This window comes from Bolinopsis microptera, chromosome 7 (assembly GCF_026151205.1).
Source record: "Bolinopsis microptera isolate Bmic1 chromosome 7, MBARI_Bmic_1.0, whole genome shotgun sequence".
NCBI lineage: Eukaryota > Metazoa > Ctenophora > Tentaculata > Lobata > Bolinopsidae > Bolinopsis > Bolinopsis microptera.
In genome coordinates this window covers 3,434,564-3,537,232 of record NC_087078.1, presented here as the reverse complement: position 1 = coordinate 3,537,232, position 102,669 = coordinate 3,434,564, and the positions used below count along the sequence as shown (strand labels likewise).

Sequence of the window (102,669 nt, the reverse complement as noted above, 5' to 3'; positions counted from 1 at the left end):
TTGTAGTCGTCTTAGATTTCATAGTAGGTTGCATGAAATCCAGGAATGATACTTTCACAGCATCTCGTACAGCCTAAATTATCCTTAAAACATTTGACATGGACATTACTTTGGCACCATGAGCATGTGCGAATTATATTTCTAATAGAGTAACACCAGCCGCTGCAGCTTGAATATTTGATCTTGACTTTGTTTTCAGATGTAACAGTGGATTCCATTTAGAGCTAAATATTATGATTATGATACTTAATAGTATATAATAATAAATAATAATAATTTAAACTTTAATATTATAGTGGCACAACAACTTAAAATGCACAGGTGTGCCACGAAAACAGTTCAGGATACAATAAAACCCGAAAAAGCAACCCACATTTATATTCTAAACCAGATAAGGGTGATTAGACTTGATTCACTAAATAAACGATAATGTGTATGCATTTTCCAGTAGAACCAAATAGGGAAAACTAGGATTGAAAAATATTAAGATACAATATTATGAGCACGTTTGAAAAGAAATGTTTTCAGATACACTTTAAAAGAGTCCAATGTTGTACAATTCTTAATCTCAAATGGTAGTTCATTCCATAATTTAGGGCCAACTTTCTGAAAAGATCTTTCTCCATATTGTGTGTGCACTCTAGGTTCAGTCAAATAGATAAGATGATTATAGTTTGCAAATTTAAACATTGTTCTTTTAAAATAATCTGGTCCCATGCCATTTAGACATTTATAAACAAGAAGTAATAATTTGTACTGAATTCTGTAACTGATAGGCAGCCAATGAAGGTCTTTCAGAGTATCTCCTAAATGATCATGTTTATATAGTCCTACTATTGCTTTAGCAGCAGCATTTTGAATGAGTTGAAGCTGATGGATGAGGTAGTCACTGATTCCAAAGTAAAGGGCATTGCAGTAATCCAATTTGCAGACGATAATGCTATTAACAATGAGCTTAAGCTGAGCTTTACTAAAAAGATACTTTCTTCTGATAACATTCCTGAGGAGTCTAAAACAATGTTTTTTAGGGACATGATTTGAGGCTCAAAGGTAAGGTGATGGTCGATTTGCACACCAAGATTTTTTGTTGTGCTGACAAATCTGATACACGTGTCATTTGACAGCTGTACTCCTCCTAAAGATATCTGATTCAACACATGAGGTGAGGCAATCACAAGTATTTGGGTTTTTCCTGGGTTGAGTTGTAGGCAGTATTCAACCATCCAGCGCTGTATGGTCCTGGCACAATTTCCAAGTTGAATACCCAAAACATTAACCTGATCACAAGAGGTTTTGTATACCTGGTGGTCATCTGCATATCCTTGCACGTTGAATCCAGATTCCTCTATGGTCCTATACAGAGATCGGATGTATACCAAATTCAAGAATGATTGTATCACTTGTCGTGGAGCCTACAGCTACCCTAGTTCTTTGAGTACGTCCTACGAAGAAGCTTTTAAACCATTTAAGAGCAGTTCCTCTGATATGTAACTCTTCAGAAAGAATCTTGAGCAACTTTCTGTGTTCTACTGTGTCAAAGGCTGCAGATAGATAAAGCATCATAAGAACAGTGGAGGATTTGTTATCACATGCCAGAAGTAGGTCATTTGTTACTTTCAACAAGATGGTCTCAGTAGAGTGAAACTTTTTATAGGCAGATTGTTGAGGAACATGGAGATCGTTTTTAACCAAGTGGTCATTTAACCTTTTTAGCACAACTCTTTCGATCAGTTTACCGAGAAAAGAGAGGTTGGAAATAGGTCGATAGCTCTTGAAGTCATTAGGATCAAGTCTGTGGTCTTTAATGGTTGGTATTATATCAGCCGTTTTCAGGCCCTCAAATGTACCCTTGGTTAGGGACTGGTTGACCAGTTTGCATAAGACAGGAATAAAGTTTGTGATGTTATCTTTGAGAATCGATGTTGGAAGGAAATCAGATGGTGCACACTTGATCCCAGTTTCCTTAATGATGTCAGACAGCTCTTCCTCTGTGCATGGATCAAATTCACATAAGTGATCTTGAGAATTGATCTCTTTACTCGAGACTGTCATGTGCTTGTCGACATCAAAATCTTCTATATCAGGGAAATCTTTTCTGATCTTCTTGATCTTCTCGTTGAAAAAGTGATTGAAATCACTGCACAGTTTTGGTACATCTTCTGACTCCGGGAGAGGAGTATTCTGGTGTCTGTCAAGCTCACGATTGACAATGTTATAAATGGCTTTAACATCATGCTGATTTCTATCAAGTAAACCTTTATAATATTGCTGTTTTTTAAGATTAGCCATGTTTGTTGTTTCATCTCGGATCTCTTCAAAGAGTATCCTGTTCTCCTCACTTTTGTGCTTTTTTCTTTCAGCTTTCCTTCTAAGTTTCCTTTGATCTTTGTATTCAGAATCAAACCATGGAGCATGTGGAACAAAGCTTATAGTCTTTTGAACTAAAGGTGCATGTTCGTCTAGGACACTACCAATACATTGGAAAAATTGTTCACAAGATTCAACAAAGCAGTCTGCCAATTCATAGTCAGATATGCACATCAGTAAATCAATTGCCAATTGATCACAATCCACAGTTTTAAGCTTTCTGGTGTTGATTGTTTTAGGAGCTTTAAGGTTAGTTTGAAACTTTTTAGTGGCAAATATGATGGGGAAATGATCACTCAGGTTACAGTTTTTCAGGATTTCAATCGTGGAAATATCAATCAAGTTACTTTGGTCAAACAGCAGTTCATACAACAGTATGTGGGCATAAGATCATTTTTCTCTTCTGGATTCTTGTCCTTATTATCACATTGTTGAGTTTCATGTCCAGGGTCGGCGCAGAAACCACAATACATTTGGTTTTTACAAGTCTTAGAATAGTGACCAAAGCCTTGACACTTATTACATCTCTTTATGTAGAGTTGGTCATACACTTGGCAAGACACTAAACCGAAGAACAACCTGTTATTATTATCTCGTATAGCAATTCTAATATCATCACTCAACCTTATGATGGCTTGTTTGATATTTTGGTTAGCACGGAGAGGTTTCACAGACAGAACATCAAACAGTGAAGAGTCTGCTTCGAGGCAATGAGAAATGTAAATATAAAACTATAGTTCAAATCAGATTCTTTCACGAGAACCGGAGGTCCTGTATGCTACAGAATCGTGATATGATTTCTATCTAGATCTAAAAGTAAATTATATTATAAGATAAAATCGGATAATTAAATGAAATAAAGTGTCCTTATCTAGCTTAGGGCCTTTATATCAGTATGATTATAACTGATTTGGCTAACAAATAGAAATCGAATAAAGTGGTTGCTTTTGTGTTGTTTAGTTTTGTGAGGTGTTATTTGTATTTAATTTGTTTGTAGCGTTTACGTAATAAGGGACTATCGCACTGAACTTAAGTAATTTGTCTCGCTTGTCATAGTCAAACTTGTACATACAAACTTATAGATAGGGTAGGGCCTGTCGTGATATCATGGATCGCTTAGGTTCCACCAGGATCTGTTAGTCCTCATAATTCTGCGGCCTCTATGTATCGTCATCTCGCACAACTCTTTAAGAATCTTGTGAATTTGGCATGTGAAAATGTGCAGTATTCCAGACATTGATTGGGTAAACGAGGTGTCGTACGTCACCTCAAGATCGGGTGACAGGGGGCTGACCAGGCCAGAACCCAATTGATTGGGTCTGAGGTCACGTGATTATGAGCCTAAGGTCACGTGACTATGATGTCACCAGACCTTGTTCTCCGTTTCCTGCTCATTGGACCAGGTGAGCTTGCATGCTTGTGAATGTGGGTGTAAGTACAGCTGTACTGTAGTTTATACCTAACTAGAAAACCCGTGGTCACAGGGAGGAAGCTAATAGTATTTTTTGTTGGTAAGTTTAGATCGCGTCAAAAAATATCCTACACAACCGAAGAAACAGCCAATTAAAATGTTGCTCGTACTAAACACAGCGTAACATCAACAAAACCGATCACAATGACGTTAAAACAATCATTGCACGTGCACGTGCGTGTAATAACCCTCGCTACCATGGTTACTACGCAACTTCCTATTTCTCGTCTGATTTGCACGTGGGCGGTCGTACAGTGTACGTACAAAAACAATTCTCTGAATTATAGTAGAGATTACCCCTAGAAATTTACCAAAATATCGACATTGTTATAAACTTATTTTGATGACCATCCCTGACCTAAAATTGCACGAGAAATCGATTAAACTTGGTTTCAGAACTCAACAATGCTTCCTTCTGCCTTAAAATCCATGTTTTATCGATAAAATCAACAATATGATCATCAGCAATCAAGAGACAGGAGCGGCGGTTGCTTTAAATCAATGGTTTACGTTATTTTTGTGAATTCGACCCCTGTTGAAACGGTTATCACACTTTGTAACTGCATATGTATTGAGGATAGCTTTAAAAATAAGAGGATCAGTAAATAAAATTGCCACAAGTGTTTCTCTCACTCACTTTCGATAAGACACATTGGAAATTCTTACTTCCATATAAGATATCGATAATTCAGAATTTTTTTTTAACGCCGAAGAATATCGGAATTTTATAAAAGTTAATCACACTTATCAACCTTTGAACAGTTACTCGAACACAATAATTTTCAAGCTTGTCAACGACAGCGACCATATCGTGTCTTCCTAACTAAAATTGTAATCGTTTTGTAGACGGAAAAATTCGGGAATTGAAAATGTTAACATGTTATAACAGCAGAAAAGAACCTTGACATTGAAGATTTTTACTTTTTTCTCTTCCAAGCAGTTTATTATACCAAGTTTGCTATTCCCCGTCCTGGAAGTTTAAAAATTACGAATTAGCCATGTTATATCAATCAATTGAATCCGGCTGCAAAGAGCAAAGTTGCCATAATTTCTATTTTGTTTGTTACTCGCTTTTACGCTTGATATCAACTATAAATAAATCTCTAAATCGGCGATCACGTAATGATAAACCACGTAATTCAATTGATAATGTTTCCCACACTAGATTTTATTAGTTTATTAAAGTGAGTACTCATCATGGATCCAGCGACCATATCGTAGTATGTTTATATACCTTATCGGATCTTATTTGGACGGACATTAATTGAATGCTGGAGGCCCTAACGTTCATCTTAATGTCCGTTCAAATAAAGTCCGTTCATTCAAGGTCCGTCCAAGTTAAAGTCCGTTGAATTCTTTTCCACTTCGAACTCCTTGTCCAGAATTAATATAGGGGCCTATTTTGAAATTATGTGGTGAGCAACCAAAGCAAGGTCACCATAACAAATGCAAACCGATCAACTTACACGTGCAATCGGCACAAGAGATTACTAAACTCAGAAATCCTGGTCATGAGGCCCTACAACAGGGCCTGAAGCAAAATTATGAAAATCGCTGCATATCCTTTAATCGTTTCTATACTAAGGAATATGTGCTCAAAATTTGAGATAAAACAGATAAACGCTCTTGGAGAAGATAGCTACAGAAAATTGTACCTTTAAATTAGACCATAAAAATGTTAAGAACGACTTACCTAATTATGAACAGTTTATACCATCATCCCACATCCAGAAACACGCCATCTTGCCAGGCAGCCTGGGAGGAAATTTTTGGAAAAAGAGGAAATTTGAGGAAAAAGAGGAAATTTTTGAGAAGTTACTCCTAAATTTCGAAATATTTTTTTGGAATAAAGACAAATTAATTGAGGAAATTTTTGAAGATAATGTTTCGATTGTATAAAAATCAAAGAGGAACATCCTGTCAGTTTTGGAACACAGTGAAATATTCTGATTGGAGAATGCAGATTGCTGTTGTGAAGTTACCGAATTTACGTGAGTACTTGATTCTTTTCAATCCCAGTTTTTGCTGTCCGACAAATTTCTTTAATGCCAAATGTCGTCTAAAACACCCTATTTCGCAAAAATTTTCTGGGGGGCTGTGCCCCCCTACCCCCCGCCAAGGGGCTCCGCCCCTGGACCCCGCTGGGGGCTGCGCCCCAAGACCCCTGCCACAGCTTGCTCGCTTCGCTCGCTGCGCAGCTGGATTGGACACGTCGGCTCGCTTCGCTCGCCGACAGCCCCCCCAAAGAAAAATCCTGGCTACGTCCCTGCTCGTGAATTGGTCCAGTGTTAAAAATTTGCGAGCGAAAAGAGCGGGCCACAGAAAAAAGGCAAACTTGCGAGCGAAGCGAGCGGGCCACAGAATTAAGAAAAAAACGCATCTGGGAGGAAATATAAAACTTTCTGGATGTGGGACCATCATATTATTCCTTGATATTATCATTGCCGGATCTATGACTTAAGCCTGAAATTTCCTTTCAATTACACAAGTCTTGGTGTATAGCTGTACAGGATCAGGATGGTGTATGATTAATTACTTCTGAGCCACTCTGGTTTCTCTTAATTCCATTCAATTCTTCACTGTTTACAAATGTTACAAATATTTCAGGGTCATGTCAGTGTATCATGATATACCTGCAGAAGATCAAGTCAAGAATTTACCAAATACCATTTCAAGCGTCCAATCTTCATCTGACAGAATCAACCAAATCAATGTAAAACACGTTTCAAGACACGAAGTAGTACTGTCCTATTATGTCAATGATATAAAGATTGTCAATTTCAATATCATGGAAAAGTTGAAAGAACTATGTTCTGCCACTGAAGAACAAATTGCATCAGCTAACCTGACTATTGATAACCAATTTGAGACTTTTAATATTCAAGATAGCTTTTCATCTGCAGAGCAGTTCAAGACTATTTGGTCCTTGATTCAGAGTGAGGTAGATAGAATCTTGACACTTATCTCAGACATGGAAAGTGAAATTATCAAATCATGTGAGCATGCACGTATTGACTGTATCAAGCAAGTAATGACTCATTACTTTGATTTGTTAAAATCTGCTGGTGTTTGGGATAATAGAAAGCTAGTAAGTTTTTTCGACAACGACCAGTTATATTTTAATATAGACTTGTTGGAAAACTACAGAAGATATGCAACAATTGCTTCAAACATGAAAAACAGTACCCTTTTTAAGTTGCTTGATAATCGGAGGAATTGGGAAAAACATTTGCTGGGTTGGCGTGATTTTCTTGTCCAAAAGAATTTATCTGTAGTACAGGAAATGCTGCAAAGTGACGAGTTTACCAAATCCAAGGAAATAAAAACGTGTCGATCAAAAGCCTTTGATGAAATGAAAAATATTGATGACCTAATAATTGACTCTTATAAAGAAATTTTGTTGGGTCTTCCCTACATCAGTAAAAGGCAAAATTCATTTGAACGGAAGATAACGGAAATGTTGCAGAATAAAGAAAAAATTGCAAGAATCTACCTAGATAATGCCACCATTCACTTTCAGACACTCATTAAAAAAATTGAGCAGAAATTGTCTGATATAAAGGAAGTTCTGTTCAGAGAAGCTTCTTTTTCTGAAGAACAGTTCCAGAAGTCATTTTCAAAATTTATAAATGATGGAAACGAGAGCTATGAAAAGATTGCAAATGAAGCTTTAAAAATGGATGAAGCTGACATCAAAGACAATCTTGACACAATGGGTGGAGTTCACAGTTATATGATGCAACTTCTACTCAGTGTCAGTGAAGCTTGGGGAGAAAATGCAGAGCAAATAAAGAATCATAGAAAGGAGCTATTAAATGACATGAAGAATTGTAGAGATCACCATAATGGTTCATCAAAGATAACCGAAAGAGAAATTGACAAGACTTTGGACAAAATTTCCGAAGTGTCGTCTTCTATGAAGCTTGATAAACTACTTGAAAGAGTAGCACAGAAACTCAATGAGCTGAAACAGAAATTGGATGACCTTTTTTCTCAAATGGAGTCACTTATTTTGGCTTATCCACAGAGATGTTCAAATCAGAGTAGTCTTTATGAATCGTCTTTGCTGAGACTCATAAGTTTGAAAAGGATAAGTCGAGACAGTACAGATGCATCACCGCTGTCAGATCAAAGCAATAAGATTTATGAAATCAATGAAGACTGTTATATTTTGATAGGTGGTCAGACATTTCTGCAACTTCATGCTCATGAATGCAATCCTACAATAACCTCTAAAATGCTTCAGTTTCACGATACCATTCAGTCATCATTACGATCACAAATGATCATTAAAGAGTTGATGGAAATTGCCAGTCAAGTTATTGTGGACCACATTTCATTAAACGCCAAGAATTACAAAGAGACATATGAATTTTGATTCTTAAACTTCAAAATGAAATAGCGAAAGAAGAAAAAGTCAGAACAGATGTTCACAATCCACGGGAAAAACTCATTTATGCTGAGTTTGAGTCAAGAAAAAAAGAGCTTGACAAGTTCCAGTATTCATTCAAGCAACTTTATCTGTGTTTTGACCAGTTCGATACCAAATTGACCAATATCGAGAAAGATTTTACCAACAATGCCGGCACTATTATCACTTCTATTGAGGAAGCAATAGAAAAAGCCTGCAAAAAGCAGTTATTGATGCGGAAATCTAAAGAGCTAAGCTGTCATAACACTAAATTCATGGCAGTCCTTTTCAACTGGGAAAGAAAAATTTCCGATAAAGCCAAAATCGCCCTTTCAAGAATAGACAAAGATGCAAAGGTGATGCGGGAAACCGAAGAAAAGTTCATGGAATATGCCAAGTCAGGTAATTTTGAATGTGGAGAAAAGTCCAAATATTTTTTACAATTCTGTGAAAGAAGAGATCATGCAAGAAACATGACCATGATGACCAAGCGCAACCTGAAGTATGTCGAGACTCAAAAAAATAAAAAGAATGCTACTGCAATCCAAAACTACAAAACTCATTACAAGCATTGTCTCTTGGATTTATTTTTCTTAGAAATGAAGTCGTCGTATCTGTCTAAGGTAAGGATGCAAATAAAAATTGATTTTACTGATCGTGATATTACCCTCCCTACAATCAAGGGCCAGCTGAAGGATATGGAGAAATCGATAGCTGAATTGGATACCACACAACCAGATAACATTTTGAAAAATGTCCAGGGCATTGCATCATCTTTTACAGATTTATTTGGGGAGATAAAATCGTTAATTAATTTTTACAATTTTCGATGCAGCCCTATTTCAGTTCCAGCTGAAATTCTTTGGATCAAATTAACGAACTGTATAAAGGTTTCAGTGCCATTGATCCATCCATTGAAGATACTATCGAATTCACCAAAAATATATTACAGCTGACGTCATCATCATGTAAAAATGAAAATATTTATAATGTGGAAGGATTGATAGAAAATTCTGATGACAACTGGGTTGCTGACAGTGCTAACATAGAAAAGAAATATTTGTCTGGTAAAATCACTTGTGTGTATGGGGTTGGAGCAAATATTTTGGATGTATCAGACCAACCTTGGGTAAGTACCTCAACTGCTAAGGCATCAGTAAATTCGTTTTGGCTGAGCAAGAATCCAGAGGGGCTGGAAGCACTAAAAGGACTAAAGACAGAAAAGAAAATTAGGAACAGCTTGGTTGGATTAACTGCAACAGGTGAACCTACTCAAGGAGAAAACTCTGGGTCTAAGTTGAAAGAAGTATCAAATAAGATTAGAAATCTTGTTGCCAGGACTAAACAACCCCAACAGAACATAAATCATTCAAATGAGGCTAAACCATCACAACAGAACATTACTTATTCCACTTCGTCTTCACAAAAATTACCCACTATAACTGATAGTGTAATCGAGAATAGCAGCCCTATCTCCTACCCTGCAGCGATTCTACCGAAGTTAGATAAAACTGGAGAATGCAATGGTGAAAAAGCTATATCTGAAAAAATCGATGGCAAAAAATCTTCTATATTCAAATTGCCTGTTATACCACCAGCATTTACCATAAACCAAACGATACTAATCTTAGAAACGGTTCTTTTAACCAAATGAATATGGCTAAAGTTTTGAATCTGAATAAAACAGTCGACCTTCTAAGTAGAACATCAGTTGCTAGCAGGCAAAAGCGCTCAACATGCTTCAATCAACGACAACAAAATACTCCAATCTACGATTTTCTAATTATGACTGATGATGAACTGAGAACGTTTGTCTTCGATCCACTCGGCTTTTTCAATCTTGAAAAGAGAAAGTACAATGTGAGCAATCTCTGTGAAAATATTGTCAGCATCACAGAGAAGGTGAAATTTTATTTACTGCATTTCCAAGAAGATTTTATCATCTCATGTCTTTTATTTTATCGTCAGAGACATTTAAATATAAAGTACCGCCAAAGAATGAAGCTAAATCATGTCTCGGCAATCCGTGATTTTACCAAAGACATGAAGAAGTATTTAGAAAATATTCACAAGCAATGTGATGATAGAGTTCAAAAGATAAAAATCATGTTATCCTCAATGTATGATATATTTTTAGATGCTTCTTTGATTACTCTTGACAAGATTCTTTTCAAATTCAAGAATGACTTTACTGAACTGTTTGATAATGGGCTATATACCTATCAAAATATCTCTCAGAAAACTAATGATGCACAAGAAAAATTGTCAAATGCGTTACGTCCACATCTCACCCACCCCGAAAATGAAGCTGATTTGTCTCTCATTTGCTTGAATGAAGAAAAACTTTCAGCATCCAAAGAATTAGAAACATGCTATGAGGAAAACATAAAAATATTCTCTGCTAAACTTAAAAAGTTTGAGTCCATTGTTAAATCATGCTGTGAGGCTTTTATTAACGCTGCTGAAAGTGCAATTCAGGTTGAAGACATTCGAAGGATGAACACAAAAGAAGGAGGTTCATTTGAGGTTCATAAGCGTTTGCGTCAGAAGCTTGCCGTAACTACATCTCAGTCTGCTGAAAGAGCTCGTTCTAATTCTGCTCAATTTCAAGTCAATATGGTTAACTATCTAACACTTCATGGTACAATTAGTAAACTTAGCATATCTGTGCTAAAGGAAAGAGACAGAGTCTTAACAATTTATAGAAAGCTTCACTCTTGTAAAACAAAGGAGTTTAGTAGCTTTCACCTTGAATCTTCAAAGGTTATGCAGAATTGGCATATGAATTGGACGAAATCAATTTGTGAGATCAAAGCTTTGAAAAACAGTAACTGTTGAACCTACTGATTTTATTTTATGAAACAAATTGCACTGATTGAAATGCAGCCCTTTGATTTAAAATCTTTTCAATCCTACTTTCATTACATGACAATTGAACTTTAATTATTGAAATATAATTATATGTTGGAATAGAATTTACATAGTCGTTATTAATTTCGAAATACTGAATAAAGACAAATCTTGTGATTCTGAAAATCTTGTTCTGTTCAATGAAACATTTAAAAATTACGGTGGTCACAGTGAATGCATTAAATTTCAGTCACCAGAGCTGATAAATATCCTGCTGTAAATGTTCATTAGTACAATATCAAAATTATTTACAGATGACACAATGCTTTGGCGAGGTACTGTTCGATGCTCCATCACCCCAAGTTATCAAAAATAAGGTAAGGTAAGACCCCTAAATCTCCAATCATGATTGCTTAATTTTGCTACAAATTTTATATTAAATAATATTTACCTACACATTTACCATTTTCAGAAAACAGAGAAAGTTCACAACAGTAATTCAGTGTATCAGCAGTGGCAATTCAACGACCTAACACAGCGTTCACAACCTGATGATCAGATCAATTTAAATTCGACAGCTAAGCCAAAACAAGTTAAAGTTGTCAGAAAGAATAGTAAAATCCAGGCAAGAGATGTGTTTTGTCAAGATGAACCCAAAAACAATAGTAACACGTCAATTGCAGCTCAGGAAGTCCAAAAAACCGAATCTTTTAACATCACTCCTACAAATTGGAAACAAAAAGGAAAAAGAAAGACTGCAAAAGAAGAATGTATACATCAAGATATTAAAGAAACTTCCAGTTCTCCCAAACTGATTCGGCAGAAAAACTATGGTAAAATTAGAATAGTGATTAAAAGACCTAAGAATTGCCAGAGATTTGTCCCTCAGATCATGCAAACAATGCCCTCTAAAATTGGCACATCTGAAAGGAGAAAAAGGAAAAAACTTTCTGTGGACATTTTTGAAAAGTGTCTTGACCCTTTTGCATTTGTAACTATTTCTGATCAAATAAAGCATTTAACGCCAAACGAGGCCTGCTTGAAAGTACCTCATGAATTTTCTGTGGCCAAGAAACAAATTTCCGTATTTGAAGCACTATGGGCGCACAGAACATCTGAATTTTAGTAACTGTCCAACAAGGTTACCTGAATTTTTATTTTAAAATAATTGTTCTACTTGTAAATGCTCATGGCAGGTTTTGTGATTATAAGTAAGTCTAGCTACATGTACAAGTGAAAGTTGAGAATGAAGTTCAGGTATTGTTCCAAATAGTCTATAATGAAAACTTAGACTAAGACAATAACTGCACATTGTCTTAATGAATCTCGGCACTTTTCTTAGATTAGGACAATTTTAGTGTGTTTTGTTATGAAATCGTACAGTTTCACAATGTAATACTAGGTGCAAAATAGTATTTTTGTTTTTTTATTTTTGTCTAAGTGATTCTGTCCATAAAAATCTCCAACTTAACTTTAAATTTCATGTAAAAAGGTTGTGCTATGTGTAACCTCACAGGCCACAGCAGTGAACAAATGAATAACAATATATATATATATATATTATGTGAGTAACCACCTTTATCACTTGTCAAACTAAACATATATTCTTAGGTCCAAATGACTAGTCAGAGACAGAGTCTCAGTCACCAAGGTAGATTTTACAGTGACTTTGTGAGAAAAAGTCTAGACCATCATCCAAGTCATCATACATCAAATGGACCTTCGATAATGAGTAAAATAAGACAATTTTTCTGTGGTTGTTTCACAAAAGCACCGTCAAATCAGCCAGAAGAAATGGCAGTAGTCCCTGAATTGGACGAAGGAGAATAGGGCTTAGTATATTAATGAAAAGATTTTCCAAAGATTTATAGAATTTTACCATCATCTTAATTAATGTGTCATGAGTTTTCATGTGGATGACACAAGTTCACTGAGTTCACTGAGTAGCAATTTATTTCAAACAAATGATTTTCAATTTCTTTAACAAATTTCATTAAAAATGTCACATGTTAATGAAGCGAAAAGCAGTATATTTCTTATCCTAATAGGCAAAACTAACATATGATAAATCAAGACCGTATTATTACGATTTTATGTACATAAAACTGAAAACACATTTTGTAAAAGGTTGTATCTAAAAATTAATTTTTAAATGATTTTTTCTTTGTCTGGTATCGATCAATTACCTTCTTCAAGTTAGGCTTATGATAGTTAAGAGTTTTATTGTACGATATTTGGGCGCGGAGCTGGAGAGTGGAGGTTTGTTCCAGTTTACATTTTTTATACAATATACTGGTACACTTTACCGTATTGCTCTTCAATGAACATGCTTATAAATAACAATACGTGTCAACCGTCAAAATAATCTGTTTGGTTCAATTAATTCATTCAATTCATTCATCCAATTCATTCATTCATATTTTATTCGAAAGAGATGTGTATCTATATAGGCTGAGATATAGTGTCTTCCTAGATCAACTTTCTAGATGAACGAAAAGCAACTTTGAAAACCAATTTGATCATTTGAACTTATCTTTCTGCTCTTGCATATATTTTTATATTTAACCAACAGAATGGGAATCAAAGTGATCATAGTTGACATGAACACAATGATGTCATCCGAGACTTGCAAGAAAGTGAGCGGAATTTGTCTCCAGGAAGTATCCTTGTTAGCTGACCATTCTGTCCAACCAGCCTTCATGTTAGCATGTCTTTCTGCACACACCGAGGTACGCTATGTCTCTATTCCTCATTAGGTTTTTTCAAGTTCTTGGCACAACAGTTATATTCAAAGGTAGTTAGCTAAAAGCCTTAAAAATAAATGGAATCTGTAACTTCAGATTCTGTACCCACTACAAATTTTGAACGAAGGGTCTATAAGTGTATTGCGGCGAAGTATTGACACTCTAGTTCAATACCATAGAGACACTCCTTTGGTGGATGATAGCTCTGAACAAACGATAACGCAGTGTGTTCAGTTCATATTGAACACGGCTGATAAACTTCTCTCTAACACTTACAACCAGGTATTGTACTGACCACTGTAATTTAACACTTTTACAAAGCACATAATTACAACGTTCCCTCATGCATTACCTTACTTGATATGATAATCTGTATTCAATGATATGCTTTTGCCTACAATAGTTTGAAGCTGTTTCTACTGAGGTCTAATTGACCACGTTTACTTCTGCAGGTAGCAGGTGTTATTGATGTGCTGTTCATCACTTGTCAAACCCGATTGAAGGGCAAATTAGATTCTGTTCTTTCCAAGCAGACAATAACTACACCTAAGGTTAATATCACGACTTCTTAAATTATGTGACGCTACAACTGAGGGGAACAATTACCACTTGGGTCATTTAGAATTTTATAATGTTTGATCATCCTTTTGACAAAGAATTACAGTTTGAATTAATTTCAGAAAGTCACTGTGTTAACTATCGCTGAAGAAGAAAAAGAAGGTTCAGAAGTACCGGAATGTCTCACCGAGATAGACGACATTTCTGTGTCTCCGTTTTATACTAACATTCAGGTTATTACTTAAACATGTAACAAGGCAATTTATTTTGTTGATTTAAGTTGATGAATGGAAATTATATGGTGAATCTGTCCTATGTAATTTGCCTACAACAATCGGAAGAGCTGAGGGGCTGGAAGTATTCATTAAATAATTATTACTCCATTACCCGCATCACTTTCAGAGACCCTTGAGAAAGTGGTTCTTCGGGCAAGAAAGTGAGCTAGCTACCTTATCCCTGCCTGACAACCTCATATTATCCTGTGACTTGCTACCCTTGAGTATAGACCCTTCTTCTCTGTCAGCAAAAACTCAGTCTTGTCTAACACTCACTAGACCGAAAATTCCCGGTTCTATGCTGGTTTGTCAATTATCATTTCCGATCAGTTTATATCGATTTTCTACAAATTTTCTTGTCAATAGTGTTAAAATAGGTCATAAATCTATATTTCCATGACCATGCATTTCCAGGATAGGCAACAAGGAAGAAAACTGAAGGGGGAGAAGCTGTTTAAATTGGGTAAGGATATTTATATTGTTCCAGTAACTGATCTGTTGAAAATAAAATTCGTCAGTATTTCAAAAATGTTGGGTACCGACTATTTTCAATTGAATGATGTAACAGTGATTGTAAAAAGCACATGTTTTTGCTGAATAATATAGAGAAAAGATGCAATGATAAGATTTCAATCACCAATGAAAGATTTAAAAATACAAGACTAATAATAAATTCGACTTATTGTTTAATCGTTTCAATACGGCTGTATTAAATGTAGTAAGTTATGCAACATAATTATGTTCAGTTTGTTTCTATAATCTATAAGTCCTTCTTATTTGTTATATAACTGAAGAGACGGCATCTAGATAGATGAGGTTGCTTTGTCAGTTCCTGCAAGTGTCTTTTGTGTACTTGGATGTACAGTGACCGACATTCTGCTTTCAGAGCCAATTTCGGAGCTGACTGTCTTTTTAGAGCTGACCCTTTTTCTTATACTTTTCCTTATTCTTTTGACGATGAACGTTTTTTTCAAAAAATCAACAAATCCTGCTGTATCGTACAAGATGGGATTGATTACTGAGTTGAGAGGTATGAACACAATTGAGAAGAGAGAGTACCAGGGTGTGGCGTTCATAACTTCAGTGTAGTGAAGTGTGCAGACAACAAGAAAAGGAATCCAACACAGGAAATCTGTTGTTATCATTAATGATATCTTCCTGTTTAGCGCTGCGTTTTTGTTGGTTCCTCTATCACCCTGCAAAGTTCCCTGTGATATTCTCCTTGAATTGTCTACTATCAGATGAATCATAATGTATGACAGAGTGATGACCAAGAAGCATACAGCGTTTTGAGCAATGATGAACCACGTGTAGGCTCGTTGGGGATCATCAGGTGTAACGAAGAATTTAAAAAGGCACACACCCGAGTTCCCATAGAAATGAATCTTTTTCCCAATAAGGGGGCCGTTGAACGTAGTGAACATTCCTTGGACAAGTCTCTGAATTGTTTGCCAGCTCAAGATTCCTTTTTTGTAGATATGTCCGTAGTGTGCTCGGAATATTTTCATGTGTTTTTCTTTATCGAGTGCTCCTATCAGCAATGGGTTTCCTGGGTAAGCTAAGCTATTGACGAAGAAATCCTCTGCGGTATCAATCAAAGGAATGGTCGAGATGAGTAGTGCTACGATAATGAGAAAAGAAGAAACGCTCACTAGAATTATTGTGATTTTCTTCGTGACTGTACCTCGGAGTGTATTTGACTTCACACAATAAACCCTCCATAAGCTGAGCATGGTCATGGCGTAAAGGGAAAGCTGAGATCCGAATGTGCTCAGAACTCCCATTGTAGCACACTCTTGTCCAGAGAGCCATTCGTCAAAACGATGCTTGCAGAACGTTTGTCCATTGTTATCAGCTTTGAACTTGCTATCGAACGTTGATATGGCTATCAGGTAGATGCCAACACACATGTCTCCCAGTGCAATCAACAGTACAAAAGTCAGATTGGATAGTTTGATGATTGATTTCTCTGAGTAGAGCTGTTTTGCTGTAGCAATGACAGCAATGGTGTTCAGGAATGCTGCCATAATTCCAATTATCCATGCACCGACAGTAAGATATGATTTCTCTATGACTTTGAAATTGTTTTTACATCTTTCATTACATTCATCAGATGCATCTGAGCAATCACGGATACCATCACAAACACTTGAAACTGGTATGAATTTTCGGGAGGAATTACACTTGTAATGATTGGAACAGTTGTTTTCATCAGCTCCATCCCCGCAATCATCAGCTAGATTGCACACTTTGTTAAATGGAATGCACTTCTTATTGGGACAACAAAATAGCTCAGGCGTATAGAATGATCCGGATTGTGTGCCGGAATCAAGGAAACTAAGATAGGCCTCATTCTTCTCCCCTGTCGCATATGTAAAGACACGATTCTTCTGCTGGTAGGTACTTAAACAAGAGTCAGATTCTAATTTTCCTAATGGACATGGAATCTTTTCATCTGAACATAAACCTAAGCAACTTGAGAAGACATATGGTGCACCAAAAAGGTAACTGCATTGCAATTCCTCTTCTGGAACCATGATAGGCAGGTGGGCTGTCACTCCAAATGGCTTGTGAGGATGGATGAATTGCTTTAGTGCACAGTTGCCAGCAAGATACTGCAAACTATCCAGTCCTGGAAGACAGAAGTGAGACGCTCTAATACCACTCTTAAGATCTTGCAAGTTTGTGGGAATTATTTGATCGTTGGTTGCTTTGCAGACTTTGTTTTCCCGACCACAACTGTTGACATTGTCACACAAAAAGGGAAACTGCACCATTTCTTCCGTTTCGTTAGCACACAAATAGAACTCCTCACAAGGTGTCTCAGCCTCGGTGAAAGCAGTGGCCCACGGAACTTTGCTATCACCACAAAATCTCCACTCTAGACGATTTTCATCCACTCCATCTTTGCAGTCAACAACCCCATCTCCAATCCAAGTTAATGGAATTGGCTTCCGCTCACTATTATCAGCTGGATACCGTCTCGAACAGAGTGCTGATTTCGTTACATGACAGAGTTCTTCTTTCTCGTCTGCTCCTCCTTCACAGTCGTGGATACCGTCACAGAACTGATGCTTGTGAATAAGACACTCTTCTGCTATTTGCATGCAGTCATTGTCCATCTTGTCATCACACATGTCGAGCCCTTTACATATCACATACCTAGATACTGTAGAAGGTTTACCATCAATTTTACATTGTAAGGCAACATCAATGGGATCAGTGCAATTTATTTGGTCTCTGGCATCGTCACAAATCCGGTAGAAGCTCCCAGAGATTGGGGCGGTGCAAATGTTTGTATCTTTGAGGGTAACTGTTAGAGTGTAAGTTTCGTTGATAGCACGGTGACAAGTCCTAGTTACACACACTTCATCAGAAGAGTCGTCACATCTTGGGACGCCATCGCAATTATCATTCATCTTTAACCTTCTGATTTGTGTTACAGGTTGCTTAACTTCCGAATGTCCTGCTGTGATTCCATTGTGATAAAGTGTTATGTTACACTTTGCTTCAATGCAGTCTTTTTCATCCCTCCAATCCATGCAGTCGTCGTTGGAGTCGCAAATCTTTTCTGGTTCAATATACTTCCCATCTGCACAAAATAAACCCTTTGTGTGCTGTCCACACGAGGCTTCATCTGCACAATTCGCACAATCGCATTTTCTATCACAATTTTTAGAGGCAGAGATGTGCTGTTCTCGAGAATTGTGTGTTTTGCAGCTAAATCCACAATTTTTCTCATCAAGGTTTGTGTTTACACAATCGTGCTTACCATCACAAATCTTGTTTACCATTATCTGGCTGTCACTTCTTACAGATATGTTTTCTTCTTTCAAATCGCACACAAAGGCACCACAGAGACCATCAATATCATCTTTAGTAGTTTCAGTAATGTGTGGAGCTGTGTGGCCACATGCTTGGTAGAATTCCTTATCTTCAGGACAAGACATGTTGTAATAGGTGTTTTCATCAGAATCTTTACTCCAGTAAGTATAATAGTTGTCAGAATTAGGGCATTTGTAAGTGATCTCCTCATTTCTTTCCAAACATTGAAGCTTGACAAATTGGTGCTCTTCTTTAACTTCGCAAAATCTTTCGGTAAGTTCTTGAGCATTATCGTCTTTCGGTGTGTTTTCTGAAATAAAGAACTTAGTAATACTCCAGTAGCAGGGAGGGGTTGAGTGTGCACTTCGATGTAGAGAGTTTTTTGCTACTGAATCGGGTTAAATAGGTCATTGGTAACTCAAATCACCGAGGGGGGAATTTTGTGTCGCTAGCCCCAACCCTGTGGAGCCACGCCCATATTTCATATCAGGTGCGTATATGGGAAATATGTATCTCAGCTTCTGAAGGTCTTAGAGACTCAAACTTGAATTTAAAATGACTGCAATGCACATGTTTATGTTGGTACAATGAAGGTCATGAAAGCCCAAAATGCTTCTTTTTGGAAAAAATTCAGAAAAACCGATTTTCACTTGGGCACGAGTAAAAAATCTACTCTAGAAACTGAGTGAAAATCGAGTAAGCAGTTCAGTGTCTACAAAATTTCTAAACACAAGGTCCTCTGTTAGGTCATTCTGAATCAGAATTGATAAAGTAAGCAAATTCTATTAGTAGTTTCAACCCTTGGAGCCACGCCCATTATATTTCATAATATGTGCGTATATATGGGAAATTTGTATCTCAGCTTCTGAAGGTCTAAGAGACTCAAACGTGAGTTTAAATTGACTGCAATGCACATGTTTATATTGGTACTATCATGAAGGTCATGAAGGCCCAAAATGCTAAGTATTTTTGGAACAAATTCAGAAAAACTGATTTTCGCAAGCAAAAAATCTACTCTAGAAGTTAAGTGAAATCGAGTGTGAAGTTCAGTGTCTAAACGTTTCTAAACACAGGATCCTTTGTAAGATCATTCTGAATCAGAATTGATAAGGTACACAAATTCTATTAGTAGTTTCAACCCTAGGGTGCAAAACTCCTAAATTACCCCCAGGCGCAAATATATGACTTTTCTATCTCGGCTTCTGAACGTTGCAGGGGCCTTATGTACTTAATAATGATATCTCGGGCTAAAAAAGTCTTCTAGAGAAATTTGCAGCACAGTAAAACGTTCAACATGAACACATTTGGATAACATTCATGGAGCAGCATGCTGCGAAAATAATGAGTTTCAGAAGCTCCTTCCAGCTATCTTAGGCTGCCTTCTCCCTCTCTGGGGCTCTCTCCAGTGCTGCTTGGCTATTATGGCTAATCAACTTAAATCCAACCTCATGTAGCAGAATCTACTTCTGCTAACTCCACGTCAACTCTATCCAGCTAACACCATACGTTATAATTTTAGATCTTGTAACCTCTGATATGAGTGATACCTCCGCTGCATCCATCAATTTCCAGCTCATTAAGGAAGAGGAAATTTTCTGTTTCTGATGGTTGCTAGACAGGGCAAGAAGTAGCCCACTAGCTTAAGTTAAGGTTGCTAGAAATAGCAGAAGTTGGAGGAACCTTGGTGGTAGTTAAATAGAGGTTGCCGAAATATGTGAAAACAGCTGGAATTGGTGGCGTAGTAGCTGGATACTAGAGAAAGACGTAGCATTCATATCAGAGGTTGCTAGAAAGATCCAAAATTATAACGTACTGGTATTATGAAATATGGGCGTGGCTCCAAGGGTTGAAACTACTAATAGAATTTGCTTACTTTATCAATTCTGATTCAGAATGACCTAACAGAGGATCAGGACCTTGTGTTTAGAAATTTTGTAGACACTGAACCACCCCTGCAGATTTCGTCGATTTCAGGTGCCGACAGGACCTTAAAAATTAAAAGCAAACTTAAACTTTTTCCCCTAAAATCGAGCGCTTTCTGCGCAAAAAATTGACCTCAACAGAAAAAATTAAACATGGCTTCAAATCCAAATTTGAACCAGAGATTTTTCACTTCCTCTCGATAAACTCAATTTCCAACCCAAAATAAAGTCTCAAAGGGGGAAATTACTCAGGTCAGGATTGTAAGCAATGATTATGCCAAACCATACATTTTTGTAAATATTCATTAAACTTTCAATTTAGCCTAAAACACCCTATTTCGCAAAAGTTTTCCGGGGGGCTGCGCCCCCCCCCCCCTAGCCCTCGCCAATGGGGTCCGCCCCTGGACCCCCCTGGGGGCTGCGCACCCAGACCCCTGCCACAGCTTGCAGGTTTGCTCGCCGACAGCCCCCCCCCCCCCAAAGAAAAATCCTGGCTACGTGCCTGAGCAAAATATAGGTTTAGGGCTTTTCAGATGATTTGGCTCCTCAACAGATACCGACGTACATAACGGTCAATATGTAGTTTAGGTTTACCTGGCCCGTAGGTTACGAATGTGCCCGAGGAGAAAAAAAAAGCAAACTTAAGAAGATTTCTCGGGAACTTAAAAGTTCACCTCAAAACGAAATCTGCACCTATGCACTGAACTGCTTACTCGATTTTCACTCAATTTCTAGAGAAAATAGGTTTTTCTGAATTTTTTCCAAAAATAAGCATTTAAGGCTTTCATATCCTTCATAGTACCAATATAAACATGTGCATTGCAGTCATTTTAAACACAAGTTTGAGTCTCTTAGACCTTCAGAAGCTGAGATACAAATTTCCCATTATATATACACACATATTATGAAATATAATGGGCGTGGCTCCAAGGGTTGAAACTACTAATAGAATTTGCTTACTTTATCAATTCTGATTCAGAATGACCTAACAGAGGACCTTGTGTTTAGAAATTTTGTAGACACTGAACTGCTTACTCGATTTTCACTCAATTACTAGAGTAGATTTTTTACTCGTGCCCAAGTGAAAATCGGTTTTTCTGAATTTTTTCCAAAAAGAAGCATATTGGGCTTTCATGACCTTCATTGTACCAACATAAACATGTGCATTGCAGTCATTTTAAATTCAAGTTTGAGTTTCTAAGACCTTCAGAAGCTGAGATACATATTTCCCATATACGCACCTGATATGAAATATGGGCGTGGCTCCACAGGGTTGGGGCTAGCGACACAAAATTCCCCCCTCGGTGATTTGAGTTACCAATGACCTATTTAACCCGATTCAGTAGCAAAAAACTCTCTACATCGAAGTGCACACTCAACCCCTCCCTGCTACTGGAGTATAATATTGGTTATCTTTTATCGTATATTTTACGAGCGATAGTTAAATAATCAATTAGCATGATAATATGTGTCTAAAGCACGACTTTTCGGGGATATAATTCCCGGAGATAATTATAACAAATTATAATACCTTGGCCTGGCTTAGTTTCTTGGCATCATCGCCCGTAGCACTCAACAGCCAAGGTATTATTGTATTATAATTTACGACGGTTCCTGTAGCTGTATGAACGAATGTGTAATGTGATACACGCTGCTCATGCTCAACAAGGCTACTCGCAGTCTGTATTGATAATATGTCCGCTCAACACTGGAAGTTGATTATCAGCGGTCAGTGTTCCCCATACAATGTGTTTCTGAGGTCACTTCTATACAATGGAGTCATTTAATTTTACTTTAAAATGTTTATCACATACCGGTACCTCCCCATGTAGGCCATTCCGGCCGTACAGGTTCCCCAAATATGACGAAGCCATCATCAGGAAAGTATTCTGGGTACAATGTTTCGTATAGCTCATCCACCATATCTTCTTCATTACTGACTAGTGAAAGGTGATGATGCATTAGAAACAAATTAATCATCAAGTTTAAATACTCCTACCAGTTAAGAGATGAGTCCAAAATGTAATATTTAAACCCAAAAGTGAATAATGCTTGTACAATATTTGTTTACAAACAATTAGAGACGCTAAAACTTTTAGCTTTGTACTCGGTACGAAGAAATCATGTACGAAGAAATCATGCTTTGTTTAGGATGAAACAAATGTTTGACCTTAACCTGTTATTACATTATGTATAATACTACAGAGTACAGTAGATATAATAATACTTAACTTGAAGCTGTAAAACTCTCACCTTGATTCAATATTTCAGTCTTTAGTGAAGCCTGATTCTGTTCAGTCTCGCTAGTCGTGTTTATACTCACATTATTTGCTTTGATTGCCCAAACACTTCTACACTCTGGATTCTTGAACGTGAAAAAGTTGCGTTTCACGACTATGACCCCGTTACATCTAATCGCGATCCAAGGATATCTCTTTACAATTCTCAGCTTGAGTAATTTGTCATCAGTGATGTTTGGAAAAGTAAAATCTCCCTCCATACAATTTTCTATGTTGTACTTTGGCTTCTCGGACAATTTTACCTCAAGAATTCCTCCTGATCGTTCAGCTAATTCATGAAGAGCCCTAAACTGAACTTTCACGACCATCTCATGTGTGTTAACCGGAAGATTTTGTATTGTTATGACCACTGCGTGAAGCTTTTGGTCAAAAAGTTGGTAGCTGGTAGGTTCAGCAACTGGTATAGGTTCAGCAACTGGCTGGTATATTTCTTGTTGAGTTTCAAGGGATGTGCTCAGGGGGTTTTCAGCAGTTTCCCATTGTACCCCATCAAATGAAAAAGGCTGATATATTTCTTGTTGAGATTCAAGGAACATGAGGGGGTTTTCAGCAGTTTCCCATTGAGGCCCATCAAATGATAAAGGCTGATATATTTCTTGTTGAAGTTCAAGGTACATGAGGGGTGTCTCAGTAGTTGTTCCTTCTGAAAGCTCATCAACTGAAAATACTGGGTATTTGGTGATTTTACCTCAATCTATCGGTCGACCCTTATTTAAGGATCTAAAATACAAAGCTTCAAGACCTTAATCAAATGTCGGTGAACTTGGTGCTTAAATTCTTATCCAGATACCTAGACTTGGATCTTAAATCAGTATTTTTACCTGTGACCAGTTCCGTTGCATCTTCTCTGTATCCGTTTACACAGCCATTTGAAAATATGCAAAGAACCGATGATAAGTAGATAATGAAGCAAATTGCCATTACCGAGTAGCTACTACATTTCTACTGTGGCAACGAGTTGTTGCAGAATCTTTGTTATCAACTTATTTCATCAACGCATGTATCATTTCAATACTGAAATTTGAAAATTGAAAACGTTTCAACAAAATAGATACTATATATTTTATAATATCTATTTTGTATTTTTTTAATAAGCAAGATTCCACCGAAAATTGGGTCCGGGGTACAGCGTACTCTAATTCGACACTCGACACGTACTCTAGTTCGATAAACCCTAAAGTTGCACTCTGCCGAACTAGAGTACGCAACCTGGACTCTTGTTCGACACGAATTTGAACAACAATCAATATAATTACAAATCATTAATGGTTGGTATAGCAATTATTATACCATAACACTATCCGATCTGTTTGTCAGCATTCTCAGCATATTTCGACTGTATGTGCCAATTGTAGTTGTATGATATAATATATGATGAAGATAATGGTCTTTTAAAAAAAAAGCACCGAACAAATGGGTGAACAAAAGCAATGCACTGATCATTGAACGTTGGATACATAATTGATAGCTTTTCTTGATATTGCTCTATAATTACATTTATATCTCTCCCGGCCATTGGTTCCGAGATTTGGTTGATCTTTGTTTTCTTGGGCGCCCTCCTTAAAGTCTTGTTGTTGTACATACATCTCCTGATTTATCCTGTATTTACCTGTTTATTTCATTTTCTGGCGTGAGCTGTCCGCCATGCTACGGTACGAGAAACAGCGGCAGTGCAAGATCCGGTTCTAAGAGATTTTTATGGTCGCGAAGAATCTCGCCAGGCTACACTGCGTCGGTGGGAGAACTATTTAGGTTCATGACATCTAACGCCCGCCCAATCATGGCAGCCCCATGACAATAGGTTGATGTCCGACCCGTTGTCCTTGGCCGATCTCGAGTCGTTGGGTCTAGGCGGAAACGCCGAAAGGGATGATGTTACCTTCTTGACTTAAACGTAATGGTAAATTTTTCTCAAAATCCTTGAATAAATGGGTAACCCCTAGTAATGTCTTTTCTAGCACTTTTAGATGTTGCAATGGTAGAGGTTGTCTCACTTGCAACAGTTTTAATCCTGTTAATACATTTAGGAGCAGTACTTTTAATAATGATTTTATCTTTGGACATACAAATTTTATATTTAATTGTAAAACTAATAATGTTATTTATGTTATTACCTGTTCTACCTGTAAAAAACAATATGTTGGAGAAACAACTCAACCACTTCACAAAAGAGTCAATGGCCACAGAAATTGTGTCAAAGCCAAATCATCCACATTTTTATATGAACATTTTAATATTCCTGGTCACGTCTTCTCAGATGCTTCCATACAGATTGTAGATTATGTTGATTCTGACATGTCCACCGATGTCAAGAATGATTTACTTCTCCTGGAGGATTACTGGATAGAGAAGCTTGGGACAGCATTCCCTCTTGGTCTTAATGACAAGAAGAAAGGAACGGGCAACATCTCCCAAGATCGGGTTATGAATTATTTTAGTGGACAGATTGCTCGATACAAACGTGGCAGAGGGAATGGAAAGAAGAAAGTTCAGCCTAAGAAGTCTCTGGATACCATAGAGTCTGATATTAACAGGCTGAAAGATAACATCTCTTCAGAACATTCCATATACAAAACATTAAAATGTTATAGCTTATCAGATTTAGGCACTCTCTACTCTTTGAGTCAAAATAATTCAGGATTGATTTACAACGTATGTTCCTCTTTCTGTTTAACATTTTCCCCCAAATACCATCAGAACAAATCTGAATCCAGTAATAGAGAATTTATAATTGTTCCATTTAATTGCAAATTCATTGATAATCTTAACCTAAAATCTATTTTCTCTGACACTTCAGTCATTGATTTGCTTCCCATTTTGATTCAGTCTTTTACACCATTACAGATTTATTATGAGTATAATGATCCTATAAGTCTTTCTATTTGTAACTATGCTTCATTCTTAAAGAAACTTTCTATTTCTGATATTAAATCTATTTTAGGTAGTCCATGCGATTGTCACTCCTCCCCTTTCAATTATCCTCCTCATGGACATGTAGTTACTGGTAATTTAGATATTGTTGATAATGTTGAACTCAGGGAAGTACTTTCCTACGGTTGTAAATACAGGATTCCCACATTTAAATCTCCAGATGAGATATATATGTCAGTTACCGAAGCTGTCGATAAATTTATAAAATCAAAAAGTAGAAAGTACTGTCAAAAAGAAGTAAAGTTCAGCGATTGGAAGGAAAAAGTGTTATCAATAGTTTCCAATCGTATTGAATATTACAAGAAAAACTTTCCTGAAACATTTGAAATAAAAGAAAACACACTGGAAAAAGATGATGTTAAAAGAAGTCTTAAATTGCTGAAAAGTAAATACATTATTTGTAGTATCGACAAAGCTTCTGGTAATTTTTCATTTATTTGTAAAAAGTTTTATGTAAAAACTCTTGTCAATGAAATGGGTTTTGATCCTAATACTCTAGAATGTATAGGTAATGATACATATAAACCCTGTAGCGAAGACGAGACTCATTATGTCAATAAAATATCTGAGAGTCTAAAGGAGAGATTTAATGTACAAGTTGAAGATAAAAACTTGCGACTAGCACGCATCTTCTGGAACCCTAAGCTTCATAAGAACCCTTACAAGGCGAGGTTCATTGCAGGTGCCCGTTTTTGCGTTACGAAACAACTTAACGTCCAAGTTAACTGTTGTCTGAAACTTTTGAGGAAATACTTCAAGAAATACTGCGAGGCAATCTACAACAACAGCGGTATAAACATGTTTTGGAGCATAGATTCCTCAAGTGAATTCCTTGAAGCTATCAAAAATAGCGATGTTTATAATATACAAGTATATGATTTTACTACTCTTTATACCAGACTAGACTTGATTGAAGTAGAGAATATGATTAATGAAGTTGTTGATTTAATATTTTCAGACCGTAATAGATATATTTGTATTTCTAAAAGAGACAGTAATACATGTTTCTTTTCCAATAAAACCTATGATTCTCATGCCTGCTTTAGTCAAGATGACCTAAAAGAGGCTGTTAAATTTATTATTTATAACACTTATGTCGTCTTCGGTGGGATTGTATTCATACAAACCAAGGGTATTCCTATGGGTGGAAATTCAAGTTCCCCTATAGCTGATCTCACTGTTGGCAAAAAGGAATTTAATTATATGAAACGTTTACTTCAGGAAAAGAAAATGGGATTAGCAAAGATATTATCCAATAATAAACGATATGTTGACGATTTACAGGGTGGCCCATAAGTGACTACCCACACGCAACCTCTTAATAACTCACGTAATTTGTCTCCAAATTGCACCAAAATTTCAGAGATTATAGATATGGGTCAAACTTAGATTTCCTGAAAGTTTCGTAAGCCACGCCCAATTACAGTGGGCGTGGCGTGACACTCCCTCTTTTTCACTATTGTCTTCATAAAATGAGAACACTTTAAGCTAAGAACTCAAACTTTTTTGCACACATTTGGCTTGATAATTGAAAACTTTTCCCAAAGTTTCAAGTTCATTGGTTAAAATATGGCTAAGTTATGACCATTTCAAAACTCATCGGATACGTGATCCGAGCACTCAGTCAGTGATCTCGTCACTTGGTTAATGGCCTGTTTGGCTCACATGCACCGCTTGATTGGTTGCAGCCTGCTTATGGGCCGGCCTATACACTTATACAGCTGACAGCACCTAAAACGCTATCACACGAATTTATGGTGGTGTCACCATTTCAGGGCTTGTTAGCCCTGCTAGTCAGAGGTTCCTTACAATCAATAAAAAGGAATGAACCATCCATTGAATCATCGAAAATGGTTCACTATCCTCCCTTGACTGCAGAACAACGATTGTTCGTCTACCTGAAGAAAGAAAATGGGGTGTTCTACCCTCAGATTAAACGACAATTTCAGATGAAATTCAACCGATCACCCCCTTGCCGGAAAAGCTGCTTTGACATTCATAACAAGATCAAGTTTACATTTTCTGCACACAATCGGCGAAGAGTCGGCAGAAGACGAACTTCGAGGACTGTAGAAAACATCACGATGGTTGTTGGTGACGTGATGGACACACCTAAGATTGGCACCCGGAAACGAGCTCCTGCCTTAGACATCAGCAGAACAACCCTTCAGCGAATCCTAAAGCAAGACCTTTCTAACCGGGCCTACCGAATCACAAAGAAACACAAACTTTTGGACCGTGATTTTTAATCGAGGATAGATTTCGCCAACACATTCCTGTCGAAGCAGAATGTGGATCCCTACTTTGAGGTTGATTTCATTTATTGATTTATCCTAAAAATTTGTGTTTTCCTTTCTAGCAAAGTCATCATCGGTATCCAATCAAAGCCTAATGAACCTCATTAATACACGCTAACGCCTTACTCTTGATCAGATTGGGTGACGAGATCACTAATTGAGTGCAAATATCACTGACTGAGTGCTCGGATCACATATCCGATGGATTTTAAAATGGTCATAACTCAGCCATATTTTAACCAATGAACTTGAAACTTTTGGAAAAGTTTTCAATTATCAAGCCAAATGTGTGCAAAAAATTTTGAGTTCTTAGCTTAAAGCGTTCTCATTTTATGAAGACAATAGTGAAAAAGAGGGAGTGTCACGCCACGCCCACTGTAATTGGGCGTGGCTTACGAAACTTTCAGGAAATCTAAGTTTGACCCATATCTATAATCTCTGAAATTTTGGTGCAATTTGGAGACAAATTACGTGAGTTATCAAGAGGTTGCGTGTGGGTAGTCACTTATGGGCCACCCTGTATCTATTATTAACTACCTTTACTTTCATAAATTGATTAAAGATATTTATCCTAATTCATTGGAGATGGAGCGAGCTGGTTCCAATAATAAAATCATTAACTACCTTGATTTAAATATTAATATTTCCACAGAAGGACTAGAAATATCAGTGTATAACAAAACTGATGATTTTAATTTTCATGTTGTATCCCTTACATTTCCTCACAGTAACATCCCAACCGAGGTTGGCTACAACGTTTTTTCAAGTCAAGTTCTTAGATATGGTAATGTTTGCACTAGATTGGATATCTTTACCTCCCATCTTCACAAAATATTCAAAATTCTAATTGATAGAGGATATAGCCGTGATAGACTGATTAAAGGCATTAAACGTTGTCTGAGGAAATATGATAACGTTTTCAGGAAGTTCGGTATTCTAGATGACCGTAACATTATTAAAGAACTCCCCTGATATCTTTTGATTTATTGAAACACGGGTACTAACTCTGCTAAACTGAACAAATTCTGAAACTTAGGTGAATAAGTGTACAACGTGCTAAACCGAAGTTCAGACTGACCAGTGAAAATGGGCGAGCGTACCAAATGTCATTTTAATTAAAAGTTTTAGTCAGTGATTTATTATTGAAGCTTGTAATTACAATATCTAATACTCCTATAAATACTTTAATTAATTGTTTGTCCCGTTATTCTTTTTCCTTCCTCTTTTCCTTGTCATCCCCTTTAGTTTTAAGATTCTTGCTATAAATGGCTACAGCTAACACTATTAATGCTAAGTACCAAACAACAAGTGGGAGGTGGATCGTTGGTACCATTAAATCGATTTAACACCGCAATTCCAGTCGCAAGCCTGGGACCACTACTAGCATAGTCACAACATCTACAAAGCTGCCATATAGCCTGACTGACAATTTTCTCGACTGACTGACAATGTTTCTTCTTTTTCCCCATTTAGAATACAAAGATTAGTACATTTTAGCTTATGATTAATATTATATTTTTACCTATAGTTTACCTAGATTTTTAAAATAGACAAACACTGTAATGGACACGACACTATATACAGCAAAGTGAACTGGCAAGAAGTGCACTGACAGAGTGTATCTATACGGTCTGAATTGATTTAAAATGCTGCAATTTTAATAGACTATTGTCCTATCATACAGCAACGAATTTATTTCACAATGATACTATGTCATTGTTCGAATGAAGATATATTTTAGTCAGGGAAAGAGTAATAAACCCTGTGAATAAATTCGTAGCAAAGGTTTTTCTGCAGGAATGTGTTGTCCATAGTTCCAGGACCAGGGGCGTATGGGTGCCTGGAGAAAAATTGCTCTAAAACTTTTAGCTCCAACATTTCAGCTGGACGGTTTTTTGTGGTTCCTGGGACTATGGACAACACAATCCTGTAGAGAAACCAATGTTACGAATTTATTCAGAGATGGTCCCATAAAATTCTATTCTTGCCCTATACTCGCCCTATTATACTAACTATATTCCTAATTCTGCACGAAGCTTTGAAGTGAGCGTCCACATTTCGACAAGTGAACCACAATTATACTTACCGTATTCGCTTGTTTAGACAGTGGTCTGTTTTATCAAAACTAGCTATTTCAAGCTCAATTAATTCAAACCTTCCATCAGAAACAGATATAATAATATATAAGATGAATAAATATAATGATATATAAATCAATAAATATAAATAAACAAATATACAATATTTTCAGAACAGATATGTGAATCAGTATTGTTTGGGTCCCCAATGCTTCTAATACCATCAACTCATTGGACAATGGAATGGGACACACTCGAGGAGAATCAACATAACTTTGCTGCTTTTTGTAAATCTCTCTCAGAATCAGTGAGTGTTTTTTGAAAAATGTTTTAAAAAATGTTTAAGTTGCTCATATGGAATTCATGTTGTGATATCTTAAAATTGGCACATAGAAATTTGCCCAAACTTGCACAGATTGTCCGTCCTATTGCCATGATAGTACCTGGAAAGTTTCAAGAAAATCGTATATTTGGAACTCCAGATATACATGTCTGGGTTCCGCTACGAACCTGCGAACCGCCAATTTGGAGATATCGTCTTGTGTTTGAAGTAATATCTTAAATTGAGGTGTTCTTGCAAATTGTACATAAAAGTGTAAAAGTGTGCAAATGTCGCCCCTTGTCGCCCCTAGTTTATTCTCAGAATTGTACTAAAGATCGCCTCACATGCCGAAGGTGCCGAGTTCGAATTCGGTTTCATGCACTATTTTGAGTACTAACTGGGGCGAAATTTCGGGCACAAATGTTTCCGCGATCTCGGGAGTTGGACTTTCTGTACCAAACTGTACCATGGTACAATATTTGACGAAAGTCGATTATCTCGAGATCTGAATGATAGAATTTCTTTAAACTTTCCAGATAGTTACATGGCTATAAGACGGATAGTCTGAGTAATTTTGGGCAAATTTCTATGTGCCAAACTTGAGATATGGCTTCAAACACACGAAAACATCTCAAATCCTCTTCCTCCTCCATTTCCCCCTCCTCCTCTTCCTCAGTCCTCCTCAGTCCTCCTCAGTCCTCATCCTCCTCCTCCTCCTGAGTCTTCTTCCTCCTGAATCCTCCTGAGTCCTCCTCCTGAGTCCTCCTCCTCCTCCTCCTCCTTCTCCTCCTCGTCCTCAGTCCTCCTCCTCCTCCTCCTCCTCCTCGTCCTCAGTCCTCCTCTTCCTGAGTTCACCTCCTCCTGAATCGTCTTCCTCCTCCATCTCCTCCATCTCCTCCTCCTCCTCCTCCTCCTGAGTCTTCCTCCTCCTGAATCCTCCCGAGTCCTCCTCCTCCTGAGTCCTCATCCTCCTGAGTCCTCCTCCTCCTGAGTCCTCCTCCTCCTGAGTCCACCTCCTCCTGAGTCTTCTTCCTCCTACACCTCCTCCTCCTCCCTCTCGTCTTTATCAGTTCTCCTCCTCCTCTTCCTCCTCCTCCTCCTCCTCCTCCTCCTCCTCCTCGTCAGTCCTCCTCATCCTCCTCCTCCTCATCAGTCCTCCTCTTCCTCCTCCTTCCCCTCCTCAGTCCTCCTTTCCCAGTCCTACTCCTCCTCCTCCTCAGTCCTCTTCCTCCTCCTCAGTCCTCCTCCTCTTCCTCCTCAGTCCTCATCCTCCTGAGTCCTCCTCCTCAGTCCTCCTCAGTCCTCCTCCTCTTCCTCCTCTGTCCTCCTCCTCCTGAGTCCACCTCCTCCTCCTCCTCCTCCTCAGTCCTCCTCCTCCTCCTTCTCCTCAGTCCTCCTCCTCGCCAGTCCTCCTCCTCCTCATCAGTCCTGCTCCTCTTCCCTCTCCTCTTTCTCAGTCCTCGTCAGTCTTCCTCCTCCTCATCAGTCCTCCTCCTCCTCCTCCCTCTCCTCTTCCTCAGTCCTTCTCAGTCCTCCTCCTCCTCCTCCTCCTCGTAAGTCCTCCTCATCCTCCTCCTCATCAGTTCTCTTCTTCCTCCTCCTTCCTCCTCCTCCTGAGTCCTCCTCCTGAGTCCTCCTCCTTTTCCTCCTCCTCAGTCCTCCTCCTTTTCCTCCTCAGTCCTCCTGAGTCTTCCTCCTGAGTCCACCTCCTCCTGAGTCCTCTTCCTCCTACACCTCCTCCTGAGTCCTCCTGAGTCATCTTATCCTCCTGATCCTCCTCCTCCTCCTCCTCCTCCTCCTGATCCTCCTCAGTCTTCCTCAGTCCTCCTCAGTCCTCTTCATCCTCCTCATCCTCACCCTCTTCCTCAGTCCTCCTCATCCTCCTCATCCTCCTCCTGATTCTCCTCAGTCTTCCTCTGTCCTCTTCCTCCTCCTCAGTCCTCCTCCTCATCCTCCTCCTCCTCATCCTCCTCCTCCTCATCCTCCTCCTTCTCATCCTCCTCCTCCTCAGTCCTCCTCAGTCTTCCTCAGTCCTCTTCCTCCTCCTCCTCCTCCTTCTCTTCCTCTTATAGCCATGTAACTATCTGGAAAGTTTTAATAAATTCTATCATTCAGATCTCGAAATATATATACCTGAGTTCTGCTAGAAACCACCAATTTGAGATATTTTCTTGTGTTTGAAGTCATATCTCAAGTTTGGCATATGGAAACTCGCCCAAAATCGCAAAGATTATCCGTCTTCTAGCCATACAACTATCTGGTAAGTTTAAAGAAAATGTATCTTTCAAATCTCGAAATATATGCCTGCATTCCGCTACAACGCGCCAATTTGAGATATTTTCTTGTGTTTGAAGTCATATCTCAAGTTTGGCACATAGAAATTCGCCCAAACTTGCAGATATTATCTGTCTTATAGCCATGTAACTATCTGAAAAGTTTGAAAAAGTTCTATCATTCAGATCTCGAAATATATGCCTTTGTTCCGCTGGAAACCGCCAATTTGGAGATATTTTCTTGTGTTTGAAGTCATATCTCAAGTTTGGCACATAGAAACTCGCCCAAAATCGCACAGATTATCCGTCTGATAGCCATACAACTATCTGGAAAGTTTAAAGAAAATTTATCATTCAGATCTCTAAATATATACCTGTGTTCCGCTAGAAACCGCCAATTTGGAGATATTTTCTTGTGTTTGAAGTCATATCTCCATTTTGGCATATAGAAATTCTCCCAAACTCTTACTCATTATCTGTCATATAGCCATCTAACTATCTGGAAAGTTTAAAGAAAATCTATCAATCAGATCTTGAGAAAATCGAAAATATATTCTAAGTTATTCACTAAAACACTCGATTTTCGACCATTCCATATGGTACAGTTTTGTCGAAAGTCCTTCTGGATCTCGGATTTATCTTCTGTTTTTTGTAGCGCGCAATAACATTTTTTTGACTAAGTACTAAAATGTCATTTGTCACCATGACAGAAAGTGGCGACAACAATGACGCCGCGCAGAGTGCTTTGTTTTCGATATGGCAGATCCGACTTCCAAACTCGGAAAAATGTCAACTCACTTCAATAAATTCCACAATGTCAAAATATGGGAGCACTTGTTCACAGAGCTGCATGAGCATTCGCAGCGTATTCTCGTTAATATCTGAAATCAAGACCAATCGCTTTTTGCAGAACAGTGCGTTACTCTGCCGTAATTCTGAGGAAGTGGAGGGACTGTTCTTGATTCTTGCCGAGACTGACGGAACTGCTCTTATAAAGCCGATAGTCTGCAGCGAATTGTTACTCCCGAAGCCCAACATTCCCCTGATTGTTCAATTATCAGACGAAACTACCCAATTAGTAGGTAAATTAATTAATTCTCAGGTACTATCGCTCATCGCTGTGTCAGATATATATCAGGCAAACTGATGATAACGAATTGCTGACTTTGCATTTTTGATTTTTAAACATTACAATATTCCTTTATCAGACGATTCTCTGAAGAAATTAGAATTATCTGACGAATCTTTCTCTCCTTTGGATCACTCAGCCAACTTACACGAGTGTTTGATACGAAGGATGGAACCCAGAAAACGCAAACTCTTAAACGACTCATCCTCTGTAAGATTTGCAGATACTCAAAATTAGATCTTAAAGCGATCTTGATTCTTGATCAATAAACACAGTTGAACGTTCACCAGAAGCGACAATAATAAACTGACTCCAATAATTTCAGAATTTATATGAGGTACCGTACAATCAAAATCAGAACGCTGCTCATGCTACACCAGATAAAATCACGAATACGTTCAGATACAATGCTCCGACTTTTGACGATAGTCCTTACTGTAAGTCAATTTGTGGGAGCAAATACCTAACGTTCTGTGTTTATTTATAACTTCCTATTTACTTTAGTACTAACGAAATGCTGTGCTGACTGCTGAATCATTCAGCAGTCAGGTAGGTATTTACTATTTAGTGTCAACTTTCCTCTACTTCGTTTCCCAAGGAGATACTATGAATACCATAAAGATACCATAAATATGACATTCAATTATTTAAATGCAAAATTTTAGACTATGGGAACTGCTCTCTAATGGTTATTTAAATGTGAATTGAGCAATGAAATATGGAATAAATGACCGTAAAGAAATTAGCAGCGAGTAATTTCATTTAGTGAGGCATTTCTTCTACATCTTTTCAAAAATGTTTATGAGAATATCAATGAAATGCATGCGAACTGCAGTATACCTCGCGTCGTCTGTTATATACCTCCACAATAAAGAATACATTTAATTTTAAATCTATCGGCCTTTGGCATTCGTGAATCGTTATTAAGCAATGATCCAGTGATACAAGGTGTGCGTACAGAATAATTGAAATTACTACAATGTGCATATCTTAATCTTATTGTATTATTATTAGACCATTTGCATCATAAGGATAGGTTACTGGTAGGCTATCCATTATCGGAATGAAATTTTTTATCTAGATAAACAGATAAAGATTTAGGTTTTATCTAGATAAAACCGATAAAACCGATAATTTTTCTGCTGAAGGCCAAAGCCAAAATGTTTTCCAAATTTCGCAAAAACTAATTGTCGACTTTTATTACTGTTTACCAGTAATCTTGCTAAAGAACCACTTCCTTTCTTTTGAAAATATTAGAGCATTAGTTTTCTTCTCCGGGGAGCAGAAGTACACCAGTTTTCTTCAAAACAGTAGACCAACGGTTTTCTTCTCCTAAGAACAGTAGTGTACCAGTTCTCTTCAAAACAGTAGACCAACGGTTTTCTTCTCCTGAGAACAGTAACGCACTAGTTATCTTCAAAACAGTAAGTAGACTACCGGTTTTCTTCTCCTGAGAACACTGAACAGTAACGCAGTAGTTATCTTCAAAACAGTAGACCACTGGTTTCCTTCTCCTGAGAACAGTAACGCAATAGTTCTCTTCAAAACAGTAGACCACCGGTTTTCTTCTCCTGAGAACAGTAACGCACTAGTTCTCTTCAAAACAGTAGACCAAGGGTTTCCTTCTCCTGAGAACAGTAACGCAATAGTTCTCTTCGAAACAGTAGACTACCGGTTTTCTTCTCCTGAGAACAGTAGTGCACCAGTTCTCTTCAAAACAGTAGACCAAGGGTTTCCTTCTCCTGAGAACAGTAGTGCACCAAATACCAATTCTCCTCGAAACAGTAAAGCATTTAAAGTGATTCAGTGAACCGTTTTCTTATCCTGTTGATAACTTGGAGCAACAGATTCCTTCTCCTGAAGACAATGTTTCACGCCCAGAACACTTACGGAATTCAATTGAGTGCCCTGCTGGTATTTTTGACTCTTGTTAACAGTAACATGCTCGTTCCCGTCTCCAGCATGGTTGTAAGGTAAAACGCCAGCACCCTCAAGAGAACAATGTCAATAACGGATAACCTTCTCTAGATTTCTACAGTTCATACAGTTCTACAGTTCCATAGGTATACAAATGTAAATAAACGTCTTAAGCTCACATCTAAGTGAACTACCTCTTCTATCATACTAAAAGACGTTTGGGACTGTTTCTTGGATTACTTGGGAAGGCAAAAACACTAATATTTCTTTACAATTTTACGGTATTGTGGCAGTATTTTCGGTAATATCTAGTGAATTTTTATACCGATAAAAATACGTTTTATCTAGATAAACAGATAACTTTTTTTAACGAATTATCGGAGATAATTATCGGTTCCGATTATCGGAGTGGATAGCCTAGTTACTGGGCGACGCTCAGCCTGTCATTCCGCAGAATCTCTATTGTTTATAGGTTTATGAACACAACTAGTGTAACACGTGCCTAGGGCCGGGACTTCACTATCGCAGTTGAAATGCAAAAGTATAAACCCGCCTATTATATTTGAAAACACGCATAACATTGTCGTATGAAGTATGAACTCTCTCTACAGTCCAAACTGACCACAATAAGTGCCCATGCCCCCGCCCCCCCCCCCAAATAAGCTTATAGTATTATCTTGTGGCTCACCTAGTTATAATTCATGTACCAACGCTACATAATATGCAGTAAAGGAAGAGAGAGAGAGCTAGGAAGGAGAAAAAGATAACCATTTTATGTTACATTTGTGGTACAAAACCATCAATTAAATCACTTACCACCGACCAATTTGAAAAACCTTACTCATTTGACTACGGCAGAGTTTTGTCGAAACTATATCGAAAAAACTAGTCCCGTAACTCTTACCGTTTTCTTGATTAAGCCGCTCGGAAATTACACGCGCACCGACAGACACACATCTTGAGATTGTTATTTAAGATAGCCGGGGGTCCCCAGGTAAAAGGATAGGATGAGCTGCAATTAAATCGGAAATTAAAAAGTATGGAGTCATGGATATTAAATGATATAGGTATTATATTACACTATAATAGATGGGGTATTTAAATCGAACGCTCCTCGAAAAATTATGAATTTTTCGACGCAGATCAGGTATTTAATCTGTAAAATTACAAAATTATTCCCAAATCGAAAATAGAGTCGTTCGTCACTCGTCAGCGATCAGAAATTAAATGTAATTCTATAGTCTGTTTTCTCTTGGTCAAGGCAATAATAATATGTAAAAACATGGAAAATCGCTCAAGAATCTGTTTAGTTGCTGTTTTTAGTTGCAAATTAATTTTTCGAAGGAAAATGACTCTGTTTGCGGAAAAATTATATTAAGAGATGGTAATGATTATACAAACAGATTGGATTGCTACAATATCAAAGCTCCTGGTAAATACGAGAATTAACTCTTTGTATTGGCACAAATTGCATAAATTTCACGATTATATATCGCATCATCCTCTTTTTGAAATACATTTAAAATTATTATCAAGGACACACAGATTTTAGATAAACTGGCAAATAAATTTGCAACCATGTCTGTTCAGATAAAGTTTTAAGGGAGGTAAACTGTTATCGTAGGTATTTCCCATTCCGAGACTGGGTACTGGGTAGGCTAACAGGCGAACTTCATCATGCCGTCCAGTTTCACACATTGGCAGAGTTTGCTGTTCATCTGAAAAGCCATCTGGGTTATAACCAAGAAAACAAACCTTGACAAATGTATTGATGTCATCGACGATTCATTGAAATTTCAGCCATTGCTATACCGGGTATATCCAAATCAGTAAAATTACAGCGTCATATATTGCGTACACTTATTATAAATGGGCTTGTTTATCAAAAGCTAGGCTTACCTGTATCACAGAATGCAGAGGGAAGACTTTATTAGAACTAGGATCTGTACATCCTGTTCCACCGTTATTCGCTCCTTGGAAAAATTTTGCGGACTTGACTCGCCCCTGAAATAGTATATTTGGTAAAAACTTACTAAAGATTTCGTTTAGACGGCACATAATATAATAAGTTGAGTCACTAAGTTAAGGCGTTTTGATTTGAGCCTGGAGCAAAAATAGCTATATGATAATTATTTAATTCTCTCGAAATATAATCCTCTTGAAGTTATTCTGAAACAAAATCATTAGTAAAAATATTTGATATTGAATATGCTAACAATTTAACAGTTTTTACCCTGATGTTTGATGCAAATACAGAGTCTCTTCCTGCTCCTCCCAATCGAGCACACTCTGATCCGACCAACAGGACTGCTACTGTTACCATCACCAATATCGTTGCTTTGCTGCCGAACATCTTCTAGGTTGATAGCTGTATTTGCCTTAAATTATTAACTACGAACATGTGGATTAAGTTTCCTTTATTTTCATTGATATGTTAAAATCTTAAAGCAACTTTGCTTTAAGAGTTTCATCAAGCTTTTTTAACAGTATTGATAGCTGCAGTAACAAAATATGCTAATCTCTCGTCAATAACAACCAAGCTATTATAGCCCGGTGATCAGAAGGAAACTTCTGACGGTAGTCAAATGAACTGCTGAGAGTGCTGTTCATATCTATTTACCAAGCATTTTATAGTCTAAGGCGGTCCAATAACCATCATGTTAAGTAGTTGCTTGATCTCGGAAAAGATGTCGAAATAATTGTGACATAACCGCATAGTCAAGTGAAATAACCGCATATATAGTCAAGAATTTTCACAAATCTACGTTACAGACAAAGTCAAGTTCATAATTATAAACCGGGCATTTTCTCAATATTTCCAGTGGTGCAATTTCACAGGATATGACTGGTTGGCTTGAAGATCACTCAAAATAACTGCTAAATAGCAAACTAACTTGAAAATGAACGCCAAACAATAAACAGCATATAAAATGTTGGGATAATAAATTATGCAGTACTTAAAGCGAGCTCCAAGTACTTGCAGGAAACAAGCCTCTCTCGTGACGACTCAAATACACTTTTATGATAGGTCCATTTCGAGTTCTCCGTTTTATACTGAACTATCCAAGCAATTACGCTGACTATTATTTACCGTACAGACTACTGGACCACCGGACTGGTTTGGTTAATTCCCTGTTCGCATTTTAAATCATAAAGCTGGATGTGGAACCTACAGAAACTTACGAAGCCTTCTGCCGCCCACTAAGTTACTTAGTGGGCGGCGGAAGGCTGTTTCTCCCCCGAATATTCGAGGATAAAAATAACGAAGCCTGAAGTGCTCTGGTGAATCAAAACCAAACAATCGAGCAGAGTAAATATAATAAAGTGCTGTGAACGCTGAACAAAGAACATATCTCGATGATAGTGAGATAATAAAGCGACACGGCGTACGACAGGACAATGATTGGGAAATATAATTATCCAAATTAGTTACAAGGAAAAAGTGAAATTTATAATTTAGTAATTTCGTGGCGAACGCAAATAACAATTGGTTTGTTGAAGTGTCATCATGCAACATAATCATTGAAATTGCTCTGCTACTATGAATATGATCTCTGATCTGATCTGATCGGAAGTCCAATGTACTAATATGAATTATGATAGCCTGAAATTGAGAGAAATTATTGTAAAGGGGAAATTGAAGCTATGGTTATCAGAGTAAATGTAATATTTCATCTAAACAATTATCATAGAATGAGAATTAGATGAGACGGAATGGCGAAATTACGCGAACCACATCCTCCTCTTAAGGGGTTTAGCATTTAATATTAGCCTAGATAAATGATCCAAGAAGTGCATCGATAACAAATCACGAAATAAAGTTATGAACCTTTACTATATTGCCGCCAAATCCTTAGCAATACAGATTATTGCTATTTTGTTATAAAATGCAGAACAATACGGGCTGAGCAGAGAGATCAGGAAGCACATAGTCCCACAAATTATGAGGAAGCACCTCTATTATCGTAACGTCCGACCGCGACCGTTAACACTAACAGTAGCAGTACTATTTCTAAACCTTGCAACATTCTAACTGGTCCCATAACTTCCTTTTGAAATGCGTGCCCACTTAAATACCCTCCCTAATTGGCAATTGAAGGCGGGAATCTGAAAATACCAACACGTGATCTTTATTATCTGGTGACGGGATCACCGTGATAGTAATTAAGGGACACGTGCACTGATGAACTTAAAGCAGAACTGACATCTATTCCAATTATCCAATGTCCTTGTCGCACGCTTATTATGGATCATCCGGTAATTGATATGAAATTGTGAAATAGAGTTTGTTAATGAATTTAACTCGGGTTTTAATCAAAATGACTACTAAATGAGAAAATGGGCGGACGTTAATTCTCAACGTCAAAGCACCATAACTTCGTGGGAATTGCGCAACCACACAATTTTGCGTAAGCAGTAATTGTAATAAGACAAACTAAGTAACCACGATAATGCACGGCCACCCTAACTTGGGATAAATGTCTCAGTAACTGACCTAAGCATTAATATTCGAGATTTTGAAGAAAAACGATAGTAGACTAATTGACCAGACTACTGCGACCATGGTGATGCTACCACAAATCAAACTGCTCGTCGAAGTCAGGTGGCTACAAATCCATCTTTTATAACATAGTCGCAGCAAGTGTGAAGATCGATGACCTAATATTAAACGACTACACGTGGTCCCCAATATCAATTATTGGAGGTCACAGAGGTCACTGATTGGCTACAACATTAACATTGCCCTGGATCATCTAATAAGCTGCCCCTTTATACATATGGGTACGGGTGATGACTAACGGTAACAACTGATTGGTTGCAGGCCATATCTTTGAAAGAGGAAACATTGCGTCAATCATGTGAAATGCTGCACTGGAAATAACACCATTTTATTAAATGAAAACGTGAGAGATGATTTCCACTTATTCCGGACCTGTTCTTGATTACAACTTCTTTCGTTGCTTGATCCGGTCAAAATGGCGTATAATTGCAATTATACCAGCTCACAGACAAGGAAGATAGCTCCTAATAATGCAATAATATGGTAACACAGCTTTCCTATCAGGCAATTTGCTCGGCTGCAAATGGTCTAAATTGAACCGGATATTGCATTGGAATTATCCTTGAACACTTATGATTATGGATATTTAATGGTTTAGTATAATAGCTTCCAGCAATGGGAATTGTTGGGCGTCGGCTTGTCGAAAAGGGTGGTCTCTGGATAACTTGAACGCAATTATAAGGCACGTGATGGGTGGTATTTGAACAGGATTGGATGAGCATCGAGTTTTATTGTTCAATTGTGGTTTAATTTGATAGAATCGTTGGTCGATTTTTCCGTTTACAATTTCTTATTAAAGTTATAAAAGTCATTACGGACAGCAGTAATTCATATTTAAATAGTCCTTTACTCATATAATTTTGATAATAAGCATCTCTACTCTGATCTATTTATCTTTGATTTAGTAGAAGGTTTAACAAACATACGCTGCTTTGTGCAAGGATCAGTTTGTACATTCCCGAAATGTAAGAAATTAAGGGCGAATGAACAACATGGTTTGAATTAGTCATCCCAGTTGGGCGAATCGATGTCGGGTCTTGTCTTTGCTGAAGGTTTAAAAGCAAGACAGAACCACGATGCTGCACAAGAATGAAATATTGTCCAAGACTAAGGACCCAATAAATATGTGCCTACAATAAGTCTTTGAACAATCATTTTCTGCCACACCACTGCTTATTGACGATCAATGGGCGCAAAAATGCACTATTACCGTATATGCTCTGCATTTTATTGGTCCAAGCCAAGTCTGTGCAAGATTAGACCATGTTGAACGACAAAATAATACGCCTTTCCTTTATGATATTAAGATATTGTACTATTAAATTAAAATTGGTAACAATAATGACAGCTGATCAAATATGTTAATGACAGCTCTAATATGTTAATATACAAGTCCAAAAGTTGATAACTGAAAAAATAGATAAACTCTATCTGGGTCTTTATCATGAAGACCCAGCCGAGTAAATCACAACAAAGTTTTGACACCTTAACTTTAAGATAATCTGTTTTTTTTAAATACGCCTTAATTTATGATATTAAGATATTGTACTATTGAAATACAATTCGCTGGATACATGAACCTTCAGTTCCTGCATTATGTCCTAGTGAATATGAAGCAGTCTCACAAGATTAAATCTCGTAGTAATCATTAACTCTCTAGTGACGATTTGTTGAAATGTTATCATGACGTATGAGACTGATCACCGATTTGGTTTCCCAATCAACCTTGCCAAGTTGTAAAAAATAGTAAATACCAGGCCACGCCACAAGATAATTGGCATTATTGGATCAATCTTGATCACAACATCATTTTGTGTGAAATTCAAACATCCCACGCTCCCTTTTGTTATAGATATGGGTAAAAATGGGTGACTTTTCACAGGAGGACCAAAGTGCAAAGAAACTGCTGCTAACTGCTGCTGTCTGTTGCTAATTACTACTAACTGCTGCTAACTGCTACTGACTGCTGCTAACTGCTGCTAACTGCTGCTGTCGCGCGTGCGCCATTTGCAGCAGTCAGCAGCAGTTAGCAGCAGTTAGCAGCAGTTTCTTTGCACTTTGGTCCTCCTGTGTTTTAAATGCCAAAAACTAAAAATGTCTAATTTGCGAAATCATAAAATACACATGCTATATTATACAATAATATGCAAAATACAGTTGCAGTTCCTCAACCTGCAACATGATAACACTAACAGCCATGATATCCACAGCATAGGTTGATCTCGCTACATTTTTTAGATTTTTGCGGACGTAAATCATGCGAACAGTATACTATAATCTCTACTATAATTCAAAGAATTGTTTTTGTTGTCTGTATGTACGACCGCCCACGTGCAAATCAGACGAGAAATAGGAAGTTGCGTAGTAACCATAGTAACGAGGATTGTAACACGCACGTGCACGTGCAGAGATTGTAAGAACGGCATTTTGATCGGTTTCGTTGATATCACGCTGTGTTTAGTACGAGCAACATTTTAATTGGCTGTATCTTCGGTTGTGTAGGATATTTTTTGACGCGATTTAAACTTACTAACAAAAAATACTATTATGACGAAAGTCAAATACAAGGAAATACTTTCGAGAAAACCATAGTATATAGCTAACTTTAGCAGGGTAGTGTTGGTTATGTGCCTAACCTGGTGAGCACAGTGGATATCCTTGCTGTACGGCTAGTTAAACAAGGAATTGAAACTGTGGGGCTCCGTGCAGACCAACCTACCTGTGGCTAAAGCTCTAATATACAAAAAACAATACATTGTATTCGTAGCTGGGTGAGAAGTGTGTGGCGGTTCCTCCGCCCTGCGGACCACATAAAGGCTAGCTTATATAACATCTGAACCGAAAGTAAGAGTACTTTCTTGACGAAAGTCAAATACAAGGAAATACTTTCGAGAAAACCATAGTATATAGCTAACTTTAGCAGGGTAGTGTTGGTTATGTGCCTAACCTGGTGAGCACAGTGGATATCCTTGCTGTACGGCTAGTTAAACAAGGAATTGAAACTGTGGGGCTCCGTGCAGACCAACCTACCTGTGGCTAAAGCTCTAATATACAAAAAACAATACATTAGCTTCCTCCCTGTGACCACGGGTTTTCTAGTCTCTACTATAATTCAGAAAATTATTTTTGTTGTATGTATGTACGACCGCCCACGTGCAAATTCGGCAAAAAGCAAAAGGTTGCAAAGTAACCATGGTTACGGTTTCGTTACACGCACGTGCACGTGCAAAGATCGTTAAAACGGCATTTTTATCGGTTTTGTTGATATTACGTTGTGTTTAGTGCGAGCAACATTTTAATCGGCTGTATCTTCGGTTGTGTAGGATATTTTGACGCGATTTAAACTCACTAACAAAAAATACTATTAGTTTCCTCCCTGTGACCACGGGTTTTCTAGTACTTTTAATAAAGTATGAAAGTTGATATCACTTAATAAAAGTAATAAAGATAAATTGTAAAGATAAAAATATTTAAAATTTCTTAAACTGTCTGTGCTTACAAATTTGTCAGTTTAAATTCAATTTAATTTAACTGCGTTGTCTTTTAAGTTTTATTAGAACCTGCTCTCTATTGCTCCAGCTGCAGGTAGATCTGGAGTGATAATGATATTGATGTGGCTGTGCTGAACTATTGTTTTAGCCCGTTCTCTCTCTAGCTGGCAAACGTTGTTTGGTGGCCCCATAGGCCTATTTTCTCCGTTCAGTCTCAATATCCCTCTGATGAATTCTCTCAGCGCAGGCATTCTCCAAAAGTATAGAATTGGGTTTGCTGCCGAGTTCACTGCTACAAGTACAGTAAATCTGGCGTTATAGTAGTACATTTGTGTGTCAAACTGGTACAAATTAGAGTACCACTCCACGTTACCAGTCTGTATGGCGTGTGTTTGTAAGATATAATCAATGACAAGGGGAACATTGCACACTGCATACACAAGAGCGAATAGTAAAATCGTTACTGTCGCCTTGTTTCGAGACAGTTGCAGCTCTTTTTGTTGTGCTATATTATTTCTTCTTGTCAGCAAAACAGTTGATATTACACAGCTGATTACCACTACGAACGCAGGAGCTATGTTCACTGAATTCATGACGAATAGCAGGATGATAGAAACATCCCCGCCTCGTTTGAGATAGAAATCACAGCGTGGGGCCCGACTGTTGAAATATACATCTATATCCTCTTGAGCATGGAGTCCAATATTCATAGCCAACATTAGCAAGAAGTACAATACTAAAGCTATAAGCAGATTTCTTTTTTCTTGCTGTTGGAAGGGTCTTATCAGTGACACTGTCCTATTTATGGACAAACATAGCACTAAGAAAATACTATATGAAACTGCTATTCCCCACAAGTAAGCCCAGGCTTTACAGCATAGGCTCGTACCAAATACGATACCTGGACTTCTTCCTGAAAAATACGAAATTCCAACGGGGACTACTATCACACTTACGACTACGTCATTTGCCGTTATCACCAAATAGATGACGCTGGATATGTCTCTTTTCTTAGCCTTAAAATACAGAAAGCTCACAATGTTTCCGACCGTCCCGATAACGAAGCACAGACAACAGATAGTCCCGTAGGTCACATCAGCTGCGTGGTTGAAGTTCATATTAAACCAATCTGGTGGTTTTCAGGTAGTTGTTTCCATCCTGTACAAGGTAAAAAGGGTTATTTTTAATTGTTGACAATTCGGACAAATTCAGATAACCGATAAGGGGAGTGGGGTAGTCTGAAAATTCGAGATTTTGGCGGAAGTCCTAAGTAGATGGCCTCTTACATGTAAACCAAGATAGCAGGTTCCCGTGGAGCAACAACTATAATCGAAGTACTTATAAAACTGCAGTATTTATATTGTTTTTATAGAACTGCATTATCCGCTCTCTTCCAAAGAAAAGGTCATTATCCGCTCTCTTCCAGAAATAAGAAAGGGTCATTTGCGAGTCAGGAGAATGAATTAGGGAGAGTCTAAATGGAAACAGGTGGGCATTATTATCAATCGATGATGTAAATTGTAAATCATGTAAATGGAAACAGGTGGGCATTATTCGATCACATAAATCGATCGTTTAATCTGTTTCGTTTAATCTGTGTTGTTGACCTCAAGTTCTGAAGTTAACCTGCAGGTTCAGGTGTTCTTGAGGAAAGTTGACAATGGGGGGAGGGGGTACGGGGTGCTCACTGCTCGGCTTTGAAATTGAATATTCGTCAGAGTAGGGCATTACCTTAGTTGTTAAAGCTTACCGAGCGCCGCTCAGCCTGTCATTCCGCCATATCTTCGATCGGTTAAAGAACATTAAGCCTGGGGTCCCCAGGTAAGTTGCAGCTAGATTACAGAGAGTTTCTACTTTCTGTTTACCTTAAAACTGAACAGTGTTTGAGATATCACAGAAGCAGTGCAGTGAGACAGGGAGTAACAAAAAATGTAGATTTATAGATGATGGGTATTCATAGCGGACACTAACACATTGCTATTACATCAATGATACTTGTATGTTTAAAAAACAAATAATTTTTCTCGCAACCACCTTCGGTAGATCGGCGAGATGCCACGCCGAGCTGCGAAGGATTGACATCGTGAATGAACAATAATACTTGCAGGAACCCGTCTAAACCTAAAGTTGTGACAAGAGACAACAATGTTTATTTGTTTTGTGATTTTGACACAATTATTTCTACAGTATTCGCCTTGGAAATCAAAAAAATAATACGCTTTTCATTTATAACGTTCTGAATGAAAATAATATTCTGTACATGTAAAATACAATTGGTAACTGCACAAAATGAATAACAGCTCTAATCCGCAGAATGATAACAGCAAAAGTAGATAAAGACCAATTTATCCTCCAAGATAAAGTTTCTTATATGCTCAGGGAACAAACTTCACCTCTAACTTCACTGATAAGGGAGTCAACATAATCCAGACTCAAATGGATTACCATCCAAATTATTATTCATGGTCTTTATCATGTTTATGATCGATCAAAATTTCTATACAAGACAATCTCTAGATTTAAAACTTTCGATTTTCTCAACATTAAAAGAAACCCTTTATTCTTTACGTTTCAAAGAATCCTGTTTTACGCATATTGTATGAACGAGAGTTGCTATGTTTTGAAGGTTAAATGTTAATCTTGATCCTATTTTTCTTTTCCAATTGACATCTGTTGACTGTTGGCCGGTTTGCACGGTGTAAGATCATAGATGCTATCCTTATTTATAGCGAAAATTTCGTTAAGAGCAATGATTTCATACTGACGTTTTCAATGGCATCTTCTTAACTTTTCCTGAAATGAAAGGTATTATTGGAAATCGTTAATAAACGTTTTATACGTAAAATGGTATCATATTTTAAATTAGACGACTTTAAATTCATTATTCATCCGTGAAGGTTTAATTTGATGTTGATTTAATAATATTATATAGTTTAAAACAATATTTATCTTGATGTTATTTTTTCAGAAATTCGAGTGTCTTTTTTTTCTTAGGTGACCAAAAATCCAAAAAGATCTAACTGTGTGGATTAGGTTATCATTTTATCAAAATATATTTGTACACGTAAATTAAAGATCCTTGCAATCTCCGAGAGTATAATATTTAATATTAAAAATACGTCAAGATATCCCACTACTCACCTAATCTTATCATTCCCATCTTCTTGATGCAAACATCACAATAAGGTAGTCCATCCACAACAAATACATTGTAAAGAAGCTTTGTGTTTTCTATTAACATAACCTCACAATGCTTGCAAGAGAAGCACTTCTGGTGATACCTGCATTAATATTGGAGGTTCAAAATAAGCTTTCTTGAGGTATTAAATTGTAAATTGAAGAATTATTATTGTTAATATATAACTCTATATACCACACTTCTCTTATATGATATTATAATAGTTGAGGAAATCGTAACTCACGTGAAATTGGTCTCCTCAAGGTGGATAGATGCCTCGGTACCGATAGCCTGGACACAGCAACCGCATAGTACGTGGTTATTAAAAGTGTCTGCACTGCGCCTCTGTAAATAAAGTCAGTGAAGATAGGCTAGGAGAATAGCCGATGAAAATAAATAGTCCCAGTTTATACTTAAATTATCTCAACACGTATTTGTACAACAAACGAGTGTTCCCCGTTTGTCACTCACTGCACCATGCGGGTAACATAATTGGGGCGCGCGACGCGACACAAAAACCATGTGTTTAGCGCTTACGCTGGGGTACTTTAATTTAAGAAAATTAGTAAAAGTTACGCGCGCAGCATATTTTAATTCATGAACTGGAGCGGTGGGACATCTCTAGTAATCTTTCTGGAAATACTCGTTTCTCGTGCATATTTTATTAAAACTTTTAAAAATTTCACTCGAACATATAACTTACCAGCTTGTGTCCAACGAGAGTGAGATTTCTGTTGAGAGAATCGTTACCGTCAGTTTGAACAACACTTTCCTTGAATTTCTGAAGAGTAAACGTCATTACAGACCACGCCTAAAATAGCTTGTCATTCCTCTCCTCACGAACGACGAACATACTTAATGATACTGAAAATTTTAACAGACAACTACACCATTGTACACAAACTTTGACGAAAATAACGAGCATGTAAGTTACAAAAACTACAGGACAATGAAAACATGGACTCATGGAAAATATCACAACAATTAAGCATGTAAGCAACTACAATCTCTACTGATAGGACGAGATGATCACAAGCAAAACAAAACACACAATACAATCTTACAAACATTCGTGTAGATAAGGATCGGTTTTATCGTCATATTATGTCCTGTCATACCGTCAGGTTTAGTCCCTGGCTTGTTCAAATCTACCACTCTTTTAACCATCTCAGGAAATCTGCTCGGGGTTTTGTTTTGGAATCTTCCCACTCTCCTCGGAGCCGAATCATCAGATTCAGACTGGTAAGCGGTGTAAGTGGCCAAGTTTCTCCTGAATTTGTCTCTCCAAGATTCTCTAACAGGAGCGGTGCGAGAAAAAGTGTTTTGTTTTTTAGCATGCCCCTCATCTCTGTCAGCTGGTCCTATGAAATCTTGCTGTGTAGGTGCCGGTTTATGAGGTGCAAACTGCTGGTAAACCAGGCTTTCAGGTTGGAGCCAGGAGAACTCTAAACAATCAAGTTGTGTGATTGTATCTTGAAGTTCAGTGTCCTCGGAGGATCTGAATCTGTGTCTGAGAGGCGGTGAAGTCTCAATAGGTTGTCTGTCTCTACTTCCACTAGGCACCTCATCTCTGCTCAGCGTTCTAGCTCTATCACGCTCTTCATCTTTAAACTCTTTAGAATAGTTTTCGAGATTCTGCACAAACTCAATAAGGTGTGTCACTGATTCTTCAGGTCGGGAGTGAAATCTCATGCGCTGTGGTGAAACGTTGCGCCGCAGTGTACCGTGTTGAGGTGACATGTTGCGTTCGCTCAGGTGAGCAGGTTGTGATTTGGTCCGAGTGATCCGTCTGAAGTCCTTTGTTTTAAGGTTAGTCCTTGACAAGAATGCAACAAAACACCACACAACAACTTCATAAAACACTAGATGATTCTGATTAATGTGACACTACCAGGAGACACTAGGTAAGTATACCAACAATAAGTAAACAGCTTAATTATTTAATACTCACATTTGCTTTGTTGATATCAAATTTGTCGACTTCACTCAGAACTTCGTCAATCTCCGACGTCTGAAAGTGAAGCATAAATTACAGGCTTAATTATTACAACGTATTGCTTGTAATAATCCGATGAGTCAATAGTCTCTCACCCCATTACATGCCATCCTAAATCCTAATTTGATTTTATCATATTATCCATAAAGAACTGTTCCCATATTATGTAAGCCAGTATAGGAGGAGGTGGTTAGGAAAAGTAATTTCTACATAATAACTATTATAATATATACTATAGTATGTATAAAGTGACTAACAGAGAGGGGGTGTGGATCTAATATGGGCGAAAACGGGTTACGTTGTATAGGAACGATCCCTTATCAGATATTTAATAGATCGTTCTCAACTTGTACAATGAGTTTACTAGATCCCAACTCACTGGCTTGGAGGAGGATGCTGACACACCCTTCTTAGCACAACTCTTCTTCTCTGAAGACTGCATTCCACAACTTCTCTTCTCTGAAGACTGCATTCCGCAATTCCTCTTCTCTGAAGACTGCATTCCACAACTTCTCTTCTCTGAAGACTGCATGCCACAATTCCTCTTCTCTGAAGACTGCATTCTACAACTCTTACCCCTAAACCAGGGCAGTGCACGCACAGTGCAGCTTAACCTCTTCCTCAACGACCGCCGCTTCTTCTCAGGTATCACCTGATCATTCAGCACCGCTCTGCGCTCACAAAACTCCTTGAGTTTGTTACAGTGCTGGATCCTAAGTTCCCTGAGTTTCCCCTCTATTTCAGAGGACCTCTCCGAGGTGGGGGCACTGTCATCCTCGCAGGAGATACTCCACCAACTGGTCTTGTTATTCTGCTGCTCCGGCTTACATTCCCCCTTGTTGTGGTACCTGATAATAACATCCTCTTGGTTCTTACAGTCACTGCAGTGTGTAGACCCTCTGGAATGTGCGGACCCCCTCGTATCACTGCACCCCACAGACCCCATCCTTCTCCTCTTCCTCGTCTCGTAGTTCCTGATGACTTGCTCCATCTCATCTGGAGACTTAATGACAGTGGTGTAGAGAGGGTGTACTGGAGACAACTCAGGGGGAGAATACTTGGGGTCCAGTTGGAGCAGGATACTATCTAGATATCTGATTTGATCAGAGAAGGTCATTTCTGAGAGAACTGGAGGTGCCATGGTGGGTCCTGGAGACGAGATGATCAGTTCAGTGATTTGGTGTTTGGTTTGGGGTGATTCAGGGTGTGTTTCTGGCTCTTTGTCGTGGTCTGGTATGTAAGTTATGATAGACTTTTCTTCCGACTTTTGTGAGTTTGTCAGTTCGTTTGTCCGGTTGTCTGTTTGTCCGTCTTCGTTTTTTTGTCTGTCTGTTAATTCAGCAGTAAGTTTATTTGTCTGTCCGTCTGTAATGATTGGTCGGTCAATTGCTCTGTTAATTTGTCTCGCGTGTTTTAGTTTGTCTGTCTGTTTGTCAGTCTCAACTCTCTGACTCTGTAAAACAAGAAAAACATTAAAAATAATTTAACTACTTCAAAATTTCGACTCAAACTACCGAACAATGAATCTGTGAATAGATCTAGGAAATGAAAAAACTTCGGAAAATAGGATGATCTGTGAGGCATACAACTTACAGTTTCTAAGTGAGTAAATAAAGCAAACTAACATCGCTGAAGGTATTTGAAACATTAAACACGAGGAAGAGAAAGATAAGAATACAAAACCCAAATACAACGAGTGTCTAATGTATATTTACTGCTTCCGCAACCTGGGAAAATACCTATCTCTTGAAATACAAGCTGTCATTATAATAACTGTGCACTAAATAAGAACACCGTGACATCTCTACCAGTAAATAGTAATTAAGACTCAATAAATCAGCGTGGAGTCGATCAATTGTACATGACAGAGAGTATTGAGTGAAGGAAATGATGATGAAGAGGCTACAGCAAGACTCAACAAAGCTTCTGATTATAATCCAATCAGAGCCCTTATACAACCCCACGTGCCAACCAATCACAAGCTGTGATGAGGGCAGCGTGACTCTTCCTACCCTAAGGGTAGATGCACTTTGACTAATATGATTTAGCAGCAGGGGTGTAGGAATGATTTTCTTCATGGGGGGCCAAATTCTAAATTTTTTTGGCGCTTCGCGCCAAAGCCTGAATTTCGAGGGTAAGGTCGGATAAAAGGAAATTGCAGCATGTGTGGCATCGCGATTTTTTCACGTTTCCGCAACAAATCGCGATTTTTCAGATCCTGGCCTCACGACAAAGCGCGATTTTTTCAGTTCTTCGCGTCAAATTGCGCATTTTCCTTTAAATTTGAGGACCAAATTTGCGTATTTTCCTTAAAATCTGTGGGCCAAATATCACGTTTTCTATAATTAGTACATGAAACCAATCAGTATCACATCCACAACCTTCCGAATGTAGGTACGGACTTCAAAAATATATTTTCGGCCCAGAATGTTCAGGGTAGCATGAAACATGAACAAAAGTAATTTCCAGAAAAACTTTGAGAAACTTCGACTTTTCGAAAATTTTCGGTCCGAGTCATTCTCGATACGTACCTCTAAAAGCAGAGCTCCCGCTTCCGAGCTCATATTGCGAAGGGGAGGCCTGCCTTCCGAGATCGCATTACAAAGGGGAACCCTCGAGTCCAAAATCGTATATCGAAATTCGAAAACCGAAAAAAATATTTTTGGCTCATAATGATCAGGGTAGCATGAAACATGAACAAAAGTAGTTTCCAGAAAAACTTTGAAAAATTTTGACTTACAAAATTTTTGACTTATAAAATTTTCGGGAAAAAAATTTTGTTCCCAAAAATTTTTAGAAACCTAAATTAAAAAGTTGGCCCTTTTTGGCCCCTTGCCCAGATTTCATGGGGGGGGGGGGCGATGGCCCCCCTTGCCCCCCCGCTTCCTACACCCCTGTTTAGCAGGGCACTTTGAGAAGGTCGCGGGACAAATGACGGGCCCTGAACGCTCTCAATGCGGCAGAAATTAATAGAGCGTGTCCAGTGTAACGCAACGAGCATTAGCATAATATAATTGATGAAGGAGCGGTTTAATGGTATTCAAAGAATGCACGCTTCGAAGTGTGCTGCTGAACAACATGAGGTTCTGCAGCTCTAGGCAGCGGAACAAAGTAATGGTTCTCACAACGATCAATTGAGTGTGACTTGCAGGTCGGTGAATGTTGCAGCTCTCAATAGCATAAAATAGTACACGGTGGCAATTAGTTAAATTCTTAATGCTTGTGCACCGTGCAACACGGTCAATGGAAAGCTACTATATTTATTGAAATATTTTAAATTCCTGCTTGAGAAGGAAGTGTGAGTTATTCTGAAAGAGTATCAGTATTGTGTGTTGGATTGTAAGTCGGTTAAAAGATATAAAAGTGTGGACGGTAATAGATCTCTGTTCGATATCGTTATCAATGATTGCTACATGTTGTGTCAAAAATGAAAATTATAAAATTAATGGAAGGGAGGAGAGCAATAAAGGAACTTATGTATAGCTTCAAAACGTTAAATTTAGTAAGTTAAATTTAAAACATCGCAGACGAAACATTTAACCAACCTAACTCAACAACAGATTAGTAAAAAGGATGAGGTGAATACTCGTTCAACTCAGCCCTTTGTCAGTCACATGGTAATCACGTGTTAGTCACGAGTAGTGGTTAACTAATGTCTACTGGTTGAACCGGGTCTGACAGGATCTCTAAAAGACAGGATCTCTAAAATAGTTCAATGAGTAGGCGAAATATCACATCCTGAACACCAAGGTGCGACTCCCTTTCCGTGGTCCAGGATAGCAGCTCAACCAATCACAATGCATCAGCAGATCCGTCAGCCAATGAGAGTGGTGTATTAAGGGCGCGTGACGAACTGTCAAACCTTTCAGTTTCGTCTGAGATAATCGTCTGAAATATAGACAATGGGACACCATTAACGGTTTAACGAGCTCTTAAGCTTCATGCTCAATCTCTACCAGAGGTGTGGGTACAGAGGAGGATGGGTGTGGTGATACACACAATCTGAACCACAATAATACAACTTATTTCCCGACTTTGAGACTGTAATGCTCGGGAATGCTCCAGGATATGGTATCTGAGCAGTTAACTACACGTGGTTAATGCCTAATGGGACTGTTAATGGTAGGATAGTAGGATCGGGGTGAGACACTATAGACTCTCGGAGACTCAGAGAGTCCTGAACTCTTAGAATTTCAGACTGTAAGACTCCTAATTTCTTAGACTTTTTAACATCTAAAGACCCTAAGACTCTCAAACTCTAAGATACCTAGAATCTTGCACAAAATAGGAAGGAACATGTAAAGATGTAAAAGCAATTAGTAGTTTAGTTGTACAAACCTTGATGTATTTGTTCCAGAGGTCTCGTATGGTGGCGTGATCTAGTTCTGTTTTGTAAGTTTCCCGCTTGTGTTTCTCCAACATTTCTCTCCACTCTGAGAGATCCGGCCCTACAACGGGTTACAGTTTAATGTCTCAAATGTGTTGGATAATGGATATACACTGGAGTTAGTAATAGTAACTTGCTGATAGTATTATTTATTTAATTGTGAAAAGGAGATGAATAATATCATGACTTTATGGAATTTTATCTCAGAGCCCCTAAATTCCCCTCAATTAACTTAATTACACTTAATTACACTTAATTACCTGGAGCAATAGGAGTGGACTGAACATTGCTGATAGTCTTTGACCTGACTAAAGGCACATCATTCTCCGGCTCACTAACAGTCTGAACCTCACTGATAGTCTGTGTTGCTACAACAGGAACCGCCTTTTCCACTATTGGGGGCTTGTCTGGAATACTTCTGTTCTTTACACGTTGTTGGAACAGGGTACTGTCTAGGGAGGAGAGAGAGGGTTAAATCTGTCTTCTTGAGAAAATGGACTAGAACTAGATATTTTCAGGTTGAACTTCACAAAGAAGTTTTCAATTTTTTTTTCAGTTTCTTATTGAAGAAACAGTAAAATACTGGTATTTTATGCACAATAGTTCACGGCGGACGGATTTTAGAATAAGGCCACTTCATATTAGTATTACCGTTTTTATCGTTCCAATGAGAAAAACCAGCTTTTTGGAAATAATAACCAATCTTAGAGTGATGGTCACCAGAATTAGACTTATCACTACAAGTCTGGTAAGGTAGGATGCCTACATTATCGACCTTACTGGCTGTATCACCTTGATCCAGTACAATTAGGGTCGTTGGGATAAAGGATTTTACTTAGTTGGTTATTTAACAAGACGTATTTATTTCTTTATTTTATTCTTTATTAGATTCTTCCGAATAAGACAATTAAACGGTTATAAATTCAAATATAATTAGCAAATAAAGCAATTATCATTGAGACGTGACAATTTGTTGTATTAATGCTTTTCATACAAAGTTACAACGAATTCTTCACGTTATGCATCCTGGGTTTGGACCGGATATGACCCGTTTAATAAAATATTTCCATCACGTTACATTACATAATCCTCAATAAATGTAATAGATTTGTAGTGTTGTAATTAGTTTAAAACTCTAACATATAAGATTGTTGGTACACTAGTTAACAGCTGTATTTTCCAACTGTAGTATCTATCGATTTGATGATTGACCAGGCCCTATCCTGGACATCAAGTCGTAAGATGTCGCAGATTTGTATTCCACTATCATAGAATTAAATACTTTACTTAAGTGCGGGTTTTTGATTTTTCCTGCACAAAAAACTGATTTTGCGTTCATGTCAAGTCAGTGGCAGGTTCTGGTTATGATTGATAATAATTAGAGTGATGGAGATAATTAATTAGAGTGGTAATTGATAATAATTAGAGTGATGGAGATAGTTTGTTGGTCAGCTGTGCTTTCACTGAAACTTATCCGTTTAAGACTATTATTTTGATCTTAGTCAATAATTTCGCTTTTAGAGCAATATTTCTCAGTTTCTGACTTATTCTTTGTTGAATTAAAATTAAGACACGATGTATACTAAAAAGAAATTAGTGATTAAGGTGAGAGATAACAAACATTAAGTGAATTATATATACCTAAATTAAAGCAGCCTCTACTGACTTCTCATTAACCCTTTCCTAACAAACAAGGTGACATGAAATAGAGCATTTTTACCCCGCTTAAATCAACAATCAAAATTAGAATAAAGATTGCCGATGCCAAAGCGGCTGGCATTACAATACACTCCAAAAACTAGATACTCAATTTATGAGTATGATAGTAAAAAAATGTAAGAACAAAGTACTTTATTTGACATTTTAAAACGATTGTATCACACACGGTAAACACTTATTGATGTACCTTACGAGACAAATTTAAATGGTACGAAAGTCGGTGGTTTTTCGAAAATAACACCATATTTTCGGACAACCAAAATTTGGGTCACCATTATTATTTTCCCCAAATTATTTTTCGCGTATTTTCCTTAATCATGACTTTATCGATTTACTATCAACTTATCAATATAGTGAGTTATAAATATGATTTATCAAAAAATTAATGGACACAAGTATTCGATCATGAATTGCTTTAAAAATGATTTTGGATACGTTCCATTAAAAATAAGCAAGCTCTATCACTACTTTATTGGCCACGGCGGTCAAATTTCGGGAGTAGTGGAAGATAACAAACACTGTCGGTCTCCTATACCCTCTGGATGATTATAAATTAAGTTGATGCTAACTTTCAAAGGCTCGGGAGAAATTGTTTACAAGATGAAACAGCTGATCAGAGAAGATCTTTGTATCTAATTTTCTCAAATATTGGGTTTAATTTTTGTAAAATAAGGAGATGAAAAAATCCCCAAATACCATGATTTAATTTGGGGTACGAAATGTGGCGGTTTTCGAATTTAACAATTCCGATATTTTCGTTCCCAAATCATTTAGGTCACCGGAATTATGTCGAACATAAATATGTCTAGTAAGGTATATAATTCATTATTATATCATATCGCTCACTCTAATTTACTCTGTCCTCACAACCCACAGTTTAGAATTATTGCAACGTATCTTTTTAATGTACATCTTATACATATCTTAACAAAATTCCCGTGTGGAATGTCTTGTTAACTTAGCCACAATTAACTCCACTCCAATATTTGGTCTCAAACAGAGAGCAGAGAGTATTTTACAGTAAATGAGCTAATAATTGAGTGACTATTACGATCCCAGCTAGCACCAAAACTGGCACAAATCCCCTTAGTTGTGGCCCTGGGAGACACGATTCCTTCGAAGGAGGGAGTCCAAAGAAGTAGCGCACTGGGCCAGACCTGGTGATAAGGAAGGATAGAGCACCAGCAAGGACGGAAGTAATTAACAGCATGACCGGGAAAGTACGGAGATATGGCACCCACAGTGCTCCAGCAGTAACAGGGTTTATCACCCATTGGTGGACCAGATAGAAAGGCATGGCCATCTCCCTGAAGGTGCTATGCCAGGATTTAGCCACCGCAAAGTTTCTCCTAGCCAATGATAAGGATCCTGAGATAAACAACCACTGTCCAAATCCTCGAGCAAAGCCCGCCACGATAGCTAGCTTAGTCCCGTATTGTATGGGGTGTTTATCAATGACAGCCACCACCCCATACAGAACACACAGGATCACACCACTAATGAAGCACGTCCAGCCCCACAACCTGCCTTCCTGTTTGATGAACTTGTCCGCTGAAGCTGTAGCATATCCCAGCACAAAGATAAGAAGGTAACAAAAGGTAGTGGTGAACTGGAAGAATATTGCAAAAAACTTTAGTCCAATTATCGTCATAAAGGGGGTCAGATTGTGAGAGACTTCTAAAAGTGCCAGAATTCCTCCTGGTACGAGCACAAACTTAATCGGTCCTTCCAAGAACCATCTGACAGCAGAGACAAACCCCTCTGGTGTTGTGGTGGGTCTAAAAAGGAAGTTTAGACAGCAGAACACTCGGGTGAAATAGTTGAAAGGACGGATACTGCAACAACAGACATAGGACCCACAGCATGATAACTCAGAGCTCTCTGATTTATTGTGAGCCGGGTGGAACACTGTGAACCAATACGTCATAAGCTGGGAGAATAGGAATAAGTACAATAAAAACCAAGCTACGTGCAGATCGAAGGTAATGAAATAGGCCCTAAGGTACTCCCAGTAGGATATCTCGAGAGGAGGGGTGTGGGGAGAGAAGTAGGACACACTGTAAGGGAGCTGACCAACTAGAGTGAAAAAGAGCATGGGAACCAAGAGTCGGTGCACCCTCTGGTCCCGGAACAGAGTCTCCGTCCTCCGGAACAGAGCAGAGTACGCGTTCCGTCCGGACAGGTAAAAGAACATGGGCATGTTCCAAGCGTACATGAACCCCGCAAACCACTCAGCAACATAGGAGAGATTTACTGTAGTGAACGGGTCCTCACCCCCAGTCCTCAGTGCCGTGATGTTAGGATATTTGTTACCGTACGGTATCCTGTTAGGAGGGAAGTAGATAACACTCAGATGGAACAGGTAGATACCGTAAGTCAGGAATATCATGATCACATCTATATCCGGTCTTCTTGGAGGGGGTTGCATGTTCTCCACTGGGGAGATCTCCGCTAGTGTGCTAGTGTTCTGCTCTGCCTCGTGTTCAGATCCTGCACTCTTTTCTGCTTCCGAGTTAGTGAGCAGGTACTTCGTCTCCAGCGTTCCCTCAGAATCAGATTTAAGTAGAGCTGGCTCTGTCATTATTAGCGTGTATTCTACCTACAAGGGTATAGTTACAACTTCTCAACTTTAAAAAGGAAGTATACACAATAGCCGGCAATAGCTAATACAATATTGATAACCAGCTCAACAACGCCCCAACAACGACTAATGTCAATTTATCTTGTGTGTTGTAACATGTGTAAGATTGACAATGAACCTATACATTTACAACCAACCTCAATGAACACATGGTACAACTGCAGTGTAACAAGGTAGTATTATAATAAGTTACACTACATGAGAAACAAGACATGGTACCATATGGCACATTGCTGGGTGGAGAAAAATACATTTAACCATGGTGACTACGTCAGACTAAAACAAATAATCTCTAGACAAAGTAAAGTATCAAAACTTTCGTGTTTATATATCATGAGCGCGGAGAGTTGAGAACAATGTTTAAACGAAGCATGAATAACGAACGATTCAAGTGTTGAGGTGCGTAACATGAGTATATACATCATACAACGTGTTTCAAGACTCGTGTAGTAAAGGTAGGTTCATGTGACCAGTACAGTTCAAAGTGTAAACAGTGAAAACAGTGATAATGTGATATTAAGGGCAAAAGAGTAGGAGAAAACAGAAGGTCAGGAATTTAGCATAGGATTAGTAAACTTATGATAAGCTAACATATTCTCATGAGGTTTTAACTAACAACACGATATTAAAACAACTCAAATATTTATTGTAACGCAACTCAAATATTTACTGTAACGCAACTCAAATAGCACTGCACACAATGGCACACAACATGTTGACCACGGTTAATATATTGGAAAGATTCATAAGGGATAAGGAAATAGTGTGTAGTCGTAGCTTTTGTTCTCGGAGTAGGTTATTGTCAGTTCTCAAGTAATATTATATATATACATATTATATATAATACATAATATATACCCACATCAAAATAATACAGGGTGGGCGTGGCCCAAAAGTAACTACCCACACGCAACCCTTTAATAACTCACGTAAATTGGTTATCAAGAATTGCTTTAAAAATTTAGAGAATATAGATATGGGTCAAACTTAAATTTCCTGAAATTTTCGTAAAATTTCATCGATTACAGAGGGTATGGCACACCACTTCCTCTTTGGTACATTCATTAAATCCAAATTTCCTGTTCTCAGATTCACATACAAAGATCTTTAGAAATACTTATTTTTCAGTTCGTCACAGGTCAGATAACTCGCTGAGAACAGCACTAGAATAACTTGATTATAATTTCTGCTTTGACTGCTTTTGACTATTGAAACTCTTTCAGTGTATTGATTTAATAACACGTACAACTCTACACAGCGTGCCCGGCACGCTGTGTAGAGTTGTACGCGTTTATTAAATCAATACGCTGTCAGCGTGGTGATACAGAAGAACAGCGAGAGCCGCGGTTACAGATTGTCACCGTTGAAATGTCTACTAATCATCATACGTTTATTCGAGCTTTTCGCTTAGAATTAATTAATTATATTTAACATTTTACTTAACAGATCTTATACTTATGACTTTATGATAAATCATCTTCTGGAACAGATTGTCCTCCATATATGTTGCTGCATTGGATGGTTTCATTTTCAAATTAAATTCAGTAAACTATTGTAGACAGTACCGATATAAATCAGCATGTTAACGTATCCCAGAAACTAGACAGTTTTGGCTATGGTTCTAATTGTGGATTAACTCGAGAGTCGACGTTTTTACTCAATCCTGCATTGAACACGACTGTTAATTTTTAAAACTATTTATTGGACGTGACAAAGAACTAACAGGTGTTATTTTATTTGCCACTTACCAAGCTCATTTTCTTACTGATGACGAGTGGTCATTGATCAAGTGATAAAAAAGAGGTGATAATCTTAGACTCCGATAATACGCTTCTTAACGTCTAAGAGTTTCCGATTAATCTGGAAAAATAACAAACTGATACAGGACTTATACCCATAAACTGGTATATTTGTGATCATCTGCTATCGTAAAAGACAATAGCACCTTCTTTGTATAAAGCGACCATCCATTCACTCTTTTGCTATAAATAGCTTCATTGGTGACGTTACAACATCTACCGGATACCTACAAAGGATATTTTTTGTCATGTTGTCAGAATATTCCACAGATGTTCAAAGGAGTTTCCCAAAGATGTGAAATCTGTATCTGTCATTCAAGCAGCTGTACCTTCATCCTGATTCCTGAGGTATAAAACAAGCTCCATTTTTCCTTCACTCACCACTACCACATCTTGACAAACATTTCCACGATGCTTTCTTTTCTAGCCATCCTCGCGGCCATCTCTGGCACCTGGTCTGCAAGTTCCACCCTCACTATCTACGAACACAGTAACAGCGGAGGATCCTCACGAACCCTCCACGGAGCAGAGCCCGACTTCGGGGCATTCCACTGGAACGATGCTGCCTCTAGCGTGACTGCGAGAGGTGGTTCCTGGGAACTCTACACTGATAATGACTACCAAGGTAGCAGGATGGTGGTACCCAATGGACACTCCATCAACGTCTACCACAACGACGCGTACTCTTCCGCTCGTCCAATTTGTGCCTACGCTAGCAATCCAGACGCAGCTAAACTGGTGGTATACGAGCACCACAACTCACAAGGGGCACAGAAGGAGTTCTTGGTGGACTCTGACTACGTCGGAGACGACTGGAACGATATCATTACATCTGTTTATGCTGCAAAAGGTGATTGGGAGTTGTACGAGCACGCAAGTTATGAGGGACTGAGAGAGGTTGTCAGACAAGGTCAAAGCATCAACATCAACAACGACCGAGTGACTTCCCTAAAGCCAATATGCGAAACCTATCGCAAGACCTGCACGCTGAAGAAGGTGACTGTTATCGACAACGGACAGATGGAACCAAAGTACGAAAATACGGAGATAATCGGGTCTCAGGATAGTGGTTCCTGTTATGGTCGCGCGTCGCATGAACTGACTCTCTCCAGTGCAGACTCAGTCGAAGAGTCGTCCACTTTTGAGATCTCAAAGAGTGACGAGATCAACTGGAGTCTTTCTGTTTCTGTGGAGGTTGAGGCGTCCGCTAAAATCCTGGGATCTGGAGGATCTGTGACAGCTGGGGTGTCCGTAGGTGTGGGGGGAGCTCACTCCATCACCACCACAAACTCTAAGAGCTTCTCTAAAGGTAACGAGAAATTAGTTGGATTGAGCATTACCTTCAACACTCCCGGAGCAGCTATAGTCTTCGGATCAGTTGACCGGTACACAATTGACAACTCTAACATACCCGCTGACATGCACATGGAGTGCCCGGACGGATCAACTTTCACCAAGAGGAGCACCATCAAGCTCAAGTCCGTGACATATCCCTCTGCGCACTTCTGGTCTCTGAATGGTGAATTCTCCGCAGAGGCCTGCAACAGGGACTGGTCCTTGGCTGAATGTGTCCGAGGGGTGAGACAGCAACACTCTCACTTTGTCGGGAAGAAGGAGGAAATTAGACAAGCTTTCAATCAGTGTTTCGCTAACGGTAAAGGCAAAGTTGGAAAATAGAGTTACAAACCAGCGCAAAGAAAACCAAGACAAGTGAAGATGGAATTGAAATTTGTTTTTTTAGTTGGATATTAGTTCTTATTTCTTGGTTCCATGCTATACCGCATTTTTCTTGATTTCATCAGAATTTTTGCTTGGGAAGCTAAGCTGTACCATTAAGACAATTTAAATTAATTTATTTCAGTTTAATTCAAACAAACCTTGAGAGATTTAAATTTGGCATTAAACTCAACATGAGTTTTTAATTTTTTAGCTTGTTTTTTTTAAGAGACTTTTCGATCATTTCTATGTCTTGCGGATTATTCTGATATCGCTCGTAATTCTGGTTCCTATAAAATAACAGCAAGGAATGTACAAAAACAGCTTTAAAACTTTGTTAAAGTTACCTTTATGTTTTTGAGTGAGAGTTTCGTTCGGAGGAAGCCTACAAATTCCTAAGTAAACGTGTCCTTCTGTGAAAACCTGCAATGGTTTGGTCAGAGAGCTCAGATTGAGTGACCAATATTTCGAAGTACAGTATGGAGCAATTCGAGAACGGTGGAAGTTTCCAGTCCAAAGGCTATACCTTGATTTCGTTTGGAAATAGTTCAGTGATCTGAAAAACAATTAACATTTCCAAATTCCAATATGTATCATAAACTCACAGATTTGATTTTGTCGTTGATTTCCAGCAGACTCATATTACCAGTATTGATACCGTTTATCGTGATCACATAGTCTCCGATTGATAACCCTGATTTGTGTGCGTACGAGTCTGAAACAGGCGGGATAATTAATTAATTAATTAATTAATTTAGAACCAGCTGACTAGGGTCTATGTATGCAGTAACGCCACGTTAAAATTAGGCACTAGATATTTAGAGACTAAGAGACTTTTCAGATCATTACATTGTATGTTACACAAATATAAAAATTTGTGTTTGACTGAGGCAGCAATCTTATGGAGTTTAAGATACAATCGAGCTATTTCGGATACAGAATTGAAATTACCCGCTCAAGTTTACCTTTTTGTACGGCAGTAATGATGGGGTAGTTGGTGTCAGTTTCCTTGATGGTCACCCCAAACTCATTGCTCTTCTCTGACTTCTCTACCAGCAAAGTGAACTTGCCATCCTCCTCCGACCCTGGTCGTCCTGGCTTATCCTCGGACTCTGCTCGTGATCTGTTCCTCTTGCACTGAGATTGCTGGGTGATCACATGTTATATCACTATGTAATGCTAACTGTGATGGATATGTTTATTAAATTATCATTTAGGTGCATATCATGGTCGTAAGAGCACAACTATCAGATATATTTAAACTTATCAGCGACTAGGTCAGCTTTCTGTTCAATAAGATGTCCTTAGTATTATGTTGTGAAGATGTGTATTGTGTAGGGTAGGAAATCTTCAAAAAGCGATGTGAATGAAATTTTTAGAATATTTTGCTGCCCTCGTCTCATAACTTGCACGTAAACTGAATAACTTGCACCGTGCAAGTTGCACGTAAAGTCGGAAATTGGAGTTTAGGTCGAGGAAAATATTACGTTATTCCTAGTCCAATAATGCAGCTCAGCACAGTGAAGCAATGAATAAACTTGCAGCTGATCAGCGATAGATCCTTTTTGAAATGCGCTGAATTAATCGTTGAAAAACAGTCAAATGCACTTTGTCTCGATAAAAACTGTTTCCCTCAGGAATGGTTTGGTGTACACTGTACAGTAACTAGAGTAACTTAGTAACTATTGTAGATAATACCTCGCTTAGCACATGGAGTCAACTGCATTAATCAGTTAGCGCTAGGAAACTGCGCACAGCAGTAAGCGCTAGGATACTGCACAAAACAGAGAGCGCTAGGAAACTGCGCACAGCAGAAAGCGCTAGGAAACTGCGCACATTAGAAAGCGCTAGGAAACTGCACACAACAGAAAGCGCTTGTCCGAGGGGCATAGAGATACCTGGATGCAAATAGAGCAATATCTCCGGTTTGGCCGTTCTATCAAACTCAACATGGTCGTGCTTACTGCTTACATAGCCTACGAATTGTTTGATAAGGACTTGATTACTATTTTTGGTTTGCCACATCTGCTTCTCTTTTCGGGACGATACTTTAGTTAACAGGTGACAAAATGAAAGATTTAATCAGGTTAAGATAAGAAATAAATTAAACTCAAATCATTTCAAAGAGTTTTAGTACAACACAGATAAGGAAGTATGTACAATCTAAAATATTGCTGAGTGGCTGGTAAGACTTATACAAAATTGTTAAAAATAATTCCAGATTGGTCCCAGTCAAATTGCCGGATTTTACTGGTACCGGGATTCCAAAAATAGGATGATCAGTGATCTGGGATACTCAACTAGGCTCTCCTACTTGAGTACATGAAGAATCTTACAACATAGTTATTAGTAAATTTAGAACTAATCGACATTTTATATTGTGAATAGAATAACATCCTTATGATAATACAAAGACAAAAGCTAAAACCGTCAAAAAAATGAATAATGAAACGCAAGAAATGGTTTAAATGAAAACTTACGATTCCAACGTTTTTCAGAAAGTATTCATCCATGATCTGTCATCATTCTTCAACACAATCAGTTCAATAGGATAATTGGCACACAATTAACACTTAACAATTAACAATTAACAATTAACAATTAACAATTAACAATTAACAATTAACAATTAACATCAGGGATATACATACAGGTGATAACGAAGGTACATAATATAATGATAGCTAAATTCGGCATTATGTTGTACTGACCGTATATTTTCTAAAAATAGACATAATGCCGAGCTGTTGTTTACTATGAATAGTCGGTAATAATGGGTTGAATAAACCGTGATATAAAATAAACAAACTAAAAGATAAGCACTAAAACTTCTTCGAGACAATCACTAATCAGTGTACAAAATAAATCACCCTAAAATAGATCAGAAATAATATGATATTGTACTACTGCAGTTTTTTTAAAAGACTAACGAGCTCTTTATCTGTATCTAAGGTTCAGCAAACTGATAACGTGATAAGATAATTAGTATTAATCTATACCAGGGACGTAGCCAGGATTTTTCTTTGAGGGGGGGCTGTCGGCGAGCGAAGCGAGCCGACGCGTCCAATCATGCTGCGCAGCGAGCGAAGCAAGCAAGCTGTGGCAGGGGTCTGGGGGCGCAGCCCCCAGCGGGGTCCAGGGGCGGAGCCCCTTGGCGGGGGCTAGGGGGGCGCAGCCCCCCGGAAATTTTTTGCGAAACAGGGTGTTTTAGACGACATTTGGCATTAAAGAAATTTGTAGGACAGCAATAAACTGGGATTGAAAAGAATCAAGTACTCACGTAAATTTGGTAACTTCACAACAGCAATCTGCATTCTCCAATCAGAATTTACGACTTACTCAGGCCTAATCGTCTTAAGATTTTTACATTTCCTACGGTCTAGGGGACACTATTGACTATAATTATAGAAGTCTTCTAGAATGTTTGCTTGGATTTAATGACATATATTTACGACGATTTCCACATGTATTTTGAAAGTTCCTGCTAAAACAAACTTTTCGTATCACTTATATGTTTTAAATAATCCCCCTCCAAGAGTAAATGGTCTATAACTGCATAAAATAAACCAACGAAAATATCAAGTACTCACGATCAACTGCACTCACCTGCAAGAAATAACCATGACAAAGAAGCAAAGTAAATTTATTCAAAGCCACACCAGGTCGAATACATCTACCATGAGTTTTATTACCGCCTCCATAACCACAATCCACATGAACCAACCTTAACAGCGATTTTTCTACACACGACACACACGTTCAAAGCACAATCAGTTCGACTCGATACTAACAAGTTCAAACGTTCACATTGTCCTTCAACCCACAAGATGACGCTTTGCAGAAAGTTAGTTAAAGGTATGTTGTTCGTGGGAGATTTGCAGGCCGGTTATGCCATATTAAGATGGTGCTCCTCTGTAGAAGGACACGGTGCCCACTGTAATCATGATAGACCCGTGGCGCCATAACCTGTAACACTCTGACTTACAGTTTTACTGGCTCGTAAGATACTGTAGAGGGGACTCCGTGAAAATGAGTTACAGGGTGTCTTACTTTAAATAAGTCTAAACAGTAAGCTACGGAAAGATTGTATTACAGAGGACTGCAAAAGTTTCAGCTGATAAATGAGGTGGAGTGGGCAGATGACGCTAGATCGGGAGTTTGTAATTATCTACTTACTTGTACTTGAAAAGGTCTGCGATATCAAAATAAATGGCTGCGATAAATGGCTAACTAATATAAAGAATCTGATCAAAATTGCATTAATAAATCAGAGGTACGGTCTCACAGTATATTAAATTCTTACACTTGGTTTAAATATCTTATTAAAGTCAGCAGAGGCACGCCTGTGTGTATGTCTAATTCATATTTAATATTCATATAACTTAATACATATTTCATAAACGTTATGTTGCTAATCTATCTACGATACACTGTACAATATATCGAGCTTTATTATGTTAATCACACATCTCCAATTTCTATACAGCTCTGTAAAACACACCCAAAATATAAACGCGGCCATCCACCGCGGAATTCTGTTCCAATATGATATATCTCGCAAGTAAATAGTAATTCTAATCAACAAAAGTAAACCAATCAGCGCACTAAGCTGAAGACACAGCACTATACAGTGTGATAATAAGACCAATAAAGATAGTACAATACTACTGTAGACAGCCTAGTGTAACACACGGTGTGCAGACAACGCTAGTTACATAACGGCTACATCCGGGTTAAGATACGGCATACCGCCTGTACTCACACCATGTGACATTTGTGATATAACCTGAGTAAGCCGCTTTATAGCAGCCACTTATTGTTAAAAACTGAGTAGAGTAAGCCGCTAGAAAGCAGCCACTTGATGTAAAACTAAAAGCGGCTGTCGTGAAGGGCGGCTATACTTTACTAGTAAGACAGACATTAAACGTTATTACAGAGAGCGAAGTTATATAAACTGCTATTGGATCTAAAAATAAAGCTTGAGCCAAGGACGGTTAGATAACGGTTTAATGGGCGCATATTAAGAAAAAGTAGGGAGCTCTCATTCGAGCAAGGGAGTCTATAGCATGGTCTGTTGTCAGTCCAGTGTTCAGTGTATCAATACAGTGACTGAGTGACATATCCGAGCAAGGGAGTTTATAATTGTATCTATCTGGAATGGACATTAGACAATAGACAGGTCCGAGTGCTCACACGAGGGGTTAACATATAAAATATACTTAAGTAGATATGAGTGCGAAATGTCAATCAATCATAGTTGAGTCGCATGAACGTTTGCAAACCACGTGCAAGGCGTACAGTCACGTGACCACAGTTTAACTTCATTTAGACGCTTCACGTAAAGATACCATTATAAAGTAGCTTTTTTATGTTTGCCTAGTGATCGAGTAAGAAAATAATAATGATTGTTGAAGTTGAATATAGAAAATCAAGAGCAGGATAACTTTTTTCTAAAAAGGATAAAAACAAAAAAAAACAATACTGAAACCAAATTTACTAAAAAATCAATTTTACAATAATATCTAAAAAACCAACTTCGAAGCTTCGACTCATGGAATAGCCTGGCAAGTGGCACCGCCCTGTAATGAAACTTCTCCAAGCTCACACAAGTGTTAGTGAGGAGGTAGATGTTCATGCATTTCTACTGATGTCGAGTTGTATTACTGATGCGTGGTCACTGAATGCTTTACGAGTCTCAAACAAAACACAATCCCATATTGCCTTCGAACTATACTCTATTTCTTTATATCTTTCATTGTCGTCAGACTTCTTTTGAGAGTGTAAGTCAGATACCATTATCTGCAAATTAGGGTTAGACGCTGGTGGCACTAAATAAGTAAAGTCTGTCCCTTTTAATAAGCGCCGTTCTTGAGCAGTGCGAGTATAGGATGTATTCTTTTTAAAAGAATGATTTTTCTTGACATAATTGATGTACCCATTTGTATCTCGTATAATGAGTATGATAGAACAATAAGCCCTAGCTCGTGATGCGGTTATATACATTCGCGGCAATATCTGGTCAAAGATTTCTACTACATCGGATTCTATGTCATACGAAGTTTGCAGACAGTAAAGCCACATTGCCCGTGAAAACTCTATGATCCCAATAACTGCTGGCCATTCCCTAGACATTGTGTCAGCATAGTCATAAACTTTGATGTCAGATGATTTCAATTGGCTGATCACTTTTTCACACACTTGTCTCCAATTAATAGAGTCTTTCATCTTCTCTTCTTCAAGGTCTTTAAATGACATATTAAGATGATGCATTCTCATCATATCAGATCCGTTCAATGAAACTTTTTTGTCTTCATTCACAATAACAGCAGCTTGGCTAGTTGACAATTGTTTTAGTTCATCGGTCAAGTGTCTCTCAACTAAAGCGACTATTTCTTCTTGAGATGATTCCATGCTACATAAAATGTTCAACTTTGGCTTGGGACCATGAATATGATGTCCATGTTTTTGACTGATCAGAAAGATGGGTGGTATGTGTTCTTCTTTTTGCTCTCTAAATCTCATTGCAATTCTTCAAGATTGATTCTTGCACCACGAATTGAGGCCAATATTCCTGCAATTTCGTAACTGTTTCTCAAATTTGATGAGAGATTTATGAGCGACTGCGTTCCTGTATGTTTCATTATAAAGTTTATTTCTTTATCGATTGAAAACTGTGTGTTGTAAGCTTCGTCAAGATGACCATCCTGAAAAACATCATTACAAACCCAAAAAATCCTCTGAGAACTGGAATTCAAATCGTTAGCCACCATCTTCATGATTTCTTCAGATGTTGGTCTTGTCATTCCAGCAACGAAGGCGTGAAAATCGTCAATGAAAATGTGATTATTTCTTTTCAGAACCGTCCACAGCAAAGTTTTCTTTTCATCATCAGCAACAACAAACAATTGATCGGAAATCTTCTCGTCTTTAAAATATCTAACAAAAACCTTTTGGTCCGACATATAAGACCTATAAGAAATTGTTGTGCACAATGCCATGGCGGCTGTACCAGAGTCACCAAGTGTCTTAACAAACCTATCTGCCACCGACTTAGTTGCAACAAAAACGATGATCTTCTTGTTGGTCTCTTTTGCGAGATCGTAAGATAAGAATAGTTTTCCCGGAACCAGCCGGACCGTTAATAAATAATTTTTTTCGTTTATCGTTCAAAATTTTTTGCTGTTCGTCCGTGAGACATTCGATACCTAAACATTTTCTAAAAGTCTCTGACGCATTGGACACAAAACTTGACGGTGGCTGTCGCGGTCTTCGACTGATTGAAGATTTTCTTATGAGGTCGTCTACTGCCAAAATGGTTTTACCAAAATCAAAAGCTTCAACGTTAAATTCATTGTCACTTCTCATGCACCAGAGACCTAAAAGGATGTTTTTAATCTGAGGGTCAACTTGGGCTCTGTTAAATTCATTCTCTGCCAAAAGAAAAATATCTAGGATTTCCAGATCGTCTTTCGAAAGTAGAGTTCTCTTCTCATCTGGCGTGAGTGTGATTTGCTGCGAAAGTTCTTGTAGAAGATCTTTTCCAAGGGAAGCGAATATTGTGAACTGTAATATAGCTGGATTATTAGTGCCAGTTTTATTACAAATTCCCAAAGCTAAGTCTTTGACTTGCTTACGCTGTTTCAAAGATTTTTTGTAATTTCTTTTAAATGATTGCTGTCCCCAACATTCTCCAGCCTTGACTTCGACAATAGCCACAAAGGATTCATGTATGATAAGGAAATCACACTCGCCCTCCACCTGATTCCAACGTTTTTCACATTTGTGTTCAACAAATATATCGTATTGTTGGTGGGTGTACTCGAAACTATGGAGCACGATGAGCCCACATTCCTGCATTTCCAATAATTTGTAAACAGTTACTTCAGCTTCGTATTCCTGCTGCTGTTTTAGTTCCTTCGCCTCCTTGTTGCTCATGTCTCCATCCGGGAACTTGTCTGGAAATTTTGGTAGTGGTGCGTTAGGAAACATGGTGGATAATTTCTGATTCTTGCAGTAAGATTTCGACACTTGAGCACCAACATCTGCAATCTTTCTTCTCATATGCTCTTTTTCCATGTCGCATAACGTATCCTATAACTTTAGAAAAGGTCAAATTGGAGAGGTTGGAAACAAAGTGATAGATTAAGATAATATACAATAGTCATAAACCAAAAAACGGTCAGTTATACACGACTTACAAAATACAAAGTTTATAAATCGTCACCTTCAAATCTACAATAAGAAAATGTTCGTATCTGCAATATTGTGTTTTCAAGATATTGACAATACGCCAATAAAGTACTGTACATCACCCTATGAACTAGATTTCATACCTACGGTCATGTGAAATGCCTTATAATGTTATAAGCTGAGAGCATCATTTTACTGATATCACATGAGATCATCGGGTCTTAATGAGAGTGCCACTCGAAATTATAGATTTTCGATACGAAATCGAGAAAACAAAGTATAGAATACGATACAAAATCAACGGCAACAAACATTACAAAGTGCGTGTTGAAATTGGGTACCACATTCTAAAAATAGACCCACTTAGGAGTAGGCAGTAAATACTTAAATAGAATCCGAATCGAATTCGTTTGTAAGAACAATAAAAAACTCCAGTCTAACGCACCGTGTGTATTTTAATAGCTCTCCTTCAAAGAAACTCTCTGGTTTTTACTAAGTTACTAGTAAATTAGTCAGCCGTAAATCGCATGATATAACTAACAACCGTGAAACATTACACCGACTGCAAATATGCGATACCTACAAACCTTTTTATCAATTCTAACTAGTGAGTTAGAATCTTAGTTTTAGTGAACAGTGGATTTTGACGTATTGAACGCACGTTCCAGTCATTTTGTAGTGAACGTTATTGAACGTTAGTGAGCGTCAGTGATTACTGATTATCAAAAACAAAATTCACGAAAATACAATTTTTGAAATCTTAATTTCCCCAACTGATAATTATTAATTTTCCCAGACTGATTCAAATGAAGCGATCCTATTTCTGTGCATAAAATATTAAAGGGGTTTATTATTATCAACAGGTTGTAAGGTATAAAATGGTAATATTATTACTAATTAATTAAAAACAATGAACTAAGCATAGCACTTGCACTGGTTATCAAACTCGGTTGATAATAAATTATCAAAGGTTATTCTTTGATATGAGAATATGAATATTTATGCTATAACTGAACACTACAAGAGTATTATACCCAACATTGACCGGCGAACTGATAGCTACTTCAGAAGCAATGAAACTACAATCTTCTAGATAAAATGAGTCATAGTACTTTCAGCCGGAGCCATCATAAGTGACATAAATCTAAAAGATAGTATGGTTAGTTTCTAAATATAAACTCAAACTCTGAAAAGGAAACTGCCGTGAAATATGAAACATCAACAAAAGGACCAATTATTTAAAAAAATAATTTATGGAAAGCCCCTCAGACAAAATAAAAATCAATTATGCAATAAAGGAATCTTAAAAGGGTTTGTACTATTCATTCCTGAGGGGCGGAGGGTATTTAAGGCATGTATATATCGGTGCTCCTTAACATCTAAACTACTAGGACTTGAATTTTCTAGGATACACACTGAAACACTATTGTTAAAATTTTTCTTCTGAGTCAGTCCATGCTCTATATGGAGGTGGAGTCCTACGCAGTTTGAGTCATCATCCGTGTCAACCTACTAGTAATTTATCAATAACGTTCAGCTGTTCAGAACGTGAGATGAGTTTTAGTGAACGCATGTACATCAATTTTTTTCTTCAGTGAACGTTCCGTACGTGCACTACAACTAGACTAAGGTTAAAATTGATAAGAAGTGAGAGAAAGTAAGAGTAAGGAATATCGCTTCGAAATTGAAATAATCAATGTCATAATGAAGCATAAAATCGTTGAAATAAAATTAACGCCCCTGGCAGCCTTTTACTCCTTCCTAAGTGTTTTGGTTTTCAGTCGACCCACTGCCCACATGATGAGAAAAGAGCGATGATCCAAATTACGCATTAAAACGAGTAAAGGGAGCCTTTTTTGGACCACACTTTCAGTTTGGCTTAAATCCTTAATCAGTAGTCCGTAATCCGTAAGTGACTTTCCCTCATTATCAACTACTCATTTTGCAAACATAACAATATGATGAAACAAACTAACTAAGTTACTAGCATACAACGAAGCATGTTTTCTTATCAGATACAAGGAAACGATCAGGTTACGAAAAATATCTCTAGTAAAACTGCATTTTACTGTCAACCATTGCAGCGCCTGCAAATAAGTTAACTCGTTTATTATTCATAAATAATATTGTGTATGACTACGATAATAATAATATACATCGCACACAGTGATTTGGGAATACTGTAATACTTATAATTAATAATGAAGGCCGAGTGATAAGGGGCCATCTACTTAGGACGTCCGGCAAATAGGGAGGGGTTGTGGTTTTGAAAATTCGGACAGGGGGAGGGGGTGGTCTGAAAGTGGGGGGGGGGGGAGGGGGAGTGGTCTGAAAGTCTGCGATCTTGGGCCTTGGCGGACGTCCTAAGTAGATGGCCCCTTAATACATAGATTTTATAAGATGATATTGATATAAAAGCATCGCATCGAAATCAATGAACTGACATTTATTGCCTCTTTATTGACGCCCTTGGCAGCTTTTCTCTCTCTCTCTGTTTTGATATCAAATTTATCCAGAAATAGAAAAAATGAGCAATGCAATAACATATACCTTAGCACAAGCAAGAGTTTTGGTTGTCTTTTTTGGGACTACATGCTCAGTTTGAGTAAGCCAATATATAACAGCCACTTGATAATGATGTAAAAGCGGCTATCTGGAATAGACATTAGACAGGACAGGTCCGAGTGCTCTCACGATGGGTTAACATATAAAATATACAGGGGGGGGGGGGGGGCAAAAGTCAGTACCCATACGTTGGGTCTTATACAACCGCCGTGTTTTATATTTGAGAGTTGTTGCTTTGCAGAGGGCATACTGTACCTACTTGTTCGAGGATTCCGTCACCAAAATTTGAAAATTCGATTTTTGGGGGTCACACCCAATCAACATTGAATTGCTTATACTGGTGTTTGTGAACATGTTGTGAGACCCCGTTGTAACATATTGCAATGGTTCATTTAATCCGGAATATACTCTGAAAAGATGGTGCGAAACGGATTTAAAATGACAAAGTTATCAAGCAATTTGTTTATCTCGATGATTGGGTACTCAATGATTAGTGTCCAAGTAATAGTGAGTTAGAAGTGATAATTGAAAGGAAATAACTAATAACAGTAGGAAATATCGCTTCGAAATTGAAAATAATCAATTATTAATGTGATAATGTAACATAAAGTCCTTGAACTAAAATTAAAAATGCAATTTAATGTACTGAAATGAACAATGCCTCGTAGTGAGTGGCACACTGTAACACTGTTACAATTGCTTACCCTCCACACCCCTCTTCTTAATTTTTAGTTGCCTTTTACCCATTCTAAAATGTCTTGTTTTTTTGGCTTTAATCCGTAAAAATGACTTTCCTTCATTAATTACTCGTCCTCACTCTTTACTATTCAAGTGTATTTGTTATTATTATATATTTTCAGTAAAGAAGATAAACTAAAAGAAAAACTTAGTGCTCCAGTACATCACGTGAGCACTAACTTGCACCACCAGTTTGTAAACTGGAGATTCAATAATTCGGAATTACCACGGGATCTTGTTAATTTGATCTATACCATTGTGACGGTGAGAAGGACGAAATACTGAGTCTTGTTTAACACTTTCTCAGTATTTTTAACAGAGCTATAACAAGTGCTCCTGAGTCTGGATTTCGTTCTCACTCTACTAAGACTAATTAAATTAATGAGTTAAGCTAGCAATTTGGACCTGCCCCTGTAATATTAAGAACTAAGAATATAGAAAAATCCTTGCACCATTCACACACCAGTAAGAATTATAACACAGTTTTCAGTATGGGCCAGATTTACACCACTACTGTAAATCTCATTGTCGTAAACTTGGCATTTTTTGCTAAGCACAGTAGACAAAACACTTAGACTAGCCCAAGTGTGTAGACTAATTGTGGAGCCTGATCACTAAATCCTAAGGGTGCAGCAACACCTTTATAAGACTACCACTATAGCACTTATCTTCACAACAGTTGCAATGAATCTTTTCAGCTACCTTCTACTCGGAGGTCTCCTTACGACAGGAATTTGTACGATATTCTACGCAAAGGCTGGAGCTGAAGATGGTGACGGATCCTGGTCAGCCCCCTTTGGAACGATCCAGGAGTGTGTAAACGAAGCAAGAGGTGGAGACGAGTGTCAGATCAGGGGAGGGAGGTACCACGAGGAGGTTGAGATTAAAGGGGTTAGGGGATGGGCTACGAAACCCACCCTTATTAAGGGATACGGGGATGAGAGGCCACTTCTTGATGGAACTGTGGAGATCAAGCCTAAACATGGTGACTGGAAGATTATGGGGGATATCTACTATGGTGAGATCGAGGAGACAATATGGCAGCTCTTCTACGATGATCTGATGATGACGAACGCTAGGTGGCCAAACGCAAAATGGTCAGATAAGACTGTATTCGACGGAACCAACCATTGGGCAAAGACATCGAAGAATTCTGAAAAAGGAAAGATCATTAGCTTAAACGATGACTTGAAAGACAGTGGTTTAAACATGACCGGAGCAATAGGAATCCTCAATATTGGATCATGGAATAGTTTCATGACTAAAATAGACCATCACACTCCGGGAAGCAACGAGTTCACATATACAGATACATTTGGAAACTACGCTACCAAGTGGAAGCATTCTAAGTACTATTTGGAGGACAAACTTGACCTTCTGGACGCTCCTGAAGAGTGGTTCTTCAACAAAGATACCAAAGTACTCTACTTTATCCCTCCAGTCGGCGAAACCTTTACCGAGGTTACATCTCTCCGTGGGAAAGTTATGAGCTATGCGATGAAGATATCAGACAGCTACAATGTTGAAGTAAAGAATATTGACTTCTTTGGCACAACAGTAAAAGCAGCCGCCAACAAAGCAGCTAGAACCGGTATCAACTGGCTGAGATTTGATTCTCTTAACTTCAATTTCCCCTGCGCCTCAAAGCGTATGCTTCAAGAAGTGAGCCTATCAGAGTGCATGGTGGTAGATGGAACAGGAAATGAGGATGGAAAGATGTGGGTCAACAAACGAACCTATACATTCTTCAACAACACGTTCCATGGTGCAGACGGTAAAGCACTGGCCTACAGTGGGTCCCACATCACCTTGCAGAACAACCTGTTCGAATACAACGACTGGACTTCAACTAACAGTTTAGTGGGCGATGGAGGGCATGCTACCGTAGGATCACAGAGCATAAACGATGTCATGATCCGAAATACCCTTAGAAACAACGGGGACGGAGTTGGACTTCGACCGGGTAGAGAAAACGGAGTAGTGGCCTACAATGACGTCAGTGGTACCTGCTTTGGAATGCAGAGGTTGGACGGAACCGCAATACAGCTCGCTCAAAAGGCCCAAACAAACTCCACTGTTACCCACAACTGGGTACACGACTCCCCTAAATATGGCATTAGATTCGACGGCCAACCACCTGCTATCGGAACACACGGTACGGTGAAGAATAACGTTGCATTCAGGTTGGATGCTGGTGGCTTGCAACTTAAGGGCGACTATCACGAGGCGGACCACAACTTAGCGTTTGACACCCTGGACGGAACAGTACGGCAATTCCCTGGCTGTTCTCTGTGTTTGTGGAGGCATGTCAGAGAGAACCCTGGTGAGATGAATGCTCACTCTGTGGCAACCAACAACTTGGCTGATATTGCGTCTGGAGGTAGGAAGTATAACTTTGAAACAGGTAAACCATTACGACCACCACAGACTTGGCCGCTACATGGAGAGATTGTAAAGAACAACAAGGTCACACCAGACCTCAAGCACCTGCTCCATGACCCAGATAACAGTGACTTCAGGGTCCTCCGAAAGTTCGCAGATTCGATGGGAGATATAGGACCGTACCGATACCAGGAGAAGATGACCGAATACTGGATACCAGGGAGAATCCTCTACAAGCCCTCATCTCCAGTCCCTCCAACCCACTCCACCACTGTTAACAGGGTTAACCGTGATGCCCTGATGTGGTTAAACGCCTGGGGCTGCTCCAAACACCACGTTTACTTCAGCTACGACAAGGAAATGGTCTCCAACGCAAGTGGGATAGAATCAGATTCCTATGTAGGAACAGCAGATGAAGGAGGCAATGTGGTGTACCTGGGCGAGGAGCTGGAGACGCAGGTTACTTACTACTGGAGGGTCGATGCTGTGAGGGAGGATGGTGTTGTGATCAGAGGTGATGTCTGGGATTTCACCACTTTGGATACTAACAAGCGTGAAGCGTTGTGAATATTATTTGTTTTTGAGTTTTTGGGTGCAATGAGACTGTGGTTTTAACTTTTATTTTGTTTCTTGATTACGTATCAAATATACCTGTCTACCAAAACAAAACACTTGCCAGGAATTTAAAAATGCAAGATAAAATACTTGAAATTAATATAACAATGCGTGTCGTGGTTAAGTAAGTGTATATAATAATACAACAAACTAATTTATATAATACTCACGATATCACACAAGTCATCCCTGAAAAATTATCAGTTATTATTAAACTAAAAATATCCAAAAGTTTGGAAAATTACCAATCTCGCCGTTTTACTGTTTTAGAGTGGACTGAGATTGAGTAAGATTAAACAGTTTAGGCCTAACTGTGAATATGAATGAACATCGTAGACACTTGACACAATTAAGTGATAACTTAGATAAAACAAGAATTTAAAAACGTTATGATACGACAGCGGGCTACACTGAACGTTTTACTTACTCAAATACTACGCTCTTCCTTCTCTCCTTATCAGGCTCCTGGTAGATAAGAGTTGGTTAATCATGGTAGATAAGAGTTCGTGAATCGTGTGAGACTTAAAAGTTGAAATCTATTTCTTAGAAAAGTTGAAGGGCCGTGGAATGTTAGAACTGGAATTTGAACCGTGGTGGTTTAAAAAAACAAAAATCTCAGAGAACAGTTGTCTCTTTGTTGTTCAAATAAAACATTGACATCTGTATTATATTTTATTACCTTACTGACAATGAGTGACTCAGTCATGAACGATCACTATGCTTAACAACTCTATAATGACCACAGTCTTCTCCAAGATTCACACTAAAACCACCAACATGACAAGATTCACAGCAAAACAGAACGCTCACATCGAATAATCACACAGCCCATCTCTAGTGGTGATGATTATCTCTTGTTATAATATAACTTAAAACCCACACGTCGCTAACTCCGCGAGCTGCTGCCTGATATTGTGCGGTGAATGATTTATTGCTTGTTATGTCGTGTAAGGATCACGTGGTGATCATGTTATCCTCACGTGATATTCACGAAAAATCATTAAAACGAATCCGTTTTTAAGAAAAAGTATTGAGTGCCAGATATTTCGGATACATCATTATTAACTTATTAAGTTGCATCAAAATAGCATCATGCACTCAAAATACAAGTTGTTTTGCAGTGTTGAATGGAAGTCACGTGATGGCCAACAAGCCTCTCGTGTAGCCGGTAGAATGTGAAAACTGCACTAAGTACTGCAGTATGCTTACTGCTTTAGCAGTGTGCAAGTGTGTACAAGCATGTAATCATTGATTGGAGTAGAATAACTGTGCAATGTTGTGCTCCAGAGTTAATGATGAACAGCGTGTGTGAGAACTTGTCCAAGGATCCAAATTTTAACAATTGGTCAGTATAAATTTTAAGAGAACATAACAAAATGAGAATGTAACAAATTTGCAACGATAATAACAGAAAACAACAATTTTCAAAACTCAGGATTAACAAACAAAGATGAAAAATACCTTATTATGATTAGTGCATTTCCTAGAGTATTACCTTATTATGATTAGTGCATTTCCTAGAGTACACCGTCTCTCCATTTCCGTTCGTCATCACGTGAGCAGTCTCCAAACTCTCCATCTTCTTTTCAGCACCGTCTATCTCAACCTTCTCCACTATAGTCTGATTGTGCTCTATCACAGAAAATATGGGGAGGTCCTTAGCTATACGGGATAGCCAGAACAGTGTTACTGCTATCTTATTGTTCCTTCGCTCCAACTCCAAGTCGCTGAATTTATTTAGTACCTTATTTCATCTGATAAATTAATTTTTAAATTAATAAAAGGATTACCAATCAGCTTCTACTGTCGTGCGTCAAACTAATACCTCCCTACCAGATACGGATTTAGAATTTGGGCCTAATAAGGCTCACAATTAAACTCACTCATTCCCGAAGTATTTTATATCATATGGTTCAAACAACATGTCTTCTTTTAACCCAACTCTTCGGCACCCATCCAAGAAAAACTGTACATTTTCCTGTAAATAATTTCAAACATTTCAAGTCTCGTAATGCAAAAAAACAAGAAACTGCTAAAAACAGATTAAAAAAGAAAACAACTATAACTCAACTATGACTTATGAGTAACTAACTAAAAGTCAAAATTAGTGAACAAATTATCCTATTATGAACATTTTATAAGGATGACAGGAAAATTTCCTTCACTGTTTCGAATGAATTTTTTCTTCAAAAACCTATTAATGAGTTCAATCATCAATGTAGATGGTACAAGACACGATTGAGGTATTTCCAAAAAAAGCTTTGATAAACGGAAAGAGATTTTGGAAGATTTTGATGCTATGAAAATTTTGAATATGTCCTACCAGTAGGACATTTTCAAATCTCAGCTTTCCGCGACCCAAATTTCACTGTTTTGACTGAATTTTTCTTGAATGACCATCTTACAAGGTCACTGAGGTGGTCACAAAACACCATTGAGGTACTTAAAGTTCTACTCCCAAAGAAAACTTTGATAAACGGAAAATCATCAGAATATAAAAAGAGATTTTGGAAGATTTTTGAAGAGGAGCTTTTCTGCCATCCCCTTGACCGAAATTTCGAGGTTTTGACTGAAATTTTTACCACTGATTAATCAGTGAGGTCGGTGAAAGTGACACAAGTCGCCATCAAGGTACTGGAAGCAGTATATCCGGAGAAAACTTTGATGCTATAAAAAATTTTGAATATGTCCTAACAGTAGGACATTTTCAGATTTCCGCGACCCAAATTTCACATATTAGGCAGGATTGGCGATTAATTTTTGCAGGAATCAGATACTGGAAGCTGAATTTGTGGAGAAAGCTTCAATGAAACTTTGCAAGGTAACTTGTTCACTTATTCTATTCACAGTATAATCACACTTAATATCAGTCTAGAAGCTTTACTCACAAGCCAGGTAATCGGATTTCTCCCTACGTTAACAAATGGGATGGTGTTTGGAATGACTTTGTTTATGATCCTGAAATTGATGAGTTACCACTAAAATTGACAGTTCACCTCCATATGCAAATTCACTAATCGAATAATTTCATGATTTAAAAGAAAACTTGGAGATTAATCAATTAGTTAGTGTTGAGCCCAGTGGCGTAACGTAGGGCCCCACTGACTGCGCTGTGCAGGCCAAGGGGGGGGGGGGGGGGGGGGGTGGCAATTGTCGTTTGAATGTGGGACAATTTTAAGTACTATCAAAACTATATGTTTTGCTCTAGAAACACACTTTTTTTGATATTTTACCGGCGTATCCTCTAAAATCACCTAATTTGTCCAATTTTACGTTTCTACTTTTTCAGCGGGGAGGGGAGGGGGGGGGGGGGGCGCCAACATGAAACGTTACGCCACTGGTTGAGCTGATTGATATATTTACTTAAATTGGCAAATTGAATAGTTTCATACCTGCATAGAAGAATGCCGTCAGTAAGCGCTTTCTTGAAGTCCAAGTCGCTGCCGTGCTTCTTGCTGAACACAGCCTGGTAAACTAGGGGTGAAGGTTAAATCCTACTAATATCAAGGCACTTCTATTCATAACAAGAGATTGGCCGATAAAGATGGTTGACATGTACTCAGCAGAGAGAAACGAGGACCCATCCCACTATCCGATTGGTGTGTTATTGTTAATTGCGAATGTTCCTGTCCATGACATCTTAAAATACTATAGATCTACTGATCTAGCTCAACCCATATAATAGAGGTAAGAGGAGCCATAATAGTAAAAAATTTAGAGAGTTACCTAACTATCACGAATTATCTATTTACTGTTAAGCGGTCAAACTATTTGTTAGAAAATTTAAATACAAGTGCTTAATTATCAATGACTCCAACAAATATTCTCACCTCTATCCATAGTCGGGCTTGTTTAAGAGTTATTGTCTCTGCTTTCTTGGTGTCTAACTCCCAGTCCCTCTTGAAATACTCGTTTAGTTCGTCTGTTACAGTTCCAACCTTCATCCTATTTCTAAACGTTTTATATAAGTAAGCACTGAAATTTAAGGTTACATTTTCCATTTATACTTTGGTTGCATAGCCTCTCAAATAGCCTGTGAAGTGACTCATACACCATAAGGGCCTTGTATCCACGTATTGTGATGGAATAAATGTTGATTTACACCCAAATCACCACCAAATTAGATAATTGAAATCTGTTACAATTTTTTATTATTTGTAATACTTACAATTCACAAATGTATAACAAACAATTTAAGGAAGTAATGCCAGACCATACTCTAAGTTCTTTATGACATACTTAGAAACACACCAAATTTATGTGTAATAAGGTGTTATGATAAAAAGTGCATTGAATCACACTGCCTTTGCTTACAATTAACAGTAGACAGTACTTCCTGAGAAAAAAGAGTATCAATCTAATTCCCTGATCTCATTCCCTGATATATAAACAATAAAGTTACAATAAAGGACATAATATGTGACATTCGAACCCGGACCTTTTTATTGTATTTGGTTGAGTGGAGCTCTAGCCAACAACAGCTGCAGTGATAGGTTTTTACAGTGGTTTTGATTAAATTTGTTTATAGCAGTTTGCTAGACGTTATCTCAACAAGGCTACATTATTATATAATATATAATAATATGATTGTTATTGTTACCAAGTCTGTGAATGAGGTCAAAGCATAAATTGAAGTAAATAATTGGAATTGTATTTAACTATTTATACATCATTCCAAGGCCGGGTTATGACTATCGTGTACTCAATAAAATTAATTGTATTTTTGTAATTTGTATCTCTTACCTAGTATTTCTTTTTAAAAGAAGCTGAGCCTATATGGTACACGAAAAGATAACATAAGGATGCTTTTGTATTTTTGTTGTATCCTTAAATAGGATGCTATGTATTTAATTTGTTTTTCATCAGAGGAACATGTATAATTATGTAATTCTAAAGTAATGTGACTTAAAGTATAATGAAATCAAATTTACAATAGACATTACCTGGCACGCCAATCCTTGGCGCTCTTTTTAATCAATATTCTTCCTGAACACTGAATGTGTATGATGTAACTTTATCCTGAACTTTAAACAACAACTTAATTGGGGTGGGTCTATTATTTATAGGTGTGTCTCCAGCTCTGCAGCGTTGCTCAATAATGCATTTTGTAGATCTAACGTGATTAAATTGCAAAAAACATTATTTTATGTGCAGCGCTACCGGCAATAGTACAGGTTCTTATTAGAATTAGACCTCTGCATGGAATCCCAGTATTCAGTTCTTGATGTCAATTATTATTATCAAACATGTCAATCTTACAAATGTCAACAATCCTAAAATAATTTAGAACCGAAACGTGATCCTTTGTAAATTATATGTCCCAATAATCAAATTGACTTGTACTCAAGTATAAAGTTAAACAATTTACTCCAATAACCACGGTCACTAGCAAGTTCTCTCAAATGGAGAATATCATCATACGACTCCAGCAAGATGAAGCGCTTCCAGAGGTCAACCTTCAGGTGGTGCAGGAGGTTACGTCTGTGAGCCCCGAGTCTACCAATTTCACTACACATCCCGACAGCAAAACACAGCGCAGCTTGAGCTGGTGATCTTTCATCGCTCCTCAGTATGTGTCCTAGCATCTTTAGTTACTCTGTTTGTAGAGGGTATCTTTGGACATCATACTGCGTGGCCAGCTGACATTCATGATCTTTCTGAGGTGGTTACGGTGACATGCATCTAGTTTGTCCCAGTACGATTTAGGCATTCCCCAGCAACTAGAGTTATACATGAGGATAGATACTACTTGGGCCTCATAGACCTTCAGCTTCTTCTGTAGGGGGATCTTACTCTGGCACCAGACCTTCTTGAAGTTCTGGAATGCTACATTGGCTAACATGATTCTTCTGGTGACATCTTTCCTACTTTCTAGTAGAGAACCCAACAACTTGCTACTGCACCATTCTTCATTCATTCTAAGGGGTTTACCATCATCCATGACCTCATCTTTCCCAGCTATGTAGACGTGTACAAACTCTGTCTTTGATTCATTAATATTCAGATTGGTATGGTGTCAATTAATTCCAGTATATTTAATTCCAGTTCCTGGAATCCAATAATTTTATTTAATTCCCCTAGATGGTTCTAATTAGAATAGACCTTTTCTTGTATCACGTTGCGACCCCCCTGACGATACAGGGGGAGCCGCGCACTTCGTGCGCGGCGGGTCATACAACGTATGACAAACCTCTTCAGGGAAACACAGTATTCCAGTATATTTAATTCCAGTTCCTGACATCCAATAATTTTATTTTATTGATCCCCTAAATGGTTCTAATTAGAATTAGACCCCTCCAGGGAATCCCAGTATTCAGTTCTTGATGTCAATTAATTCCAGTATATTTAATTCCAGTTCTTGGAATCCAATAATTTTATTTTATTCCCCTAAATGGTTGTAATTAGAATTAGACCTTTTTAGGGAAACACAGTATTCCAGTATATTTAATTTCTGCAGTTCCTAACATCCAATAATTTTATTTTATTCCCCTAGGTGGTTCTAATTAGAATTAGACCTCTTCAGGGAAACACAGAATTCCAGTATATTTAATTCCAGTTCCTGGCATCCAATAATTTTATTTTATTCCCCTACACCCTAGATCGATGGTTCAAATTAGAATTAGACCTCTTCAGGGAAACACAGTATAGTATTTCAATATCATGCATCATCATTGTATATTGTTAATTTGATTGACGATGTCAACCCATCGAGATCGTTGCTCTGCGAAGCAAGAATGCTAGTTTGCGCGGCGCGTCGAAGTCCTCCAAATTGTTAATTAACTGATGCATATCATGATACTCGTAAAATTTTTGTTGCATGGCACTATTACATATTAATACAAGCACAGGTTGATTCACGATGTCAATCTTTCGCATCTCGCCGCTCTGTGGTTGCGAGAAACATTATTGGATGCGCGCGCGGCCCAGTAGTGCATCGCGCTACAAAAGCACAAGCAGCTGACTTAAAAGATACTTGGACTCCAAACAATTTTAAATTGCAGTGATATAATCTAATTGCAGCGAAGCGACACACACTTTTCGATATATCGTAATCTTTTCAATATATTGTAATTGTAAGTTACTTATACAACAGACTGCAAAAATCTCTCAAATCGATTTTGGGCGTTTTTAACCGTTTGTTGTAATGTTTTTAAATACTCAATATATCTTAATTTATAAATTTTTCACCTTACAAGACATATTTATGGCGGCCTAATTTGCGACGACCGAAATTTTGGCGGTCCGAAAATATGGCGAAATTGAACAAAAACCGTCAAATTTCGGACGTCACAGAAAATAAGGGTATTTTTCATCATTTTTTGTGACAGTAAGCAGTAAGGAAATTTCTGAAATTCGGTAAAATCATGTTCAAACTTAGTCTGTATTAAGACTGTAAGACTTTCATGTTAGCACATACATGTATTTTAATGCAAATTTAAACTGTATTGCTTGACATTCAATTCGTCATTGGTGTGGTGATAATTTGTCCCAAGATGCCAGAATTTATTTATTTATTTTACTTGATATTACTTTTTAGGAACAAAATAAAGCAGTGAAGGCACAGTCATTGAAATAAGCTAAAAGATAATGCAACGGATTCTATTACGACGACCGAAATTTTGGCGGTCCGAAAATATGGCAAAATTTTTGGAAAACCGCCACATTTCGTACGTTATAAATATGTCTTGTAAGGTAATCGGAACGAATTAATTCATATTTGATAATTTATTCGGTAGTTTATTATGATGCTGATATTCATTATATTGATATTGTTATTATTGTATGATTAAGCTATAACTCCAAACATAACTAATATTATTTCTTTTAACAAAGCAAGGGACTTGGAGTATAAACGACCAAGTTTGCATAAATTTCTATCCAACCAAGAATTCAGGAGGCAATGGTGGGTGCGTAAACTTTATGGTCTCCACTCTCCGATCCTGTATCACCCTGGATTCTTTTCGATATATCTTAAAGGTATACCCTGTAGTCAATCTCTTGCTACTCCAAGTCCCATAGGATATCTGATCTAAAGTTCGTGCTAGTTATATATTATATGAAATATATTTTTGTCTGCTTTAATTGATACTAAATAAAATTATTGTTTTATATTAAAATTGTTGTTTTCTTGTTCCAAACATCGCGTCGACGAGTCTTAATAAAACAAATATTTAATAAAACAAATATTTATTTTTACGGCACAATCAAACAATATCAATAATAAATAAATCAGGGGAGGTTTGAAGAGGTTTCAAGTGCCGAAGGCCACTGCTTATCTTTAGGATTTGAGAGTGACCTGTGCTTGAAACCCCCTCAACCATCCACTACGTCAATATAATACTTATTATACAAATATAGAAAAATATAATTATCTAAGCTAAAATTGCTTATTGGTCTAGTTTGGTGACATAGGAGAGCCCAGTTGAGTTTTAGTTTAGGTTTATGTTTTAAATCATAGTTTGAAAGGTTAGCCATGTTTCATGGCAGAGAGAGATATCATGTGTGCAGAGCCGTACCAGATGTAGAATTTGAGATATAATATAGATTAGTTACCATATATTAGGGTCACCTCGATTTTGGAGGGATAGCAAGTGCTTTTTAAGGTTAGATTTAATAATACCTGACGAGGCTGATAAGTCTGAATTTTTGGAAGACCCCGGGATTATTATCCCATCTACATTAGCATCACATATTTCGAATACATAGGGGATGAGATCATTCCATATTTTCGTAGAGGTATACAAAAAGTTCTGTTGGGAGATATCTAACCTCAGTAATGGGACAATCAGACGAAGTTTTTCATTTCTAGGACAGAACTTGAAAAGATTTTTAATCGACTGGGGGACATCAAATTTAAGAATTTTGAATAGCTCCATAAATGTATGGTACATGTGCAGATTCTCCAGGTTCATAATTTTCTGCTCAGTGAATAGCGGTTTAGTGTGTTCAAGACAGTAGTTCTTTTTAGCCATATGTTCGTTATAAGTTCTTGAACGTGCACAGGTTAAGTAGTATTCTTTATGATCAAAATTGGGAATGTTACCAAATAGGGTAAGGCACGTAATTTTGTCAGGGTACCTAATTTTGTCATTTTGCTCTGAAAAACTGCCTCGGCTCGGAATTTCAGCTTGAAAGAAAAGGTTTGTGTATAAAAAGAAAGCTTAGACTTTGCTGAAACTGCTCCTACAAAGTTTAAGTTTCTAGCTCTTTTGCATCTGTGTCAAAAATGAAGGCGAAACTGTTAACCCGAAAAATAAATAAGATCCTTAAAGTTTTCTTAAGGAATTTTCAAAATTTTGATTTATTGCTATTTCAAAAGTAATTGAGCTAGCTTCATGCCATTGCATATTTCAAATATCTTCTACAGCAGAAGTATACGTACAAATTTTCAAGTCTCTAGCGCAATTATTGTTCAAGTTACAGAGGGTGACAAAATTAGGTTCGATTTTGCCAAAAGTACCCAATTTTGTCAAAAAAATCGACCTTTCTCAAATTTCTTGTAAATCACAGATTGTGTTGAAAATGGCCTTATACAACTATTCTGAAGTTTTTTTGCCCATAGGATATGTATAAGGCACTTATAATAGCATTTGAACACTTATAATAGCATATTTTCGCCGAGAAATATACTGTAATTCTGGGGTTTAAAGAGCTATTGGTAAATATAGTTTCGTGAATCAGTAACCAATATTGATTCATGCTTCATAGAAAGTTTTCAAGATGCCAGTGGTTTCGGGGCATTTGGGGGCTATTTTCTAAGATTAGATACCCAAAAAGTGTCATCTTTTCATCAAGCTGCAAAACTATGAAAACATCATATCTTTGGGATTTTTGAGGTCAATGTTGTTAAAAAAGCACTCGAATGATGCATCCAGGTAGTCTAAAATACCGAGAAACGGTTACTTTTTGCACAATCTTCAAGTGACAAAATTAGGTTCGGGGTGACAAAATTAAGTTAAGTCACCTAATTTTGTCATTTTTTCAAAATAATTTTTTTGAACATCTTCAACCCCAGCAATTTCGATCATTTTTGTGTTAGAACTTGCCTAGACTGTCTACTATAACATGGTGGAGGTTTCATCTAAATCGGAATTTCAGACGAGGTTAAAACCCATGGTTTATATCAGGCAGTCGGAAAATTGCCAACAAATGACAAAATTATGTGCTTTACCCTAGCAGTCGTATACATCGTTTTTGAATAGCAAAGATTTTATTCAGCTTATGTTTAGGGATCCCACCCCAGCAACTTATACAATAGCTAAGATGTGACATAAAAAGAGCATTGTATAGTTTCAAATATTCAGATTTGGGAATGAATTTGCAAATTCTCTTAATCGATACAATACTGGAGTTCAGCTTTAAAGAAAAATGATTAAGATGTGGTTCCCAACATAGCTGTTCGTCTATTATCACCCCAAGAAATTTTGTACATTGAACTTTTTCTAGCTTTTTTCCATCTATTGAAATCGTTAGATTCCTGTTAAAGGGCCGTGTTCTAGCACAGGTCTGTGTTGCTCTTGACAAACCTGGCTGAAAATGCATAAAACAACTTTTCCCTGCATTTATATGTAACTTGTTAGACTCCATATAGTTACTGACCTGTTTCATTACATGATTAGCTTTTTCAAAAGCTTCCTGTGCTGAACGACCTATCACAAAAATATTTGTATCATCAGCAAACAGGACGAATTCAGCCAAACTTGAGGAGCTCACAATATCATTTATATAAATCAGAAATAGTAGAGGTCCTAACACTGACCCCTGGGGTACACCATACTCAACTGAACACTTGTCCGATTTTTCAGTTTGAAAAGAAGTTACTTGGCTACGGTTTGTTAGATAGCTAGCAAGAGTTTTTAGTGCAATACCTCTTACTCCATAGTGTTCAAGTTTATGCAGGAGTTTATCGTGCTCAATTGTGTCAAATGCTTTACTTAGATCAATAAATATTCCAATTACATGATTTTTCTGTTCAATCTCATTAAGTATTTTATTTGTTGTTTTCTAAAACCAAATTGTCGATCATAAATCACGTTCATAGCACTGAGGTAATTATATAACCTATTATAAATTATTTTTTCAAGTATTTTGCCAAATATCGGTAATAATAATGTAGAAACAGGTCGATAGTTATCAAGGCATCGTGAGTCTCCTTTTTTATAAATTGGTGTAATAGAGCCCGTTTTAAGCTTGTTTGGAAAGACCCCATTGTCCAAGAACCAATTAAAGAATCTAGAGATATGACCAGACAAATAATTTACACTCTTTTTCAAGACTTTAACAGAGATATCACTTGCCTTCCCATTTTCAAGGCTACCAATAATTTTACTTATCTCTTCCTCGTCACAGGGGCTGAGAAAAAAAGAGTTCACTATTCTTTCTCTGCCCTTGAAGTATTGTTTAAACTTCGTTTTATTGAAATTGCCATCAGTTACCGTACGAGATGGTACAGAAGATTGAATTTTTGAATTAAGATTACGAGCAATAGACGAGAAGTAGATGTTAAATCCGTTGGCAATCTCACGGCGTTCAGTTACAATTCTACCATCAATTAAGAATGATGCTTTTATATATTTTTTAGATTTACCCCTAGGAGTTCGTTGATCAATTCCCAGGTTTTTTAATATTTCCTTCCTTAATTAATAATATATCGTGACATGTAATTGTAAAATAACAAACCTCGCGCGCGCGGCGCTTACATCTGCACCTGAGAATCTCTCAGCAATGTGTGGCTGTCTGCGCGGCGGGCTGTGTATTGTGTATATAGCTGAATTTAAGTTTAGATTTATTTGTAAATGTATAATAATATTAAATATGTATTGATTGTTTTGTGGTAAATAAAAATTTTGTTTTACTACTTATAGTTTATTTTTTTCTTATGATGACTGATGAGAACGATAATTACATACAACATGTAACTGAGGAATTTATATATAGTGAAAATCTGGCAGTACATTTTACATTTCTTATAATCACTGCAGTTGAATTTCAGTGCATTTTGCTTCGAAACACAAGGAAATTTATTTAAAAATAAATTAGGTACGCTGCTGTGACTAATCATTTTATACATATACTAGAAAGCCCGTGATTACAGGGAGGAAGGTAATATTATTCTTTGGTAGTCAGTTTTTATAGCATCCAAAAATATTTGTCACAACCGAAGATACAGCCGATCAAACTGTAGCTCGCACTGAACACAACGTATTATCAACAAAACCGGTAAAAATGTCAATAAATGAAGTTGTCTTTTTAAATGTACAAAATAAATAATTTCATACTTCAAAACACATATAATGGAATTTTAATTTTGCAATTTTCTGTAAATTAGACCGAATTCAGGATTAATTTTATTCAATTTGCAATGTTTGATCACGCGCATTTTTAAAATTTTTATTTACGTTATGCGTTATTTAATTCGCCGCACCTGCCAAATGCAAGTTAATATAGACCAGCAAACGCAAACAAAGTAAACTGTAATTTATGAACTAAAAAACTTGTAATTTCGTTATTGATTTCATTTCACAATTATATTTTTATTGACTAATTTCTCAATCACGCTCAACTAGTTTTATAATAATTGATATGTATAAAACGTTAATATGATGTAGATGTAAATAAAAAATCACACATGTTCAATGGGAATTGGGAAAATAGCGCGGTAGAATCAACTGTTGCTACATGCTAATTGCTGTTAACTGCTGTTAATTGCTGCAAATGCAAATGACGCGCGCGCGACAGCAGCAGTAAGCTGCAGCTAGTGAGCAGCAGTTAGCAGCAGTTAGCAGCAGTTAGCAAAAGTTAGCAGCAGTTAGCGGCAGTTAGCAGCAGTGAGCAGCAGTTAGCAGCATAGCAGTTTCTTTGCACTTTGGCTCTCCTGTGTCGTGTGAATACACTGAAGCTATTTAGCTATAAATTAACAAGAATTGCGCCCGTTGTTTCGTTTTGGCGGAGGCTAGATTTCCATTTCACATTTACTATAAATTTAAATATAAGTAGGGGGTGCACGATAAAAATAAACTTGCTCGGATTTTAAAAATTTTTGTACCACTGTTTTCTAGAGACTGTGAGAATTTTCACAATACCAAATTTGTCATACCTTTTTGGAAAGATCAGTGAGTTTCGTCTAGGTGCCATATTTGATGGTGCGCGGCTTTTGGAGCAAAAGTAGCTGTAAAAGTCGCGTAATTTCACCAAATTCGTCCAAATTTGACCATTTTTGTCGTGTTATTCGGATTTATCTTCAGTTCCTTAAATGAGATCATTCTGGAAATTGGCGACGACCTTCCAATATAATAGGGCTTAATGTGTCAAAAAATTTTTTGATACACATGCGCTAGCAGGTTTATCATGTATATCATTAGGTGGCCCATGTGTGTCATTTTTGTAAAATTGCTGTAAAATCTCTATTTAATATTCTAATCGCTATCTTTATCTATTTATATATGTATTTTATCCTTATCTCTATTTTAACTCCTCTCCGCTCGCCTCCCGTGTGAAACGAGCGCGCCTGCACGCTGCAAAGGCGCGAAAGCACATGGTTAGGTTAAAGCGCGTGTACTGTTGCTGCACAGGCTATAATGTTAATTGACGATGTCAATTCATCGCAGCTCGGAGAGGCACAGTAGCGCATTTCACCGCGATTTAGCGTTGCAAGAAGCATAATCAATAGTTGAATGCGCGGCGCGGCACAGTAACGCATCGTGCTACAAGCTATAAATATAATATTTATAAACATACTCATTGGAGAATGGAGCTATGGAGGAATGAAGCTGCCTGCTGCGCGTGCGGTAGAATGACAGGCTGAGCGCCGCCAAGTTGCAAGAATTGCATATTGAAGCGTGTACGCCGACGAATGACAGGCGAGCTCCTGTGTCCTGGGATCGTGCGCGAAGATCGAAATGCAATTCATGTATCAAGCCAACTGCCAAGTGCCAACAACAATGTGTTTATTGTTATAAATGATAATGGACTAACCCGTTTCGGGATACTTCGTAGCAACTAGCAAGCTTGCCGCGCATCGATCCAATAATGCTTCTCGTTGTAAGTGGTAAGGCCACCTTGTTTGTCGTAAGATATAGGCAAAATGCACCCAGCACCCCTGCGGACCTCGCTTGTCGCTGAGCTGCTATGCAAAGTGAAAAAGCAACAACTCAATGGATGGTTAGTGGTTACCCGTACCGTAATGGGTGCTACATGCCTAGCATGAAATATTTACTTACTTACTTGTGCACTTAATTTGTGTATTATATGTTCATAATCATTTGACATACGTTGCATGCCACTTTTCGCGCGCGAAGCGCGCGCCGCCGAAGGAATGACAGGCTTGAGGCTGAGCGCGGCCCAGTAAACTTCGAATCGAAAAAATTAAACGAGTAACATCCGTCAACTAATAGTTATATGTAATAATTAAAAACAAACTTTGCTTGTTTACCTGAACTTAGAATTTTATACAATTAATGTAAGATTAAAGTCGTGTTTTTACCAATTTCCCTGCACCATCCGGTAAATTTATTACCCTCAGCTGAGGAGGAGCAAAGTGCAAAGAAACTGTCACTAACTGCTACAAACTGCCACTAACTGCCACAAACTGCCACTAACTGCCACAAACTGCCACTAACTGTTACAAACTGCCACTAACTGCTACAAACTGCCACTAACTGCCACTAACTGCCACTAACTGCTACAATCGCGCCCACGCACTGCGCGCGCCGTTTGCAGCAGTTAGTGGCAGTTTGTAGCAGTTAGTGGCAGTTTGTAGCAGTTAGTGGCAGTTTGTAGCAGTTAGTGGCAGTTTTCTGCAGTTGCGCCGAGCCTTTTAGCAATTTGTCTTTGGCGCCTTACATGCCACATGACTTATTGACATTGTATAATTGGTCTAAAAACAATTTTGTATTATTAGAAAATATATGAATTTGGGACAAAATAATTTACTATCGAAGGAAACAAATATTAACTTTTTGACAAGAAAAGCGATTACCAACTAGTACTACAATTACACAAACACTGCATGGCAATACGATTACAAATTGTTTAAATGTTAAATCCGGGTATCGCTATTAGTATTGTGCTATTGTGCCAAAATTACAATATTATATGGTCAATCGTAATCATTTGCAATTTGGAAGACCCCTCTGCTGATATGTAAACGACTCCTTATACTAACTTGATTGTAGCAAACCGCGTGATGTTTATTGATCATCAGTTCGATAGGACGATAGTTATGAGAAAAGCTACAAAACTACAATTTCCATTACCAAAATTTTAGAACTAAACGCTTGATTGAGGGTTCAGAACTTTATTTGAATAACAGGGCCTCCCAAGTATTAAACAGTTTTGTGCGGAGAAAGAAGTGAAGAGAGAACGAAGCCAAAGAGTTCTCCGACAATTGTTCCAGCCAGCCTCACCGCAGCAACGCCAACAGCAAGCAGGAACTTATCATAATCCATGCAACCTATACAACGCTGACCAAGAATGGACACAGGACATGCCACGGTACCACTATAATATTTGATTTGATTCTCCGTGATAGCACTAGCAGTAGCAGAATTTGCTGCTTGTAATTCCTGGCGTTGCTGAACCTGTCATTCCGCCCTATCTGCTATAGACATATTTTTAATCGCCATAATATGTTCAATGTTAAATCAATGTGTTTAACTTAATAAATGCTAAAAGCCTGAGCGAGGTTACCCAGGTAAATTAATCTTTGCAAGTTGAATTTGCGTTTCTGAAACTACTCTCTGCACTGGTAATTGTATTTAAAAGGGAACACAAAATGATGTACGTGACCAAAATTATTCCCCGCGCGACGCGATAAGATTCTCTTTCAGCATTCAGTTTCAGTTAAATTCTGGTAATTTCGCGCGTAAAATCATATTGGCACGTGTGCGTTCCATTGTTCTCAGAATTAGGCCAACGGTAAGTTTATAATCTTTAACTTTAACTGTTTGGAAACAGGTGTGTATATTTATGCTGGGAATCCCAAAAAGTGCCTTGATCGGCCAGTTCATCATTGTGTCTCGCTAAATACTTGGCTAGTTTCATTATGCTTCGACTAATTCATCACTGTTGGCCTTGGGGGATGGTATTCAACTGTTGAGGGCCCTACTGTAACAGCCATTAATACGCTTATAGTTTTCAGACAGCTACTACCCCGATATCCAATGGGTCTCAGCCATAGAATATTACAGGCTCAATTCGGTGGCTCGAAAAGTATAATCTATAATATTGAAAGGTTCATGCGCAAATTTACCTAGTTTAGCCGTCATTGATTAGGTACAGACCGACGGAATTGCTCATCAGCAGATTTGCGCTTCCGCTGCTGTATCGGACGTCTGTGATGAAAGCAGTCAAGTCGACCTCCCATAAATTGACAACAGGATGTCCCCTGATTCTCCTAGGTATCTGGATAGAAGTCGACTATTTATGCACAATTATCGAGCCGATAATAGTCTTGCTTAGATTTTCAGACAATAGTCTTAAGATTCCAGTTGGTTTCATTGCATGGTGTAATTTATTACAAATATTATCCTGTTCGCCTTAAAGTTAGCAAATTTTGCTTTTCGCAATTGAAACTATAAAGCGATATGATTAGTCTTGCCAACAAAAGGTGGCTCGAGCTCCATTCCCCCCTACATAAACATTCAGTAGGGTTTTGTGTCACCCGGCTTATATATCAGGGATATGATAAACACACCGAATCCAGGATGTCTGGAAGGAGTTTCTAGATGTCATGGACACGTGGTGTGACGGCGCAACAAAGAAGAAGATACTTTAATTTCGCAGTACACGTTCTACCGAGAGAAAAGAGGCTTATTCTCTACTGACGCTGCCTCAAGTTTTAGCCAAGATTCTGACGGTCCAGTCTCTTGGTGGAGCAACTTCGGTTGAGAAGGTACCCGAACTACAAAGTTTTCCAATGAAAGCGCTGTCGCAATCGACATCAGCCTCACCCTGTGGAGACGAATTGGAGCTTGTACGACTGGGTGATAAACAAAAAAGAAACGCCTCACAGTTAACAAGCAGCGAGACCTTATTAATATTATTATTTATGTTATTATATTCTATGTTATTTTATTTATGTTAACACAAGTTTGGCGTCTTATGAAAAATTCACGAATTAAGGAGCAATAATTTTATTATTATTTGCTTATTGCTATACTAGTGACTTATTTAATTCATTATTGTTTATTTACTGTCTAATTCCGGACAACATAGTTTTATCTCATTGTGTCCATTTAAAGTTAAAAAACGGACATTAAAATGAACGCTCGGAGCCCGGAGGCATTCAAACGTTTACGTACCTACGGGCGTTGACTTGAACGTAAATGGGCAGACTATTTAACTTTAAGGTTAAACGGATATTAATATATGTACGCTATGCCCTAGCTGGGGCCCTCTTCTCAGACTCTCGAGCGTTCAATTTGAATTGGTGACGATTCAAAATTAAAGTTAATTAAAGTTCAATAAGATAACCTTATCATTGCTGGTTTGATTATTGGAACCTTCTCTAGACCTAGTAATTTTGGATTCGTAAGTTATGTAATGTGCGAGAATAGCTTTCCCGTCCCACGTCAAAGTGATTTATAGATTATCCTTATTTTTAAGGGAATCGTTAGGTATTCGTATACTTATAGTATAGTTTTATTTTTACACGTACGTGACCAATATTATTCCCCGCGCGATGTTATTACCAAATTAGATTCTCTTTCACTTTGATCAGTTTCTTTCAAAAACAGATTCGCGCGTCAAATATATTAGTTTGCGCGCTTTTGGTACTCCCAAAAGTACGTCTAAATGCAATTCTGTGAATTGCATTATTATAAATTTATAGTCATACTCATAGGTAAAAGGCTCCATGTCATTGTCCACAGGACTGGTCACCGTTAACCTTGTTTAACTTAAACTGGTTGGAAAACGCGGATGTGTTATGAAAAATAATGTTTATCGCTTTGCCATTCGGCCGGTAGAATTAGATCAGAAAATCATGCGGATACCGATAAGGACGATAAAACAGTTATCGAAATTTTATACCTTTACCTAAGGCTAATGGTGATGCAAACGCTAATGGAATACCTTGATCAGAAAGAAGTAAGAACTTTTGCTTTTGGCAAATCTAAAAACCACGGAACAATTTTCAGCGACATCAACGCTAAAAGTAAAATCGGAAACGATTTTCACTTCAAGATCTACTAGAGAAAGGGTAAATCTTATGTAGTGCGACACGAACTGTAATGCGACACGTACTCTAGTTGCAAAGTCCGACAAAAACACCCTCTGTCGCACTAGGGTACGTGTCGCACTACCATCCAGGTAGCGTACCGTAGAATGGGGGAACTTCGCCATGTTTTACAGCTATTTCATGTTATTTAGAAAAATACGACACGAGTACTTGAAAAGTTTATAGCTCATATGAACAGGATTTGGTAAAGCCAAATGTTTTCGTATGAACCATATCAGCCAGGCTTAAATAGTCAGCTAGATTGGTGCACTGAAATCAGGGCGAATTTACCCTGCAATATGGGGTAACTTCGCCATCTGAAACTATTACCATATTCGGTGCTAAGCACCATACCACTCGAAACTCAATTATATTTCCTTGATATACCAGCCAATTTTACTTATCTAGCTCTAGCCTGCGTGTTACAATGGGCAATTTGGTCGCCGGGGTAACATCGCCATGCTGCGGGTAACATCGCCGGGATGAAGTAGAATGTAGTCGAACTTCGCCAATACACGTGCGTGACTTCACCAGCCGCGCGCGAATTTCGCGCCAAACTTCGCCGAACAGATGGGATCAGAAGAGGGTAACTTCGCCACACACAGGACTTATGCTAATAATGTCACACAGAATTTATTAAGGATATAATTGTAAAATATGGGAAATATGCAAGCAGGAAATTTTAGCCACTTTATTGCATTATTTCATGTTGCCTGAGTTTAATTAACATAGTAAACGTTTATTTTTGAATAGGAATACCTTTATAACCATTTGTTCACACAATACGATACAAAAACTCGATCTCATAACAATTCAAAACAGTAAAATGATTATTTGAAAAATAGTGGCGAAGTTCCCCGACACGGCGATTTTACCCCAATCTTATACGGTACTCTACTGCGACAAAATATCCTGACTTATTTCCAAGCTCAGGTCACATCCTATCCTTCTTATGGACCATTAAGTGATTCGTCGGGTCGGTTCCAGTCACTTATTCGAATTGATCTTGCGAATACGATTCGTCGGTTCACAATCACGTGTTTCGAAGTGATCCACTGATCACAATTCCTTCGGTCAGTTCAAGCCACGTATGCAGTGTGTGATCCACGGGTAACTCTTAAGCAGCATATGATCCTCATTCCTATCACACGTATCGTATGAAGGTATATCTCCGATTTGGATAACAAGTTCATATTCTTGGGCCATATATAAGTCACGATCTCACGATGATTTCTACCAAAGCATCAAAAACAACATAAAAATTTTTCTTCAATAAACCTCCATTCCTGGACGATACGGTTTTTCCCAAGAAAGGGTTACCCAAGACGAAAAACCGTTTCTGCCGGATAATTAAAAGGCGAGGACGGGACCAAACTGGCGTTTCCAGGGGGAAAGGGTTTGCTCCGGACGTCTCGTTTTATAAACCGACACTAGGTACTGGCCCAGTACGAAAACTTTTTTCCCCCCCTCCAACTCCTGCAGCAAACTCTGCCCCACACAGCAAAGCCCCCTATGAAAGGGAAAGCTTCCGAATGACCTCCCTACGAAACACCTACCTTAATTGCTGTTTGCTGTTGGCATTATGAAGCCCTTTGGATGGCCCCTTTGTTTTTGGGAGTCGACCCTAAAATCTGTCTTGAGGGGATTTCCGAGGAGCCCTGATAAAAACGCTGGGGAGAAAACCTGTAAACTCCCAAAGAAGGATGCTTCTTCCACACAAGAAAGCACTTTGGTGGAAGTCCCAGAAAACATGCCCTAGCCCCCGGAATACAACGCAGAAAAAACCCAGCGTAGGGGAAGTCTTTTAAGATGACGGTGCTATTGCCTTCGGGACCTAATTTCGTGGACCAAATTTCTTCGTGGATTGTAATCTTTGATTTTATTTTTAAACCCCATATTTACTCATAAAGACTAAAACTCTTGTCTTTAAAAAAACTTTAAAAATGGAAATTTAAAATTTTTTATTGCGAAAAGTTTTTTGGGTCCCCATTTTAGTTTTTTGTCGCCTACGTCCGGGTAGGCACTGTAGTGCGACATGTGGGCCCCTTGAAATTTACTTCGCCCTAGTCCCTGTCGCATCCCGATCCGGTAGCGTACTCTACTGCGCGTGTCGATTTTGGGAGGTTTCGCACTGGGGTAAAATGTCGCACTGGGAGAAAGGTCGCCTACAGTAAAAAAAAAACCGAAGGGCTGAAGGAAATTTCGTTAAAGGCTTACATCTCGATCCGGGGGGGCGGATAGAAGAAAAAACTTATTTAAGTTTTGGGAAATTTAAATAACCTAGGGAATAGCACAGACTACGTTTTTGTTAGGAAAAATTTAGGGCCCGCAAAATGATGTCATTTTTCAAAGTTGAGTTTTTTCTTTGATAAAAACCCCCGGGTTTAGTTGTATTAAACGCCCGGAACGTTCCTAAAAATAGTTTGTAAGCGTTCGCTAAAGATTTAACTTTTCCCGGAACAAAAGGGAAAAGGGAAAACTTTAATCAATTTGAAATTTTAACACGTGGGACACCCCATCGTTTCCCGCAATTTTAGGGTTCTGGATGATTTTAGAAAAAGGTTTTAGCGCGCGTGCATGCACTGTCACCCAAAAAAATTTTTTTAAAATGTAAAAATTTTGGTGGGGTTATTTAATGAAAAAAAAATGTTAGTTTTCTTTATCGTATAAGGGTTTCAGCTTTCCGCAATGTCTATCATTTCAGCTTTTTCCTAAAAAATTTGGGTGTACACTGAAATAGACACGGAATGAATAGGAAAAAAACAATATATGGGGACAACATTAATTTTAGGGATGAAATTTCCTTTTAAAACTTTTGAAAGTTAAATTTTGGATCAATAAAACGCAGGGCGGTTTGCAAAAAGTACGTCAATTTAGTATAAGATCTGCAAAAATTCGAGTGAAATTTTTTTTTCATCCTTCATTCAAAAAGGGCCCCAGAAAACCCCTTTTTAAAAATATTTAAAACTTTATAAGTAAAAGTAACCCCAAATCATTCCCAATTTTTCCCCGTCTGGTGAAAGGGTAAATTTTTCCCCCTTTCCCAAATATTTTACCGGTGAAAAACATTAAATTTTCTTTACACATCGTTTTCCAAACTTTTTAAAGGTTAAAGATTAAATTTCCCGGGTAGGGGGGACCAAAAACTGCTTTGGGGTGAACACGGGGCGAATTTTATTTTACCCCCACTTTTTTAAGTATTAAAGGTTAAACCAAAAATTGATTAACCACAATGTATTTCTGTACCTTAAATTGTTTGGGGGCTGTTGGCCCCAGTGAAAGGGCGGGTTTGGATTTCTAGCGAAAGGCGGGGGGACGAGGGAGAAAAACCAAAAACCCAGGGACCCTTTTTGGGAGCTTTTTAAAGATTAACCCAAAAGTTTTTTTCCCAAAGGGGGTGCTCTGGGTGTCAAAGACTTAAAGACTTAAAAGGGTGGGTGCTACTTGTGTTTAACTTAAAAGGTGGGAGGTAATAATCGGGCTCGCCGTCGGGACCCTAATTTTCCCCAAAAAAAAAACGTAGTCTGTGCTATCAGCTAGTTATAAGTGTCCAAAACTATAAAAAATGTTTTTCTTCTATTCGAAACCCCGGGGTTTGAGAAAGTAAAAGCCTTCTAAAAAGAATTTTCCTTTTTGCATTTCCAAAAAACTTTTAAGGGGGAATACCAACTATTCTACTTGTAAACACGGGGGCCGATTCCCCCCCCGCCCAAAAAGTCATTTTTTTTTCCCCTAATAATCTTTAAGTGAAAAAAACGTTTCCGTTTTATAGCGTTTTATGTCGCTGAAAATTTCCGGGGTTTTTGGTTTTGATTTGCCAAAAGCAAAAAGTTCTTTCTTCCCTTTTTGATCAAGGTATTCCAAAAAAAGGGGGGTTTGGGATCCCAAATTTGCCTTAGGGAAAAAGGGATAAAATTTTGAAAAACTTTTTTTTTCGTCCTTTTCGGTACCCCATATTTTCTGATCTAATTCTACCGGCCCAAAGGGAAAGCGATTTAAAAAAAATTTTTTTTTAAAAAACTTTCCGCGTTTTCCGCCCGTTGAATTTAAAAAAGGTTAACCCGGGGCCATCCCGTGGACAATTCAAAGGGGGCCTATTTTCCTATACTTAAATTTTTTAAAAATTTTCCCAATTTACAGGAAAATTTCATTTTGGACGTAGGTACTTTTGGGGGGGTACCAAAAAAACGCTCCCAAAAATAAATTTATTTGCGCGCCCAATCTGTTTTTTGAAAGGGAAAATGATCAAAGTTTAAAGAGAATTAAATTTTTTAATAAAATCGGGGCGGGGAAAAAAAAAATTTGGGCACGTACGTGGAATAATAAAAAAATATACAAAAAAGTTTACGAATCCTAAAAGATTCCCTTTAAAAAAAAGGATAAAACAAAAAATCAAATTTGACGTGGGACTGGGAAGCTTTCTCGCACATAACTTACGAAAACCAAAAAATTTCTAGGTCTAGAGAAAGGTTTTCCCAAAAAACAAACCCGCAAGGGTAAGTTTATCTTTTTGCCCCTTTAAATTTAAATTTAAAATTTTAATCGACACCAATTCCAAAATTTAAAGCTTGAGAGTCTGAGGGGGAGGCCCCACTAGGGGCATAGCGTTCAATATTAATATCCCCTTTTAAAACCCTTTTAAAATTAAATAAATCCTTTCCCCCTTTACGTTCAAGTCAACGCCCGTACGTAAAAAAAGTTTTAATCCTCCGGGCTTTCCCAGGGTTCCTTTTTTAAAGCCGTTTTTTAATTTTTTTAAAGGATTCAATGAGATAAAACTATTTTGTCCCGGGTTAGGGCAGTAAATAAACCCAAAAATGAATAAAAAAAAGTCACTAGATAGCAAAAAGAAAATTTAAAAATAAAAAATTTTGCTCCTTAATTTGTAATTTTTTATAAACGCAAACTTGTGTTAACAAAAAATAATAACATAAATATAATAACCCAAAAAAAAAATATTAATAAGGTCTCCCCTGCTTGTTAACTGTGGGGCGGGGTTTTTTTTTTGTTTATCACCCCGTCCCCTACAAGCTCCAAAAATTTGTCTCAAGGGGAGGCTGATGTCGATTGCACAAACGGGTTTCATTGGAAAACTTCGTAGTTGGGTTAAATCTCAACCGGGAATTTTCTCCCCCCAAGAGGGCTGGATCACCCTCGAATTTGGGCTAAAAAATTGAGGAGCGTCAGTAGAGAATAAGCCCTTCCCTTTTTTCTCGGTAGAAAGGTTTTACTTGGGGAAATTTTTAAAATTTTTCTTCTTTGTTTTCGCCGTCACACCACGTGTCCCAAAGACATCTTGAACCCCCTTCCAAGTAGTAAAATAATTTTTGATTGCTCAATGAAATAAATGATTACGAATTTAAAAGTGGTTATAAGGCGTTCGTTTTTTTGGGGGAAATATTTTTCAGGGTTTCCTCATCAAAAAACAAAAAACAACAAACTTTTCCCCAATTTTGACATGGGACTCTTTTGTTTTAATGGGGCGAAAAATTTTAAAGGACCCCCCGCCTCCCGTAAAGGGTTTCTTAATCGTTTAATAAACCCTTTAACCCCCCGCTGATTGAAAATTTGCGTGCCGGGGATGTAAACCCCGTTGAAATTTAGGGGATATTTGAACCTGGGTTTTTTTCAGGGGATGAAGTGAACCCCCCCTTTATTCGGGGGATACGTCCCTTATGCACCAAGGGTCTGGTAAAAAGGTGGTCGGGGGACAGTTGTCCGCGGACCCCGTGGTCGGGCTTTTCTCGATCTTCCGAAACCCTTCCCCGAATTTCCGTTTTGTGGTTGATCAAAAAACCTGATAAAATAAGCCGGGTGAACACAAAACCCACGGGAAAGTAAAGGGGGGGGGGAGCTGAGCACCCTTTTTTTGGGGAAGAAAATAATCATATCGTTTTAAAAGTTTTTAATTGCGAAAGCAAAATTTGCTAACTTTAAGGCCCCAAAGATAATATTTGTAATAAAATTTCACCCTGCAATGAAAACCCAAATGGGAAACTTAAGACTATTGTTTGAAAATCTAAGCAAGCTATTATCCCGGGTCGAGGGAAAGTGACATAAATAGTCGACTTCCCCATCCCGAAACACTATATAGCGGGAAATTTTTGGGCCCGAAAAAATTGAAAAAGTGCATGATGCGCGCTAAAACTTCCTAAATTTATCTAGAACTTTTTAAAAATTTCGGGGAAACGGGCTGGGGGTGTCGAAAATTTTTGATATTTTTAAAAATTTATTTAAAGTTCCTTTTTCCATTTTGTTGGAACGTTAAAAAACTTTTTTGCGAACGCGTTCCCCAAACTTTTTTAGTGGTTTTGTACCTAATTAATGACGGCCCAAATGGTAAATTTTCGCCAAAGAACCCTATCAAAATAGGGAATGATGAAAAACAAAGGCCCCCTTTGGGCACAGAATCGAAAGGGTTAGTTTATTTTAAAAAATCAGTATCAATGACCAAACAGGGTTATTGAAAAATTTCAAAGAAAAAAAAAATGGGGTCCCGGACTTGGGGGCCAGCTCTTTTCACAGTTTATTAAAGGGAATCTGAAAACCATTCTGCTAGCTAAAAGTAAAAATGATTTGTTAGGGAAAAAAAGACCCGGGAAAAATTTAAAAATTTCGATTAAAAAAAATTGGGAAAAAAGAAATGAACCCAAAAAAGAAAGGGCACGTCATTCTAAAATCCAAATTCCCAAAATAAAATTTTAAACCCAAATTTTCCCCCAAAAAGTTTAAAAAACTTGTCGACAAAAAAATTTCAAAAAACCCTTTTCGCAAGGTTTACAGCAATATTAAAAATTTGTCGGCAATTTACGAAATAAATTTTTTAAAACCAAAATAAACTGTTTAAAAGAACTATTAATAAAGGCTAAACGAACAATGACTAAAAATTTTCCATTAAAACTGGGTTTGGGATTATTCCCCTCTTTAAAAGGGTAATTTTTGGGCCCAAAATTTTTAATCGTTCCCCCTTTTCGGGGAAAATTTTTTTAAAAAAATTTTTCCCCCTAAATATTGTAGTGATTGTAAGACAAATCTAAAAAAATTAAGGTTTTTCACGAACTGAAGTATTATTTTTTTTTCATAATATTCGGGGGGAAAATATTTCACTTAAAAACCGGTTTTAATAGACCCAAAATCAAAAAATAAGACCATTTCAAAGAAGATTATACTTTTCCCCGGGCCCCCGGTTTAAACCTATATTTTTCCCAAAACTATGGCTGGACCCCCTTGGTATTTGTTGCTGTTTTATAAAATAAAAGCGTATCAAAAGGTTGTTACAGAAAACCCCCAACATTTTAAAACCCCCCCCAAGCCAAAAGTTTAAGATTAGTTTAAGCATAATGAAACTAGCCAAGTATTAGCGAGACACAATGATGAACTGGCCGATCAAGCACTTTTTGGGATTCCCAGCATAAAATAACAACACCTGTTCCAAACAGTTAAAGTAAAGATTTAAACTTACCGTTGCCTAATTCTGAGAACATGAACGCACACGTGCCAATATGATTTTACGCGCGAATACCCAGAATTAACTGAAACTGATGCTGAAAGAGAATCTTATCGCGTTCGCGCGGGGAAATAATTTTGGTCACGTACCATCATTTGTGTTCCCTTTTAAATACAATTACCAGTGCAGAGAGTAGTTTCAGAAACGCAATTCAACTTGCAAAGATTAATTTACCTGGGTAACCTCGCTCAGGCTTTTGCATTTATTAAGTTAAACCCATTGATTTAACATTGAACATATTATGGCGATTAAAAATATCGTCTATAGCAGATAGGGCGGAATGACAGGTTCAGCAACGCCCAGGAATTACAAGCACGCAAATTCTGCTACTGCTAGTGCTATCACGGAGAATCAAATCAAATATTATAGTGGTACCGTGGCATGTCCTGTGTCCATTCTTGGTCAGCGTTGTATAGGTTGCATGGATTAGGATAAGTTCCGCTTGCTGTTGGCGTTGCTGCGGTGAGGCTGGCTGGAACAATTGTCGGAGAACTCTTTGCTTCGTTCTCTCTTTTTACTTTTTCTCCGCACAAAACTGGTTTTTAAACCGGGGGGGCCCCGGTTTTTTCTTCCTTAGTTCCCCAAAAGTTGAAAAAAACTTTTTTGCGAAAAAAAGTTCACAAACTATTTTTTTGTGAACGTTCCGTACGAATTAATTTCAAAATACAACCCAAGCTATAAGGGCAAAATCATCGATTAGAGGGTTTTTTTTTAAAAAGTGAAACCCGGGAAAGGGGAAAAAGAAACCTATTGCACGGGGGGAGAACCCAAAAAGCAACTTTTTTTAATTTTGAATTTGTTCAGGGAGGGGGAAAATTTTTTTTTATTTTTTTTACCGTCAAATACGTAAAAATTTAAAAAAAATTAATCTCTCCGTTGGCGTTTTGGGGAGGGAAATAAGCAAACTGATAAGGGGAAATAAAAATTTCCCAAAAGTAAAGCAATTAAATGTGTGGGGCCCTGAGGTAATTTTCTTTAATTTTTTTGTGCCGACTTTAGCTTCAAAGATAACCGGCACCTTTTTAAAATACCATAGTCTGGACAGCAACCCCTTTTAAATCCCAAAAGTGTCATCCAAAATTTTAGTAAATTTGGTTTGAATTCGGGGCCAGGACAAACTATTTAAATTTTTTTCTGCGCCCCCGGTTATCACAGCAGTTTTCCTTTAAAACCGTAAAAGTTTTTTTTATAAAAAATTAAAAATCATTATAGGGCTCCTTCCTGATAAAACAAAATTAAAAAAAATTTCTTTTAATGAACTTATATTTTATTCCCTAAAAAAAAAATAAAATTCTGT

General features: G+C 37.9%; 2 protein-coding genes and 1 long non-coding RNA gene across 8 annotated transcripts; 2 read left to right on the top strand and 1 right to left on the bottom strand.

The window, feature by feature from the left end:
* Positions 1-11,390: 11,390 nt before the first annotated feature.
* LOC134817763 (uncharacterized) lies at positions 11,391-12,524 on the top strand. The gene is made up of 2 exons (XR_010160565.1): positions 11,391-11,476; positions 11,572-12,524. It is a non-coding gene; the product is annotated as an uncharacterized LOC134817763 (long non-coding RNA).
* A 752-nt stretch (positions 12,525-13,276) lies between these two features.
* LOC134817762 (uncharacterized) lies at positions 13,277-46,126 on the top strand. Of its 2 annotated transcripts, XM_063827060.1 has the most exons (12): positions 13,277-13,358; positions 13,672-13,828; positions 13,940-14,125; positions 14,296-14,394; positions 14,524-14,634; positions 14,804-14,980; positions 15,091-15,139; positions 30,203-30,336; positions 33,535-33,706; positions 33,833-33,963; positions 34,079-34,190; positions 46,036-46,126. In XM_063827060.1, coding segments are annotated over exons 2-12 (1,329 nt in total). In that variant the 5' UTR covers positions 13,277-13,358; position 13,672; the 3' UTR covers positions 46,038-46,126. The 2 variants fall into 2 exon arrangements, with proteins under 2 accessions (XP_063683130.1, XP_063683131.1); XM_063827061.1 differs by lacking the exons at positions 34,079-34,190; positions 46,036-46,126 and having other exon boundaries at positions 33,535-33,702; positions 33,833-33,943.
* On the bottom strand, positions 45,883-79,601 carry LOC134817759 (uncharacterized). 5 transcript variants are annotated; one of them, XM_063827056.1, is made up of 18 exons: positions 79,479-79,598; positions 79,041-79,114; positions 78,537-78,606; positions 77,532-77,626; positions 77,175-77,375; positions 77,110-77,131; positions 76,076-76,113; positions 75,819-75,837; positions 62,124-62,304; positions 61,764-61,873; positions 61,506-61,581; positions 53,544-53,735; positions 53,235-53,344; positions 48,852-48,911; positions 47,604-47,681; positions 47,145-47,245; positions 46,864-47,003; positions 46,426-46,515 (listed from the first exon to the last, which is right to left on the bottom strand). In XM_063827056.1, exons 1-18 carry the CDS (start codon positions 79,590-79,592, stop codon positions 46,478-46,480), a joined length of 1,719 nt encoding a protein of 572 aa, XP_063683126.1. In that variant the 5' UTR covers positions 79,593-79,598; the 3' UTR covers positions 46,426-46,477. The 5 variants fall into 5 exon arrangements, with proteins under 5 accessions (XP_063683125.1, XP_063683128.1, XP_063683126.1 ...); XM_063827055.1 differs by lacking the exon at positions 77,110-77,131 and having other exon boundaries at positions 45,883-46,515; positions 62,124-62,295; positions 77,144-77,375; XM_063827058.1 differs by lacking the exon at positions 77,110-77,131 and having other exon boundaries at positions 45,951-46,515; positions 62,124-62,295; positions 77,144-77,375; positions 79,041-79,122; positions 79,479-79,601.
* Between the last annotated feature and the right edge of the window lie 23,068 nt (positions 79,602-102,669).

Excerpts from the sequence above, each read along its gene's own strand:
- LOC134817762 (XM_063827060.1), top strand. The coding sequence starts at position 13,673 with ATGGGAATCAAAGTGATCATAGTTGACATGAACACAATGATGTCATCC. Across the intron at positions 14,981-15,090 it reads AAATTCCCGGTTCTATGCTG|GATAGGCAACAAGGAAGAAA; the intron begins GTTTGTCAATTA and ends ATGCATTTCCAG. Across the intron at positions 30,337-33,534 it reads GTAAATCTCTCTCAGAATCA|AACAGTGCGTTACTCTGCCG; the intron begins GTGAGTGTTTTT and ends CGCTTTTTGCAG.
- LOC134817759 (XM_063827054.1), bottom strand. The coding sequence starts at position 79,592 with ATGAAGGTTGGAACTGTAACAGACGAACTAAACGAGTATTTCAAGAGG. Across the intron at positions 76,114-77,143 it reads AATGCACTAATCATAATAAG|GAGCCTGATAAGGAGAGAAG; the intron begins GTAATACTCTAG and ends CTTATCTACCAG. Across the intron at positions 53,736-61,505 it reads TCTCACTCAAAAACATAAAG|ACAGTACCCTGTTCCAACAA; the intron begins GTAACTTTAACA and ends TCTCCTCCCTAG.